Source organism: Artemia sp. Qi Xiang Cuo, unplaced genomic scaffold (assembly GCF_049724085.1).
Source record: "Artemia sp. Qi Xiang Cuo unplaced genomic scaffold, ASM4972408v1 HiC_scaffold_23, whole genome shotgun sequence".
NCBI classification, from domain to species: Eukaryota; Metazoa; Arthropoda; class Branchiopoda; order Anostraca; family Artemiidae; genus Artemia; species Artemia sp. Qi Xiang Cuo.
Window position 1 is genome coordinate 1,673,695 of NW_028297432.1, and position 115,272 is coordinate 1,788,966.

Sequence of the window (115,272 nt, forward strand, 5' to 3'; positions counted from 1 at the left end):
TTAAGAGGCTGTATTTTGTTAAAAATAGCTGAAAATTTTTCTCCAGCATACAAATAGCAGGCCAAACTATAAATTCTTTAAAAAACGAAAGGATTTAAAGTATTATTTTCTTTTTCTCTGAAAAGACTATATCAATATAAAACGAACAGAAATTAATTAAAAAAACTTTTTCCACAAAATAAGTTTTCAAAGAAAATTAAAGAGCTCCATTGAATAAAAAATGAGCAAAAATCAAATCAAATAATCTAACAAGAGTGAAACTACCACAAATCAGCATCGATAAATAAATGAAACCCAAAACGAACAGAAATTACAATAAATAACCGAGTCAAACTCAAAATGAGAAGAAATTAACATAAGTTGGGCTCAAAACCCTGTGCCTTCCCAAGGCATAGGGATATAAAATGATTTATTAAAGTTATAAAATTAAAAAAATTTATATTTTTTTTCAGTAAAGTGCAAATTGTGTTCTGGCCTTGCGAAGGCATAGGGGTTTTGAGCCGAACTTATGTTAATTTCTTCTTATTTTGAGTTTGACTCGGTTATTTATTGTAATTTCTGTTCGTTTTGGGTTTCATTTATTTATAGATGCTGATTTGTGTTAGTTTCACGCTTGGTAGATTATTTGATTTTATTTTTGCTCATTTTTTGTTTAATGGAGTTCTTTAATTTTCTTTAAAAACTTATTTTGTGGATTTTTTTTTTAATTGATCTCTAAAAAGAGTGAGAATTGTAAGAAGAAGCTTCAAGAGAAACTCGAGAAGGATGTTTAACTAAATGAAAACGCACGATGTGCATGCAGGTTATCAAATGGGTGTATCAGCAATATCTCAGGAACAGCTTAGAGTATTAAGTTGAAACTTTCAGGGCTTGTTGAGAGGGATGTTGAAGTGACCAAAAGGCACTGCATGCATACTACTGTTATTATAAGATAAGATATTTATTTTAAAAAATTACTATTACAAGCCCTGAAGGGCCGAAGTTGAATTTCAGAGAAATTAAAAAAAAATTGAAAACTGAGAAACTGGCAAAGAAAGCCAAAACGAAAAACAAAAAAATCGAAATAAAAATCATTAGTTAAAATAACATCAAGAGTGATCTTTCCCCTAGTGATTGGTATTTTAACAATTTGCTCTGCTTTTAGAGAGGAGCAAATTGAAACCCCTTAAGAAATTTTGCATCACCAACTAAAAAATTCAGGGCTAATACCGATTGAGACTAAAATCTAGAAGCGGTTTAAATCTGTGATGCTTCCCTGGCCCTTAACCAAAATATTTTCTTGAATAATAAATAGGAAAATTTAGATCAAGGAGGCACACTTGTGCCTCTATAAAGAGGCGACCCACCACAATGTTAAGCGATTTCAGGTCCTAGAGATCGCAGAGAGATGGCGGTAATTGCATTTTGTAGCCCAAGCTCAAACTAAGAAACTTGCAAAATTTCATCCTCCTCCGACTTTATCTTCATGGGGTAAACTGGGCCGGAAGTTTGGACCCTCCCACCACAGCCCCCCTTTAACGTTGTCCGATTGGGCTGAAATTTAGAGGTTAAGCTTTACTAGGGCCCGGGAGCTTATCCTCGAAATTTCAGCTCAATCCGATCACTCCTGCCCTGTTTTCAAAAACCAAATATAGCCACTTAAAATTCATCATCATCATTTCTTTTTTTTTCTTAGCCACGCCTACAGGCCACAGTTGGCAACGGATCCGGTTGAATGAGGACTCATTCGAAGCAGAATTCGACCTGTTAGGGCCTTTTGATATTTTCAGACCGAAAAAATTATCCCCCGAAGTTACATTTACGAAAAACCTTAGTTTTTTTCAAATAATACACATAAACAGGTTAGACATGCTTTGTTATGAAAATATCTCCGCGTCAATTTTCATAACAAAGCATGTCTAACCTGTTTATGTGTATTATTTGAAAAAAATACGTTTTCTAAAGAGTTAAAGAGGCTGAGTTACAAGGTCAACCTTTAAAACGTACAGGGATTAGGAGGCACAGTTGGGGGGGGGGCTGTTAAAGAGGCTGAGTAACAAGTTCGAACCTTAAAACGTACAGGGATTAGGAGGCACCCTGTACGACGTGATTTGAGTATTCAGGAATTAAAAGCCTTAACACAAGAATGTTCAAGAGGGGGGGGTTTGGGGGGCGGCAGCCCCCCAACTTCAACTCCTGACACGATCAGCTAACAGTTAGTCAAGCAATAATCAAGGAGGCACACTTGTCAAGGAGGCACACTTGTGCCTCTATAAAGAGGCGACCCACCACAATGTTAAGCGATTTCAGGTCCTAGAGGTCGCAGAGAGACGGCGGCAATCGCATTTTGTAGCCCAAGCTCAAATTAAGAAACTTGCAAAATTTCATCCTCCTCCGACTTTATCTTCATGGGGTAAACTGGGCCGGAAGTTTGGACCCTCCCACCACAGCCCCCCGTTAACGTTGTCCGATTTGGCTGAAATTTAGAAGTGAAGCTTTTCTAGGGCCCGGGAGCTTATCCTCGACATTTCAGCTCAATCTGATTACTCCTTCCCTGTCAAGGAGGCACACTTGTGCCTCTATAAAGAGGCGACCCACCACAAGGTTAAGCGATTTCAGGTCCTAGAGGTCGCAGAGAGACGGCGGTAATTGCATTTTGTAGCCCAAGCTCAAACTAAGAAACTTGCAAATTTTCATCCTCCTCCGAGTTTATCTTCATGGGGTAAACTGGGCCGGAAGTTTGGACCCACCCACCACAGCCCCCCTTTAACGTTGTCCGATTTTGCTGAAATTTATAAGTTAATCTTTACTAGGGCCCGGGAGCTTATACGCGAAATTTAAGCTCAATCCGATAACTCCTTCCCTGTTTTCAAAAAACCAAATATAGCCACTTAAAATTCATCATCATCATTTCTTTTTTTTTCTTAGCCACGCCTACAGGCTACAGTTGGCAACGGATCCGGGTGAATGAGGACTCATTCGAAGCAGAATTCGACCTGTTAGGGCCTTTTGATATTTTCAGACCGAAAAAATTATCCACCGAATTTATATTTACGAAAAACCTTGTTTTTCTATATTAGCCCATGTTAATTTTTCCCACCACAACCCCCCTTTAACGTTGTCTGATCGGGCTGAAATTTAGAGGATAAGCTTTCCTGGGGCCTGGGAGCTTATCCTCGAAATTTCAACTCACTCTGATCACTCCCTCCCTGTTTTCCAAAAACCACATATCAAGATTTTTGGGAATTTGCTTGCGTCGAAAATAGCTTCCATTTGCTAAACAACAACTACTATTGTGTTTGTAGAGTCCGTCGCTTGATACTCCAGACTGTCAGGCGGAAAAGCCGGGTTCAATTCACCATGAGAGCAACTTTTTTATATACTGAATTTAAACTTTAAAAAGAAACTCAGTTTCTTTTTTAAATTATTTGAAAAAATTTACGTTTTCTAAAGAGTTAAAGAGGCTGAGTTACAAGGTCGACCCTTAAAAAGTACAGGGATTAGGAGGCACAGTTGGGGGGCTGTTAAAGAGGCTGAGTCACAAGTTCGAACCTTAAAACGTACAGGGATTAGGAGGCACCCTGTACGACGTGATTGGAGTATTCAGGAATAAAAAGCCTTAAAACAAGATTGTACACGAGCGGGGGGTTGGGGGGGCGGCCGCCGCCACACATTAAATCCTGACACGAGCAGCTAACAGTTATTCAAGCAATAATAAGTAATAAACTGTACAAACACGTGCAGAAATTATTTGAAAAAAACTACGTTTTCTAAAGAGTTACAGAGGCTGAGTTACAAGGTCTAACCTTAAAACGTACAGGGATTAGGGAGCACAGTTGGGGGGCAACCACCCCCCCAACCCCCCGCTTTCGCAGCCTTTAAATATAAAAAAAATTCTTTAAACTGAAAGTAAGGAGCGACATTAAAACTTAAAACGAACAGAAATTATTCCGTATATGAAAGAGGCTGTGCCCTCCTCAACGCCTCGCCCTTTACGCTAAAGTTTGACTTTCTCACAACTCTTTTTTAAACAATAAAAACTTTAGCGTAAAGAGCGAGGCGTTGAGGAGGGCACAGCCTCTTTCATATACGGAATAATTTCTGTTCGTTTTAAGTTTTAATGTCGCTCCTTACTTTCAGTTTAAAGAATTTTTTTATATTTAAAGGCTGCGAAAGCGGGGGTTTGGGGGCGGTAGCCCCCCAACTGTGCCCCCTAATCCCTGGGGGGGCTGAGTCACAAGTTCGAACCTTAAAACGTACAGGGATTAGGAGGCACCCTGTAATGTTCAAGAGCGGGGAGTTTGGGGGGCGGCCGCCCCCCCACATTAACTCCGGACACGAACAGCTAACAGTTAGTCAAGCAATAATAAGTAATAAACTGTACAAAAACGTGCAGAAATTATTTGAAATAACTACGTTTTCTAAAGAGTTAAAGAGGCTGAGTTACAAGGTCGAACCTTAAAACGTACAGGGATTAGGGGGCACAGTTGTGGGGGTACCGCCCCCCCCAAACCCCCCCCTTCGCAGCCATTAAATATAAAAAAAAATTCTTTAAACTGAAAGTAAGGAGCGACATTAAAACTTAAAACGAACAGAAATTATTCCGTATATGAAAGAGGCTGTGCCCTCCTCAACGCCTCGCTCTTTACGCAAAAGTTTGACTTTCACACAACTCTTTTTTTAAACAATACAAACTTTAGCGTAAAGAGCGAGGCGTTGAGGAGGGCACAGCCTCTTTCATATACGGAATAATTTCTGTTCGTTTTAAGTTTTAATGTCGCTCCTTACTTTCAGTTTAAAGAATTTTTTTATATTTAAAGGCTGCGAAAGCGGGGGGTTTGGGGGGGCGGTAGCCCCCCAACTGTGCCCCCTAATCCCTGTACGTTTTAAGGTTCGACCTTGTAACTCAGCCTCTTTAACTCTTTAGAAAACGTAGTTTTTTTCAAATAATATTACATATAAGGGGTTTTCACCCATGGGTCAAAAAGTGCTGCCATCTATTTCTAATAACCATTTGTCTTCATTTTTTTGGTCAACTTTTGTTATTTCATTTTCTTTATTTAGAACTGAGGGTAAAGATACTAAAGAAATTAAGTCTTATTCTATCATTAGTTTTCTCTTGAACTAGAACTCAATGAGATATACCATTTTGAAAATTTCAAGAACTGACAGTTTCATTGTTGAGTTTCTTCGAAAAAAATATTATTGAGCGACTGTGCAAAAACTAGCTAAGTCCTGATTCTGTTCAAAACCGAGCTAAGTCCTAATTCGGTGCAAAAACGGGCTGGACGTGAAGTGGGCCAAAAAATTGCATAAAACTGCTCAGATTTTCTTGAAATTTATTGAGCCAGATAATTTGGGTGAAAGGAACAGAGGGAAAAAATTTTCGCCTGCTTTTAGTTCTACAACCTCTGGATTTGGTTGAAATTTGTTTAATAGAGACCTAAAAACCAAGAGAGTATATAAATGAAATTTAAAACCGTTGATCTTTACAGTTCCTGCTTTAAGTCTCATTGTTCAAGGATACCTCCCCTATCAGGAAAAGTAACTTGTAAGCAAGAATCGTATAGTATGTTCTTTTCAGGAGTGAAGGCAGTGTTGCAAACTTATCGCAAAATAAAAAATCGGTAGGTAAAATTGGTATAATTGGTAAAGTAAAGTACTCCCTAGGAAATATAGGGTAAAATTGTTGTTTTAGAGTTGTCCTGTAGCTACAGGACTAGTTTTGCATTTCTTTTTAAGCATCATTTTCAGCTTTCAATGAAATGTTTTAATGATTCTGATTTTACTGGGATTAAACAAGGGAGTTTCATCAGTTTTATTAACTGTCTACTTTATCCCTTTGTTAATCTTGTGCCTAGGGTAATGCCTCAGCACTTGGACAGTGCCTGATTTCGCATATCCGTTTTGTAAAAAAAAGAAAGGAAGAAAAAAACACCGTTATTTGAAAGTAAAATCATATTAGCATTTTTTTCTACATTTAAACCTAAGAAATGTTAGCCTAACAACCTTGCATATTTAAATAGCTGTATTCATCCAAGTTTTTAATATCATACACATGCTATTTTTCATTTTTTTTTATAAAAGCACCAAATACAAGTCTTACATTATACTTTATTATGAGCAACTCACTCAAGTTTACGCTGTTTTAAACTCAAGAACAAAACCGGTTTCTTCGTTAGTTCTTTTTCAGCTTAGCGCGAGACAAGACAAAGACAAGTGACATAATATATGGGAAATATATAATTTGGGCTATATATTTGCATATAGAAGGGGGGGGGGCAAATAAAGTATTTGGATAGTTTGAAGTTAGAAAACAATTCTTTCTAGGTATATGTCCATTAAAAAATTACAAAAGAATAGCGAGGTATCTGAAAATTTTGTTAACTATAAAAAAAATAAATTTTAATTAAATTTAATTTTTAATTTAATTGTTTTTTAAAATTTTTAAATGTTTTTTATAAATGACATTTTTTTCAAGTATTAAATACTATTATTATGTTGATGTAGTGTTTCATTTATGCTTTTTATCATGATTAAATACAAAAAAAGAAGTTTTTTTTTAACTGAAAGTAAGGAGCGACATTAAAACTTGAAACAAAAAGAAATTATTCCGTATATGAAAGGGGCGGTCCCCTCCTCAACGCCTTGCTCTTTAAGCTAAAGTGTTTTATTGTTTTAAAAAATAAAGTTGTGAGACTGAGTCAAACTTTAGCGTAAAGAGTGAGGCGTTGAAATTCTTTCCCGTCACCAATAGTATGACCCACAGTGTCATCTATTGTCATTTAAGATCCCATTGAAATTCAAGGTAAGAGAGATTTCACTGTCATTTGAAGGATTTTTCCAGAGTTTGGATGTGATAGATGCAATATAACGATCTTCACTTGCAGTAGTCATAGGACGTGTAAAGTTGAGTAAAAAGTTATCAGAAAACATAAAAATATTTTTGATTGTCTTTAAACTAATAAATATAGATTCTTATACTAACCAAACAAGGTTTTAATCGTTTTTTTTTCTATAGCGATTAGCTGTTTATTTAAGCCGAGGTTTTTCAATGAAAATTTTCACTTTCAATTGTCTTATATAAAAGATTCCTTTATTTTAAATTTGCCATTCTATACGTTAAAATGAATTATAAAGACACACAAAACTAAACTTTTTCAAATAAACTTTTATTGCTTGCTGTCCATAAGTAATAGCTAACCTGAAAACTACATATATCAAATAAAAGTATTTGATAATCTTTAAAAATCACAAAAATAAATTAAAACACCAAAAATTAATAATCAATAACTGACTAATCAAATGTAAATAACACAAATCACAGGTTTATACTTGGTTTACCTCGTATGTATGCGTTCGTGCCTTAACATATTGTAACGTGATGAGTACATTTTATTGCTCATTTTACACTGAAACTGTTTTATTCCCAAATGAAGTTCTATATGCCGTTTTAAATTCCACTTTCTAATAAATTTTTTGCTACATAGTTCACAATTAAAATTAGGTTGCTGCACAGCTGCTGGCTTGTTGGATACTGGAGTTTTGTGAGCAGCAGCTTGGTCGTACAACATATTTCGGTTGCTCTGCAAATAATGTAACCATAAAAATACTAATTTTCAGAAAAAAATGATATTACACAATATATCCTTAGATAAAAAACGTAGGGAGGAAAGAAGGTAATGTTCCAAAACCATGATGTAATGACATACAAGGCCCCAAGCGAAAATCAAGGTAAAGGCTTACAATCATGAAGTTGAAGTCCTAGCTTGACCAGTGATGACACAGCAACTGGCACAAATGCACAGATACATCTGTGGGGTTTCTGAACACATATGCGAAAAAAGACAATATATAAGATGAAGGTTTTAGATTTTATTAATTTTGTAGGTGATGAAAAAGAAGGCTCAAGCTCCATAAGAAAAGAGGTTTAAAAAGGAAAAATAAGAATTGTCTTAATAGGGTAGCTTACCCAAATGAAACGGTATATAAGGGGCACCGGTACTTGCTAAGAATCCAGAAATACACGAGAAGAGAAGTTTTGTTAATGCTAATGAAATAAAACAAAATAGGATTAAAATATAATAGTTTAGAAACAAATTTGGGATATATATTTGTACATTAGGGGGTGGGGGTAAAGCATAGCATATATTAAATACGTAACCTAACTTAACCTAACCTATGTACCTTTTCTGCCCCTTCAACTCCCAAAAAACTAAAGTTTAAATCTTTGTCACGGAGTGAGCAACACCTCACAAGTAGCAGAAACCTGTTGTTCATTAAGCATCTCGGTCTTTCTCGATGCATTCTTTCTCGCGTGTTTCTGGATTCTTAAAAAGTAAAGGGGTAATTCACAAAAATGTAGAGGGCAATGATTTTTTCAATTATACATAACCATATTTTTTCAAAACCTAAGAGAAGGGGGGGCAATTTTTTGTTTGTTTGTCTGTTTGTTTTCCAATGAAGATATCAAAAAAAAAGAAATTTGCCAAACATAGGGGAGGTACTTGCCCCTCCCCTGGCTGCATCCCCTTTGGTATATCCTTCACTTCTTTTCAAAAATGAGTTGGGCAACGCTTTTGTTGTCTCCCAAGGAACAAACATAATATACAAAAACACAAGTGTGTAGCTGAATAAACAAGCATTCAATTTAGTATTTATCATACCAAATTTAGCATGTTGTCACTGAATAACTGTATTAAATCATTAAAACCATTTGTTTTAATAAATTAAATTCAACACTATCTCGAAAATTTTCATTTTGGGATTCTGTGAATGAATTTTAACAACAAGGATAACTCCTGCGGCCCCTTCTGGGAGAGTAGGAAGCTTAATTAATAAGTCAAGCAAAAGGAAACGAAGACTCAAAAACCACAATGCGCAGCTGATAACCTTTTACCAAGCAGAAAATTCATCTCTTTTTTCGCCTTATTGCTTCTTATTATGGAGCTTAACATTAACATAATGCAAAATCTATTTTAATATTTACGGCTTTCAAGTTGAATACAAGAACAATGAGGACAAATAGTCAAACCATAAAACTTCAATAAAAAAAAATATTTTCCACATTCAATATTTACAAGCTAAACTAAAGCTCTCAAGACATTGCTAATCAACAACAGTAAATGTCACAGAAACACACAGAAAAACAATAGAAATCGTTTCATCGAATAAAATTCAGAGAAAGGTGATAGACTAAAATCAAAACAGGTTTGGGCATCGAGTTGTAAAGTTACGGGTAACGCTAAACAGTTTTACTAACATTTTTGGCATTGACAAATTACATTAAAAATGAAGAACAGAACATTTAAAGAAATTCTTTAATTCTACATCACTAAGATGTAGAAAAAAAAAAGGCCTGTTGAGAGCAATCACATACCACCGTTTTACCTTATAACTAATCCTTTGCGTTTTTTAGTTCAGAGTCGAAATTTAATAAATAGGCTAAATAGATTAATCGGTTCTTGATTCCGGGTCAATCAGTCAGTTACTCTCTTGTGTCATACAGTGTACAGCGGTAGCTAACAGGCTTTTATTTCCTGTACAAGAGCATTGATGCAATAGACTGTTCATAGCACCTTTGAACTTCGATAGGGCTAAAGCCCAGTCCACATACTCAGCAATGGCTAGATAGGATTACAACAACGTCAGTTAAAGGAAGTTTGCTGCATGTGTTAACAGCCAGCTCTGAAATACAGCTTTTCTGAAACTGGCATTATTCGAGGGGTCGTCCCCTTTCTGCTGCCTTGTATACATATTGAAGCACCATGTGTTCCGCACAGTTCCGCCACGCTAGGCACAATAACGCTTGACACACTTTCTCGATGCTTGGCATGCGCCACCTGATATACGTAATTTCTGAGGGTTGAGACCACTTGGGCATTATTGTATGCCGCTTTTTATACACCAAATCTGGGTTTAAATACTGGTGCGGACTAGGGTTACTTAAAGAGAGACTATCGACGGTGCCTTATCTGAATGCTTCTAACTTCCCAAAGAGATATTTCAGCCAACTGTCATTATCAAAAGACAAAAGAGATTGACAAAAGAGATCGGAGGGCAAATAGCCCCCCCCCGTGCCCATCGTTCCCCCACACATCCAATCAAAATTAAAATTGCCATAACTTACAACCTTCGCCCTCGGGTCTCTGGGGGGTTTGTCATCCTTAATTAAATAATTTCCAGAACTTTAGATATATCCAATCAAAATTTTTAGAAAGTCATTTCAACTACGTTGAACAAAATGGCTATCTCTAAACTTTGATTGAATGTGTTTGGGGATATGGAGGGCGTAAGAGGGGGGGTTAATTACTCTCCGTTCATTTTCAAATATTAAAAACGGCAATTTTAATTTCTAGTCGTATGAGCTCCTTTTGAAATTTCTACAACAACTTTCTAAAAAAGCTTTACATCCCCCCAGGGCATAACTTACAACCCTTGCACTGAAAGCTCTGACCATCCTAAAATACCTAATTTCCAGAACTTTCGAATACATTGAACAAAATTGATATCTCAAAATTTTGATTGGATGTGTTTGAGGAAATGGTGGGCGTGAAAGGGGGTTAGTTTTTCTTCAATCACTTTCGACTATTAAAAGGGCAATATCCCTTTCAATTTTCAATTGACTGAGCCCTTTTTGATGTTTTTACAACATCAATTTCAATAAAAACCTTACATTCTCCCAGGGCATAGCTTAAAACCCTTGCCCTGAGGGTTGTGGGGGGGATGGGTTGTCATCCTTAAAAACCTAATTTCCAAAACTTTCAACTGCGTTGAATAAACTGGCTATCTAAAAATTTTGATTGGATGTGTTTCGGGAAAAGGAGGGCGAGAGAGGGGGTTTAGTTGCCTTCAAATCACTTTCGACTATTAAAAAGGGCACTAGCCCTTTGAATTTCCAATCGAATGAGCCCTTTTTCAAGTTTCTACGACAAACATTTCGGTAAAAAACCTTATATTCCCTCGGGGCATGACTTATAACCCTTGCCCTGAAGACTGTGGGGGGAGTGTCCTGCTCAAAGGTATAATTTCCTGAACCTTAAACTGCGTAGAACAAAATGACTTTCTAAAAATTTTCATTGGATATGTTTGGGAAAATGTTGGGCTTAGAAGGGGTGTTAGTTGCCTTCCAATCACTTTCGACTATTAAAAAGGGCACTAGCCATTTCAATTTCCAATCCAATGAGTCCTTTTTGAAGTTTCTACGACGACGCGTTCAGCAAAAACCTTATATGCCCCCAGGGCATAACTTAAAACCCTTGCCCCAAGGGTTGTGGGGGTGTGTCCTCCTCAAAAAGATATTTTCTATTTGGAAATCAATTACACTTAACAAAATGGCTATCTCAAAATTTTGAGTGGATGTGTTTGGGGAGAATGATGGGCGTGGGGGGGTAGGTGCCCTCCAATCACTTTCGAATATTAAAAAGGTCACCAGCCATTACAATTTGCAATCGAATGAGCCCTTTTTCAAGTTCCAGGAAATTGAAATTGTCAGTTCCAGGAATTCAAGTTCCAGGAATTCAAGTTCCAGGAATTGAAATTGAAGTTTCTACGACAACTCCTTCGATATGAAGTTCCCGGGCATGGAGAACCAGAAAACAACACATTGTGCCCACATCGTTTTTTACTTAGGCAGCGATCGCGTGCTACCTATGATAGTCTTAACCTCATGCTTACCTTTTAATGTCACTTCATTATACGTATCATTTTACAGTTATAGCGTGTGAGGCATCCCCCTGTATAAACTATCATCCATTATTCTTGTTTTGTAACAGCTGATGCACACTTTTACATCATTGTATTATAAAACAAATCAATTAAGTCAGCCTAAATGAAGCATTAAATAAATATCAGTGCAAAACTATCCGGTTTGACACCCCCCCCCCCCCTCCTCCCTACGAATTTTATACGGCTCAGGTAAAAGTAAAAAAAATTCCCCTAGACCAATTTTTTTGAGTTTTTCAAAGTAATTTTCCCCCGAACAGTAGTCTACGATACATACTTGCCGTAGCATAATCTTTTTGGTCTTTAGACAATTTGTTGGGACAAACTCTCATCTGACTTCTAAGCATAAGTAAGAAGTGACAGCTTTATGTGCCAGGGTTCGGCCACCAAATGGCATTGTCATTTAAAATTTTAGAATCATGTTTTGGCCTCGAATTACCTTCAAATTACTTTCAGAATTGATTGACCATCCCAATTACCCTTACAGTATGCGAAAAGGTGGGAAAGTGACTGAATTTCAAAAATAAAAATACATGAGAACAGTCATCCAAGAACTTAACTGAGAATAGATTCTATATACTACTCCTACTACTAACAACTCACTGCAGCACCACGTCACCTGAGCCAAACGCAGCTACGCATGCTCCCACACCCTCCCGATCTATTCAAAGCCCCCCTCTTTACACCCTTCAAGGATGTTTCAATTTCCCCTAAATCTTTCCTTAAGACCTCCTCCCACCCCACTCAGGGACGACCTGTTTTTCGCTTGGTGCTAGATGACTGGCTGATAAAGACGAGCTTTGGAAATCTGCCGTCCTTCATACGCAGTATGTGTCCTTGCCATGTCAACCTTTTTCTCATTATAGTCATAAAAAGCAGGATTGAACCACATTTTTCGTACAGCTTACTATTTCAAATACGGTCAGCCAGATGGGTGTCAAATACTATCCGTAGACTATTGCTCTGGAAAAGATCTAACAAATCCTCCTCCGTCTTTCGGGAAGAAAACGCTTCGGGACCATACTTGATTGAATCCCCGATATTTCCTAACTTTCAAAGTTGTACATGACAGCGTAAATTTCTAATTCAAACAATCAGATTTTATTTTACTGTCCTTAGCATTCTCTTAGGGAATTTTTCTTTTCTTTTTTTTTCACTGGCAGTGCTTACAGCACTGCTTAAACTCCTTATCAGACTCACTATTTTTGTATTATCATTATTATCTTAGAAGGCGGTTTTAAGGTTTGTCTTTTATTGTCCCGAGAACTTTTATTCCCTGGATTTCCTTTCACTGTCCACCGCCCACCCTTACGGCAACACACATAAAATGACGACAATTTATGACGACACGTGACGTCAAAGTCATATTTTCGATGGGTTTAGACATAATGCTGTACGAACTTCCTCAATGAATGTAAGACCATTCATTAACCTTGAAATGTTAGCATTGTCATAAAAAAGGCTATTGGAGTTAAACATTGAGTGTGTTCCAGGTGAGACTAAAAATTAATAGTATTAAATAAACAATAATTTTTTTTCGTTCCAGGTGAAAGTGAATTAACAGATGGAACGATCGAAAATTAACCTCAAAATAAATTCTGTATTTCTTTTTTGTGAATACGGTTAACTATCGTATTTAGAATAGCCAATGTCCGAATTCATGAGAATTAATGAGTATTAATACTTCAATTTGTACTCCCTTATCGTAATTTGGGGGATTTCCATATTATATACCCACTTATTTGTCGTTTTACAATGATCACCTTGAATAGAGATTAGTCCTCTACTAGAATGCAGCTACCGTTGTAACCATGATTACAATACTCATTTCGAATAGTGATTGGTGTGTACAGTGATAACGATCACTGCGATTTCCTATTAAAGTGATCATTTTTTGCGACCACGTTTCACACGTTTGACGTTTCACTGTAAGACGATCACTCTGTTCACGTCTTACAGTGATCACTGTGTCATGGAATGGAGTTACAGTTAGCGTTCAAGATCATATTGAGTACGTTCGTAATGGAAATTATAATTTAATACGTATTTAATTTTAATTTAAATTTAATATGTATTTAATTTTAATTCAAATTTAATACAAATTAACAGCAAACCTGGAACGGTTTATTAACTAATTTCTTATACGTCTTATAATGAATATCTAAATATGGATAATTTCAACCAGTGAAGAGTAAAATATGAAAAATATGAGTGACAGGGGAGGGGGGGTATAAACACGTCTACAAAAGTCATGCACTCAGGTAATGAACTGAAAATACTTTTTTACATTAATCTAACTACTTTGGATATTTTTCTTTTTCGAAAATGTTTAAAAATTTGAACATATTCGAGAGCCCTTTGAAGCATCAAAGGGTTCAACAAAACAATTTTTTATTTCTGTTTGTGTTCGTTTAATATCAACTTTAAATTTTTTATGTCTTGGTGAACTTAAAACTGAAGTGGAAGCTTTTTATTTTCTCTGGTGAAATTAGAATTGAATTGTGTTCTTTGGTAAAATTCAGAAGAAATGTTGAACTTTTCTATCTTCTATGAAAAATTGAGCCTGCTAGTAGTATCTTTATCTCTAAAATTCTTTTTCTTACATCTCTGATCTTTTAAATATATATTCTGAACGTTTGACGTTCTAGCATACCCTAAAAATAATGAACTCTTAACAAAATAATGCATAAGATATTTTTAATGAAATAACGACATGTAGAATATTAATATAAAAATACGTTAAATACATTATTATACATTATTAGTACACTTGCGCTTCACTTTCCGTCAAATCATCTTTATATTCATTGATGATATTGTCTGCTAATGTCCTTTTTATTCTGCCTGCGATTTCACTGTCTATTGTCACATTATTTTTACAAAGATAGCAGTTTTGACATATTGACAAGATATGATTAATGACATTATTACAGGAGTATGCTTGTCTTCTTCTTGTTCTCTTTAAAATGCTAATACCGGACATATGATGATAGGATGTATCAACAGGTAATGTGTTACCAGCAACAGTAGCAAGGAGTTGTCCCCGATCATCGACAATTATTTTTAAGTTTGCATTCTCTTTGAGCACTAATTTCTCTGGTAATGTTACTCTCGCATATCCACCGTTTATACGATTGCAACTTAAAACCACGCATTTGGTGATCGTGAATATTATTCGGTGATTGGTGATATTGAGAAGAGAGTGAGTGGATGAATAGACTAGAATTTTGATGAGGTTGTTTATTAGACAGGTTTGCAATAATGTAACTAAGTAGGGATTCTTTGACATCACTTTGAAACTTAGGGAGCTTGTTAGCAAACTAACCTAAGGTACTTGGACAGCTATCTGCCCACCCGCAGTGCCCTCACTCGTTTGGTGCTGATTATGAATCGTTGAAGATATCGAGCATAATGTTGGTTGTACCATTTTATACAATAAACAACAACTGTACCCTTTTTTGGTGTCAGGAAGATTCCCAAAGTTCCTTTTTTTGCAATAAACTCCTCATCTTTGACTCCCTGAACCTGTGGCAGCTCTGTAATGCCGCAAGGCTTTTTACAATAGAAGCGGGGTATATGTAAAGGTTTATTGGTGGTAACTTCAGGGGGTTCATATGGACTGAAATCTGTTCTCCTATCGAATAATTTTGTATCCTCAAAATATACATTTTTTGATTGGCTATCAAACAGTTCTTCAACTTTATTTTCGCAATAAGATCGAACAGTTCCTGAAAAATTGTTCTGTGTTCCCATTAAATTGATTGATGGCTTTATCTCTGGGGCCCTTTTTTTCTGAAAAATAAGCTTTTTATGGAAAGCAGTAATTCTTATTTTAAGATTTTGTATATTGAAAATATCGGGCTGATCTTTGGTATTCAGCCAAGTAATAAAAAGCAAGAAAGAAATAATTTTAAAGAGGGTTGTAAGAGCCATTTTCTATTGAAAAATAATACTTAGAGAGAGACAAAAGGAGGGAGATAATGCTAAAAAAAATCTGATTAAGATTAACATCAAGATGATCTTTTTCCTTGTGGTCGGTATTTTAAATAGTTTGTATTTTAATAGAAAAAAGCAATTGAACAATATTAACAGGACTTGGGTGTACTTACGGCCGGATACTCAGCCAAAGGATTTCATCATACTCAGATAAACAAGGGCCTACGGTTATTTTGGGATAAAGGTTACTCTTAGTAAAAAAGTATACCACCACCACCCCTTGTCCAAGAGCGTGATCTGAGAGACAGAGTTTAAATAACTGAAAATAATTTATCAAAGGGTGGGATCGCAGGTCATGAGACTATGTCATGACCTGTCTCATGAGACAGGTCATAAATCTTTGGTGATAAGATCTTTGGAAAAATATCTTTTTAGAAAAAAGATTTTTTGGAAAAAGCAGGTACCAGTCATTCGTTCTGTCCTCAAAGATATCTGGTTTAATTCCAGTTAGGAGGTTTGAGCGAGGGGATTTGAAGTTGAGTTATTGAGATTTGAGTGAGGAGGTTCACCAACTTCAAACTTAGTCGATGGAAGTGATAACAGCAGCTGCATAGAGTTATCCTGGAGTAATGAAGAATTACGCATTTAACCAAACCTTAATGATTTCGCTTGTGAAATTACCAATACGAAAAGCCAAATGACAACTCAATTTTTAAATTGACAAGAAAAAATAAATTTTATATTCGATTTGACACTTTTATTGTCAATATGCGTGATTGTGGTCATACCAATTCAGGATAATGTATCTTGCTTGAGCAGGAGGTCTTCTTCCTCCCTCTTAAAGGGGTATCAGTAGCTTATTTTTTTAAATCCAACATACTGGTCAATTAAAATGAATATAGTTTATTTCTACAAACTAGTTTACCCACAGTGGTTGCAGTAAGCAGTAAATTATTTATGCACTCAAATTTTTATTTTTCTGCTGGAGGGGCAGAGTAGGGTATGTTAAGATGACCTTTTGCAAGGTCTCAAACCACAAGACGAATAGCCCCTCATGCAAAAGAACAGAAACCGGTTTTTACAGACGCACAATTTTAGCAGGGCGCAGCCTAGTGAAAAATATAAGAGTTTATAGGAAAAATCTTATGAATTCTAATATTCCTGGGTAAGGTCTGATTCCCCCTCTCAGTAAGTAGGCATCAAAGATGTTATCTAATTCTTTTCTTGGAGAACCGACATTGAAGTTCTAGGAGAGCAAAAATCGAGAAAAATTATACTTTTATCCACTAACTATGCTTTCAATCTCTTATTTCAACATTAGGGGGGATGCAACCCCCCTTCATTAAAATATGATTGGTAGGCATGACATAACAATTTAAATATAAAATGCTATCGCCAGGGATGCAGCCAGGAGTTTGCTCTGGGAAGGAACATTTAGTCGTCCAGGATGGGTTTTGGATAGCCATAAAACACCAAAAAGCACAAACTGTAGAAAAAAATCTCACAAGGCGTGAGAGTGTGGGGGTGGGGTGGGGGAAATGCAATGGCTCAAGTCTCCCTTGGTGAGTACCTTATTTCTCTGTCTGGATATGGTCATCAAAATATTTAATGTTTATTTCGGGGAACCAAAAAAACGAGTATGAAATTTTTTACAATATGGGAGTAGGGCACGATGGTATTAATTAAATTTATAATAAATTCATAACTTTTACGTTGGTGGTAGACACACTGTCAAAATCTCTTAAAGTACATGACTCATTATGCCTAAAGAGTACCCGGTTGAACTACATTAAATAGAGATGGATTAAATTAATAAATTATGGAAAGGAGTGCTAATGCATGTTTATAACTTAAAATCTACCGTACAAACTAAACAATAGAAAAAAATATAAAAAAAACCTAGAAAAAAGAAAGATGGACTTACCCACCTCGTTTCAACATTTTCCGATGATTAGAGATATCCCCGTTATTCTTTATACTTCGAAAGAATTCTTTTATTTGTACTTGTTATCTGAACCATCTTTAATTTACTGTTCTATGACCCATCTTTAGTTGCAGATCTTGGTTCAAAAGCACTGAACAGGTCATTATGAAGAGGCACTGTTATCAAATCTTGTGTCAACCGGTGCTGGCAGACTTAAGTCTAAGCATGTGTCAGCAGTAGGCAATCAATGATGGCAAACACCGACAAGGCGTTGGTTTTCTCCTGACACGCAAAGCGACGCGTGCACTCAGAGCGACAAAGTTAGTCTCAGAGTGCCTTATGATGATTCGGCTGTGAACGAAAGGACGAATCATCACTGTCATCCAAGCGTACGCCCCTAATTCCTCAAGAACTGTTGTAAAAGTTGAAACTTTCTATCAACAACTTCTATCTATAACTGATGAAGTCACAAAGAAAGATCTCCTCATAGTAATGGGTAACTTCAATGCTATCGCCGGAGAAGCCACACAGCTTGAAAGTGATGTCTTAGGCAGATTCGGTCTTGGGAGGCGAAACGCACGTGGCGAGCGTCTACTTGAGTTCTGCAGGGATAATGATCTCTTTGTTACGAGCTCAATGTTCAAACATAGAAAGAGAAGAAAGGCAACTTGGATATCCCCAGATGGAAAGACGACAAATCTGATTGATTATGTCCTCATCTCAGAACGGTGGAAGTCATCTGTCACAAATACCACCGCCTTGCCTGGGGGAAATTTCGATTCAGATCATGTCCTTGTAATGAGCACATTGGCAAAACTCCGACTGAAAACCCTTCCTGTAAAGAAAAATACGATCCCAAGACTCCGCACCGATAAACCGATGAAAGAACCCACCACTCGCACCACTTTCCTGCAGTCACTAGAAGAAAGTCTTGGTCCTATAATTTAGTCATTCCCGTCGACCATAACCCCTGACATCTTAGATGCCCTAGTTGAGAAACTGAACACAGCACTCATAGATACAGCTAAAGAAATATTAGGTCACAAACCTAAAACAGAGAAGCCCTGGATCACATATAAGATTATATATCTTTGTGACCAAAAGCGACAGGTTTGTAACAAGCAGGACCGAGAAAGTAGGGACATGTATAACCGGATACAGCGGACGGTAAACAAAAAGATTTGGACAGCCTCAGAGATTACATACGGGAGAAGTGCGAATCCTGCGAGAAGGATTTCAAATCAGGAAACAACCACAGAATGTACAAAACAGTCAAAGAACTCTCCACGAAAAAGTCCACCATCGCTACTAGCGTCCTCGACAAGGGCAGTAAGCTCCTCAGTGACAGCGAGGCTATTAAAGACAGATGGAAAAGCCACTTCGAAGAGAAACTGAATCCGCTTCTTACCTGCAACCCTAATGTGCTATTTTTTCCGGGTCCTCATATTAGCACAAAATCGATGATATTTCAAAACAAGCTATGCTTGTGGTAAGGTAAACAAAAAATTATTTTCTAAGCATTCAAAAAAATGAAGCAGCAGTGTGTTAAAGTATAAAAAACTGTGCGTGTATGTTCATAAGCATTGAGTTTACCTGGAATCAACCTCTTCAGACTAAAATGTTTTTGACAACATATCTTGGAGTGTGTTTCCAGAACAAGTTATCGAAAGGCAATTACACGATTCTGTCCTCGTTGAGACGTAGTCACAGATCTGACATATGCATTTTTGTTTGATTGAGCCTTCAAAGACTTTATTCTTCGTGTCCGTCTCCTCTTCCATTTTTTTTTCAGGAATGTAATTAAAAATTCATGAGCATCATTCTGCTGTCCAAATTTCGAAATACGGAGAAAGGCCTTTAAAAAAACTGATCATAGCTAATCTTACTGGTGATTAAATACAAAAGAAGCTTCTTCATCTGAAAGTAAGAATATACATTAAAAAAAATATTTATTTTTCCAACAAAGATATACAAATATAGGCTATATATGGTTTTTTTTAAAAACAAATGTATATTTTTGCATATATGAGGAGGGCTGCCCCTTCTTCAACTCTTTAAGCTTAAGTTGGAATTTTTGTTCCACTTCTTTAAGAACTAAAATAAAAATGGAGGAGGAGCGTGCGTAGCTGTGTTGGCCTTATTCGGCTTGGTACTGCGGTGAGTTGTTAGTAGCAGTAGTAGTTCTTTAAGAAAGAATGCTCAAACACAAGATCTGTTTAATTTGTATGGAAAGTATTTTTAAAGAAATTTAAGAATTTAGCCTAAAAAGCAAGGATTTCAGAAAGGGGGATCGGCCCTCAAATACAGAATAATATATGTTAGTTTTAAATATTAGTGGTGCTCCTTACTTTCAGCTAAAATTTGCTCTAGAAAAGTCCTTCCTCGTTAAAAATCACGCCCTCACATCTCCTTACAATTTCTTGTAGACAAAAATATTCTGCTCAGCCTAATCTTGTTCGAGACATCAATTTAATTTCTAATCGTGTTCCCAATCACTCCGGAACTCCCCCCTTCCATGGTCCTTTTTTTCCGGGTGTCCAAAACCGCTGAAAATTCCTTCCAAATATATCCACATGCTAAATCTAGTTGACAGAGGGAAAGCAAGACAGATAAAAGAATTTCATATAGGAATCCGGCAAAATCCCAAGTGTAGAATTTTCCCTAGAAAGTTCACCGTCGGAAATTTTCCTCTCCTGCAGAAAATACTCCGCATGAAAACCCACCTCAAGCACAAAATCCCTCACCCACTAAAATGTCTGCTTACTTCCCAATAACAAATACCCAATAACAAATAACAGTTGCACCCTTCATTGAAAATCTAAACAATTTTTTTCATCCTTATGACTTTAAACAAGTAACAATAATATCGATTTCTCTTACGTATTGGGAATATTTCATTGAACATATTAATTATTCTGTTAACACAGTGTTCAAGTTTTAAAAAAGCCTTTGAAGAAGAATATCACAATTCCACTTATTTTCAGTCGGCTCTGCCGTGTGATAATTCAATTTATAAAGTGTATGAATCAATTTGTCATGATAATTGTATAATCCAAATTTAACTATTGCTATTGTAGAATTTTAATTTAATTTATTGTAAAATTCAATTTGTAATTTTGTAAATATAATTCAATTTGTAAGATGTACATATTTTTGATTAAATTCTTGCAAAATTGGATTTAAAAATAGCTGAAAGTGAATTAAAGAACTCTTTTTAGAAGCTAGAATTAGGTACGTGGACTATAGACAGATAGAACTATAGTTTAAATATAAAAATGTTGTAGCATACGTACTTGGCAACAAAATATATCAGGCCTCACAATCATCTGTTTCTTGTAAAGTATTTAAATGACAACTAAATTACAAAAAAAACCCTGTCATTTTTTGTGCAATTCTCATGAATTTCTTAGTCATTTTCTAACCAATCAATAAATTTGGTTGACTGGAATAAAAACTGAAAGGCAAAAAAGGCAATAATTTGACAATGAAATAAAAAAAAAATTCTGTACTATTTCTGCAAGATCAAAAGACACACACACACGCAGACACATTATATATATATATGATCTTAACTGATCATATCTTAAGAGGTTTTTCTGCCAAAAAAATTAGTTGGCAATTCAAAAAATTTAGTTTCATGTATCATGAACTCTTAAGTAAATATACAAAAAATTATAAAGAAATACTGAATGATATTTTAATATAATTTCTCGTGCGTTTTTTTTTTTGGATGTTTGAGTTTTTAGAGGTTTCAAACAAGCTTGAGGATCTTTAAATTGGTAATTGGTTCCAGATACCAATAAAAGATACATCTGGACATGTCTTCATTTGTTCCAGAATGGTCTCTTTCAGTGACCTCTGGCATTTTATTATGGAAACATTGAAACACTTTTTGTATGTAATTTTTAATAGCTTGACTAGTATGCATGTATTTCACAGGTTTTACCTGACATAGGGTTGCCATATAGATCTTATGGTAGAGGCGCCACCGTGCTGGGTAAAGAATGTAAAGCCTCGAAACCCGTTAAGGCCGGTGGTATTTCTTCTGATGAGCCCTAAATGGAAGTTTTTACTTTGAAATATTTTGCTAGATTTAAGGTGCTTTTGCTGGTAATTTTACAACGACTTACATTTATTGATGACAACTTTGCATGGATTTGGACTTTTTTATTTGGTTGATGGTTTGGGTATACTGTTTGGTCCTAGGTAGTTGGATGGATGTGTAAGGTGAAAGCCTCGTTCAAGTGCACATTTGTCTCAATTGCTGGATTAGGACGACAGTTTTTTTGTTTTTTTTTTTTTTTTGCCAAGTAATTAACTCTTAAACATAATATATATATATATACACACACACACACATATATATATATATATATATATATATATATATATATATATATATATATATATATATATATATATATATATATATATATATATATATATATATATATATATATATATATATATATATATATATATATATATATATATATATATATATATATATATATATATATATATATATATATATATATATATATATATATATATATAATATATATATATATATATATATATATATATATATATATATATATATATATATATATATATATATATATATATATATATATATATATATATATATATATATATATATATATATATATATATATATATATATATATGAACTTGTAGGTTTCTAGAATTTTCTATTTCCAATCGAATGAGCCCTTATTTAAGTATCTACGACAAACCTTTCTATAAAAACCTTATTTGCCCCCAGGGCATAACTTACAACCCTTACCCTGACGGCTATGGGGAGTTGGCATTTCCAAAGACCCAACTTCCAGAACTTTCAGCTAGGTTGAACAAAATGACTATCTTCAATTTTGATTGAATGTTTTAGGGGAAATGAGGGACGTGAGAGGGGGGTTAGTGGCCCTCCAATTATTTTTGTTTATTAAAAAGGGGACTAGCCCTTTCAATTTCCAATTGAATGAACCCTTTTTGAAGTTCTTATGACAACGCTATGTATAATAATCCTCATAAACCTCCAGGGCATAACTTACAACCTAAGGGCACTGGGGGGCTCATCATCCTCAAAAACATTATTTCCAGAACTTTAAACTATGTTGAACAAAATGGCTACCTAAAAATTGTGATTGTCTGTGTTTGGGGAAATGTTGGGTGTGAGAGGATGGTTAGTTGCTCTCCAGTCACTTCCGACGATTAAATGGAACTAGCCCTATTTAATTGGCACTAACCCTTTCAACTTCCAATCCAATGAGCCCTTTTTAAAGTTTTTACGACCACAATTTCTATGAAAACCTTTTATGCCCGAAAGGCATAGATTACAATCCTTGTCCTGAGGGATATGGTGGGGGAGGGGTTGTCTTCCTCAAAGACCTAGTTTCCAGAACTTTCAACAACGTTGAACGAAATGTCTATCTCAAAATTTTGATTGAATATGTTTTGGGAAATGGTTGGCGTGAGAAAGGGGTTAGTTACTCTGCAATGACTTTCCACTATTAAAAAGGGCACAAGCTCATTCAGTTTCCAACTGAATGAGCCATTTTTAAAGTTTCTACGACAACGTTTTATATAAAAACCTTATATGCCCCCAGGGCATAACTTACAACCCTTGCCCTGAGGGATATGGGGAGAGTGTCCTCCTCAAAGAAACAATTTACAGATCTTTCAGTTATGTTGAACGAAATGGCTATCTCAAAATTCTGATTGGATTTGTTTGGGGAAATGGTGGGTGTGGAAGGGGTGTTAGTTTCCTTCCAATCACTTTTGGCTATTAAAAAGGGTACAAGCCCTTCCAACTTCCAATCGAATGATCCCTTTTCGAAGTTTCTACGACAACTCTTTCGATACGAAGGTTCTTGTCTAAAAGAAACAAAAAAAAACATTGTGCCAACATCGTTCTTTACTTTGGCAGCGCGGTTACAGTTCTTATGACTTAGGAATTATGTGATATCTTACATATTTTAATCCATATTCTAATACGCAAATCCAGTTTAAAGGTGTCAGAATCAGGTTTTGGCTGTTCAGGTATACTAAGTAAAACCTCCAGAAGATCATCATCATGTTTAGGTTATTACTTCAAAAAACTCTTCATTGTCATTTGAATATGTACTGAAAAAATATAAACACTTTTACTTTTATAACTTCAATATCAAATAATATTAAAATTTTGATTACTAAATATCAGTATATGTATATTGAACTGACAATGCACCTTCATTTGTATTTTTTTCAGTAAAGTGTAAATTATGTTCTGGCCTTGGGAAGGCATAGGGGTTCTGAGCCCAACTCATGTTAATTTCTGCTCGTTTTGAGTTCGACTCGTTTATTTATTGTAATTTCTGTTCGTTTTGGGTTTCATTTATTCATCGATGCTGATTTGTGGTAGTTTGAATCTTGGTAGTTTATTTGTTTTAGTTTTTGCTCATTTTTGGTTTAATGAAGTTCTTTACTTTTCTATAAAAACCTATGTTGTGGAATTTTTTTTTATTAGTTTATGTTTGTTTTATATTGACATAGTCTTTTCAGGGAAAAGAAAATTATACTTTAAATCTTGTCGTTTTTTTAAGACTTTATAATTTGGCCTGCTGTTTGTATGCGGGTGAAAAATTTTCAGCAATTTTTAACAACATACATTCTCTTAAAAATCTAGACACAAATAGTAGTGTTTAGTCTAGTTTCATACCTCCTCTAGTTGACCTGAAATGGACAACTTGATACCATTAACAAAAAAATCTGTTTACTTTCTTTGATAGCTTGGATATACTTACGCTATTTTGAATTGGTTAAATTTTAAGAGCAGAAGTAGCCCCGAAAGTTTGAACATAATACACTCAGTCGTTCCTAGAATACTGCTGAGATGCCTTATTGGGAACTAGCAATATAACAGTGCATTTGAATTTAATCTTCAGACAACATTTAGTTTTTAAACATAATGGGCAAATGGGAGGTTTGGCGAGGTAGCCGGATTAGGTGTCCTTCAATCTCTTTAGAATATTAAAATGAACATCAGCCCTTTCTATTTTCAGTCAGAAGTTCCTATAACAAATCCTTCGATACGAAATGCTCTGGTCTAAACAAAAAAATAAATAATACATTATCTTTATTATAAAAATTTCAAGCCTTCCAATCGCTTTTTACTATTAAAAAAAGCACTAGGCCTATCGATTTTCAATCGAAAAAGTTCTTTTTGAGTTTCTACGACAAAGTTTTCTATAAACAACTTATATGCCCCCAGAGCATAAATTGCAACCCTTGACATAAGGGCTGTGAGGGGGTTTGTCATCCTAAAAAACCTAATTTCCAGAACTTTCAACAACGTTCAACAAATTGTCTATCTAAAAATTTTGATTGGATGTGTTTGGGGAAATGGTGGGCATGAGAGGGGCTTTAGTCACTCTCCAATCACTTTCTAATATTGAAAAAGGCACTAACCCGTTCAATTTCCATTCAAATGAGCCCTTTTAAAGTTTTTGCGACAACACTTTCAATATAAACCTTATGTGCCCCCAGGGAGTAACTTACAACCCTTGCTCTGAGGGCTGGGGAGGTGGTCGTTATCCTCAAAGACCTAATTTCCAGAACATCATACTACGTTGAATCAAATGGTTATCTCAAAATTTTGATTGGATGTGTTTTGGGGAATGGTGGGCGTGAGAAGGGGGTTAGTTTTCCTCTAATCACTTTTGACTATTAAAAAGGGCACTAGCTCTCCCAATTTCCAATTGAATGAGCCGCTTTTGAAGTTTATACGACAACGCTATCTATGAACACCTTGTATGCCCACAGGGCATAACTTTACAATCTTTGCCCTCGGGGTTTTTTAATCCTCAAACACATAATTTCCAGAACTTTCAACTACGTTGAACAAAATGGCTATTTCTAAACTTATATTGAATGTGTTTGGATAAATGATGGGTGTTAGAGGGGGTTTAATCACTCTCCACTCACTTTCGGCTATTAAAAAGGGCAATAGCCTATTTAATTTAAAACCAAATAAGCCCCTTTTGAAATTTCTTCAACAACTTTCTATATAAACTTTATACGTCCCCAGACCATAACTTACAACCCTTGCACTATGGGCTTTGAAGAGGTTATCATCCTAATAGACCTAATTTCCAGAACTTTTAACTACGTTGAACAAAATTGATATCTCAAAATTTTGTTTGGATGTGTTTGGGGAAATGGTGAGCGTGAGAGGGGGGTTAATTTCCCTTCAATCACTTTCGACTATTAAAAATGCAACTAGCCCTTTCAATTTCCAATTGAATGAGCCCTTTTTGAGGTTTCTACAACATCGCTTTCTACAAGGACCTTATATGCCCCCAGGGCATATAACTTACAACCCTTGCCCTGAGGGCTATGGGGGAGAGGGGTTGTCATCCTTGAAGACCTAATTTCCAAAACTTTCAACTAGGTTGAATAAAATGGCTATCTAAAAATTTTGAATGGATGTGTTTGGGAAAAAGCTGGACGTGGTAGGGGGGGTTAGTTGCCGTCAAATCCCTTTAGATTATTGAAAAAGGCACTAGCCCTTTTAATTTCCAATCGAATGAGCCATCTTTCAAGTTTCTACGACAAATATTTCAATAAAAACCTTATATGCCCCCAGGGCACAGCTTGTAACCCTTGCCCTGAAGACTGGGGGAGGAGTGTCAAAGGTATAATTTTCAGAAGTTTCAACTGCGTGGAACAAAATGGCTATATCAAAATTTTAGATTTGTTTGGAGAATTGATGGGCGTGGAAGGGATGTCAGTGGCCTTCCAATCACTTTTGACTATTAAAAAGGGCACTAGCCATTTCAATTTACAATCGGTTGAGCCTTTTTTGAAGTTTCTGCGACAACGCTTTCTTTAAAAACATTATATACCCCCAGGACATAACTTACAACCCTTATCATAAGGGCTGTGGGGCGTGTCATCCTCAAATACGTTATTACCAGAACTTTAAGCTACGTTGAACAAAATGGCTATCTGAAATTTTGATTGGACGTGTTTGGGGAAAAGGTGGGTGTGAGACAAGAGTTTATTAGTTAGCTGCCCTCCGATCAGATTCGACTATTAAAATGTTTCTAGCCCTTTGAATTTCCAGTCGAATGAATCTTTTCTGAAGTTTCTACGACAACACTTTCTATAAAAACCTTATATGCCCCCCAAAGCATAACTTACAATCCTTGCCCTGAGCGCTGTGAGGGAGTGTCTTCCTCAAAAACGTAATTTACATGAGGAAATCAACTATGCTGAACAAAATAGCTATCCCAAAATTTTGATTGGGTGTGTTTCGAGAAATGGTGGGCGTAAAAGGGGTGTTAGTTGCCTTCCAATAACTTTCGACTATTAAAAAGGGCACAAATCACTCCAATTTCCAATTGAATGAGCCTTTTTCGAAGTTTCGACGACGACTTCTTCGATACGAATTGCCCTGGTCTAAAGGAAAAAATAATAATTAATACATTGTGCAAACATCGTTCTTATATGCCCCCAGGGCATAACTTAAAACCCTTGCCCTGAGGGTTTTGGGGGACTGTCCTTCTCAAAAACATAAGTTATATCGGAAAATCAACTACGCTGAACAAAATGGCTAATTCAAAATTTTGATTGGATGCGTTTGGGGAAATAGCGGGGGTGGAAGGGGTGTTAGTTGCCTTCAAATCACTTTCGACTATTAAAATGGCACAAGCCGCTACAATTTCCAATCGATCGAGCCCTTTTCGAAGTTTTTGCGACAACTCCTTCAATACAAAGTGCCCTGGTCTAAAGGAAAAAAAATAAATAAGTAAATTGTGCCAACATCGTTCTTTACTTAGGCAGCATGATTTCGCTGCCTATGATTATTTGTTGTTCCTTTGTTTATAGCTAATTATTAGTTTGTAGGTGGGTTTTATGTGCCCGCCATGTCGCAAGTGCTTTTTGTATCTTTCTTGGGGCGGGTATTGGAATGTTAGTTAAGTGTATTTTGATGTTGAATAAAATGAACTGAACTGAACTTATAAAATTATACATTGTATTTATATGTTTTTGTTTTTTTCATTTTGTAATATAAATATCTTTATTTTCAAAATTGTATTAATACAATTTTTTCTGTCAAGTTCTCTTTATATTTGCTGTAATGAATCACTAAGTCATAAATTGGTGTGACTTTTCTTTGTTTCAAGTGTTAAATAACATTTGAAACCTTTTATTTATTATAACAGGAGCTAATATACTCATGTCATAATAGACAAAATGGACAAAAAGATGCTTTGGTATCGCTAAATAGAAAAACAAGTAACACTGATATATATAAATATGTATATATATATATATATATATATATATATATATATATATATATATATATATATATATATATATATATATATATATATATATATATATATATATATATATATATATATATATATATATATATTACTGGTTGAAATGTGTATTGGTTGAAAAGTATTTTACTCATCACTGGTTGAAATGTGTCGGTCCCAAGGGCCCTGCAATTATTTTGACCAAAATATTTGCCTGATTTTTATTCCAATAGCATAAAACCTGCCCACTTTTGAATTAAAATTTATTTATGAAAGCCTTTGATTTAAAATTAGCTATTTGCAAAATTTTCAGCTCATAAACCAAGGATTGCTGGAAATATGTTTTTTTCTCCTTTTGACCATTCTAAGGTCAAACCAAAGGGCTTTCGGGAGTGCAAAGGTGTTGAGAGGGTGGCTAGATTCTTAACATTTATTTCTTTTAGATCGTGACCTTTTTGTTTCAGCGCCCACTGGTAGTGGAAAAACAGTCATTTTTGAATTAGCAATGTTAAACATGATCCAATGTGGGCTGGTATCAAATGGAGGAAAAGCTGTGTATGGTAAGTTTTTGTTATTAATTTCAAACCTGAAATAATTAGTAGAATGGTTTATAGAAACGTTTGCTATTTCAGCTTTTTTTAATCATTTAAAAACAGTAAAAAAATTGTTTTACTAACTTCTGGTTGCGTCCTTGTTTAGTGATAATAGATTTTTCAGAAGTAGCGTTACAATCCATGAATTTCTACCTACGTGACGCAATGTCATATGGAAAGTGAGGTTTCCAAAAGAGTCTAAATTCTAATCTATTCCCAACACTAAACGAAATCAAAACAATAATTGCAACGGAAAACGTTTTATCTCATAAAAAAAGAAATTATACTAAAAATTCAATAACTATAATACAATTACGTCAAGTATAGTTAAATTAAGTTAGAACGTCTATAAAAATCTAAAAATGTCGGAGAGTAAAGGCGTTATTTTTTTACATTATTTTGAGTCTATATTGTCGCTTACGGTTACTCCTTAAACAAAAAGACGAAAAGGAATACATTAAATCGTTATTGTGTAAACATAAATACGAAGAGAACGTACGACGTTGTATAATGACGCAAAACACAGTAGAACATGTCGTGGCGTGGTGGAGCTTAATGTCGTAGGATGGAATCTGGTACGTTATGATGGACTTGGATGCGGTACGGCGCCGTGTGAAGCAACAGAATCTAACGTGGGGGAGTATGATTTAGCTGGATGGAGTGTGGCAAAACTTTGCGCAGTGGGAAACGGTGTTCCACCGCAGAATATGATAGCCTGTGGTGGAAAGAGTCGCATTGAAAAGATGATTTAAAAGATGAAAGCCAATAGCCCAAAGCCTATTGTGCGGTGGAACATGGCTAACATTGGTGGACCATCATGGATGGTAATGCAGTGGGGTAAAACATGGCTCGGCTGCAGAGAACAAATGCAAGAAGAGAGCCATTGCTAAGGAAGACTGATTCCTGGTAGTACAAACTGAGATAGCTTCGTTCAATTCGTATCATGTTAAAATTTGATTCTACTGGTTGAACAGTGATAATACATCTTCAGACTGTAGTCTCAACTATTTAGGTCGCATTATAGTGGTCCACTTCGTATTCACGATTTCCCGCACCAACTTAAAGTATCAAGCCATAATATCTTTCAGAACAAGGTAAATCCATTCTTTTCATGGTATTAATTAAAAAACTTTCCGCAAAATAGGGTTTTCAAAGAAAAGTAGAGAACTCCATTAAACAAAAAATTTGCACTCTCACTGAAAAAAATATAAATGTTTTTACTTTTATAACTTTAATGAATCAAATAATATTAACATTTTAACTACTAAATATCAATATATGTATATTAAACTGACAATGCACATTCATTTTTTTTTCAGTAAAGTGCAAAATATGTTCTGACCCTGGGAAGGCATTGGGATTTTGAGCCCAACTTATGTTAATTTCTGCTCGTTTTGAGTTTGACTCGGTTATTTATTGTAATTTCTGTTTGTTTTGGGTTTTATTTATTTATCGCTGCTGATTTGTGGTAGTTTCACGCTTGGTAGATTATTTGATTTTATTAGTTTGGGCTGCTATTTGTATGCTGGAGAAAACTTTTCAGCAATTTTTAACAACATACACCCTTTTAAAAATCTGGACACAAATAGTAGTTGTTAGTTTTTGTTTCATACATCCTCTAGTTGACCTGAAATGGAAAACCTGATACCATTCGCAAAAAGATCTGCTTACTTTCTTTGATAGCTTGGATACACTTACGCTATTTTGACTTGGTTAAATTTTAAGAGCAGAAGTAGCCCCGAAACTTTGAACATAGTACCCTCAGTCGTTCTTGGGATACTGCTGAGATGCCTTAGCCTATTGGGAATTAGCATTAACGCAGTTTATTTTGATTGAATCTTACGGCAACATTTAGTTTTTAAAAACGTAAAGGCAAATGGGAGGGTGGGCGTGTGAGGGGGATTAGTTGCCCCCCAATCACTTTCGACTATTAAAAAGGGCATCAGCCCTTTCTATTTTCAATCGATGAGCCCTTCTCGAAGTTCCTAGGACAACTCCTTCGATACAAAGTGCCCTGGTCTAAACAACAACAACAACAACAAAAAATCATACATTATACCCACATCGATCTTTACTATAAAAATTTCAAGCCTTCCAATCACTTTCGACTATTAAAAAGGGCACTAGGCCTTTGGATTTCCAATCGAATGATCCCTTTTTGAGTTCTACGACAACGCTTTCTATAAACACCTTATATTACCCCAGGGCATAAATTGCAACCCTTACCCTAAGGACTGTTATGGTGGTTGTCATCCTCTAAGACATAATTTCCAGAACTTTCAACTACGTTAAACAAAATGGCTATCTCGAAATTTTGATTGGATGTGTATGGGAAATGGTTGGAGTGAGAGGGGCGTTAGTCGCTCTCCAATCACTTTCAACTGTTAAAAAAGGCACTAGCCATTTCAGTTTCTAATCAAATGAGCCCTTTTGAAGTTTCTACGACAACGCTTCCAATAAAAAAGCTTATACGCCCCAGGGCATAACTTACAACCCTTGCCCTGAGGGCTGGGGGGGGAGAGGTGGTCATCCTCAAAGACCTAATTTCAAGAACTTTCTACTACGTTGAACAAAATGGTTATCTGAAAATTTTGATTGGATGTGTTTGGGGGAATGGTGGGTGTGAGAGGGGGGCTAGTTACCCTCCAATTACTTTCGACTATGAAAAAGGGTAATTTAAATTTCCAAACAAATGAGTCCTTTTTGAAATTTCTACAACAACTTTCTATATAAACCTTATATGCCCCCAGGGCATAACTTACGACCCTTGCACTGATGGCTTTGTGGGTGTTTGTCATCCTTAAATACATAATTTCTAGAACTTTCAACTACGTTGAACAAAATGGTTATCTCTAAATTTCGATGAATGTGTTTGGAGAAATGGTGGGCGTGAGAGGGGGATCAATTACTCTCCACTCACTGTCGACTATTAAAAAGGGCAATTTAAATTTCCAATCAAATGAGCCCATTTTGAAATTTCTACAACCACCTTTCTAATATACACCGTATATGCCCCAGAAGCATAGCTAAAACTCCTTGCACTGAGTGCTCTGTGGGGGTTATCATCCTAAAAGACCTAATTTCCAGAACTTTCGACTACGTTGAACAAAATGGGTATCTCAAAATTTTGATTGGATATGTTTGGGGAACTGGTGGATGTGAGAGGGGGGTTAGTTGCCCTTCAATCACTTTCGACTATGAAAAGGGCACTAGCCGTTTCAATTTCCAATTGATTGAGCCCTTTTTGATGTTTTTACAAAATCGCTTTCTATAAAACCTTATATGCCTCTAGGGCTCAATTTACGAACCGTGCTCGTAGGACTGTAGAGTGAGGGGTCTTTATCCTGAAAGACCCTATTTCAAAACTTTCAAATACGCTGATAAAATGGTTATCTAAAAACTTTTACGGGTCACTTTTGGGGAAAAGTTTGGCTTGATAGGGGGGGTAGTTGCCCTCAAATCACTTTCGACTATTAAAGAGGGAACTAGCCCTTTGAATTTCCAATCGAAAGAGCTCTTTTCAAGTTTCTACGACAAAGATTTCAATAAAAACTTATATGCTCCCTGGGCATGACTTATAACCCTTTCCCTCAAGACTGTGGGGGGAGTGTCGAACTCAAAGGTATAATTTCCTGAACTTTAAACTGCGTGTAACAAAATGGCTATCTCAAAATTTTGATTTGAGGTGTTTGGGAAATGGTGGGCATGGAAGGGGTGTTAGTTACCTTCTAATCACTTTCGACTATTAAAAAGGGCACTAGCTCTTTGAATTTCCAATCGAATGAGCATTTTTTGAAGTTTCTACGACAACGCGCTCTATAAAAACCTTATATGCCCCCAGGGAATAACTTACAACCCTTGCCCTGAGGGCTGTGGGGGAGTGACCTCAAAAATATAATTTCTATCTGGAAATCAACCACGCTGAACAAAATGGCTATATCAAAATTTTGATTGGATGTGTCTCGGAAAATGGTGGGCGTGGAAGGGATGTTAATTGCCTTCCAATCACTTTCGACTATTAAAAAAGGCACAAACCCTTCCGATTTCCAACTAAATGAGTCTTTTTAGAAATTTTTACGACAATTTCTTCAATACGAAGTGCCCTGGTCCAAAGGAAACAAAAAATTAATAATACATTGTGCCAGTCATTCTTATATGCCCCCAGGGCTATAACTTAAAACCCCTGCCCTGAGGGTTGTGGGGGAGTGTTCTCCTCAAAAACATAATTTCCATGTGGAAATCAACTACGCTGAACAAAACGGCTATCTCAAAATTTTGATTGGATGTGTTTGGGGAAATGGTGGGCATGGAAGGGGTGTGTGCTGCCTTCCAATCACTTTCGACTATTAAAAAAGGCACTAGCCGTTCCAATTTCCAATCGAATGAGCCCTTTTCGAAGTTCTACGACAACTCCTTCAATACGAAGTGCCCTTGGTATTGAAACAAAATAATAATAATACATTTCTTTGCTTAGGCAGCGCGATTGTGCTGCCTATGATTTAAAGGTAAGTAAAGAGGGACCCTTGTTAATAGGGGTCAAAACTATAAAAATGGAATTTTGATACCAGTATGTAAAGTAAGAAAGTCTATTTATTTATGCTGGATCCAAACAAACCAAATTTGTTTATTCATCATCATTTACCCATCAAAAGTGGTTAGCATGAGCATGTTTCATGCAAAAAAATTGTTGTTTTTTTGCGAATTAAAAACACGACGATAGCCAATAATTTAGGCAACGTGATGTGACTATATTCTGGTGGGCATTACTCTGCCTAAAATGAACTCATTAGTTTCCCTCGGTTCACACTGGTATATTTTTTTTTCTGTATATATATATATATATATATATATATATATATATATATATATATATATATATATATATATATATATATATATATATATATATATATATATATATATATATATATATATATATATATATATATATATATACTGAAAACGCCTTACTGATAACGGAAGCAGGATACATCGCAGATGCATAGTGCGCTCAAAAACGTATTATGTTACTGCGTTATATAGCCTGAAAATCTAGTATTACATATATATAGGTTACCATATAGATCTTATGGTAGAGGCGCCACCGTGTTGGGTAAAGAATGTAAAGCCTCGAAACCTGTTAAGGCCGGTGGTATTCTTCTGATGAGCCCTAAATGGATAGGTTTTACTTGGAAATTTTTTGCTAGATTTAAGGTGCTTTTGTGGGTAATTTTACAACGACTTGGGTATACTGTTTGGTCCTAGGTAGTTGGATGGATGTGTAAGGTGAGAGCCTCGTTCAAGTGCACATTTGTCTCAATTGCTGGATTAGGACGACAGTTGTTTTTTTTTGGTTTTTTTTTTTTTTTTTTTTTTTTTTTTTTTTTTTTCCAAGTAATTACCTCTTAAACATAATATGAATCCAGGTTGGATCTAGTGCTGGTGGAGGAATCATAAAAATTCCTCCCCGACGGACCTTAACCCTGGTCCAGGTTTTACCTGAAATTGATGATTATTTGGTTAATTTATCATTTATTTTAAAAAAGATTTTAATATAATTTCTCGCAGTTTGAGTTGCTAGGGGTTTCAAACAAGCTTGAGGAGCTTTAAATTGGTAATTGGTCCAGATACCAATAAAAGATACATCTGGATGTGTGTTCGTTTGTTCCAGAATGGTCTCTCAGTGACCTCTGGGAGTTGATTGTGGAAGCATTGAAACACTTTTTGTATGTAATTTGTAATAGCTTGACTGGTATGCATGTATTTCACAGGTTTGACCTGACATAGGGTTACCATATAGATCTTATGGTAGAGGCGCCACCGTGCTGGGTAAAGAATGTAAAGCCTCGAAACCCGTTAAGGCCGGTGGTATTCTTCTGATGAGCCCTAAATGGAAGGTTTTACTAGGAAATATTTTGCTAGATTTAAGGTGCTTTTGGGGGTAATTTTACAACGACTTGGGTATACTGTTTGGTCCTAGGTAGTTGGATGGATGTGTAAGGTGAGAGCCTCGTTCAAGTGCACATTTGTCTCAATTGCTGGATTAGGACGACAGTTTTTTTTTTTTTTTTTTTTTTTTTTTTTTTTTTTTTTTTTTTTTTGCCAAGTAATTATCTCTTAAACATAATAAGATATTGTCTTGTATTAATAGTATATGAATATTAATGGTCGTATATTTGTCATATACTAATGGGTGTCTGAAAAATACAACTAATTTCTCAGTTACATAGATTCTTTGGTTTAAAAAAGGTTCAGGTCAAAATAACGGATGCGTTTTTTTAACGGCTCAGTTGAAACATTTCGACGCAGCCGTTAGACCGCTATGACGCATAAACTTGTTGCAAAAAATGGATGAAATCTGACGAATTATGCTAAATCGACTATTTTTGTGTGAAAACGCAGCGGTGTGAATCAAGGGTTAAAAGGGATTTAAGCAGCGTTGCGACTTCTACGGGTTTTTCAGGAGACCCTTCAACACAAAAGAAAATCATGACGATCGCCGAGGTTTTACAGACTTTTTTTAAAAGGAAATGCGAAATGTTGGATATGAGCTCAACTTCCTAATTTGTAGCGATCTTTGCAATTAGTATCGATAAATACTGCATTAATCTATACTGCTTTATTACTTCAGCATAGGTAGGAAAAGCAAGAAAAACTGAATTCAAGGACCCACTCTAAAATTGAGGAAGTACAAAGGAAGAAAAAAGAAGTAGAAATATTCGTCTCTCCTCAAAACAATGGGGTTTTTTCGGGGCCATTGAACAAGCTTACTCCTGATTCTTTGGTCACTTTTCCCTGGCTCTTTGACTCATTCCTGACTTTTCTGTCGGTTAAAGTAATCCAACTTAGCAATAACATTAAATTTATTAGAAATCATCACTACAAAAATACTAAAAACAAATGATTAAGTATCCATCAGTTCGAAAAAATTATAACTCCAAGTCTAATGAATAAATACGTATTTATTCCTCTAACATTTTGTCGCATATTTAAAGCGTTTATTTGCCAATTTGGCTGTTGGTGGGTTTTTTTGTGGGGGTCGTCTTGCTGGTCCTTGACCTTGTTTGTTGTATATGAGCTTCTTCTGATTGTGAGAACCTAGGCCACCAGTCTTTCTGGTGTGTTTAGCCTTATGTGGATGGTAGTTTCTTCTAAAATCCCTGTTATTGAGTTTTTCTTCATACTTTTGTAAAACACTTGGCCTTTAGATATCGAAGATTCATGGGCGTTAATAGTTCTGAAATTTCTTCATAAATCACGGCTATTGGATTCTTTGCTGTGCTTTTGTCCTACATTGACAGGAGGCCAAAGTATTTCATATATGCTCAGTTTTTTATGTGATTGGTTTGGCAATTTGGCGATCAATCAATAATTCAAAATCTTCGGAGTCACAATTGTTTGGGTATCTAACCCACTGCGGTTTCATCTTAGTAGTGATGTTAGTATAACTGGTCAAATTACATTATGTTATTTTCATGACTTCAATCATCTTTCTCGCATTTCCATTATTGTAGGCTTGGTAACTGTCAAATATCAAGTTTCTACTCAGCTCTTCGTTTTTAGCACAACTGTCCTGTCCAGTTTTAGCAAGGGAGCTATGGAATATCTCTTCAAAGTTAGACCCTGCTGATAAATCTGCTTCTGATTTAATATGCTTTTGCAGATTCAGCGTTTCATGGACTGTAGCTACCTCGGCTACTACTATTATTGCTTATGCTCTTACAGATGAACTGAATCAAAAGAGAGTAAGTGCATCCAGGTTGTCAAAATAGTATAGATACAGTGTTTTAGAAAGGGTATTAAGTTTTATTTCTTAGGGAAACTTGAAGAGGTGTAAAAATAAATCAAGGGATACGATGTGTGTCCAGATTTCCAAAAGGGTGTATGTTATTGGAAATTGTTGAACAATTTTGTCGGTCATATAAATAGTAAGCCATAATATGAATTCTTATATTAACAAACGAAAAGATTAAAAATATTATTTTCTTTACCTATTAAAAAGACTTATGTCAATAAAAAACAATAAAAATAAAATAGCCAAGACCCAGAGTGTTTTTTCACAGCTAAAAAAAGTTTGAAGAATAGGAAGATAAGTCTGCAAACCAAGATTAGAATATTGGAATCTACAGTGATGACAGTGGCCAAGTATGGTTCTGAAGCATGGGCGCTCGGAAAAACGGAGGAAGATTTGTTAAATGTTTTCCAGAGAAATTGCCTACGGATGGTTTTGGGTACCTAGATGGCAGACCGCATCTCAAACATTAGGCTGTACAACGACTGTGGTTCAATCCTGTTTTCTAGGGCTATAATGAGGGAAAGCTTTAGATGGCTTGGGCAAGTTCTACGGATGAAGGCTGACAGCTTGCCAAAGATTGTCCTTCTCGGTCGACCGTTTAGGGCCATACGGAAAGAAGTTAATCCCCGGGTAGTTTGGGGTTATGTTATAAGGAAAGATTTAAGAGAAATGAGAACTTCTTGGGAGGATGTAAAGAGGGAGACTTGGAAGGCTCCCTTCTTGGGAGGTGTTAAATAGATTTGGATACAGGAGGAGCGTACGTAGCTGTGTTGGGCTCAGGTTGCTTGTTGCTGCAGTGAGTTTTTAGTAGTGTATGTAGTAATGGAAGATAAAAGCATGCATAACGAGCCCATTCTGCACGAGTTAAGTCGGTTTATTCTTATTTCAAATTGAACGATTTTAAATTCGCTACATTATTTGATATGCAACATTCGTATCTCTGTAATGGAATAGCGGCAAAAGTTTTCGAACTAAGATTTGTAATTTTCTAACATAATTTATTTTACCAAGGGAGAGGAGGAAGGATATAAATTTAAAGATAAAAAAATAGAATTATATTGAAAATCATATAAGAATACAACATATTTTTTTCATCTGGTCATATTCAGAGAATTGGAAATTTGGTGCCCTGGAGCTGGCTTTGTACGCAAATTCCTATAAATAGGGTTACCTTCCCCTTCGATGTGTCAGGACCATCACCGTGAGGGACCTTTTTATCCCAACCCAACCACTTCCACCCATTCTGACAGGACCCAATTTTGCGTGATTTTACTAAGGGTAAAATTCTGGACGGGTTTCATGCTATCTTGGAAAGTATCTGAGGAAGGTGTACACAGCTTTTAGGAATGGATTCCATAGTCTCAACTATGCCCTGGAAGGTCTTTTGAAGACCTTCCAGGAGAAAGTCCTTCTCCACACCTTTCCCTCTAAATTACATTGACCTTTGATAACATGGGATAAATTTATATTATACAAGTGAAACTTTTAGAATAGATCAAGAGTGTGAGTGAGGTCCACGGAAAGTATGATGAGCCTTGTACTTTTGTTAAGCCCTGATTTGTATGGCCTCAAAGAATTTTTGAAAATGTTTCTTAGTTAAAAAAAAAAAAAAAATCCAGTATGGCTGAAAATCTTACTCAATTCATCGGAACTGTGTTTCCAAGATTGGGTATCGAAGCTTAGTAGACTCAAACCAAAATGAAAGGAATTTTTTCCATAGTTAAGAACTGTCTTGTATCCAATTCTGCAAGAGTATTTTTGCTTATGTGCATGTGAATGAAATCCCGTTTAAGTGAATTCTGTTCAATTCAATCTATTTAATTGAACCCTCGTTCCATCAAGAACCTGTTTAACTCAACATCCGTTTACTCAATTTCCACCCAACTCATACTCCGTGTAACACAACACTCATTCTACATATACCCCGTGTACTTCAATCCTCATTTAACTTTACCCATATTTAAGCAGCTTAATAAACCTAACCTAGGGCTTAAATTGTACGGGGACTGAGTTGAATGGGGGTTGAATTAAATGAGGGTTGAATTACACAGATGTTAAGCTGAATGAGGGTTGAGTAGCACGGGGGGTTGAGCTGAATGGAGATTGAGTTAAACGAGAGTTCAGTTAAAGAAGGGTTGAGTTGCATGAAGGTTCAGTTAATTGGGTTGAGTTGTTAGTCCAATGCAATGAAAGCTGTAAGCGAAAGGTTCTTACGCACAGGGAGGGGTTTTGGGCTTCTGCTCTCCCAAGATTTCCTAATTTCAATGGCTATATCCATATCTTGTAAGAATTTTATAAGTTTTGCCTGTCTCCTTTCTTTGCTATTTTTACCTTTTAAAACGCTCCCCCACCACCACCCCGTGTATCACGAAACAAAATTGTTTGAATACGTCTGACTCTCAGCATAATGAAAACAACTGTATCATTAATTTTCTCGAATGTGTTATTCTCCTGTTGGCATATGTTTTACTCAGTGTCTTGTTCGTTTATTTTTGCTAGTTTTAGATTCAATAATAATACTGTTCTTTAAAAAAAAGGTAAAAATACGCACGGTATCTTACCAATGAATAATGAGCTTTGATGTTTGATGATGTTGTTGATGCTTGCACAGCATGGTAATTCAAATTTTTTTATAAGACTGTGAATTTTAAATTTAGTAAAAGAGGAAAAGATATATTTATATATATATAAGAGGAAGAGATTTCTTCTTTATAGCTATTTTAAGGGGACGACTTGAATATAACTTTGTTTAAGTTCTTAACTTCTCATGGTCAATAAGAAATAAGATAATGAAAGCTGAGACCGCTAAGGTGGTTCTTTTGTGAACTAATATTTTCTCTTTAGTCTTATGAGAAGTTAGACCTTATTAGATGGGTAACCATGAAATAGAGCTGTTCAGTATTGCACTTTTTTTTTTAGAGAATAGCTTGCTGAGTTTCTTTTAGCCAAGTACACTAAAATGAAATCTTTTTACTATCAGTCAAATTTCTTTTCTATTACAGTAGCGCCAATAAAAGCACTATGCGCAGAGAGGTACAGAGATTGGTCTGTTCGTTTTGGATCATTGGGGTTTCGATGCGTCCAAATTACAGGTGATCAAGCTACCGTAGATGAAACGGAATCCTTCAAATATGCTAATTGTATCATAACTACTCCTGAAAAATTTGATTCCCTTTCTCGTCGTTATCTCAGAGACAATATTCACGACGTGAAGCTTTTTATGATAGATGAAATTCATCTAATAAGGTAAGATTCGTATTTGTTAAATTTTGAAGGTTTGTGTTTGAATTGGGAACTAAAGGGAGGTGGCGTAAGAGAGATGAATAGAGAGACATAGAGATAAAGGGTGAAAATCAGATAGAAAGAGGGAGAAAAAGAGAGAGAGAGAAAGGAAGTAAGAAAGAGAATCATATAAAGAGTTACTGACCATACGCAATCAAATAGAGTTTGTCACAAAGGTACTACTGGCTTATATGTCGCTGTGTTGCCCGTCAGTGGGCTTTGTGGGCTTAAGCTTCGTGCTTAAAAAAAAAAAAAAATAATGAATAACTGCTCTATTCGAATTATTTTTTTTTAACCACGAAGCTTAAAAAATCGTTTACTTGTAATGACAACTCATAACAACATCATAAATTATCTTCAGAATGTGTTGTTGGGCCAGTGCCAACAAAGTAGTACCTTTGTCAGTACTTTTGTAGGTACTGATTTTATTCTTCATGATTAATACGAGAATGTCTTCGTCCCCTTTGTAACTGTCTTGCATTCTTGTTCTATTATATTTTATTATTTATAGATAATAAAGACAAAGAAAGAGATTCCCGTTTTCTTACCTTATTAGCAAGACAGTTACAAAGGAGACGAATACATTCTCGAATTAATCATGAAGAATAAAATCAGTATAGCTTATAGTAACACGTACTATGTTACGGAACACAATAGTAGTACTACTTTGTTAGCCATACCATAGTATTAGGTACTACTGGCTTATATGTTGCTGTGTTGCCCTTCAGTGGCCTTTATGGGTTTAAGCTTCATGCTTAAAAAAAAAAAAAAATGAAGAACTGCTCTATTCGAATTATTTTTTCCAGCGAAAAAAATCGAGGACCTGTATTAGAAGCTGTCGTCACAAGAATGAAATTGCTCGCTTCTCAGCTTGGCTTTTGTACTAGGTTTATTGGAGCATCAGCAACCATCCCTAATGGAGAAGACTTTGTTCACTGGCTGAATGGTGACCGAGGGACAGGAAAGCTAATAAGGTAAAAAAAAAAAACGGGAACCTCTTTCTTTGTCTTTATTATCTGTAAATAACAAAATACAATAGAACAAGAAAGCAAGACAGTTACAAAGGGGATGAAGACATTATCGTATTAATCATGATGAATAAAATCGCGGTAGATCTCATGCTGAAGGAATTAGGTTAACGTCTTTTATAGCAATAATTTCGTTAGTATACTTTTATTTAGATGTGAGACAATTTTAGTCCGTTTTTCGATATATCACTATTTTCTGATGATATATCTCTTACTCACTTTCTCTCTCTCTCTCTCTAAAAAAAATAATAATAAAAGGAAAGCCTAGTACTTTCTTCACCAAACTCTGATATCAAGCTATTTATTTAAATATTTGTCTTTTACTTTATAGTTTTTTAAAATAAATAATTTGACATATTAGATTAATTAATCTTTTAAGTTTTATGAAATAGCCCTTATCTTACTGTACTATTTTAAGAACGGCGGTTCTCTATTAGCTCTTTATTACCGAAAATCTTTGGTTTCGTTTTAATTGTTGGCACTGTTCAATTTTTAAAGTTCTTTTTAAGTATTGTTTGTTATATAAATATATGGATATCTAAGGCTCTGTTTTGAGAAATTATTTTGGTTGCAACTGGTACAATATTTCGAAAGCATGACACCCCAATGTCATGCGGGTAAAATTTCGCTTAAAAAAAAAATCGTGATCATTAACCTTTCAGAGACCGTCTCATGGTAGTTAATGGTTCTAAGATCTTGTCTAAAGCGTAGTGTTACAACAAGTTCACTCAAAAATCTAAATATAACATAATTTTGAAGTGCATCTGATCTAAGAACAAAGAAGAAATTTTTAATTAATTTTTTTTTTAAATCTCAAGTTTTTCTCGTTTTGCTTAGTTTTAAAGTGAAATTTGGTAAACTTTTTGTTTTGTCGGTAAGTAGCTTGTGTAAATTCATTTCTACTTTACTGTTAATTTTTCTGTGGTTTTAGTTTCCTTCTGTCGTTTGTTACTTTCGATAGGGAGTAAAACACGCCTTTGTTTTATACGCTTTCTTATCCATCATCTCTAATTGTGACAATTGCTGTTTCCTTCAACATATTAACTAGATTCATTTCGTTCTTGGAATAAAATTGAATTTCATATCCGTTTCTTTCATTTATTCATCTTCTTCATTAAAAATGGTCATTAAACACACAGTGGGAATTAAATTAAAAGTGGTCATGTTTCAAAGTTTTGAAGTGGTCCGGGCCCTCAGGCCAATGCCTTGGATAAGTCTATTTCTGGTTATGCTGAGAATAAACAAATCCTTTTTTTGTCCCAGAAGAGGCATTGTGATTTATGATCCTAATGCAGCTTTGTACTTAATCTTAAAAATGCTATCGTAGTATTTAAAATGCACACTTTTTTGTGGAATAATATGTCTATTTTTTTACGGAACTTGTATGTTTGGCTTTTCCAAAAAAATTTAACTTTATTGTTTAGAAAAGGTATCCCGATGCAACCTTCTATGCTAAATTCTGCAATGTAACTGATTTTTTCTCTCAAATTTTTTTTTGCAATAGATTAGAAGTTTTCAAACTTTTAAATTTCAAACACAGAAAGAACTAAAACTTATCGAGCAAATAAAATGTGTGTGCTAAAAATCCTGAAAATGGAGAAACTACATCAGGAAAAACTTCGTATAGAATAAACTTTGGTTTTGTGAATTAGTCAAAACGCCTAATTTCCGCATCCAATTATAACAGCAAATTTAACAACGAATATTGCTCAAAACGATGGTGGTGCAAACAGTTTTTGATTGTATTTTTAATTTCAGTCCAAAAAGTTGATTGAAAGCATGATTTTTTTTTTATGGTTGCTGTAGTTAATGCAACCTAAAAGAGAGTAAACGACCGCCAAAGTTTGAAGACGGGATTTTAAGGAAGCTGTCTAGTGACTAATATTTCCAGTGTAACACTAGTTTTAAAATAGTAATTCAGATTCAAATGAAAAGTAATTTGTAAATACAAGAACACATTTTTGAGAATTTCCAAAATGAGCCTGAAACCCCTAAAAAAATGACCTTCAGTTGAAATAGAAATTCCACCATTGACATCACCGTTGTCAAAGACACCTCGTTTGAGGTTTACAATCCTCCAGCATGAACAAGATGGAAAATTATATTTTTGCATGGGTAGAATTGATCTGTCTCTTTTTTCTTAATTTAATGTCATGATTGACATTTGCAGTGACATTTAATTTAGAGCAATCCATTTAGTATTTCAGATGACAAACGTCCAGTTAAAGTTCAACGAATGGTCCTTGGATTCAAGTGTCAGAATGACCATTCGAGGTTCAAGTTTGACATCATGCTCAATTATAAATTGCCAAGACTTATTCAGGAGTACTCAAATGGAAAGCCAACACTGGTAAAGTATAATTTATAATTTACGCTGAAATACCTTTAGAATTTTATATTAGTATCATCAAGGAATTGGCAATAATAATTAAACTTTAGGAGCTTGTGAGGCTGGTTGGAAGAAATAGAACATGTACCTGCAAGCATATATATATATATATATATATATATATATATATATATATATATATATATATATATATATATATATATATATATATATATATATATATATATATATATATATATATATATATATATATATATATATATATATATATATATATATATATATATATATATATATATATATATATATATATATATATATATATATATATATATATATATATATATATATATATATATATATATATATATATATATATATATATATATATATATATATATATATATATATATATATATATATATATATATATATATATATATATATATATATATATATATATATATATAAATATATATATATATATTTTTGCAACTACCAGTTTTTTTGCTCTTTACGCAATTTAATGTCTTTTCATACTTTAGCTTTTCAAAGATATTTGATTATTAAAGCAAGCCCAATTTCTAACAGCGATTTCTACTAAGCTTCAAACTTTTGGTTTTATTTTTTAAGGTTTTGAATTGTTGTAATCCGTTGTTAAACTATATACAAATATTTTTGCAAATACCAGTTTTTTGCTCTTTCTGTAATGCAATGTCTTTTCATACTGCAGTCTGTTCAAAGATGTTTGATTATTGAAGCTAGTCAGATTTTTAACAAAGATATGGACTGAGCCTCAAACTTTTGGTTTTCTTTTTTAAGGTTCATAATTATTTTAATCCCTTGTCAAAATGGAGAATCATCATCTGTAAAAGTTACAAATTTTCGTTTTTGGGGCGTTTCTACCAAAATTATATAACTGGTTGTGTTCAAAAAGGCTTTCTTTTTTAAGGTTTTTTATTTGTTGTAATCCCTTGTTGAAATATATATAATATTTTTGCAATTACCAATTTTTTACTGTTTACGCAATTTAATGTCTTTTCATACTGCAGTCTTTTCAAAAATATTTGATTATTGAAGCTAGTCCGATTTTAACAACGATACGTACTAGGCTTGAAACTTTTGGTTTTCTTTTTAAGGTTTTTGAATTGTTGTAATCCCTTGTCAAAATATCGAATCATCATACGTAATAATTGCAAATGTTCGTTATTTTGGCCTTCCTACTGACATTATATAACTGGTTGCGTTCAAACCTGTAAGCTTAATCACTTAGCGAGTGGATTTTATCTAACAAAAAAAAAAAAAAAACTAATCTCAAAATTTTCAAACATTTTTCTAGTTTGAATTAAAAGATTAAAATTATTGCTCATGCACCATAAATATTTTTACAGTTTACATAATAACTTTAGCGATTCTGAACTGAACTTTAAAATTGTTTCCAACTGTTTTTCATGTCTTAAAAAGACATTGCTTATACTTATAAGAAAAGAAACCCGGTAACTATGTTTTTTTAACAACGATTTCTACTAAGCTTCAAATTTTTGGTTTTCTTTTTTAATGTTTTTTAATTGTTGTAATCCCTTGTTATAATATATACAAATATTTTTGCAATTACCAGTTTTTTGCTGTTTATTCAATTTAATGTCTTTTCATACTGGAGTTCATTCAAAGATATTTGATTATTACAGCAAATCCGATTTCTAACAACGATTTCTACTAAGCTTTAGTGTGAAAGCCAGCCATCTTGGTCTTAAAATAAATCCAGGAGAGACAAAAACCATGGCACCATCCAATTCCCCCCTACTTATCACATGTGCTGGTGAGGAAATTGAACAAGTTATTGAGTTTAAGTATTTGGCCAGCATCATAGAGAATACTGGATCTACCACAAAAGAAGTTATAACTAGAATAGGTCAAGCTAACGCAACCTTCAATCAACTTAAAATAATCTGGAAATCCAGGAATTATTCAAATCGCCTGAAGCTGCGTTTACTCAACAGTAACGTTTTACCAGTCCTCCTGTGTGTCGCTGAGCCTTGGCACTTAAACATTCAACAAGAGAAGAAGATTCTTGCTTTTGAGAACAATTGCCTCAGGAGGATTCTGAATATACATTGGCCGGAAAGTTTCTCAAACAATACCATTCGGAGAATCACCAATCAACCATTAATAACCGCCACCATCAGATCCCGTAGATGGGGTATCTCGGACACGTTTTAAGAATGAAAAACCATCGAATCCCTAAGTCTACACTTGAGTGACAGCCAGTTGGAAGCCGGAAGCGAGGGAGTCATCGAAACACATTGAGGCGAACCGTATACGCAGTGGCTCATCTCAGACCCGACTGGCGAATATTCACTGATGCCCTAGGCGCCCCTGGCGGCGCAGGAGGATTTAAGGGTCTAAGTCTCCATTCATGACAATCTTCAACTTTTCCACATACATCAATATATTATTATTGCTTATTTATGTGTGTATAATGCACACTAATTAATCTTACTATCTTTAAGCGAGCAATAATTGTATATTTATATATTTTTCTCGAAAATGGTTCCTTTTTTTTTATTTGTACACCGAGATATTCTGGCCTGAAAAAAAAACAACTAAATAGGTCACGTGTTTGGAAAAATTTGTATTAGAGCCCTAATTTTGGAAGAACAAAAAAAAATTCATTTGAATGCCGTCACATTCATTTGCATTTAAAGAGCAAATTTCATCATTATATCCCAGGTGTGGTTGTATCGTTTTTTGTATCTAGGGCGCATCCGAAATTATACAAGATTACGAATGACTCCAAACAGCTAAAGCAAAAGACATGGAACAAGCGACAGCGAGAATCACATTGAATTGCAAACGAAAATATTGCACAACGAAATGTGTGGTAAATATAAATGATATTTACCGGCTCTAAAAGCCAAAGAAAATTGGAATTACCCAAAGAAATAAACTAAATAGGGTCCAGTAAAAACGAAAATCTTTTTCTCTCGAATGTAGGACACTTAAATAAAATGAAATCAAAGTAATTGTTCTAAAAATTAAAAGTTGATTTCACTGCTAAGCCACAAAGAAGTTATACAAACTGCAGGGTGGGGTCTGCTGGGCCCTAGAGCCCTGTATCTCTCAACTGTAAGTGATTTCGAGATGTTCTTTTACCGAGATTTAGTACTCAACTGGTCCGAAGATTAGAATAGATCTCAGCCTCCTTGCATAAGCCATTAGTACGAAATGAACATAAAACTTAGTGCTGTGGTCTGAGAGACCCCACCCTGCCAGTTATCTAACGGTAGTGTGATTTGAGATTTTTAAAATAAGCAGAGGAACTAACAAAAAGCAGGGACCACCTTTTTGCCGTAATGCCTTTTTGATATAACCAGAACCGCCTTTTTGCCGTGTTCATTTCAAAAGATTAGCGCTAATAACTAGGCATAATAGATTAAAATATTGACCTATTACTAATCCAAGTAGGCCTACACTTAAATAGACCATGCACGTGTCACGATACGCGCAATTTTTTTTTACTGTAGCACCGAAAATCGCTGTGTAGAGCGTGAAATTGGGCAATTTTAGCACTTTAGGAACTGACCGTGGTGGTAACCCTGTACACAGCACTACCTCGTCGTATTTCATATAAATTTAATGAAAATAACCAAGAGATATTACCAATATAACTTCATCCCCCCACCTCTATCAAAGAATCGGCCGCCCCCCCCCCTCCTCTAGACAAGATGCTGCCTACGCCCATGTCTGTACTACGTTTGGTATCTGTAGCATTCTAAGATCTTTAAAGCTAAGTTACCTATTATTTCAAATATGCTTTTTCAATTATTTCATTATTTCAATTGCAAATATACAATTACTTCAAAATTGTTCAAAATTTTCCTTCTTATTCAGCGACGGGGGTGAACCTGCCTGCCCGCTTAGTCATTATACGGTCAACTTTCCTCTATGGACCGGGTGCTGACAAAGACTATGAAGTTTCTCAGCTATTACAAATGATTGGACGAGCTGGAAGGCCCCAGTTTGACACATTTGCGACAGCCATTATTCTTACAACAGAAGAAAACAAAGTAAGTGTTTCTCAATGCATTAAGAAAAAGGCTCACTATGTTAAAAGTGCTCTTAAAAAATATTTATAATAAAAATATTGTCGTGACATTACAAAAAAATGGGTAAAATAAAAGAAAAAAGAGAAAGTAAAGATGAAAACGATCGTAGGAAGCGTTTGCTATTGATTGTAGGAGAACATTCTTAAAAGGAAAGAACTGGCTTCTTACGCCTATTTTCTATATTTCTTTTGTGTTGGGGTTTCACCCCTCTTTCTTTTCTTTTCAGATAAATTGCCTGTTTTCTGTTCCGTAATTACATTTGCCTAAAGGATAATTTTCAATCATAAGTTTAAATCTCATTGCTAAGCTAGATTCTTTCGCAATAAGTAAGCTTGCAAGCTAAATTCTGTTTTGGCATTCCTGTTCTGGCGCCTTGAAAGATAATATTATTCGAAAGAAGCCAGGGATTTGAACTTTTATTGAGCCGATTGGTTGGGTTAGTAGTTAGTCTGCATTTGAGACCCCGCTTACGGAGTCTGTTTTGAGAAGTTGATATATGTGTTATGTGCCCTTTTGGAAGAATACAAGTAAGCTATTTTCTGCAGCCGTGTTGACTATTTTTTCAGGAACCCAGACAGGGTAGGAAAAGTTTGCTAGACATACCAAGGATGTCTAGAGTATGTATTAACATACTCTGTATTTATGGTACAGCAGTGGGGACTGCGAGCCATTCCATTACAGTATTTGGTGCTAGCGAGGCTTTACCCTCCAAACACGTGGTGCAGCACCATTTCCGCGCCAATACCTGGTGGCAACTGTGGTTACCATTACAATATTTGATTGAAAATTGGAGTGGTTAGTGCCCTTTCTAATAGTCAAAAATGATTGGAAGGCAACTAGCCCCCCACTCCCATCATTCCCCCAAAAACATCCAATCAAAATTTTGAGCTAGCCATTTTGTTCAGCATAGTTGATTTCCAGATAGAAAATATCTTTTTAAGGAGGACGCTCCCCCACAACCCTTGGGGCAAGGGTTTTAAGTTATGCTCTGAGGGCATATAAGATCAATGTTGACACAATGTACAGTTTATTATTTTTTCTTTAAAGCAGGGCACTTCATATAGAAGGAGTGGTCATAGAGACTTCAAAAGTGGTTCATTTGATTGGAAATCAAGAGCTCTAGTGCCCTTTTAAGTCAAAAGTGATTGCAGGGCAACTAGCCCCCCCCTCACGCCAATCATTCCCCCAAACACATCCAATCAAAATTTTGACACAGTCATTTTGTCCAGCATAGTTGATTTCCACATAGAAAATGTGTTTTTGAGGAGGACGATCCCCCATAACCCTCAAAGCAAGGGTTTTAAGTTATGCCCTGGGGGCATATAAGGTTTTTATAGAAGGCATTGTTGTAGAAGCTTCAAAACAGGCTCATTCAATTGGAAATTCAAAGGGCTAGTGCCCCTTTTAATTGTTGAAAGTCATTGGAGGGCAACTAGCCCCGACTCACACCCATCATTCCCCCAAACACATCCAATCAAAATTGTGAGATAGCCATTTTGTTCATGGTAGTTGATTTCTAGATAGAAAATATGTCCTTGAGGGGGATACTCCCCCACAACCCTCAGGGAAAGGGTTTTAAGTTATGCCCTGAAGACATATAAGGTTTTTATTGAAGATGTTGTCCTAGAAACTTCAAGACAGGCTCATTCGATTGGAAAATCAAAGGGCTAGTGTCCTTTTAATAGTTGAAAGTGATTGGAGGGCAAATAGCCCCCCCCCCCCATGCCAGTCGTTCCCCCAAACACATATAATCAAAATTTTCAGATAGCCATTTTGTTCAGCGTAGCTGATTTCCAGATAGAAAATGTGTTTTTGAGGAAGAGACTCCCCCACAACCCTCAGAGCAATGGTTTTAAGTTATGGCCTGGGCGCATATAAGGTTTTTATAGAAGGTGTTGTTGTAGAAACTTCAAAAAAGCCTCATTCAATTGGAAATTCAAAGGGCTAGTGCCCTTTTTAATAGTCGACAGTGATTGGAGGACAACTAGCCCCCCCCCCATGCCGATCTTTCCCCAAACACATCCAATCAAAATTCTGAGATAGCCATTTTGTTCATCACAGACTTCTAAAACAGACTATAACTTCTAATATTCATGATTCTGCTTACCCCTAAAACATAACTTGTACACATCAGCTAACAGAACCAAACACTGATCTTCAGAACTGATAAAGCTGAAGCATATAGATATAAAAGCCACTAGATGTAATATAGATGGCAACTATTTCTATAACTTAAACGGCAAACTTGGAACAAAATTGTGCAAAGTAGACCTATATATCCTCAAAGTTGGAAAATCTATATCGATTCTTGCATATTCCCTAGGTCCTACTTGATACCTACCTAAGTGAGTACCTCATCATTTTTTTCTGGTGCACTTCTTTGGTGAAGACGTAACGCAGAGGTTCTTCCTGGGAATTGTATTCGATTTCGTCTTGACATATTAATGTTTGATGTATTTTTTTTTTTTTCAGGGTCGAGTCACTACGCTGGCATAGCAGTTTGAAGAGCTCGTGCAGCAGTACGATAGTGCAACCTTAGAAGTTGATGCATTCTCTCGGTTGAGGGTAAACGAAAGTGAAGCCATTCCTAGACGTTTAAAAGTAAGGCAATTTCTTTATCTTATACATACCTGGAGGCTGTGTTACATGAGGGTGGTGAGCGCCTCCTCAAATCGGTCCGAAAAATCGGTCCTTCATGTTTGGAACTGATTTTAACTATGAATTCGGTTTTGGTATTACATCGGATTCCGGATCTTCATCAAGAATCTATCAGGACGGGATCGGTTTGGTAAAAATTGATACTAGAAACCTCATTGTAGGATTGAATACAACTTCTCCCCTTGGATTGGGTTGTTGAGATTGTCTGTAAAACTATTTGTACAATTTTAAGTGGTATTTGTTGGTTGCATCCAATAATCAAAATAAAGGTAAAGAGGCGAGAAATACAGTTTTTAAGCTCAATATCAAAGTCCATTCTTGTGACTTTTGTTGGTTGAGGGTTCAGTACTAAAAGTCGATCAAGTCCTGTAAAAAGTAAACTCCTTGGTATATTCCTAGACATTAAGTCTCTCTCAGCTAAGGAAATCTCTATTTTCTGTCTTGATGTGAATGACCTGTAAACAATTCTTTGGCCATTTTATATGCTAATTAGGCTAATTTTCCAATTTGGGACTCACAGTTGCTACCAAAACAAAGAATAAAGATCATTTACGGTAAAGCAAAAATCCATTCCAGCTTGTTCCCTATTACCAAATATTTCCCCTACGTACTACTATGGCCACGCATTTCAAATTTGAATAATAAATATAGCATATCACTTTCCAAACTGTTTGAAAAATATAAAATTGAAATAGCAGGCCACCTTTGATTTAGTATTCTCGTTCAAATTTTAATTGTGTTGTGTTTCCTTTTTATAAAATTTTGGTTTTTGTCTTTTTTATTTCTTGCTTCCTTTTTTTTACATTGCTGTAAACGGATTTTTAAATAAACAAATAATGCTTTCTAATGCATAGCTCCTATCGTCGAGTGTTGGTTTAGGTTCAATTCTATTTAATTTTTTTTTCTAAATTAAAAATCAAGAAGGCTGAGGAAAGCATACATGCAAACAGTCAGGTATATAAATACAGGTAACCTGTATTTATACAGCCCCCCCCCCACAGCCCTCAGGGCAAGGGTTGTAAGCTCTACCCTGGGGGCCTGTAAGGTTTTTATTGAAAACGTTGACGTAGAAACTTCAAACGAGCTCATTTGATTGGAAATTGAAATGGCTTATGCCTTTTTTAGTAGCTGAAAGTGATTAGAGAGAAACTACGGCCCCTTTGAAACTTACTATTTTCCCAAACACCTCCAATCAAAATTTTGAGATAGTCATTTTGTTTAACGTAGTTGAAAGTTCTGGAAATTATGTCTTAGAGGATGACAACCACCCTCACAGCCTTTAGGGTAAGGGTTGTGATTTATGCCCTGGGGGCATATAAAGTGCTTACAGAAAGCGTTGTCGTAGAAATTAAAAAAGGGCTCATTAATAGTCGTAAGTGATTGGAAGGCTTAAAATTTTTTTAGTAAAGATCGATTTGGGTATAATGTATGATTTTCTGTTGTTGTTGTTAATGTTTAGACCAGGGCACTTCATATCGAGGGATTTGTCGTAGGAACTTTGAAAAGGGCTCATTTGATTGGAGAGCAACTAATCGCCCTCCCACGCCCACCCTCTCATTTGCCTCTATGTTTAAAAACTAATTGTTGCCTTAATATTAAATCAAAATATCATTCCCCCAAAGACATCCAATCAAAATTTTGAGATAGCCACTATTGTTCAGCGTAGTTGATTTCCAGATAGAAAATACGTTTTTGAGGAGGACATTCCCCCACAACCTTCTGGGCAAGGATTTTAAGTTATGCCCTGTTGGCATATAAGAACAATGTTGGCACAATGTATTATTTATTATATTTTTCCTTTAAAACCCCTATGCCTTCCCAAGGCCAGAACATATTTTGCACTTTACTGAAAAAAATACAAATGATTGTGCATTGTCAGTTTAATATACATATACTGATATTTAGTAATCAATATGTTAAGATTATTTGATATATTTAAGTTATAAAAGTAAAAACATTTATATTTTTTCAGTAAAGTGCAAATTATGTTCTGGCTTTGAGAAGTCATAGGGGTTTTGAGCCCAACTTATGTTAATTTCTGCTCGTTTTAAGTTTGACTCGGTTATTTATTGTAATTTCTGTTCGTTTTGGGTTTCATTTATTTATCGATGCTCATTTGTGGTAGTTTCACGCTTGGTAGATTATATAATTTTATTTTTGCTCATGTTTTGTTTAATGGAGTTCTTTACTTTTTGTTGAAAAACTTATTTTGTGGAAAAAGTTTTTTTTAATTAATCTTTTAAAAATCAGCCACCAGATATTTGAAGGTGCCAAGTAAAATAATGCTGGCAGAAAGAGCTGGATTTAGCTGGAAGTGTGTTCCATACTCTTGAAGATGCAGAACACAAGGCAAGGCAGGGACTCTCATGTTGTCAGAAAAACACAGGTAAAATGACAAACTGTCAGATACAAAAATACGAGGCTGGAATGCCATTGGAAAAGTCCCATATATATGGCAATGCAAAAGTAAATGAAGCTAATCCAAGGACATTAACTGAATAGATTTAAGCGGGATTTAACAACAGATGGATTTTCAAAATTTACAACTAGTCTTGCCAGCTCGTCAAGAGACGCAATGTTCCACAAATTCAACTGGAAAGTAAAGAAGCCGCATGAAGGATAATGAAGAAAAGAAGCCACATGGTAGATTTGGGGAATATGTGCTTCAGCTTAGGCAAAATGCCAAGATTCCTGGGAATTTTAACTATTAATGCGGATTTTGTCAGACAAATTCTCGTTAAGAAGGGTACCAAGAAATCGGACATAACTACTTTCAGATCTAAAGAAACAATCATTTGACGTATGCACCGCACGAACACTTGGAAAAGCTTTAGAAACTCTAGAAAAAAACAACTCTTGGAAACTCTAGAAAAAACCAAGGTTACCAAAAATGGCATGTAATCACTTTCGACGCATAAAAAAAGCACTAGAACTCTCCAAAGTGCCTTTTCTTAAGTAGCCTTTTCTTAAGTAATTTTCCTGTTGTTTTACAATTCCGATCATCTCCATACACGGGCTTTAAATCCCTACTATGAGGTTCTCTGATTATTGTGTCCTTAGGGAGGGAGGGTGATGCCTCATAGGGCGTATTATAGTACGCAAACATCCCAACTCTCATTGAGCCTTCAGATAAATACAGAATTAGTTCTAAGGAAGATACGAGGGAATGGTGGAGGTAGAAATTGTTATTTAATCCTCAGGGTAGTATCCAGGACTTATATCGAGGGGGGGGGTATAATTTTTGAGAGGGTGTAAAAGACTTAAAAAAACACATAAAAAAGTGAACATAACACTTAATCCTTCTTGATTGCTGGGAATATTTCTGGTCTGCACTGTTATTATGAAAGTAAAGAGTAACATTAAACCCAAAATGAGTAGAATGTATAGAAAGGAGACTGCCCCATCCTCATCCCCACCTCCACCTCATGGTCACAAAACTTCGGAGGGGGCTCATCACATCAGAAATTGAGAGGTGGTCCTTTTTTATAAGTCGAAAGTGATTGGAGACCAAACAGTTGCAGGGAGGGGTTATTTCCCGTGTTTTTTTCGGGGGTATTTACTGTGGGGGGGGGGGGTTATTTGCCAGGGGGTAAAGGTCGGCTCCCCTCTGTATCGTATACTTTTCATCAGTGGTTCTACACTGCTCAGTTGGAGTAAGGCACAGCATCTTCAGAACTAGCCAACCTGTAGTATGTAAAGACTAGTGACAAAAAATCGTTGACATATCTAGAATCTTACCAGTAAACACGAAAGGACATTTTTTTTATCTCCATGGAGACAAGCTTTAGTTGTCAATCTTAAATTCTTAAGTTGATATTCAGAATTTTGGGCTTATTACAGGACTCATTATCAAATTTTGATCTGGTTTGACTACCGGCTACTAATTAGTTTTTATCAAGATTGCTGAATGTCTGGTTAAAAATTCGATCACACATCTTCGATATTAAATCAGCTTGAACGCATTTATCTCTTAATAGAATGAGATATTTGATTTTTGGAGGCTTTTTCAAAGCCTCCTCAGAGGTCTAATTTTTGTTATTTCAAAGGACACCATAGATCGTAAAACATTAGTTAGCGTACCAGAACACCGCAAAATCTGGTTTGGGGAGGACACCTTTCTTCCCAAAAGTTTTTACAGGAGGGCAAAGATTTGGAAATACTTTTTTGTAATGCTAATATTATACTTTTGCCAAACATCACAAACTTTGCATACTTTGTGCAGATAGGTAAAGAGAAACATCTAAATTGAGTGACAAAGAACAAGACAGAAACAATCTGGAGAAAAACAACTACTGTCTCTCAAATACTACATAAGATATAGTATTCTAATTACAATTCTTTTGCTGGTTGTTTTCAAAGCTTCTGGGAAAGCTAGAGATTTACTAACCCAAAATGAGCAATTCACGCTATACAGAGTGCCTAACACTCCCGTAAAACAAGCGATATGGTTTCTCTCCTGTCCCAAACCTTGGGCAAGAATAACCCCCCCCCCTCTTGAACCCTACATTTTCTCTAATAAACCTAATTCCCAAAAATAGTCGAAAAGGGTTAACCCGAACATGAAACCAGGTTTTCGGAACAACAGAAGCTAAGTTTAGCTAAAAGTAAAATTCTAGAAAAAACACAAAATTTGTTTTATAATAGCGTAGCATTGGTCATTTATTTTTTACGTATATTGACAATCGCGATAGCATTTTTCAGGTTTATCTGATCCGTCGTTCCATTTATTTGATTAAATAGAAAAAACAAGTTTTTTTAACTGAAAGTAAGGAGCAACATTAAAATTTAAAAAGAAGAGAAAACATTATGTATATTAGGGGGGCTGCCCTTTCCTCAACCTTCAGTCTTTATGATAAAGTCTTAAAGTTCTTTAAAAATACTTATAATTTAAAATATATGACCCATGTTTTTGAGGAGTCTTTCCTAAATAATCTGGACAAAAATTCAAACTCTAGCGTAAAGAGTAACGATTGAGGAAGGGGCAGCCCCCTCATATACAGAAGGGACACTAGAGCTGCTTTTGATTTCCGTTTGAACGAGCTCTATCCTGATCTTCTAGGACCACTGGGTTGACACGAACACCATTGGAGAACTCAAATAAGCACACATCCCTGATTTTTCTTCTGCCAAAAATACAAAATTCTACATTTTGTAGATGGGAGCTTGAAACCTCTATAGAAGGGGCTCTCTATACTGAATCTGATTGTGTAATTTTTGCTAAGATCACTTGACTTGACTTTTTGGGGGTGTTTCTTTTCTTTTTCTAAAACCAGGCAAAGTTTCTCAGGCTGGTTGCTTTTGATGGATAAAATTAAACACAGTGAACTTTGTAGATTTGGTTTAGGGTTTTGGGGTCCGTTTTTATGGTTTCAGTTAGTATTGAGCCAAATCGTTCCTTACTTACAGTTCCTTACGACAAACGATTTAATTGGCTTACATATTTATTTGAATGTCATTTTTATTATTTCTATGTCATGATTCTTTATAGTACACGGAGGAGAGGGGGCAATTCCTGGCTTCTTACCTTGTCATGGGTGGTCATGTCTGACATATATATGAAAACAATCCAAGTTCAGTTTTCTCTCAAAAACATGCTATTGGTCAAAAGCATTCTGAATGTCATATATTCACATCGCTATAATCATTGAAAGACTTGATGTTTTTGAATATATCTTATAACTGATCATGGAAGATTTTACAGTCATCTTTTATAGATTGCATTTATGTCTCGGAAAGAATGGTGTACTGCATGCCAGTACAACCTCTGACCCTTGAAAACTATATAAATAATTTTTTAAAAGTTCTCAGAATTTCTCCTCGAGAATATTTTGGGCCAAAATATTATATTCAGTTACTTTCCTGGGGTGTGATGTCTTTTTTTTTTACTTAAAAAGGGCACTCGATCTTAAAATGTTCATTTGAATGGATCCTCTTTTAATAACCCAGGGATACGGACTATTGAAAACCACTTATGAGAACATCCATCTCTGGACAAATAACAAATTTCATATTTGTTGTTTATCCTTAAAGTCGTCTGATAAAAATTTTGAGATAGTCATCTTGCTCAACATAGTAGAAAGGTCCAAACACTATGCCTCTGGGAATGCCATGACCTCCCCGCAGCTCCTCGGGAAAGGGCTGCAACCTATGTAATTTGTCAATTTTTTATACGTAATATTTTTTTTTGAGATGTACACAGATATTTGGCGGGGGGGGGGGGATTTTCCACGGGGTGAGTTTTCCAAGAGTTGGGAAGTTTCTGGGGGTGAGGTTCCCAGGGGCAATTTTATATAGGGGAATTCACTAGAATTTCTATAGGAAATTATTTTTATTTGTCTTGCCTTCACTTAGGTAACTCAATTTACAAGTAAATATGTCCCGAGAAAACTTCCCGGAGAAATTTTCAGCGGAGTAGGAATTGTCTGGGGGATTTTTTCACAGGAGGGGAGAGGTAACTTTCCACTGGAGAAACTATCCAGTGGGGGGTTCAAGTGAACAAGGAATTCTGGCATGATTTGAAAAAAAAATCATAAATTAAATATAAAAAAATCCTTCAACTAAAAGGAAGAAGTGAAATCAAAACTTAAAATGAATAGAAATTATTTTATATACGAGGGAGCGACAGCTCTTCCTCATTATCTTGCTCTTTCCGCTAAAGTTTATTTTACTGTCCCAATTCCTTAAGAACGACTCCAGAAACTCAAGGGCCATTTAATTAGAATAAGAAGCTATTTAATTGATTCAGTGAAATAGATTTTCACCAGTTTCAGTCAGTTTATAATGTTTTAGTCAGTTTGTCAGTTTATTAACTGTTTTAGTGGATTGTTTCAAAACCTGTCAGGAATCACCTCGATAAAACGAAAATCCATAAACCAAAATCCTCGACAGTTCGAGACTTTGTCATTCTCCATCATATTGTGTGTACAAGGTCCCCAATGCATAAATATAAATTATATCATTTATGCTTGTGCATACCCGAAAATTTTATTTGGTTTATGATTTTGCAGTTCAGGGTTATATTAATTCTTCTTTTTTTGTGGTTATATTTTTCTATTTTTTTTTTGAATTTCAAGTTTTTCCTTTTTTGTTGCGTTTTTACTGTTTCAAACCTCTGACTAAAAAATGAATTTTTTGTGTAAGGTATTTTTTTTTAATTTTGTAAATATTTAAAAGCTTCAACTGATTTCCTCTGTTGGTTTTTCATTTTGTGTTCTCCATTTTGTCAAGGACGGGCTCAATTTTCCGCGTTTTCTTCTTTTTCAGGTAAAGACAACTTACTCATCAAATTCAAAAATGCCATGCAACTCCTTTATTATTAAGGTAGCCAGCAGCAGGAACCCTAGTCAGGAATTTTTTTTTTCCTTCGCCATTGTCAAAAATCTTCCCGGATCTAGTAATGGTTTCATACTTCATAAGAAGTTAGTTTACTAATTCCTTGAGTTTACCTTTCCTCTTTTCCGAGTCCGTCCCTTTTATCTCACTTCATCCTGTCAACAGGCTTCGTCGAGATTCAATATACGTTTTCTCTTTTGGGACTCTGGCTTCCATAAGCAGGGCTTTCAATGCAATATTAAATTATGGATGAGCCTCAGACTTACTCAGCTTGCTAAAAAGATTAGGATTTTACAAGAGTTAAAAGTCATAACGTGATTCCAACCAGGAAGTCCTCTAATTTTGTTTGAAAGATCTTGGCAGTAATTTAGTCCTTTAAGACGCATAATGTCTTCTCTTCTTTCATTTTTTTTCTTTTTTGTTTGCAGGACTAAAAATCAGAAAATACTAGTTATTTTTTGCTTGGTTGAGTTAAAGGCAAGTTGTTAAAACTTAATATTACTAAAACTATGAACCTAATAACCGTATCAGGCCAATTAAAGCAGAATTGGCCTTTCGACTATATTTGCAAATAAAAACTGATCAATGATACGAACATTAATTGATAACAAATAGTATTACAAATATTGACACAAATTAAGATTGACTAGAGTCAGAAACAAAATTTGGAATTGAGGGTCGCGGCAGCTCCTTCACACCTAGGGAAATTTATGCTTGCTTCTAGCTTTAGCGTTGCTATTTTCTTTCAAGTGACAAACTAAATTTCTAGACTCAAATTTGATTCTTTTTAATTCCTGTATGAAGATTGTTTCCTTTTAGTTGATAGTAATTTCACCTGTCCCTGACCTCCCACCAGAATCCCTACTGTAAAATCAAAATAATTTGTTCATTTTGAGCGAACTGAGAATTATTGTTTGCATAATTCTTGAATATTTAAAAAAAGATATTATATTTTTTTATAATTCACGTAAATTAAATTCTTTGAAAATTCAATGTTTTTTTTTACACTCTGAGGGTGGAGGGGCTGCTATTTCCCCAAATACCACTCTCAACGCTAATGTGCTTAAAACTATTTTTTTCCTTTCATTTATGATGGTAACTGTTTGTTTTCTTCTTTTAAACTGGATGAAACACATTACCTGGAATATTTTCTAATTTTGCTCCTGCAAAAGGTTTTTACGTCCGTTGGTCAACGAAGGGGTCCTGAAAGTTTGAATCCGATCGGACAAAAAGGCTATTTGGCCTTTTTTAAGCCTATTTTTGGCTCTACTAATTAACTATTTTTGTTCATTTTTTTATGTGTTTTTAACTTTTTTGTACCCCCCCCCCCCGCCTCCTAAAAAAAATAACACAAAAAACAAAAGTCCTGGATACGGCCCTAGGGATTGTATATCCATTTCTACCTCCGCCCTCCTCTCGTCTCTCCCTTAGTACTAAATCTGTATTTATCTGAAGGATCAATGAGAAATGGGAAATTTAGTATTAAAATGCACTCTTTGAGGCATCTCTCTCACTCCCTAACTACAAAGAAAATCATAGAACCCCATTCTAAAAGTTTCTGAGAATGCAGACTTCTGAGAAACTTCTGAGAATTCTCATTCGATCAGAAATTGAGAGTTCTAGTTCTTTTTTATAAGTCAAAAGTGATTAGAAACCAACCAGCTATCGGGGTTATTTTCTGCAGGGAGGGGGGTATTTACCAGGGGGTAAATGCATAGACCCGGCTGGCTAGTTCACAACATCCCGTGGACTGCTGGATCCGCATACTCTGAGGGGAGAGGATCATACGTAGATTATGTGACAAGACATTTCGGCTAGGTAGTGGTATTTTTTACTCTTACACTGATATATCGCCGACAATACAATTGCAAACAGCTGAAGGGAACCGAAGGTTTGTCGTGTTCAACGATTGGATCTTTTCCTAACATGAAGATTCTCAAAAGTAAGGAGGAATATCTGAGAAATCCCGAAAATAAACAATGCTTCATCATCGACCTAAAGGATGCAAACTTCTACATGCTCAGGATAATGCCGATGTTGTACAAACTATAGCCAATTGTGCTAAAACATTATCAACCACTTTGATTGGGAATAATGCCGACCTATTAGTCCTTCTGCTGTACCATGCAAAGCTTGATTCATGTAGCATCTTTATGCAGACAGACATACATGAAAATAACAGGAAAGTTTACGACATAAAAAGGATCAAGAACAAACTCAGAACCAAAGCAGCAGAAAATCTACTAGTTTGCCACGTAATGTCTGGCTGTGATAAACATTTAAACTTACACGGCGTAAGGAATCCAGCAGAAGTTTCCTTGTCGCTTAAAGATGGGATTTTGAAGATTCCTTCTAAGACCTTCATGACAATTCAACTACCAGGAGATTGCTAAAGCTGAAGAGAAAGCTTTGCTCCGTATATGCACAGGGAAAAGTAATAAGAAGACCCTGAAGGATGTCCGGAATCGAGTATTCACAAAGCAGGTTGCAAATGCAAATAGTTTTGTTCAGGCAGAGCAGCTTCCTCTAACTTTGGCTGCCGCAAAGTACTACTTTTATATGTGCTATTTTCAAATAATGATTTGGCAAGACACATCCAATTTGCTAAAGCCATAATAATGGGGTTGGCACCTCTGTTTTTCAAGTAATATGCATCTTAACAGATGCTTCACCAGCACCGGAGAGCCTGCTGAAGATTGCGCGGTGCCACTGCACGAGCGGCTGCGAGTTACTCAGATGCAGGTGCTGTCGGAACAGTTTGCCCTGCAGTTTTTCATCTTAAGTTTTGTTCTCGATTAAAGAAGTGGTTTTTTAACATTTTACGCTTAGCAACCCCTCATATTAAAGGCCGCTTAGATATGGAAATGAGGTAAATAGCAAAAAAAAACTGATTTTTAACCTTATATTTGGTAATGCGGTGCTTTGTTTGATAGAAAATGATCCTTTGGCCACGGGAGTCCAGAAAAGAATAATCTGCGTGCTTCACCCTCCCCTCCCCTCCGTTAAATGAAGGTAAACATTTATACTGGTTTACGCAGAACTTGATATCTGATGTTGGATTTGTCATGCTTGATTTGATCAGTGTGGCCAGATTGGCTTATTTTACGCCAAACTGGCTTATTTTGTTGGCGACTGGCGTGAAAATTTTTGGAACTGGCTTGTGGCTTAAAACTTGGCTATTTTTATTTTGAACTGGCTTATTTCTTGGCGTGATTTACTTTTTCGGGAAGAATTTATATTTTATGGCAATTCATCCGATTTTCGAACGAACGAACGAACGAATGCTCACGAAAGGTCAAAATCACGTTTTAACTCTATGGTCAAAATGCGAATCTAATCATCATTATAGTAATCTAATCATCAAAATGCGAATCTAATCGTATCATTATAGTAATCGGAGGTCCGACTCAGTGAAATTATGGGATACAGAAATTACGGCGCACACACGGACAGTGCTCGAACTAACACAGGAGAAATCGAGCCGGTGGGCGTCCTCGTCAATAATTTTCCCCGAACTGTTGGACAGGAAAGTAAGCACGGTCAAGCATTTTCTGAACATCGCGCGCGGGAATCTCTGTTAAGTCTCTAGAGTTCCATATGGGGTAGCGGTTTATCGCAATTCTACTAAATGCAGCCTCAAAATAATCTCTACACTGGAACTGAATTTCCGCAAACCAGGGACCGAAATGAAAGGTGGATAATGCCATCAGGATCAAAGGACCTGAATAGAGGTGAGTCAAAGAGGCACACTTGTGTCTCTATAAAGAGGCGACCCACCACACTGTTAAGCGATTTCAGGTCCTAGAGGTCGCAGAGAGACGGCGGTAATCGCATTTTGTAGCCCAAGCTCAAACTAAGAATTTTGCAAAATTTCATCCTCTTCCGACTTTATCTTGATAAGTAATAAACTGTACAAAAACGTGCAGAAATTATTTGAAAACAACTACGTTTTCTAAAGAGTTAATCGAACTTAAAACGAACAGAAATTATTCAGTATATGAAAGGGGCTGTGCCCTCCTCAACACCTCGCTCTTTACGCTAAAGTTTGACTTTCTCACAACTCTTTTTTTTAAACAATAAAAACTTTAGCGTAAAGAGCGAGGCTTGAGGAGGGCACAGCCCTTTCATATACGGAATAATTTATGTTCGTTTTAGGTTTTAATGTTGCTCCTTACTTTCAGTTTAAAGAAATTTGTTTTATATTTAATGGATGCGAATGTGGGAGGTTTTGTGGGCGGCAGCCCCCCAACTTTTCCGCGTAATCCCAGTACGTTTTAAGGTTCGACCTTGTAACTCAGCCTCTTTAACTCTTTAGAAAACGTAGTTTTTTTCAATATTTCTATAAAACGGCCGTCAAAACTTGGACACCATTAAAAGTAAAGTTAAATTTTGGGCAAAAAATTGTCTGGCTTATTTTTGGCGTGTTTTTCAAAGGCTGCGGCTTATTTTTTTGTTCACGATCTGGCCACACTGGATTTGATAGAAAACGACCACTTAAACCCGAAAATACATCCAAATTGAAATTCCGATTTTCCCCTTTCAAGAGGAGTTTCGGGTAGATGTTTAAGGGGGATCTGGGGGAATTTTATTGTGTGATTACATTAATTCTTCTGAACAAATGCATTTGTACAGAAAAATCAGAAAAAGCTGTAAACAAAATTCTGTTATAATTTCCCCAAAGTTAAGCCGTATTTTTCTTCCGCCATTTTGAAGGTATGGTATAACCAATAATAGAAATTAAAGCAATGTTTTTTTTTTTAGCTTAAAGTGTAAGATTAAGATTCCATATAAGTTTATTCAACTGGATTTTTAAATTGGTATGAAATCAAGATTGTGGTTTCCAAAAGATTGAAAACATGGATGCCTTTTTTTCTTTTAGTTCTCTTCCATCTTTTTCTTAGAATCTCTTATGTTTGTAAGATTTTTTATCAGGTCACTTAGATAGAAATCTGCTTCTGAGGATATTTTATCCCAAGGGAAAGGCTTTTACGAGTTTGAAAATAATTCCTTTTATAGAGTTAGTATTCTAACAATTCTGGTGGTTAGGTTAGTCAAAATCCACTAAATGCAAACATTGATGGCAACAGTAAATATATTTTGAATTAGGAGGGGGAGGAGGCCGAAAAAGGAAACTATTCTCTTATGCTACTTCAAATTAACATTCAAGATCTTTCCTCGTTGATTATTCATTTAGGACAGTTTGTCTCGGATGAACAAGCTGGTGTTGTTGGCCAGGGGCGTCGCTACAGCAAGGGAAAGGGGCAGTTGCCCTCCCCAATAATTTGGTAAAAGTAATTATTATATGGCCTATGCCCCTTGACTAATCGGATATGGACCCCTCTTGCCCCCTCCCCTATAAAAATGCCGGAGATTCGCCCCTGTTCTTTGCTTGTGTGGGAAGTTTTGAAAAAGGTCGTGAGACGGTTTGTGAGGCATAATAAGGTACTTCTGTAATTCGAGCTTTTACTTTCCATCAGATTAAAATTCAATGTCTCATTCTAGTAGGAGTTGTTGATTAAACTCCAGGAAGCCTCAAAGCAAGCATTTAAGGTCAGAATTTTTTAACTTTTTTTAAGAAGTCCTTGGCTCAAAATAAAAACGATGGAGCACCTTTATCTATTTTTTGTTGATACAATTACACCATGATAAAACTTAATTTTAGACAGGAAACACCTTATCTTAAAATGGCATTTCCTATTCAAATGTGCTTTTTAATTTGAATTCAGTGAAACGTGAATTTTTCTTATAGATAATCTGATAATAATAACCTAATTTTTATAATCAATTCCTTCCTTGTTTGCAATAAAAAAGATCAGCCCTTTCAACATAATGCTAATATAATCAGTTTGGGGAAGATAGTTTTTTTTATACAGAAAAAAGAAACAGAAAAATCAGTTTAATCTCACCAGTCAAGCAGAGTATTACTCTTTGAACCCGCAACTCCGCAATTTTTGATGAATGTAAGTACAACTTACTTCCTACTGTACTAAGGTGATGCTTTAAAACTTAGACCGTTTGAAGTTGCTTTTCTTCGGTAGGGGAATTGTACGTCAAAATTCCAACTTCAATTTAGCATAGCTGAGAACATTCATACAGAAAGTTTAATCCTCTATCACTGAAAATGCGAAATGTCTTATATTTTCCAAGAAGGATGGTCATGGTTCTATGTTCGTCTATTTGGTAACATTGTAGAGGTATAGGTCTTTTCAAGAAAATAAGCAATAACTTTAGATTTCGTATTTTGTTATCTTTCCAAATATGGTCGCTTTTTTGACAATGACATACGAAAATATGGAATTTTATATTTTTGCTACAAGAGCGAGCACGGATGCGTGTTTATTTTATTTTTTATTTTTTCTCAGGGTTGATCGTATCAATCCAGTGGTCCTGAAATCTGGGGAAAGAACTCATTCAAATGGAAACTAGAAGTCCTAGTGCCCTTTTTAAGTGACCAAAAAGATTGGAGGGCAACTAGGCCCCCTTCCACGCCCCTGTTTTTTTCCAAAATCGTCCAATCAAAACTTTGAGATAGCCTTTTTATTAAATATAGTTAAAATGCCCAATAACTATGTCTTTGGAGATAACATGAACTCCTGCAGCCCCTAGGGAAAGGCTTTAAGTTATAAAACTTACCCATTGTTTGCGTATAGTATTTTTACTGGAGAATCTAGAAATGGGCCCCCAACACACATAATTATTTGAAATTTGGCATTTTGATTTTTTTTTCCTCCAAACTTTCGTGTGAGTATATAAGTTTTTTTTTTATAGAAAGGGTGATCATATAAACCTCAGAGGAGGCTCATTTGATTGGTAATCAGAAGTTCTACTGGCCTTTTTAACAGTCAAAAGTGATTGGAGGTAATCCCCCCATACACTAATCATTTCCCCAAACACATTCAATCATAATTTTTGAGAAGGTCCAGAAATTATGTATTTGAGGATAACCCCCTCCCCCCATATAGCCCTCAGGTCAAGGGTTGTAAGTTACGCCCTGGGGGCATATAAAGGTTTTTATAGAAATGGTGGTCGTATAAACTTCAAAGAGGGCTCATTGGATTGGTAATCAGAATTTATAGTGCTCTTTTTAAGAGTCAAAGTGATCAGAAGGCTAATAGCCCCACCCCCCACACACACACATACGTCGTAATTTCCAGAGACACATCTGATAGAAATTTTAAGACAGTCATTTGTTGTCGTAGTAACTTTGAAAAGAACTCAGTCGGTTGGTAATTGAAAGGGATAGTTCCTTCTTTAATAGTCAAAAGTGATTGGAGGGCAACCAACCCCCCCCCCCCCCTCAATGCCCATTATTTCCCCAAACACTTCCAGTCAAAATTTCGAGATAGTTATTTTGTTTGACGTAGTTTAAAAGTCCAGGAATTATGTCTTTGAGGATGAGAACCCCCTCACAGTCCTCAGGGCAAGGGTTGTAAGGTATATCTAGAGGTCATTTAAGGTCTTTATGCAAACGGTGGTCGTATAAACTTCGGAGGGGGCTCATTGGATTGAAAATCGGAAGTTGAAGAGCCATTTCTAAGAGTCAAATTTATCGGAGGGCAGTTAATCCCCCCCCCAATATCATATTTTAGCCATTTGATATTTTAGCCACGAGATAGCCATTTGCTCAAAAATAGTCCAAAAATCTCATAACACGGCCATTGGGCTTGACACCCCCCCCCCAAAGTATGGGGATAAGGACTTTAAGTTATGCCCCGGGGGGTGTAAGGTTTCTATGAAGAGTTGGTCTTTTGAACTCTAGAGGAGGCTCATTTGATTGAAAATGCATACTTCTAGTTCCATTTTAAGATTAAAGCGTGATGGAGAGAAAATACGCCCCCCCCCCCTCTCCCAGATATCCTCTTTTCCCCAAACACATTCGATAGAAATTGTGAGACAGCCATTTTGTAGCCAATAGTCCAAAGAGAATATAACAATGTCTTCAGTAATCAAATATGAGAAATATTTAGGCGGACGTTGAACTAAATCATAACAAACTATGAGCATGTGAACTGTCAAAAACGTGACAAAGCAATATCTCGAGAACAATTTATATTATTAAGTTAGATATTTAAGAGTAAGTTGTGGGGGATTTTGAACTAGCCAGAAAGCACTATGTGTATACTTTTAGTACTACAACTACAGTTACTGTAACTAATGACGCTTAGAGTATTAAGGTGAAACTTCTAGGAAGTGTTTAGGGGGCGTTCCAATTAAAAGAAAAAACTGTAAACATGCAGGTTTTCAAAAAGGCATATAAGCAATATCATAGACAGCACCACTCTATAATAGCTAGAAATATCATTGAAACATCTAAAGAAAGCTAATTCGATTCAAAATTAAAAGTTTTTGGGTCCTTTCTAAGAGTAAATAGAGACTGGAGGGCAATCAGCCCATCTCTCAAGTCGATTTATTTCCCAAACACATCTAGTCAAAATTTTGAGACAACTATTTAGTTCAGCATAGTAGATTGGTCTAGCAACTATGTCTTTAGGTATATTGGGCATGTCAAACACCCACAATTATGCCATACTATGGATTCTTAAAAAAAAAACAAAAAGATATAAAATATTTTTTTTCATGAAAATGACTTTGTCAATAAAAAAAACGAACAGAAATTCATGTAAAAAACTTTTTCCACAAGACAAGCTTTTCAAAGAAAAGTAAAGAGCTCCGTTAAGCCACAGATGGGCAGAAATGAAGTCAAGTAATCATCCAAGCGTAAAACTACCACAAATCAATATCAGTAAATAAACGAAACTCAAAATGAACAGAAATTAGAATAAATAGCCGAGTCAAACACGAAACGAGCAAAAATTAACATTAGTAGGGCTGATAACCTCCATGCCTTTTCAAGACCGGAACATAATTTGCGATTTACTCAAAACAAAATATGTTTAAACATTTTCACTATTTTTTAACTTAAATAAGTAAAAAACTGTTTTTACTCTTTTTACCCATTTTTTATTCTAAGGAATAAATATCAATAGAGGTATATTAAACTGACCATCCACAGTCATTTATTTTTTATTTTTTTTCAGTAAAGCCTAATTTATGTTCAGATCTTGAGAAGGTCTGGGGGTCTTTCAACTCTAATAATTTAAATTTTTATTCATTTTGAGTTTGACTGGGCCATTTATTATAATTTCTGTTCGTTTTGAGTTTCATTTAATTGTTGATAGTGATTTGTGGTAGTTTTACTCTAAAGTAGTTTTTCTTAAAGATCATTTGACTTTATTTCTGCCCATTTTTGGCTTAATAGAACCAGGAGAAAAATTTACAATTGTAGTTTTACAACTGCTTGTCATGGCAGTGCTTTTCCCACAAACTGGTTGGGAATTAGATTGAAAATTTATAGGGAGAACTTTTTTGAAAGGATAGGGTGCTTAAAGTGGGGTACTTTGTTTATCCCACAATCAGTGGGCTGTATCAAAACTTTGCAAGTAATCAAGTAATTTTTTGAAAGAAGGGTGTTCAATCAGTGAGCTAGATTTAAACTTTGCAGGCAATGAAATAGTTTTTTGAAAGTAGGGTGCCCAACCAGTGGGTTGCTAGACTGTACAAAATATCTATATAACACACAACAAAACATCTATAAAAATAAACATTTTAATATTTCTTACATGTTTATAGAAAACAAATTTAAAGAAAACAAGGCTTATACTAATTGCTATACTTTGTCTCTTATATTACAGTAGAAAGTGCATTTTTACTTGGATAAAATATTTCCTAAAATCAGATGGGGGTAAGGGGGGGGGGGTATTGTCCACTTAGAGAACAATGGTATTAGAACATTCTAGTTTTGACTATGCTGTTCAAAGAATAATAGAACTGCCATTTTGAAGCTGATACATTGGTTTTACTAATGCTAATTTCTTTTGCTTATAGTATGTCTGAGCATGGTGAAGAATTCAAAATAAAGAGTCCTCCTGAAGATTCCATATCTAATATAACGTTTGCTCCTAATAGTCATCAGTACCTTCTTGCTTCATCCTGGGACAAAACGGTTCGCCTGTATGACACTGTTGCCAACACTGAAAAGACAAAGTATACTAATGAAGGTGCTGTTTTAGACTGTTGTTTTCAAGATGCAACCAAAGTTTGGAGTGGTGGTCTGGATAGGTGTCTAAAATTATTTGATGTCAACACTGGCTCAGGTAAGCCTCTTTCTTACAATGATTTTTTGCTCTTGTTCATGCTGGGTTTCTCCCAAGATTGGTCTGATTATCTTTTTGGGCAATATATAGGGTCCTTACTCTCATGCATAACATGATATTCAGCTGTAAAAGGTATCAGAAGTAAAAGCCCCAAATTTCACCATATTTTATTTGGTTACACTTATGTCACACATTTGACAGCACTTGTGATTATGGTATGTTTTTTCTTTTATAAGGTTTCAAAAATTCATCAAAAATGAGACTATTAGGTTATGACTCTTGGCTTGGTCACATGCTCTTATGCATCACCTGACGTTCTTAATTGTAAAAAGCACTATAACCAGAAATCATGAGTTTCACCAAAGTTTATTTTGTGACACTTGTGTCATCAATTTGGCTGCACCACGGTTTTGTGGTTATTTTTGTATATCTTAGGTTAATTTTCTTCATTCATTATTGTAGTCTCAGTCATTTCTTTTTGTTAGTCCAGATAATTCAAGAAAAAGCAATTCCTCTGTTTGGGGATTGTGCTAATATTAATAATGAACCCATTTGTTAGAGCCATTTAAAAAATTGAATGTAGGTCAGTTACAGGATCACCAGTCCCTAACACTGGTATACCAATTTTTGAATGATGTTGCACCAGCATACTTTGTGAATATTTTTTTTTCTAATTATTTTTACCATTCGTATCATACTAGGAACATCAATAAGCTAGTAAATGCAAGGAGAAATACGGTAATGTCAGCCGATGCGTTACGTCACATGAGTGTACCCCTCTGGAATAGCCTCCCGGACAGCATTAGGGGCTCTGAACCGGTTTCGTCATTTAAAAAGGGTTTCTCCTGACTCGCGACACAGGATGAGAGCATATTCCCTGTCAGCATTATGTATGTGATTTGTTTTGTGTTGATTATTTGATTTCATTAGTTATTGAACCACTGTGCGCGGGTCATTTGGTCTTCTAGCTGGCTATCTTTATTTCTTTGTTGTATTATTTGTGTGAATTCTTCAAAATGAAGGTATCAATCAATCAAAGTAGGCTTTTAAATATGATATCATGTATTTGCAAATTTATGTTCATATCAAACTTTCACAATTTCACTAAGAATCACAAATTTTGATAAAGGTACAAGAAATGAAAATTACAGCTTTAGCGAGTTCCCAATATAATTTATAAGACCACCTTTTCCGTTTATGTCACCATTGGCGAAAATGTTGAAAATATCTGCTATGATAAGTTGTTGACTTTGCTAAGAGGCCAATTTTGACTCTATTATTTAATTGGCTTTATATTTAAACAACCTCCAGTGTCAAAGCCCTGTGACGTCCAATTTGGGATGTCACAGGGCACCATTTCAGTATTTGTTTCGAGGGAGGGGGGGAGGTTTGAAATATAGAAAAATTAAGTACAATGTCTTCAATTCCATGGTTTTCAAGGAGAGTTAATTTAATGATTTTTTTACAGGGTTATTCCCTGTGGACACTGGAGGGGGGGGGGGGGGTCAAGGGGCAATGTCCCTTTGGAAACAATAAAACATTAAGGTTATGTATAAATAAGAAAACGAGAGGTTTTCCTGTTAAAACCTTGGCGGAAGTAAAGTGTGCTGGAAGATGCCTGCCCCATGCTTCTGGGAAATTTCCCTGTTTGTGTTTATGATGTGTCCCCCTACCCCTTAGGAATTTCCCTGTTCGTGCTTGTGACCTGCCCCCTCCCCCTCTCAATCTTCTGTGCCGGAAAGCAAACGAATTAACTCTTTTATGTTTCACTTTATTTATGTAACAAGAGGGTAGGTACCACCCACAGCAGCCATATTGAACTATTAGTCCAAAAGTATTCCAAGGAATAAAGGGAGATTAGAAATTAATTCTCTCCCCTCCTCCAAAACTTCCTGGTATATTTATCTAAAGACTCAAGGAGAATTAGAAATTGGGCATATAAATGAACTTTTTGAAGCCTTAGCGCCTTCCTTCTCCCAACTACATGGAGTTCCATCAGTCCTCCTCCATAATAGCTAATGCATAATTTGTACTACTGTATGTGATTTTATCAAGCCTACAATTAATCAAGTTAGTCAAATGAAACTTTCAAATAAACTGTTAAATTCACCGGTTATTTTGTGTGGACTACGTGCGTCGTTAGGAATGATTTTGCCACCGCCCTCAGTCTGGAAATGCCCCACTTAGAAGCTCAGAATATACTTTTCAACTGTTGTAAATTGAATGCGTATCTCTGGATTTTTTAGTATGGTAGTTTTTGCCCCTCTTTGAGCCAAAATTATTCTTTTGCCTCGCAACTTGACAAACACCACTGTGGTGTGGCATAATATTTCCTGCTACTTAAAAAGGGCCCTGGGAATTTTATTTCTTGCTCTTATGAGTCTCCTCCTGATATTCTATGACCTTTGATTTAAAACGTTCATCCCAGGACAAAAAAAAAACAAAGAAAGCAAATTAATAAATGCACATCTGTGATTTTCTTTCTCAGAAAAAATAACTGATTTGATGGTGAAATTTACTATAAATCGCTCATCCTTCTAGAGAAGTTTTCCTGTTCATCATAATTAGGCAATTTTTTAAAGACTCGTAACATTAAATTGGTAACTTTAAACCGAATGATTTTATATATTTAGAATCTCAATAAAAATTAAATTCTTTTGATGTATTTCTGGTATAAAAACTCCTTCTTCGAAGTTTTGATTACATTTAGCCGAAGTTGCTTCTTACTTTTAGGTTGTAGCAACACTAGAGCGTCGTTTTAGACGACATAACATAGATACTGCAGGAAATAATATTCCAATTCAGCAGAATTCATAAAATGTACATGACCCACAGAAGCATTATTCAAATATGAAATTCTAATGAAGTTAAATAGTCTTTCAATTTAATAGCTAAGTATGTAGTAAAAAAAGCTACGATTTATTTATCGATAAATAGATGGCACTGCCTTTAATCCTGCGATTTTGTTATATAACTAATTATATCAAATTATAGTGTGCACCACCACAAGAGGAGGTACAAAAATAAAAGGAGGTTTTAATATAAAAACTCCTATTCATAATGTACTTTAGTGCAATCAAAGACAATCAAAACAGAAACAGGGTAAACACCTTTAAATACAAATAATCTTATAACAGAATAGCTAAGTATGTAGTAAAAAAAGCTACCATTTATTTATCGATAAATAGGTGGCACTGCCTCTAATTTTGCGATTCTGTTATATAACTAGGCTAATTATATCAAATTAGTTTGCACCACCTCAAGAGGAGGTAAAAAAATAAAAGGAGTTTTTAATATAAAAACTCCTATTCGTAATATACTTTAGTGCAATCAAAGACAATCAAAACAGAAACAGGGTAAACACCTTTAAATACAAATAATCTTATAACATAATAGCTAAGTATGTAGTAAAAAAAGCTACGATTTATTTATCGATAAATAGATGGCACTGCCTCTAATCTAGCGATTTTGTTATATAACTAATTATATCAAATTATAGTGTGCACCACCTCAAGAGGAGGTACAAAAATAAAAGAATTTTTTAATATAAAAAGTCATATTCGTAATATACTTTAGTGCAATCAAAGGCAATCAAAACAGAAACAGGGTAAGCACCTTTGAATACAAATTATCTTATAACATAATACCTAAGTATGTAGTAAAAAAGCTACGGTTTATTTATCGATAAATAGATGGCACTGCCTCTAATCTAGCGATTTTGTTATATAACTAATTATATCAAATTATAATATGCACCACCTTAAGACGGTACAAAAATAAAATGAGTTTTTAATATAAAAACTCCTGTTCGTAATATACTTTAGTGCAATCAAAGACAATCAAAACAGAAACAGGGTAAGCACCTTTGAATACAAATAATCTTATAACATAGCTAAGTATGTAGTAAAAAAAGCTACGATTTATTTATCGATAAATAGATGGCACTGCCTCTAATCTAGCGATTTTGTTATATAACTAATTATATCAAATTATAGTGTGCACCACCTCAAGACGGTACAAAAATAAAATGAGTTTTTAATATAAAAACTCCTATTCGTAATATACTTTAGTGCAATCAAAGACAATCAAAACAGAAACAGGGTAAACACCTTTGAATACAAATAATCTTATAACATAATTACCTCTTAAACATAATAATACCTAAGTATGTAGTAAAAAAAAGCTACGATTTATTTATCGATAAATAGATGGCACTACCTCTAATCTAGCGATTTTGTTATATAAATAATTATATCAAATTATGGTGTGCACCACCTCAAGAGGAGGTACAAAAATAAAAGGAGTTTTTAATATAAAAATTCCTATTTGTAATATACTTTAGTGCAATCAAAGACAATCAAAACAGAAACAGGGTAAACACCTTTGAATACAAATAATCTTATAACATAATACCTAAGTATGTAGTAAAAAAAGCTACGATTTATTTATCGATAAATAGATGGCACTACCTCTAATCTAGCGATTTTGTTATATAAATAATTATATCAAATTATGGTGTGCACCACCTCAAGAGGAGGTACAAAAATAAAAGGAGTTTTTAAATAAAAACTCCTATTCATAATATACTTTAGTGCAATCAAAGACAATCAAAACAGAAACAGGGTAAACAATTTTAAATACAATGGGGAAAAAGTGAATTATTTTTCCTTTGCAACTTAGGAGAAAGCTTGTTGAATTCTTAAATTAGCGTCAAAAAGCCGGCCTCAGTGAAAAAAATAAAAGTAATATTATAGTTAAAGTCCGTTTGACAATATAAAAAAAGAAAATCTTTAAAAAGCTTATGCTAAAACATAGGAGCTATTATTTTATAATAATGTATTTAATTTTATAATAATAACTATTATCTCTCTTATTTTGGCAGGGAGGGTGGTTGAGCCGGAGGGGGGATGAATTATTTTCTGTTTTTTTCTCTTTTTTAGCTTCCTGTGATTTACACTTTTTTTGTCACTGTTCTCCCACATTTTTATACGCTCTCTCTCTCTCTATTTGGTAAAAGAAATTTTGAAAGCTTGCTATATTTCGTTTTTTTAAAGAAATGTTTAGATGGTAGCATAAAAGGTAGTGGGTGGTTCATCACTGGTTTCTACTTACCTAATAGTTCTTAATTTATTTTAGAGGCAATTATTGGCAGACATGAAGACTCTATTCGTTGTGTGGAGTTTTCCCCGGAATACCACTTCGTCATTACGGGCAGTTGGGACCAGAGTGTGAAAACATGGGATCATAGGAGTAATGCATGCAATTTTTCATGTCCGCAAAATGGAACGGTATATTTTTTCTCTTCTATAAGAACACATAGCTACTTTTAATTATTTATTTTTTCAGTTCGTTTTTAAATTTTTGGTTATTATAGGCGGCAGCTTCTTTACTAGGTTGCTGCTGTTGGTGCAACCATTATCATTGTAAGCGAGGTCATGTTGTTTTATATATCAAGATATAAGTTTTGATGTAACGTCATGGTATATATATATAGGATTTAGAACCTGAAATTTTTTGTGCTTTTGATCGAGATGAACGGGGCAATAAGGGCTGGGAGTATATATTGAAAGCGCGGGTTACGACACTAATTATTTCCGAAGTTAGTGCAAAGAGTAGCACGTCGGGCTGCCAAGGTAGGAAGGTGGAATTCCTTAAGAAGGAGAATGCATGGCACTTTGTGCCGACCGTAAATAATTCTCAGGGCTCTTCTGAATAATTTCTAGCTTTTCGGACTGATCCACCAAAAAGCCCAAATCCCACACGGGGCAAGCATACTCAAGTAGTGGACGGATAAAAGATGTGTAAAGTCTAAGGATATGTGCTTTTGGGTATGAAAATTTTGCAAATAGCTTAAGGAGAGATAGAGATGCACTAGCCTGTTTAATAATAAGACAAATAAGGGCCTCCTGTTTCAAATCGTGTGGCCCCTAATAGTTTATTTTTTGTTGTGGTTATTTCATTAGGTATTGGAGTTCTAAACGATGGCTTTGATTATGATGTCATATCCCTTGTCAAAAGATGCGTGCGTTACATCATCTTGTGTATGAAGATGCAGTTTTTATCACAAATTGCTGCTTATTCAAATAGCATTTTTTTAATGCTTACAATAGGCCCTAGATATAACAATTTAATTTCAAATGAGTCCTTAAACAGCTCGTTATGGTCTACCTGTGCCCTGCTAGTGGCGAAGAAAAAAAAAATAAAAAAAGAGGACGCATCAGTGCTACTTACGCCAAAAAAGTGACATTCCTTGTTTTTCAAGGTGGACGACTATGAGTTTCCTGTAAGGTTTTTTGGCAATTATAATTCCAATGGTTTACTTTATGTTTTGATCTGAAGCAATTTTGGAGGGTTTCAGGCTATTTTTCGGAATTTCCATAGTTTTGTTTTCAAAATGGCATTTTACTATTAAGACTAATCAAAATAATAGTTACAATACATGAATCAACTAAAAATGTAAATTTTTTGTCAACTACACAGTTTCTTTTTTTTAAACTCATTATATATTTTTGGTTACAATGGGCTGTGGTTTGCTCTTTACTTGGTTGCCCCTACTAGGTACCATGATTTGTTAAATTACGATTAACCTGTATGTACCATATGTAGTTGTGTAGGTAGCTTACATTTTGTAAGAGTGATATGCTGAAGTTAGTGTATTACGGCTTGAGTTGAGTTTCTTCTTGAACACTCTTTTTTACTAATGAACAGTGAATTTTTTCACCAATAAAAAGTATGTTGACTCTCTATCAAGTTTAATGGAATAATGGAACTACCAGAGCACAAAGCAGAAGGAGTAAGATAAGTTTATTTTTGCTTGCTTACAAACATATAAGGAAAAGGTAAAGATAAAAAAGGGAAGAAATGAAGGAAAAGTCTATTTTTGAACTAGAGAAGGTATACAAAATACAAAATCAATTAAAACAACACTTATTGGTAATTCCAAATATCCAAAAATTAAACCAACGATCTACGGGCTTATTTATAAAGAAGTCTAATATTATAGAAACGCGTAAAGAAGAAGTTGAGAGAAAAAAAAACGAAAGAAATACACGAAGGAAAATTTGACTTGTAAACTAGAAAAAGAATACAGAATATAAAATTGATCCAAAATAAGAAATAACCAACAATGAAAAAAACGATTTTGAGTCTTATATTATACAAACATACTTAAAAGAAGTAGAGAGAAAAAAAGGGAAGATATGCATGAAGGAAAATTTGACTAGTAAACTAGAAAAAGAATACAGAATACGAAATTGATCCTAAATAAGAAATAACCAACAATGAAAGAAACGATTTTGAGTCTTATCTTATACAAATATATTAAAAAGAAGTAGAGAGAAAAAAAGGAAAGAAGTGCATGAAGGAAAATTTACTTGTAAACTAGAAAAAGAATACAGAATACAAAATTCATTCAAAATTAGAAATAATCAAAAATGAAAGAAACGATTTAGAGTCTTATATTATATAAACATATTAAATAGAAGTGGAGAGAAAAAAGGAAAGAAAGGCATGAAGGAAAATTTGACTTGTAAACTAGAAAAAGAATACATATTATATAAACCTATTAAAAAGAAGTAGAGAAAAAAGGGAAAAAATGCACTAAGGAAAATTTTACTTGTAAGTCAGAAAAAGAATACAAAATTCATTCAAAATCAGAAAAACTAAAAATGAAAGAAACGATTTAAAGTCTTATATTATATAAACCTATTAAAAAGAAGTAGAGAAAAAAGGAAAAAAATGCATGAAGGAAAATTTTACTTGTAAGTCAGAAAAATAATACAAAATTCATTCAAAATCAGAAAAACTAAAAATGAAAGAAACGATTTAAAATCTTATATTATATAAACCTATTAAAAAGAAGTAGAGAAAAAAGGAAAGAAATGCATGAAAGAAAATTTTACTTGTAAGTCAGAAAAAGAATACAAAATTGATCCAAAATAAGAAATAACCAAAATTGAAAGAAACGATTTAGAGTCTTATATTATACAAACATTTTAAAAACAAGTAGAAAGAAAAAAAAATGAAAGAAATGCACGAAGGAAAATTTGACTTGTAAACCAGAAAAAGAATACAAAATTGACCCAAAATAAGAAATAACCAAAGATGAAAGAAACGATTTAGTGTTATATGATACAAACACATTAAAAAGAAGTAGAGAGAAAATAAAGAAAGAGACGCATCAAGGGAAATTTGACTTCTAAACTGGAAAGAGAATACAGAATACAAAGTTGATTTCCCGATCTTTATCACATACCTTGGCTACCATTGGACCTTACCCTTTCCACAGAAACATCTTTCAGCTTAGCATCTAATTTATTGTCCACGTGGCGATACCGTCAACTCTTTAATTTTACCTGAAAAACTTAAGAAACTAACTTATTAAAGTGACGGGTTGCTTCAAACCTCGTATTAAAACGAACTAGAAAGGGATTCTCAATGGTTCATAAAATACAATACTATTGAAAACGGGAGGGAAAAGACAAAAAAGTCTAACAGTAAAATAGACCATAAGTTTGTCCAGTAAAATCAGAAACTAAAAAAAAGGAGAGAAGATTGATACCGATAAATACTTGCACTTTAGTAAGGCTTTTAAGGGTATGATTGTCAGTAAGTGTATGATTGTCAAGAACCAAGGTAAAATAGCCAAATTTGATTACCAGCCAAAATCAAATAATAATTCAGTCAAAATCCAATAACAGCCAAAATCGGAACTATCCCAGAACAGCCGAGGGCCGGTAAGGTTAATCTGCTATAGAGAAGACAACATACTGAATATTTCTATTTAGTTTTTTTGTTATTAAAAATTTTCCGTTATAAGTTTGTTTCAATTTATTTCAGCTGTGAGTGGCATAGTTACCTTAGAAGTTTGTTTGCTGAATCGAAGTTTTCAGTGGACAATCCTAGCTCAGTGGTAGTGTTACATGTCTAGTTAACAGGGGGCCATTTGTTTGAATGCCACTGATGGCAAGTGTTTTTTTAATATGAAATTACAATTTTTGGTTATGTTTTTTTAGCTTTTTAGATTATTGCATTTGAATTACTGCAGTTCAAAAATGTTTATTTAAGAATAAGGATAAACGTTAAAAATAATTGTTATCCTTACCGATAAAGATTCTGAGAAGCCAATTTCACCAAGTCCATTGTAAAATGTAAATATTGCTTATCCTCAAATACATAACCTAATACCCCATAATTTTGAAAAGGAAATTTCAACATGTAAACCAGTAAACACATTTCCAATGGTTCATTAAAATCATAACAAGTGATTTTGTTTTAAGAATTTTTATTTTCATATTGGCTGGTAAAATTAGCACCTGAAAGGTTTATTCTGTGCATTATAATCATTATCTTTGCCTTTTAGGTATATACTATGGCTTTAAGCGGAGAGAAGCTGGTTGTAGGTATATCCGATCGTAAAGTTCTTGTTTGGGATCTCAGAGCGTTAAAAATTTTACAAAGAAGAGAGAGTGGTTTGAAATACCAAACTCGTTGCATTAGAACGTTCCCTAATAAACAGGTAAGAACATAGACTATGGAAAGGTACGTTTTCGCCAACTTTTATCGACGTGCTTATTATTTTTAAGCATTTTTGAGACGTATATCTAGAACGTTAATTTGTTTTACGTTTCATAGGAAAACGCTTGTTTTTTGTAGTTTTTGAGTTCATGCATTTGTACTTTGTTTTAACTTGTGGGAACAGTTGTGAATACCTGACGCGACATCCAGAAGACTACATGATTCCTCATCTATAAGACATCCAGAAGAATCCCGCCTGTTAATTTTTATTACAATACTTCTTTATTTATTTAACTTGTAACTAGTTAGATTTGTAACTAGTTAACTTGTAAAAAGTTCGATTTTTCTTTATTTAACTACCAACAAAGCCCCAAGTCTGTCACACCTACATTATCTTATTAATTTTTATTACAATACTTCTTTATTTATTTAACTTGTAACTAGTTAACTAGTTAGATTTAGTTTAATTTTTCCTCTTGTCTTGCACCTTGCACTCCTTGTTTGCACCTCTTTGTAAATGAACTAGTTGATTCGTTTGACAATTGTAATTGTAATTACTCCACCCCACTCCTTGTTTGCACCTCTTTGTAAATGAACTAGTTGATTCGTTTAACCTTCGTAATTGGAATTGCTCCACCCCACTCCTTGTTTGCACCTCTTTGTAAATGAACCTTTTGATTCAGTTTAGCCTTTGTAGTTTTATGTACTTTTTTCCCCTGAATATCACATCGAATCCTTACATCGATGAGTGAGGTCCCTATATTTGATTTTCCAATACTAATGCCTTCTAATTTTTTCTCCCAAAAATGTGATGTTAAAAAAATGAATTTTAATTCAATTCTGTTTATTACAAAATGATATAACACATAACATTAATCCAAGTGGCTACCCAAAGAAAGACATAAAAGCACTTGATACTGGGCGACCACGTATATAATAAACACTTAACAAGCAAAACTCTTAACAAACGAACAAAACAAACAAAAAAATGTAAATAAATAAACAACCACATTATAACCAATCTCTAATCATAAAAAAAAATCATCTATGAACCAAGACCCAAAAGAAAATTTTCCGTTTTTCTTTTAAACAAACCAAGGTGTTCGCTCCTCCGCCTGCATGCTCAGTGGAAGAGAAGTTTTTTGCCGAATAGATTTATCTGGTTTTTGAGCTAGTATCGGGCAACTGACTTCATACGCAGAATATAACTAGAATAATTTGCAAAAAGAATAGTTTTAATTTAATAAGAAATGATTTTATTAGTCACTCGTGTTTAATTGTGCTTTCACTTTGAATTTGGGCAATTTCTAAAATTCACAATTTCTTAAATTGTGCTTTCAATTTCTAATAAAATGTTTACTTTGCTAGTATGCCAATTTATTACTGAAGAGCGATGTTAGATGGCAGGTAATGTTTTCTTTCCAAATTTCTTTCAGGTTCCGATTACAAATGGTTTCTTTCCCGCCTCAGTTGTATACTGATATAAGAACACTAATACCAAATTCATGTTGAAAAGTGTCAATACTGCTGGGATAGATGCCACTCTAAACATAGTTTAGTCTGTATACCAAACAGTTCGTGGTAACGAACTATAAGTAAGAAGCGATGCGGGCCAATAGTAAACGAAACTCTAAGAAGATCTTGATAACAAAAGATACATCTAAAGAATTGAATTTTGATGCTTATTCAAAATATATAAAATTCATCAAGTTCAATGTTACCCATCAAAAGTTACAGGCCTGACAATATTTCCCCAATTTTTGAAAAAGGGGGAAACACCCCCAAAACAACAAGGGATCGTAATGACAATCAAACCATCAGATTCAGCACATCAAAGAACTCTACTCTAAAGTTTTCTAGCTCCTATATACAAGAATATTCCCAATGATTTTATAAGATCTTGAGCAGGCTAATTTTGTTGGAAACCAAAAGTTCTAGTGTCCTTTTCAAGTGGCCGTAAAATCAGGATAGCTAGCCACCCTCCCACGCCCCATTTTCCCAAAGTCGTTCAATCAGAATCTTGAGATAGCCATATTCTTCAACATAGTTGAAAGGCCCAATAAATGTCTTTGAGGATGACTTGACCCCCCCCCCACAGCCCCCGGGGGATCTTCCGATGGCGGAATGTTTCGAGAGAAGAAGGAAAGTTTCCATCGAGGGGGAGCTGGATTTTTCGGTATTACTTAAAAAAACGATCAGATATTAAATAATTTTTTTTTTTTTAACTGAAAGTAAGAGGCAAAATTAATACTTAAAACGAACAGAGATTATTACGTATACGAGAGGGTTGTCCCCTCCTCAATATCTCGCTGTTTACGCTACATTTTTTTAGAACTTTTAAAAAAGCTTATTATTCCAAGTGAACGGCGCTTGTGCTTTGCGAGTCATTCTTAGATAATTGGAACAAAAATTCAAACTTTGGCGTAAAAACCGAGGTGTTGAGAGGGGGGAACCCCCTCATATCACGTAATAATTTCTGTCCATTATAAATTTTAGTATTACTCTTCACTATCAGTTGGTAAACCTTGTTTTCTTATTTAATAGGTATGTAGATAGATAGTTGGTTATGTTAAAAAACAAAATTTTCCCGATTAGGACTTTGGGATTTTTGGACTTGAAGATTTTTGGATTTTGGACTTGAGAATTTTTTCCCGATTAGAATTTAGAATTTTTTCCCGATTAGATATTGGACTGGTCTAGAAAAATATATCAAACGCTTGAGAATAATGAGAATAATTATATTTCTAATTGTAATGCTCTTTGTTGATTTTTGACAAAATTACAAAATAGCAGTTTAGAAAGTTAATTTGTGCAGTTTTTGTATTTTTTCTCAAAATTTCCTACGAATCAAGATAAACGATGCAAATGTAAGCAAAAGAACTCGAAAACGCACCAGCACTTTGCGCGATGTTGAATATTTTGATCTCTGTGGGCTAAAATTGTCTTTCTGCAGGGCTACGTTCTCAGCTCGATTGAGGGCCGAGTTGCTGTTTAATATTTGATCTCTGTGGGCTAAAATTGTCTTTTTGCAGGGCTACGTTCTCAGCTCGATTGAGGGCCGAGTTGCTATTGAATATTTTGATCTCTGTGGGCGAAAATTGTCTTTTTGCAGGGCTACGTTCTCAGATCGATTGAGGGCCGAGTTGCTGTTGAATATTTTGATCTCTGTGGGCAAAAATTTGTCTTTTTGCAGGGCTACGTTCTCAGCTCGATAGAGGGTCGAGTTACTGTTGAATATTTTGATCTCTGTGGGCTAAAATTGTCTTTTTGCAGGGCTTCGTTCTCAGCTCGGTTGGGGGCCGAGTTGCTGTTCAATATTTTGATGTAAGTCCTGAAGTGCAGAAGCCATATGTCTTCAAGTGTCATAGAATTAAAGAAGGAGATAAAAAGGAAGAAATTTATCCCGTAAATGCCATAAGGTACGTCCCTTCTCCTTTCTTTTTCGCCTTCTGGTTTCAACCCCCTTGATTTGTTTTCAGTGGTTAAATTCGTAATCGTAAATCTGAATATCAAAATTCGGAAATCTCGAGATGTGTCATTTTCAATTACATATGTCCACCATCCTTCTATGCACCCTATTTTGGACACAATGGTGCCCAATTGGCACACTACGTATTTTAACATCGAAAGTTCAATGTGCCATAATAAGTTATGTAGCACAATTTTGGATGTTTGGGACAACAGAGTTCATTATGGATGTGAAGTGCGCATTCTGACATCAAACCCATACGTTAAGGGTGTTTCAAAAAGAACACTGGATTTGAAAAGCTGGATAATTGACCTACTTTGGTCCATTAATCACGCACTTTGAATCCTTGTACGATCTAGTTCAAACAGGATGCAGCTTGCTTGCTTTATCACTAATAAGTTTCTGGGGGCGAGGGGGGGGGGTGGGGTGGATGTGCTGCTATGGTCGCTGTCTAGCGTTAATGCGTCGCCTGCGCTTTGTGACATTGTACCATTTTTCTCGACCAAGACTAAACCACAAAGGATTCTTTGTAGTACAATTGTAGCATTCTGCGTAATTTTCCATTTCACAGAATAATCTGAAAACAAGCAGCCTTTTATTTTCGCTTATATGTTCAAGTTCTCAGAATCTAATTTTTAATTAAAAATTTTAAATATTTAATTATTTAATTTTAATGAGTTTAATTTAATTATTATGTAAATTTAATTTATTAACTAACTATAACTTATTTTTATATTTAATCTAATTAATATATATTTTACCATTTAATTATTTAATAAATTAAATATTTTACTTATTTTAGTTAAATAACTAAATATGATATCATGCAACTTTTAGTTTGAAATTTGTGGAGATTTCTTATTTGTGTCGCGATTGACGAAAATCCCTTTTCTTATGCTTACATGTATAAGAGAATGGAGCAGTTTCGAAAGTTTCGAAAAAATTTAACTTGAGAAGACAAAGAATGAAACTGTACCGAATTGCACCATGAATTTGGGATTATACTATAAAATATCAAGATGTTTTGCATTGTATCAGGACCTTTAAATTGTGCCAAAAACGATACAATCGTACAGCGTTGGCAACACTACTAAGCAAACGGTTTTTACAGTTATTTCAGAGTTTGAAAATGTTCTACTCGACACTTTGGTGTAGCAGCAACGATATTAATAAAAAAAATGGGGGGGGGGGGGTAATAAACACAAAAATAAATTTTATTTGATAATCTGTTAAAGAAGTGATCAGAAATTTAAGGAAACGTGGGATGTCTTGGAGGGGAGAGACGAAACCCCGCCTTGCATTCGTTTCCGATTGTTGATATTTTATTTGATTTTTTGTTGGCTTTTCGCTTCTTTGGTGGATTCTTTGTATTTGGAGTTTGTATTGGAAAAAATCCAAAATTTTAGATTATCTCTGATAAAAATAATTATCATCTTTGTAACCTGAATCACGTTAAAATTCTTCTACTTTATTTGCAAGGCTCGACTTATTCGAGTTCCACCGAAAAGCGTACATTGCATTCGTTGACATTAAGGCTGCCTTCGATTCTGTTGATCGCCGTTCACTTTGGCTGATACTAAGAACTACGGGTCTACCCAAGAAATATTGATCACTTTTTGAAAAGATGTATGAGGATACCAAAAGCTGTGTGCAAGTCAATGGAAGACGCAGTCCCACATTCTCGGTGAAGACTGGCGTCCGGCAAGGTTGCGCCGCCACTCCCGAGCTTTTCAACTGCATCATAGACCATGTTATGACCAGCACGACGAACCACCTTCACTTCGGTCTTCAGTTCGGTGACCGGCTACTCTGATGTTGACTTCGCCGACGACATAGCGCTAGTTGCGAGCACCGTCGAAGCTGCGAGCACCGTCAAAGTGCTTGTCCGGTTTGGCACTTTGCCCTTACCCAGGATGAAACTGATAAAATAGAATGAGTTCAGAAGAGATCACTGCAAATCATTTATGGCGGTTCCCCTCTACCTTACTCCGCTTACCTCAAGGAATTTAAACTTGAATCCCTTTCTTCCCGCCGAGAAAAATTATGCCAAAGATTTGGCTCCTACCTCCTTCAACATCCCTTCTACCGATCATTCCTTCACCCACCTTTTGTCCCTATAAGATCTCGTCCCCCAAGGGAAGTGGCTGAGAAGGTCCCGAAACTAACCCCAGTCCACTGTAACACCATGCGCTACAGTAAAAGCTTTGTGCCAAGCTTTGTGAAATATTACAAAGATTTCTAGTATTTTTATTGTTTAGTTTAATTTATCCTGACGAAATTTTATCACACAATTCTATTCTCAATCTCAATTGTTTTTATCCTTTAGTTTATTTATCCTGACAAAGTTTAATCAGACAACTTTTTTTTTGCTAATCAAGGAGGCACACTTGTGCCTCTATAAAGAGGCGACCCACCACAATGTTAAGCGATTTCAGGTCCTAGAGGTCGCAGAGAGACGGCGGTAATCGCATTTTGTAGCCCAAGCTCAAACTAAGAAACTTGCAAAATTTCATCCTCCTCCGACTTTATCTTCATGGGGTAAACTGGGCCGGAAGTTTCGACCCTCCCACCACAGCCCCACTTTAACTTTGTCCGATTGGGCTGAAATTTAGAGGTTAAGCTTTCCTAGGGCCCGGGAGCTTATCCTCGAAATTTCAGCTCAATCCGATCACTCCTTCCCTGTGTTCAAAAAACCAAATATAGCCACTATAAATTCATTTCTTTTATTTTTCTTATCCACGCCTACAGGCCACAGTTGGCAACTGATCCGGGTGAATGAGGATTCATTCAAAGCAGAATTCGACTTGTTAGGGCCTTTTGATATTTTCAGACCGAAAAAATTATCCCCCGAATTTACATTTACGAAAAACCTCGTTTTCCTATAATAGCCCATGTTAATTTTTCCCACCACAACCCCTTGTGTCTCTTTAGTGCAGCGGTCGAGACTCCTGACTGTCAGGCGGAAAACCCGGGTTCGATTCACCGTTAGAGAAAATTTTTTATATACTGAATTTAAATCGCCCCTTTCATATATGGAATAATTTCTGTTCGTTTTAAGATTGAATGTCGCTCCTTCCTTTCAGTTTAAAAAACTTTTTTTATTTAAAGGCTGCGAAAACGGGGGTTTGGGGGCGGCAGCCCCCCAACTGTGCCTCCTAATCCCTGTACGTTTTAAGGTTCGACCTTGTAACTCAGCCTCTTTAACTCTTTAGAAAACGTAGTTTTTTTCAAATAATTTCTGCACGTTTTTGTACAGTTTATTTATGACTAAGAGACATCATATTTCGGCCTTGCCCACGAGAGCTATGTCTTGTTTTTGAATTAAATGAATTTGAATTTGAATTCGAAAACGTCACTAAAGCTCTCCAGGTGCTCTCAGAAGAAGCCTCGAAAGTTGGACTGAAGATCAACTGGCAGAAAACCAAAGTTATGCTTCTTGAGCCTCCCACGTCCTGTTCTACTGTAAAGAAAGTCAACATCGGAAGCAACCCAGTATGTGGTTGAAGACTTCACTTACCTGGGATCTACTCTGTCGAATGATGGCTTGATTACAAAAGAGCTTACATCTCGAATTGCCAAAGCTTCAGCACTTGTTGGGAGGCTTAGCAGCATCTTGCGAAAGCCAAACATAAGCCGCTATACCAAAATGCGCATTTACAATGCGTCAGTCAGCACCGTACTGCTGTGCGGAGTGGAGACGTGTCCAGCTGCAAAATCTATCCTCAGCGCCGTCGATGTCGCACAGAAGAAACATCCCCGAAGAATCGAAAGACTTCACTGGACTGACTTCGTTAGCAACCAGACTCTCCTGTCACGTACCGCTCAAACTCCTTTCTCGACGCAGCTCGTCCAGCGTACTGTTCGGTAGTACGGCCACCTCTTTCGCATGCCACGTGACGCCCCAGCACGGGTCGAATTTGACTTTGACCCCACCCTACTTAGATGGAAGTGATCCAGAGGACGCCCACCCACTAGGTGGAAAGACAAAGCCGATAAATTTTCTCACCCAAGCCCACATCCCGGTGGAAGAAGCTGCAAGGCTGGCAAGCGATAGGTCAACCTGGAGGTGCCTAGTTTCATCGTTCTCTACGCCGAACCCTCGGCAGGAGCCTCAAGTCAAGTAAGTCAAGTCCAAAAATACTGTTACTGTTTGGTTTCGGTTTGATTTTTTTTTTCATGGAGTAGGTGTATCCAGGATAGGGTGGAGTTTGCTTAATTTTTGCTGATAGTTGTTGTTTTATTTTAGGCCATTTTTGTTCTCGTTTTGAGTTAGTTTTTAACTAATATTTATACACCCCCCCTCTTTTGCAGGCCAAGGAGCCTCTGTGGGGACAAGTATCACGCAATGAATAAAATATTACCTCTAACGATCTACGTAAAAAATCTTGAAAAAAAAAAACTTGAAAGAAAAGTTAGAAAATCATTGGATCTTGAGAGGTTTAAGCACTAGTCATATGTACATACCATCGGTACCAACAGCCAAAATTTAGTAGTTGGATGTATATCATCAGATTAAAATGAGTTGATATTACTAATCCAAAAATTTGAGGAGTTTGAGTCCGCATCAGTAATAGGTAGGCTTCACAATCCATGTTTTGATTAGGGTAGAGTGACTTTGAATCCATTTATGTTCTTGCAAATATATTTGCTTCTTATTAAATAATTAAATTAATTACATTAACTAATTAAAATGTTTAATAAATTGATAATTAATGTCAATATTAAATAATTATGTCTCATTAAATAGTAATTATTTCATAACTAATTATGTAATTATTAATGTTTTCAACAGTTTTAATGAAAAATACAGCACTTTTGCTACTGGTGGTTCCGATGGCTTCGTTAATATTTGGGATGGTGCCAACAAAATTCGATTATGTCAATTTCATCGATATCCTACTGGAATTACTTCTCTCTCATTTAGTTCACAAGGTAAAAATTCTCTATATTCGAGTGTATTAATATTAATTGAGATTAGACAAAGTGAGATAGAAGGAGATTTTTGCCTATTCTTTGCCCTCTGGTATTATAACGCTATGAGCTTGCGACTAAGTACATTCTACAATTAACGAAATCCCCTCTCCACCCAAGAATTGATGTTCAATAAATACGCTTAGCGTTTGTTTATAACACTTCGAAATGCATAGGTAATTTGTCCTCTTTTTTCTCACTTGCGCGAAATATTTTGTTGTTTTTTACTTTTTTTAATTGAAATATCTCTGAAATTTGATTCATCGACGTACCAATCAAATCTTGCTTAGGAAGATATGGTACCTTAAAATCATTTTGCAAGCCTCAACGTCGGCTGACCGTCCCAAACACATAGTGCCCATAATGCATAAAACACAATTTCGTGTGTTTTAAAGTTTTTGTGCCCCCTCCCTCCAAAAAAACACCCTCCCCCCATGGACAAAAATATTGGATACAGCCCTGTCTGTGACAGGAAATTTTGGTTAGGTTCCAGTGATTTCTTTCATTTAACTTTTACCGCTTGTGCAGCCAAATTAATTTTTGCAATTTGTTCCGTTATAAAAACTTAATGGTGGTTCTGGATCTAGAATATCTTTATTTCAAACCAAATGTAACAACATAAAAAATGGAACATAATAGGGACTTTAATTCACAATAAATAACGAGAATGTTCTCTCTAAATTAAACATGTCATAAGCAGGGCCAGATAAAGGACGATTGGACGATTTGGCATTACTGTCAAAGTGAACAAAAAAAAACCTGAAATTTAAAATAAATTATTTTGACGATAAGGGATAAATTATGAATTATTCAAATTAAAAAAATATATTTGTTTTAAGCTTGCATTGTTGGATGGGATTTATTAATGTATTTATTATTATTATATAATACATACTTTATAATGTACAAAACTGATACCCATAAGTGCTCATGTAACACTTATTGAATATAATTGGGATAATCTTATATTAGAGGGATTTTCCACAAAGTACTTGAACTACTTTGTGTACGTAAACTACTATGCATGTATTTTTTATTTAAATATTTAATATATAGTCATGGCCACGCAAAAAATCCATCCAATCGGGCTCCGCACCTATTCAATCCGGCTCTGTTCATAAGGACTTTTGGGGAAAATAAGGATTTAAGTTTATTTGAAATAACGAGGTAATTACGCGTTCGTGTTTGAATAATCAGCCAGTTTTAAAGTTAACTATATACCAACTTAAGAAGACAGATTATGCTAGAAAATAACTGGAAATAAGTAATTCTTAGAAAATTGAATAGAAACATCGATTAATTAAAACAATTAACCTTATTTAAGCGGTTAAATATGAAAGGACAGCCAACTCTTTGTGGTTTGTATCGATAATGGAAAATGTCAGCTTGTGTGCAAGATTTAAAAATTCGTAGAAATTACCAAGACAGCATTTACGTAAAGGTGAACGAAAAAGAATAATTGCAACTTGTATAAAGTAAGTAAATATAACTATCTTAATCTATTTTTAGCTACCTTATTGTTAAATATATAAATATTTAAGTATTTAATTAATTAGCAGTAATAAGCATAATATATAATTTGCATAAGTAAGTATAAAGTAAGAACCGAAACATAACCATCTTAATCTATATTTTCATTATCATATAGTTAAATATATAAGTATCTATAATTATAATATTATAGATTTTTAAATTGTTTTATAGTTAAATATATAAATATCTATAATTACAATATTATTGATTTTTGATTTAACTATTTAATTTATAATTAATTAGTTATAATAAATATAATATATAAAATCTATAACAATATTAATTTTATAATTTTAAATATAATTTAACTGTCTTATAGTCTCGATAAGAATTGACCAAAATCAAGGAAAAAAGTGGTTTGCTAAACTCTTATTGAACTTTATTAAATTTATGTTTTTTTAAATTTTGTTATATTTTAAGTCAAATTTTGTTTTTGTATCATTCCTCGGCATTTAATTTTCCACTCGACAAGAAATATTTCAAGAAGGGCTTGGATTAAAGAAATTTTTTGAATTTTCTCCTTCAAGCAAACAATGAAACGAATTAAAATTACCAAATTACTTGGCAATTAGCGAAATTACAATTCTGCGCAAAAATTTGCCTAGGACTTAAAGGAAGAAGATGAAATATGAATCCTGTGATATAAGAATATCTTTAAAATATTTCACCCAAAATGTCATTGTCATTAATTTTGAAGTAAATTAGAGGAGATAAAATCTTAATCGTTCTCTGTGAAATAGGATAATTTTAATGGAAAAATTTATTTAAAAAAAATGAAATGTGCATAAATTACATTTATAGGACGCAGAGGTGAGTCAAAATATGCAATTTTTTAAATGGTTTGTTAGTATTTTTTTTTAACAGACAATTTTAAAATAAAAAAATATTAGTTTATTTTTTGTATATTTTTAACAGAAGTGTTTTAAATCATTCTGTCCCAAAGTGATCAGATTAAAATTTCATCGTCTTCCTTTTAACTTTTGATCAATTAAGGAATTAAAGAAGAAGATGAATGTAGCTCGTACGAAATCAATTTTGGATTTAGCTCATTGGGCAATGTGTTATAACTCAATAGTGATGCATGATAGACGCTAATGTTTGCGCAGTTAGTACCAGTACATCTCAATTCTTATAGAAAACGTTTTTGAAATCAATATATCAATTTCCTCCTCCGGTGTAAGCAATTATCCTTATTAATTATCCTAGGGGATCAATTAATTATCCTATTATTAATTATCCTAGGGGATTAATTATCCAGGAGGGGGAAGATAGGCTGCTTTGTGAGTTAATGAGCTCTAGGACTCCCCGTTATATTGTGGCAGTAGGAAATTTTGTATTGATGGGAAGGATATCAAATGAAGTGTAATTTTTCTTTAGTATTTGTCTTTTTGTATATGGCTTTAATTGGCTTTTAAATACAGATTATTATTATTATTATACTCCCTTTTCTTTGTTCAGATAAACTAGAGTTAAAAAAATGAGAAATATGAGCCATGGCAGATTTATGTATCGGTGATTTAACAAACGGTAGTACCAGTAAATCTCAGTTGTCTTAGAAGAAAATGTGTTGAAAAACATGGGCGTAGGCAGCATATTGTCTAGGGAGGGTTGTCTATAGTGTGATGGAGTTTTATCAACTGCTTTTCCAACTATCTGCTTTTTCAGCCATATCTAATGTAAAATTGAAGTTCTAGGGGGGGATCTACTGACTGTATTATCCCTCCTAAACCCCAAAATACAACAGTTTAAATATTGTACTATTTAAAAAATAGTTTAAATAGTACCAATACATCTCAGTTGTCTTAGAAGAAAATGTGTTGAAAATCAATATAGTTCCCTTTTCTAGACTAGTACTCTAGACTACCTAGTCTAGACTACGGGCTATTGAGAAGAAAATATGTTAAGAAAACGACTCTAAATTCACAATATAAAGAATAATTGTAGCTAATATATTTTGAATGCAACTCCTCTATACCTTACCCCTCCCTGATGTACAAATATGTAACCCAAATTATATATTTCACATGAGTTTTTCTTGATTTTCCAGTTTTTATTCGTCAAGCTTGTTTCAATTTACGGGTACACGTGTTGAAACAAGAGAGACGGATTGGGAGAATACATGGAAAATATATAATAGGCCTATGTACTTGCACATTAGGTGGGGGGGGGGAGTAAAGTATAGAGGAGCTGCATGCAAAATGTGTTAGCTACAATTATTCTGTATATTGTTAAGAAAGAATCGTTTTCTTAACATGCTTCCTTCTCAATGGACCATAATCTGGACTTTTACCGCTCTTTTTTCTCTGTTCAGTGAAACTTGAGTTAATACAAAATAGCTTGGCCATGTAGATTAAAATACGAAGGACATTGAAAGTCCTTAATATAGTAAGTAAAACTTTAGTGCATTGATGGAAGGTTAATATATCATTTAATTTTTTTTTAACTTTACATTGTAGTCTAAAAACTATAGACAAGGTAATAAGTAAGCCTTTGGGGTTCCATTAGAGGTTGATTGAAGGATTTGCCCCAGATGCAACCATTGAATTTAGAAAGAGAATAAGGAAAATTAATAGTGGTACTCAGAATTAAATTATAGAATGCCATCAAAGTAATAATGTAAAATATAATATATTATAGAATATAATTAAAACACCAAGCAAAGTAAGGGAGTATGAGTAAGAGTGGAAACAGAAAAGGGGAGTATGGGTAAGAGTGTAACAGGAAAGAGGAGTATGGGTAAGAGTGGAAACAAAAAAGGGGAGTATAGGTAAGAGTGTGACAGGAAAGGGCAGTATGGGTAAAAGTGAAAACTGGCGCTGACAGAAAAAAGAAAAAAAAACCATCAACACTTTCTAGCGTGTGGCGGAACTTGGCATCTTTTCAACCTTTGTAATCGTTTTTCTGTCAGGAACTGCGATCAGACTCTTATTACTACACTAATTTTTACCAACTATATAACTTAAATTAATTATTCTTATTGCTATACTGAAAAAATCCCAAATGTCGCTGAACCCTACATGGCGTTGGAGGCTTTTTTGGTCAACATTATCGCTAATTCCTTTTTGCCTTGCCTTCCTAAAATTAAGCAAATTTGTTTGTGCTAAGAATTTTGATTGTTAAATTTAAACTTAATGAATTCTAACAACGATTTATCCAGGACTTTTTGGGGGGAGGGGGCCGGAGGTCCAAAGAAATGCCTAAAAATTTATTGATATTCATTTTTGTTTCGTTTTTACGAGTCGGACAAAAAATTCGGGGAGGTTTCACACCCGGTAACCCTGCCTCCTGGATATGCCTCGAATTCTTTATATTATTTGGAAAATATATTCAACAAGTATTTTTATGCTGAGTTAGGTTAGGGCTAACTCTGACTAAAGATCCATACCTGAAAGTTTCCCGTAGTTAAAACTTTATAATGTTTAATTCACCGAGTCTTGATAAAAGAAATACTTGTATGTTGACCCAGTTTTTCATTATAAGTTCTACACATCGTAGATAACTTTATATGTACACGTATGAGCGGGGGATTCAGACAATTTATATCCTATAGAACGCATGGAATAACATGGACGTATTTATGTTTTTTTTACCTTGCACGGTGAAATAATTTATGCGCACAAAAATGATATATCTCCAAATGGCTGGGATGACGGACGTGAATCATCCAGGATGTGCTCCTTAGGGCAGGGACTTTGAACGTGCTTAATGGGGGTGGGGTAAGTGGAATTATTTAAAGGTTAGGTGGTTTTTACCTTAAATCGAGTTAAAAGTTAACTTAAAGTAGTCTCTACCTAAGAGATAACAATATGCTTAAAAATTCTGGAGGGAGGGGGCCGCAAATAACCTATAGAAATAAGCTAGAATATAAAATAAAAATTATAAAAGAAAAGAACTCAAGAGTGATGTCATGATAACAACCGTAGGGGGGGCTAAAGGTCAGAACATCGCCTGAGCAAAGGAGATGTGAGGGCCAAAGGCTCATGTGAAGCACGGGACTATTTGCGAAGGTCGACTGCCTGAGATGCTAACCAAAGTGAGTCATGGAGGCGGCTTTAGGCTGTATTTACAGTGGCTGAATGCCCACGCCCGTTCATGTAGTTCAAAGGCCCGATTGAGCCAAGAGGAACGGTAAAAAAAAACCTAAGCCAGATTTGATAACCAAGAGGCTTGCCAAATGCTCCATGTTAGGCAGTGTTTAACACATACCGTGTAATTGGTTTCTTTTTTCCCCGACTCAGTGTTTTCAGTTCAATTTTAGCCATTATTTCTTTGTGTGTACCCCACATCTAGCGTTTGGTGGCTTTGGTATTTTTTCAAGCTTTGTAATCGTTTTCCTGTCAGGAACTGAGATCATGCGCTTATTATTACCATTGTTTTACCAAATACAGTAATTAAATTAATTATTCTTATTACGACACTGAAAAAAAATGCCAAGTGCCACTGAACGCTAGATGGCGTTGACGGCTTTTTAAGTCGACACTAGCGCAAATTCACACTCTTGTAAGTTACGCACTCCGTGTTTTCAGTTCAATTTTAGTCATTATTTCTGTGTTTTCACCCATATCTTTCTGATCTTGTGGTGGGCCTTCCCTCGGCCTGCGATTCTAAAAATTCGACTTTTTATCTCTGACTTCCAGATGTACTTAGGAAATTGATAAGGATACGCCAATTGTCTCTCAAATGTATTGCTGCCATATCACTACGTTTCTGCTGGTTGCGGATAAGGTCCAAATTGGGTGCTCAGCCGTCTTTCATGCGCGCTACCTATATACCACATATTTTCAACTTCGGGTCCTAAACTGTTTGCTGGATTTTTTAAATCCCATAATGGGTATCAATACTTCTAACTCGACTAACTCTCTTTGAAGTTTTGTTTATTACATTTCTGCACTTTTAGGGCCTAAACCGTTGCTCAAAAATATTTTAGGCTGAAAAATCTGGTTGAATGAGATCTTTTCCCTGGCTATCTGCGGCCAAAGCCGTATCTAGAGGGAGGGGTACTGCGTTTGAACCCTCTCCGCAGGAAATTTTTGTGCCGACTCTTAAACATGTGTCGACTCTTATAAATGAATTTGTAATGCGTTAAAAAAAATTTTTATTGTAGCCCCCCCCCCCCTCCACCCCCTAAAAACAATCCTGGATGGACCTTTTTCTATTAAATTTGATCTTAATCGATCGTGGTAAGAGAAAATATTATGATTCTGTAACCCCCCTTCCCCCCAAAAAATAAATTATTGTATGAGGAGGCGTTTAAATGTTGACGGTCAGGTTTTCTGAGTCAGTAAATTCACTATTGTAACTTGTGTGGATATATGATTACCTCTTCAGGCTGAATCAACAACTGACAGTTGCCAGAAGATCCTCATCTAATTAAAATCACGCTTCTAAAAACTATTCTTTACTTTCAGGTTCGCATTTGGCAATTGCTACATCGTATAATTATGAATTTGAAACCCATCCAGTTCCAAGACCGAAAGACCAAATATATGTTCGGCCTGTATCTGACGCCGAAACAAAGCCTAAATAATTTGTTCTTTGATTTTTTAACTCCATTTTATGCTTCGTATATTTTGTAGTTTTCAAGGACAGTCTCAGAATTAAATTCAAGATCTATTAATACTTTTGTTTGTTATAAGTCACTGCGAAGACCGAACTGCCTTTTCCTCGTATACCTGAACAAAACAATTCCAATGAATGAAAACATTTTCAAGATTATTAAAAGAAAATCAATCGACTAGGGGGTCAGCTCCCTAGTCAATACCTCGCTCTTTATGCTAAAGTTCAAATTTTGTTTCAATTCTTTAAAAATGACCCCTTAATCACAAAGGCCGTTAATTAGAATAAATAGCTCTTATGAAAGTACTAAAAAACCTTTGGCTTAAAGAGCGAGGTATTAACTAGTGGGTGAACCCAATCTTATGCGTAATAATTTCTGTTCGTCTTAAGTTTTGATGTTGCTCTTTACTTTCAGTTGACAAACTTATTTTTTTAATTAATTTCTGATCGTTTTTTTAAATAATATTGGAAAATCCAGCACCCCCTTCATAGGGGGCGCTGGATTTCCTTCTCACATGAAAAATTTCCCCCATGAAAACCTTCCCTATGATATCCTACCCTCATGAAAACTTCCTCCATGGAAAGACACTCCCACATAACCCCCGAACCTCCCCCCCGCACAACCAGAAAAAAATCTCCCGTAAAAACGTCTGTATACTTCCCAATAACCAATACTATATGTAAACATTGGGTAAAGTTCATAACTTTCAGCCCTCCCCTCGGGGACTTTGGGGGATTAAGTCATCCTAAAAGACATAGTTATTATTTTTTCGACTATGCTGAACAGATTTCCTATCTCAAAATTTTGATCGGGTGACTTTGGGAAAAAATGAGCGCGGGAGGGGGCCTAGTTACCCTCCATTTTTTTGGGTCGCTTAAAAAGGGCACTGGAACTCCTGATTTCCGTTTGAATGAGCCCTCCCAAGATATTCTAGCACCACTGGGTCAATACGATCACCCCTGGAAAAAAAACAAACCCAAATGAACACGCATCTGTGATCTTTCTTCTTGCAAAAAATACAAAATTCCACATTTTTGCAGATAGGACCTTGAAACCTTTACAGTAGGGTTCTCTGATACGCTAAATCAGATGGTGTGATTTTCGTTAAGGTTTTATAACTTTTTGGGGGCATTTCATCCTTTTTTTCGAAAATCAAGCAAATTCTCTTAGGCACGTAACTTTTGATGGGTAGGAATAAACATGATAAAACTTATATATTTGAAATCAGCATTAAAATCTTTTTCTTTTCATTTATCTCTTGGTATCAAAATTCCGTTTTTTAGAGTTTCGGTTACTCTTGAGCTGGGTCACTTCTTACTTACATTTCGTTACCACCAACTGTTTGATTCTTGTTTTAGGAGTTATGGACTATTTCAATTTTTACTATGTGGCCTGATCGTCTCTTACTAGGCTCCTAGCTATCGCTTCAACCCGGATAATCTGTCAAGTGGTATCACTAATATATTCTTCTTTTCTACGCTTCTTACGAAATATCGTACTCGTATATCGTACTACCTCTGTGACTACATCTTCAGTAAACTATGTCACTGACTTCCCAAGTCCATTAATTCCCTGTGCATTGCAATCTTCAAGTTCCATGTCACCGAATCTATTTTCCACTGTAAGATCATATCTCCTCTGCAGTTGTTATGAAGATTTTCAATGTCAAACTTTTTAACATCATTGCAGGTTTTCATCGTAACTTTCAGCTTCAGGTTGCACGTAGCTATCACAAGTTGATGATCAGTCTGCTCTGTGGAACGTTCTGGCGCCTTCCAGGCATCATCTCTTCTGTTTACTAATAAGTATATGGTCGATTTGGCTCTTGGTCCTGCTATTGGAAGATTTCCAAGTACATTTATGAACCGTCTTGTGCGGAAACCAAGTGCTTCTAACGATTAATTCATGGATACCATAAAAATCAATGAGACGCATGCCATTTTCACTCAGATCATCATGTTTATGTGCACCTACCACTGTGGGTTTGTATTGGGCATGACTTCCAACTTTTGCATCAAAGTACCCATAAGTCACCAGAATATCGTGTTGGTGGACTTTATGAGCAACATCGTTTAACAGTTGGTAGAAAGAATCCTTTTCTGACTCACTCGCTTCGTTAGTAGAGATATACACTGCAATCATTGTCATCTTTACTACAGTAGTGTCAAATCGTGCTCGCAAGATGTGCCACTAACAGGTTTCCAATCTGAGAGGGACTTCCCGGCTACCTTACAGATCGCAAGGGCTACTCCAGTAGTTTTCTTCCGCTGTTGTTCAGAAAACAGCAGATGATAATCTCTGCAATCGGCAGTCCCAAATTCAGGACGGCGCGTTTCTGATAGGGCAGAAGTGTCAATGTGGCTTTCAAGGGTCTTCAAGACACTCTTCATTCTGTCAGGCTATGTTTTTTGGTTGGAGTTTCTCAAGTTCCGTTCCAGGACCAAATACGGAAAGAGTCTTTCGTCGTCAAAAATCGTATCGGGGGGCTCGCAGTATTCATAATCATCAGATCAGTTCGATTTTTAAGGTCATTCATTGCAGATTGGATAATAACTAGGTTTTTATGGCTACAGGCTGTTAGGCTGTCGACCAACTTTCACTACTTTACGAGAACTTAGAACCATCAGTTGTAGTCCGAAAGAGCCACTTAGGAACTCCCTGTAACCTCCCTGAGACACATAAGGTGGAAGTTGCCTGAATTTTATAGCACCTTCTTATGGAGAGTTGAAGTACTAAACTAATACCTAAACAATCGAGCTTAACCTGCTATGCTAGCCTACCATGGGCGCCTGTAAGGGGGGAGGGCAGGGGTGTCAGTCCCCCTGGCTGAACGATGCTGCTTTATATTTTTATATTTTTGTTTTGAGATTTCTATTATTCAGCATTGGAAGTACCGAATATACCAGGTAAGTTCCCATTGAAATTCACCCTATGGGTGCCTATGCAGCTTACTATAGCCTACTGTCTCTGAAAATATTTGTCGGAAACCAATAAGAGAATTTGCCAACTCAAAGAAATGTTAGCAGTTAGGTATTTTCTATCAGTGTTTCATTCAAATTAGTAACCCTGCTCTGTTGCATAATATGTACTTTATTATCAGGATTATGTCAATAATTGTCTCCATTGGTGGTTCAATTTGTGATAAAAATTTTTAAAAAAAGAATTCGTTAACTCTTGGGATTGCTATTCAACATTTTTTTATAAATCATTCACTTAGGCAGGACTAGCGCGCTGCCTAAGTGAATAGTGATGTGGGCACAATGTGTTTTTTTTTCTCCACATCTGGGCACTTCGTATCGAAGGAGTTGTCGTAGAAACTTCGAAAGTGGCTCATTCTATTGGAAATTGGAATGGCTAGTACCCTTTTTCATAGTCAAAAGTGATTGGAGGGCAACTAGCCCCCCCCCACGCCCATCATTCCCCCAAACACATTCAATCAAAATTTTGAGATACCCATTTTGTTCAGCGTAGTTGATTTCAAAATAGAAAATACATTTTTGAGGATGAAACTCACCCACATCCCTCAGGGCAAGGGTTTTAAGTTATGCCCTGGGGGCACATAAGGTTTTTATAGAAGGTGTTGTCGTAGAAACTTCAAGAAAGGCTCATTCGATTGGGAAATTCAAAGGGCTAGTGCACTTTTATAATAGTCGAAAGTGATTGGAGAGCAACTAACCCCCCCTCCCTACGCTCATCAATCCCCCAAACATATCCAATCAAAATTTTGAGATAGCCATTTTGTTCAGCGTAGTTGATTTCCATATAATAAAGATCTTTTTGAGGAGGACACTCCCCCACAACCCTTGCGGCAAGGGTTTTAAGTTATGCCCTGGGGCATGTAAGGTTTTTATAGAAGGTTTTGTCGTAAAAACTTCAAAAAAGGTTCATTCGATTGGAAATTCAAAGGGCTAGTGCCCTTTTTAATAGCCGAAAGCTACTGGACGGCAACTATCCCCCCCACGCCCATCATCCCTCCAAACACATCTTATTAAAATTTTGAGATAGTCATTTTGTTTTGAATAATTGATTTTCACATAGAAGATATATTTTTGAGGAAGACACCCCTCTACAATCCTCGGGGCAAGGGTTTCAAGTTATGCCCTGGGGGCACATAAGGTTTATATAGAAGGTGTTGTCGTAAAAACTTCAAGAAAGGCTCATTCGATTGGAAATTCAAAGGGCTAGTGCCCTTTTTAATAGTCGAAAGCGATTGGAGGGCAACTAGCCCCCCTCACCCACGCCCATCATTTCCCCAAAATTATCCAATCAAAATTTTGAGATAGCCATTTTGTTTAGCATAGTTGATTTCTAGATAGAAAATATGCTTTTGTGGAGGACACTCCTCCACAACCCTCGGGGCAAGGGTTGTAAGTTATGCCCTGAGGGCATATAAGGTTTTTATATAAGGCGGTGACTTAGAAACTTCAAGAAAGGCTCATTCGATTGGAAATTCAAAGGGCTAGTGCCCTTTTAAATAGTTGAAAGTGATTGAACGGTAGCTAAACCCCCTTTCACGCCCACCTTTTTCCCAAAAACATCCAATCAAAATTTTGAGATATCCATTTTGTTCAACGTAGTTTTAAGTTCTGGAAATTAGGTCTTTGAGGATGACAACCCCCTCACAGCCCTCAATACAAGGGTTGTATGTTATGCCCTGGGCAGATATAAAGTTTTTATAGAATGTGTTGTCGTAATAACTTCAAAAAGAACTCATTCGATTGGTAAATGAAAATGTTTGTTTCCTTTCTATTAGTCAAGAGTGATTGAAAGGAAACTAACACTCCTTTCACGCCAAAAATTTCCCCAAACATATCCAATCGAAATTTTTAAATAACCATTTTGCTCAGCGTAGTTGATTTCGAGTTCTAAAATATGTTTTTGATGAGGACACTCCCCCACAACCCTCAGGGCAAGGTTTTTAAGAAGGCTTTGTCGTGGAAACTTCAAAACAGGCTCATTCAATTGGAAATTCAAAGGGATAGTGCCCTTTTTAACTCGAAAGTTGTTGGAGGGCACCTAGCCCCCCCCCCCCACGCCCCACCCCCAAGAAATAGTTAATTTCTTGTCTTTATTTATTATTAATTTTTTTTTCCAAAGTCATTATTTTTCGTCTTTTGTTTGTTTTTTAATTTTTTTATACATTTAATTGTTTTTACTACACATTTAATACTTGTATAGTGTTTTGTGGGTAAGCAATAAATTATTATTATTATTATTGTTTTTTCTGTCGATGTCTGAAATATGTCCCCCTCCGGTATTTAGACACCTCCTAGCCTGCTCCTAGTTATTATACCACCAGTGGTTTTATGACAAATAAAAAGTATATTAACTGTCCTCTATATTAAAGTCAAAACTTAACAGTTAGGAACATGAGATGTTTCAAAACCTACCGTCTCAAGTAACGCTGCTATGTCACGGAATCAAAACCCCAGTATTTATAAACATCTGCCTATGGTAAGGACTCAAGTAATATTGGTTGTTTACTATACCACGGTGTATAGGGAGTTTCTTAAACCTCAAGTGCCTCCCTGAAATTTAATCTGGTGTCTCTTCCAAAGACAATTGTCTATTCAATGGATGCGCTACAAAAACTAGCGTTGAATAGAAATTCGCCATGGGAGCACAAGGAATTCTTGCAAACTATTTGTGTGTACACTTGTTTGTTTAGTTTTAAAAACCACACTTGATTCCTAACCAGGAAAATTGGAATCTTTATCCACACGGAAAAGAAAAGCTCCAACAGTGCGGTTGACACAATACAAAATTGGCTCAAATTAATTCAAAGTCAGCAGAACGCCACCGCCTCAGCCGGTAGTGGCGCGCTGGTGGCGTTATGACACTTTGGTACTGGTCGACCTGGCTTCTCGTTGATGGCGTTAAATGCATGCGCCGCCGGGGTCTAGTTGGACCTACTGAGGTCTAATGTTCAAATTTTGCAAACTTTTTATTCTTATGGTAAGACTTTGATTAAACTTCAACATTAATTTCAATTATTTAATATAACAAAAAAATGGTGATTCCAAAGCACCCCATAGTCCTTTAGTTGTGTTAAATGACGTGGCTTGTTATTGGACGGTAACCAGCATTCAAGTTTTTGAAAATCCCATAGCTGTCAGGTCACTGCACTACATGTGGAAAAACAACTTTCTCGGTACCTAGCCTTTTACACAACTACCAATTATATATTTTAGTTTCTCTATTTTTAGTCAGAACATGCAGTCACTACAAGGAAATCTTAAATTATCTTTAGAATATTCAGTTGATCCAACATGAAACCTTTTACTTTAATCGGTACTTGTCTATCAATTTGTTTTTTTGTGGATATTAAGGAACTTCAACTCCTTAACTTTTCGCTGTCTGTACTTGAGTTTGACTTTTTCATTATGCTTCAAGACTAAATGCTCTAGCTTAAAGTACCAAGGACACCAAAATGAAAACACATTTAGCCCTCTTAATCTATTTTAGGTCTATTCATACCTGAAAATCCGGGTTTCCTACGAGTTTTTGTTTAGCTGCTATTAGCATTTTTAGTTTGAATAAATTCACAAAACAGTGTTGTCAATAATAAAACAACGATAAACTTCGGAGCTGAATAATATCAGCGAAAACTATTTCCTACGAATCCGACACTGTTTTTCATTTGTGAAAATTCAAATTTACAAAATCTGTTGATTGTCAACAGATTTTGACAAATTTACAAAATCTGTTGAATCTGTTGAATTTACAAAATCTGTGATATGTTGATTAATATACATATAAATTTTAACTTTTATCAAGAAAGGTTTTTGATTTACGGGGTTTATTTAGTTGTATTTATTTTAAATAATAATATTTTTTGTTTAAATGGTGTTAAGCACAATCAGAGAATTAAATACCTGCAACACCAACTCGCTAGTTTCTCCCGTCGAAGTGCTTTCAAAACAATAATAGTCAAACTTAAGAGCAGAGAGCGGCCACTGATGGCATTCCTGTAATGTACTAATCTAAAAAATAGTTTTTCCAAGGGAAGTAATTAGTGATGTTGAAACTTAAAAAGGACAAAAATTACTGCTTCACAGCCTATCTAATATATATCAATAAAACTAGCACAAATAAACCAACTAATTATGTTTCCCTGTGTTTCTAGGAGCAGACGATCTATGAAACTTACTAAGGGGGTTTGGAGGAGGAGGGTGTGGAAAAGGTTTTTGTAAACCTCCAGTTAAGGGTTCTGGAACATAACTATCACAATAGCACCTGTTTTGTACTTCAGAGCTTTTCCACTTATGAAGTGGCACCAAAAGTGTTGTTTTCAGTGCTGTATCACACTTACTAATGGTAGAATCGATAAAAACAAAAAGCACGTTGATTTGAGCAATAGCTTTCAATTAAGCCATTAAATATAATTCTTATAAGTTCTGCTTGCTCAATAGCCTCAGCTTTTCCACTTGAGACATGGCACAAAAAGGGCCGTTTTTTGTGCCATTTGGAAATTGTAGATGGTGAAATTTATTGAAAGAACGTAGATATGAGCAACATCTCTTATATAAGCTATAAAAATATGTCTACGATGTCATGGTAGCCTGCTAGCGCCACCACTTGTGAAACAGCACAGTGCCATTTTGGTGCCATAAGCCACTTGCATATGGCGAAGTTTATAAAAAGCACGTAGATATAAGGAACAGCTTTTGAATGAGCTATAAAATTTGACAACGTAGAACATGGATGAAATAATTTTAGGAAAATAATTTGTGAAGTTGCCGATGGTGTCTTAGAGAAGAAAGTTAGGAACGCAGCTAAGAATATTAGAGAAAAAGCCTTATGTTTAATAGAGAGGAGAAGGGGCTTGTACAAGAATTGTCTGAGTAACAGATTATATGAATACAGGAGAAATGTAAAGAAATCGAACAAAGTATTCAAATATGAACTAAGGAGGTGTAAAGTGGAGGCCATGAATAAAACTATCGAGGATCTGGAAGATGCAGCTAGACAGCATAATAGTAAAATATTTTACTGGCATTTTAATAAATAAAGAAGGAGTAGTCCATCTGGACTTGTCCCAATTAAAGATATTAGTGGGGCAACAACTAGTGATAAGGAAAGAGCTAAAGAGAGATGGCTAGAATATTTTGAGAATGTGCTAAACAGAAATAGAGTTGCAAGAAAAGATATAGAGGAAAATGAAAAAGTTTGTGATACCTTGGATGAGAAGGAAGATTTGTTTTGTGGGGAAGAATTAGTGACTGTGCTAAAAGAATTAAAAAATATTAAGGCCCCAGATGCAGATAGTGCGGTGAATGAGTTTTTTAAATATGGTGGCTCTGAAGTTAAAAATAAGTTACTGAAGATTATGAGTATGATTTTTGAAAAAGGGGAAGTACCTGGTGATTTTAGGAAAACCACTGTATAAGAAAGGTAATAAGAGAGAGTGTGGTAATTATCAAGGCATCAGCCCGGTCTCTGTAGGTAGCAAATCACTTAGTAATTTGATACTTTTTAGACTGAGAGAAGCTATAGACAAAGTTATATAAGAGAAAAACAGTGCGGTTTTAGAAAGGGTAGAGGACGGGTTTTAGAAAGGGTAGAGGATGCGTCGATCAAATTTTCACTCTTAGCTTAATAATTGAGATATGCATGAGTTATCAAACATCTTTGGTCCTGAGTTTTGTAGATTATGAGCAAGCGGTCGATTCCGTTGATAGAAGAGCTTCAGTAAAGGTCTTATCCTTGTATCGTATACCAGACAAACATATTAAATTGATTAGTGATATGTACGAGAATGACACTACTGCGGTTAAGGTAGGAAATGGGGCTAGCATCTCATTTCGTGTTAAATTAGGAGTTATGCAGGATTGTGTTATATCCCCCTTTATTTGGGTCATTTTGACGGAATTTGTCTCAAGGAGCAGAGGAAAGAACATGGAATCAAAGGGGGGGGGGGTTTCTGGAATTAGATTATGCTGAGGGTTTAAGCATTCTAGATGAAAGTGTGAGCAAAATAAATGAATCTTTAGAGGTTTTGTGAGTTCAGAGTGCTAAAATAGGTTTGAAAATTAATGTTAAGAAGACTAAGTCACTAAGGCTAGGAAAAAGTGAAGATAAAAAGATTACTTTGGGTAACAAAAAGATTGATCAGATGGTCAGCTTCACTTACCTAGGTAGAATTATTAGTAAAGACGGCGGGAGCAGTGAAGATGTTAAAAAAACACTGTTGATAAAACGTTTGGAAGAGTAGAAAGATAAGTCTGCAAACCAAGATTAGAATATTGGAAGCTACAGTGATGACAGTGGTCAAATATGGCTCTGAAGCATGGGCGCTCAGAAAAGCGGCGAAGATTTGCTAGATGTTTTCCAGAAAAATTGCCTACGGATTGTTCTGGGTACCCGGTTGAATGACCGTTTTCCAAACAGTAGGCTGTACGAAAAGTGTGGTTCAATCTACGTTTCTCTGGCTAAAATGAGAGAAAGGTTGAGATGGCTAGGGCACGTTCTGCGGATGACATATTTCCGAAGATTGTCCTTTTTCGCCAACTGTCTAGAGCTAAACGGAAAGCAGGTCGTCCGCCGTTAAGGTGGGAGGATTCACAAAGAAAGATTTAAGGGAAATAGGAATTTCCTCGAGGATGTAAAGAGGGATGCTTAGAATAGGTTGAGATTGAGGATGAGCGTGCGTAGCTGTGTTGGCCTCAGGCAGTATGGTGCTGCGGTAAGTTGTTAGTAGTAGCAGTAGTAAACTTCAAGAAATGAAACCACAATTTTTTCTTTATGAAGAGAAATGCTCCTCGAGACATCCAAACGAGATGCACAGCAGGTCAGAACCAAGATTGCTTCATATTAATTTTTTGTCTTGCAAAAAAACTATTAAACTCCTTAGACTTCTAAAGACTAGAACGATATTTGCGCTTTACTGAAAACAAAATACATTTAAACATTTTTTCCTTTAAAATATTAATAGATCCGAAATTGCTGACACTTTCAGGAATAAATATTAGTATGTATTAAAACTGCCAATCTACACTTATTAGTACTTTTCAGTAATTTTGATTATTATGGTGATATCCTTCTTTTTTTATATTGACAAATAAAAACACAGGGGCATTAGCCCTATCCCTGTGTCTGACAATTTCTATTTGATTTAAGTTTGACCTGATTATTAATTATAATTTTTGTTTGTTTGGGTAAATAGTGATTTAAGTTTGTTTTCGGATTGAATTACTATTTGGCTTTATTTCTGCTTGTCTTTGTTGTAATGTAGCTCTTAACTTTTTTGTGTGAAAAGTTTTTTAACTAAATTTAAGAAACATTGATGGAACAAGCAAAGAAGCACAAATGAAGGCGTCCAGTCTACATTTTTGTCAAATGTCAAGGAAAATAGCCAATAGAATTACAGGAGAGTGCAGGAGTAAAAGAGAATTAAAAGACTAAAAATGTATTATTGTAATTATAAAATCTAAATCATTAATAGTTACACTAATTCACAAAATTGTAGGGGAGGGGTCCTTTTAAATTTTTTTAAAAGAAGATAAATACAAAAATATTATCAAAATCCTGTGAGGGGCATCTGCCCCCTCCCTATCTTCCTCCCCCAATTGATAACCTTATTGTTGGTAAGACTTGTAAACATGAGCATTATGTTTGTTTACTTAAAATAAAATTTTAATTGAGTAAAATTAAGTAAACAATGTATAACTCAATTTGTTATTGAGAGATGTGTGATAATTTTGACAAATTCATGTTTGTCGGGATTTCAAGGCTTCTCGTATTTTTAATAATAAATATATTTATAAAATAACAATATTTACAATAGCCTATCATTTACTCATTATATGTTTTGACAAAAGCTTTGTTCGTTGTTTTAGCCATTAGAATTTTAAGCAGAAATCAGTTTAACGAAAAATCATGAGCAAAGCTACAACTTTGGATATGCATTGTTGGGAAACTATATGTAATCCCGCGGAATTAGTATTTTAATAGAAAGCTTTTGTCTGTCATTTTAAAAATCATCATATATTTCAAAATAAATATAAATTTGCTGTTAATTTACTTTAAAAATCTGAAATCTGTTTATTAAAACGGTGCTTGTGAATTATACCAACCATACTCGAGAAATGAAATTAGGTTAATAATAATGAAATATACCAAAATATGATGAGAATATAATATTTTAGTTACAAAATTATGGAAACTACAACAGAGAAATATGTAAAACAGGCCACCAAGAAAGCATTACATTAAATCCTAACCTAACTTAAACAAATCTATGTATTAAATATTTAACTTAAATAGACCTGCATAGTAGTTTATTTCACTTGCCCAGCAGTTTAGCTAAGCTGATTATCTCCGATGGCACACAGAGAAACCATTTTTACTACAGATCAAGAACAGAGTATGGTCACTATAATACAAAAGTACCATTAAAACTTTAAAACAAAGCCAGAACTTGTCCAGCATAAGCCTTTCTTTTTTACTGTATTCATTACCTATATTAATCATTTGATATAAAAATAAACATTTTTTCTTGAAACTTTAAGAGACAGCCAAATTTCAAAATTGCGCTGTATCTCAGATAAATTAAGTTTTTCCCGGAACTAAAAATTTAGATAAATTAAACAAAAGCATACGTCAAACAACTCAAAAGTATCTCCTTGAAGATTCAAAATATATTTCAAAATTATGGTATATTTCCCGAAAAAACAAGACACTTTTCCGGAAAAAGATTGTTTCCATCTTCGCTCCCACCCCACCTTAGAATTCGTTATAATTTTGCTTCGGCTGGGGGAATTTTCTGGGACCACCAATGTATTATTCCCACATACTAATAGTGTGGATAAATAGTGACTTAGTTCGTCATCGCCAAGTAGAAGTGCGCTGGGTTGAGAGCTCTCTAACCAAGGGGCACGGGTTCGATCCCTGGCGTGGCTAGTTACTTCGTTTGGGACGTGGGTCAGTGGTGTGATTCCGAAAGCTTAGCCAGAGTCAACCCAGCTCTAAATGGGTACCTGTAGAAATCTGGGGAAGGTAAGCAGGAAAGGTGTTGGACCTTAAGGGTCTAGGACCGTCTTACTTACTTTTAATTTGTTAAAAACAGTGAAAAATTGCTAAAACAATTTTTTAAAAGTAAAAACTCAAGTCTTCTAAGACTTATAAGTTATCTAAGCCTCAAGTCTTGTAAGACTTAATTTTAATTATGTGTGTCATTAAAAATAAAAAAAATAAAAATAAAGAATAATGTTTCAAGTTGTACCTACTCTGAAGGTTTTAATTGATTATTTTAAAATAGATTTCAAGGTTTATAATTTTTGCCTGACTGATTTGACTTTTCTTTTAAGACCACCATTTCTTCTAAGACTCAAGACTTATAAGCTTTCAAATCTTCTAAGCCTCAAGTCTTCCAAGACTTATTTTTTTATGTGTGTCATTAAAAAAAAAAAAAAAATAGAAACAAAGAATAATGTTTCAAGTTACTCTGAAGGTTTTAAATCATTATTTCAAAATAGATTTCAAGGTTTATAATTTTTGCCTGACTGATTTGACTTTTCTTTTAAGACCACCATTTCTTCTAAGACTCAAGACTTATAAGCCTTCAAATCTTCTAAGCCTCAAGTCCTCTAAGACTTATTTTTTTTATGTGTGTCATTAAAAATAAAAAAATACAAATAAAGAATAATGTTTCAAGTTACTCTTAAGGTTTTAAATCATTATTTCAAAATAGATTTCAAGGTTTATAATTTTTGCCTGACTGAATTGACTTTTCTTTTAAGACCACCATTTCTTCTAAGACTCAAGACTTATAAGCCTTCAAATCTTCTAAGCCTCAAGTCTTCTAAGACTTATTTTTTTATGTGTGTCATTAAAAATAAAAAAATAGAAATAAAGAATAATGTTTCAAGTTACTCTGAAGGTTTTAACTTATTATTTCAAAAGAGATTTCAAGGTTTATAATTTTTGCCTGACTGATTTGACTTTTCTTTTAAGACCACCATTTCTTCTAAGACTCAAGACTTATAAGCCTTCAAATCTTCTAAGCCTCAAGTCCTCTAAGACTTATTTTTTTTATGTGTGTCATTAAAAATAAAAAAATACAAATAAAGAATAATGTTTCAAGTTACTCTGAAGGTTTTAACTCATTATTTCACAATAGATTTCAAGGTTTATAATTTTTGCCTGACTGATTTGACTTTTCTTTTAAGACCACCATTTCTTCTAAGACTCAAGACTTATAAGCCTTCAAATCTTCTAAGCCTCAAGAGACTTATTTTTTTTATGTGTGTCATTAAAATTAAAAAAATAGAAATAAAGAATAATGTTTCAAGTTACTCTGAAGGTTTTAACTCATTATTTAAAAATAGATTTCAAGGTTTATAATTTTGGCCTGACTGATTTGACTTTTCTTTTAAGACCACCATTTCTTCTAAGACTCAAGACTTATAAGCCTTCAAATCTTCTAAGCCTCAAGTCTTCTAGAACCTATTTTTTTTATGTGTGTCATTAAAAATAAAAAAACAGAAATAAAGAATAATGTTTCAAGTTACTCTGAAGGTTTTAACTCATTATTTCAAAATAGATTTCAAGGTTTATAATTTTTGCCTGACTGATTTGACTTTTCTTTTAAGACCACCATTTCTTCTAAGACTCAAGACTTACCAGCCTTCAAATCTTCTAGGCCTCAAGTCTTCTAAGACTTATTTTTTTTATGTGTGTTATTAAAAATAAAAAATAGAAATAAAGAATAATGTTTCAAGTTACTATGAAGGTTTTTACTCATTATTTCAAAATAGATTTCAAGGTTTATAATTTTTGCCTGACTGATTTGACTTTTCTTTTAAGACCACCATTTCTTCTAAGACTCAAGACTTATAAGCCTTCAAATCTTCTAGGCCTCAAGTCTTCTAAGACTTATTTTTTTTATGTGTGTTATTAAAAATAAAAAATAGAAATAAAGAATAATGTTTCAAGTTACTATGAAGGTTTTTACTCATTATTTCAAAATAGATTTCAAGGTTTATAATTTTTGCATGACTGATTTGACATTTCTTTTCAGGCCACTGCTGGTTTGTCATGCCATTTTACGGTTTAGCTGATTAATTTTGCTATTGTTTTGTTAAAGAACTGAATCAGTTATATTAATTTGGGCATGGAAGATGACCAAAATCACGCAACCTCTGATGCAATTATAATTTTTATAGCGAGCATAACGTATATAAGAAACATTACTCCTAACCGATTAAACTAATTATCTGCGATAGACATTTCTGACTTAGTTATGTTTTGGGTACTACACGGCACCGCAAGTGTAAGGAGGCTTCAAACCTGTGCAAACTCAAAAACTGTAGGTTTATTTTGATTTTTTCAATAATTTTGCGTGCTCCATATTAGTTGCATATTTTTAGATTCCTCCCCCCCCCCCCCCAAATACTGAGACCTAACCCAAAGCATATCCCTCCATTGGTTTCCTTCTTTTCCACCTCCGTATTTGCTGTCCAACATGAATTATTTGTCTCTCTTAGAGATTGATTTTTGAAAATGTTCCAAATTCGAAAGTTTCTCAAACAAGAGTAAAGAGCTACATTAAACCAAAGAACAACACAATTAAATTCAAATAATAATTAAACTTTAAGCGAAAAGAAAACACTATCAATGAATAAATGGGTCCTAAAATGAACAAAAATTACAATGATCAATGAAGTTATTCTTGAAACAAACGGAAATTGTCATACACAGGAGTAGGGCTGCCACCGCCCAAGCCTTCGGAAGGTCTTGAGTGTCCTTTGCGCTTTACGGAAAACAGTTTTTATTTTGAGTAGTGTGTTTTGTTTGTCATAACATAAACAAAAAGAAAGAAAATCTCCATAACAGGATTTCTTAAAAGAACTAATAAATGTAAAATAACTTTTTAATATGTGATGATGTTCTTTCCTGGAAATCCCAGAAAACTTAGATTTGTTAATGTTACAAAAGAAAAAACTTTAAAATATACTTTATTTTCTGTAAAGCGTAAATGCAATTTCAGCTTTTAGAAGGTTTTTGGGTGTTTGTTCTACTCTTGTTTGTGGTAATTTCTGATCCTTTTAAGTTTGACTTGATCATTTATTATAATTTCTGTTCGTTTTGGGTCCTCTTTACCCCTTGATGGTAATTTTGTTCGTTTTAAGTTCGAATTATTATTCGACTTTCTGTTTCTGTTCGTCTATGTTTTAATTTTGCCCTTTATGTTTCTTTGATTTTTTTGGGGGAGGGGACAAGATTTTTTAAGTCAATCTCTGTTTATTTTTAATTAACGTTGTTTTTTATTCATTAATAAAAACAATATTTTTAAAGCCTTCCTCCGGTTCTTCTGCTTAAGAATTGAGATCTTCGCTTACTATTTGTATTGTGACTAAGAATGAATGGAACCCTTAGCCAATCCTTTGCTATTGCAGATAATACTTTTTCACAACAGATACACATAGAATTTGTTGGTTCGGTTCAATATTCCCTTGATTACGCATTGAAAGCTTAACCTGAATCTTCTTGGCAATTCCTGAGATATAACAGATACGCCCATTTGTCTATGTGCATGCAAACAATGTCTTTAGATTTAATTGAGACCCCCCTCAACATTTCCTTAAGGTTTCAACTTAATATCCCTAGCTGCTCCGGAGATATTGGAGCTGTGCCTTTTGGTTTCAACTTAATATCCCTAGCTGCTCCGGAGATATTGGAGCTGTGCCTTTTTGACAAACTGGGTGCAAATACTGTCTTTTGATTTAGTTCAACATTCTCAATAACTTGCTTTGAAAGTTTCAGAGTAATAGGCTTAGCTAATCTTAAAAGTAGTATGGGTGTATGCAGTTTAAGCATAGCCCTGTCCCACCATAAAACAAGAGCCCTATTTCGAGCGGGGCCCTGTATCACCAATCAACAAGAGTCCTATTCCAAGCAGGGCCCTGTCCCACCATACGACAAGAACCTTATTCAAAGTGGGGCCCCATCCCACCATAAAACAAGAGCCCTATTCTAAGCGGAGCCCTGTTCCGCCTTACAACAAGAGCCCTATTCCAGGTGAGGCCCTGTCCCACCATAAAAGATGTGCCCTATTCCAACTGGTGCCCTGCCCCACCATACAAGCGGACCCATATTGGAGTTATCAATCCCTCATATCCTTTCTCAACTCTTAACAAGAGCATAACATTTCCTTGTAAACAATTTTTCTCAATGATAGAATGCTATTACTCCGAGTGCCTACATAGAACGTCGTTTCAAGTGCACATTCTTATCTCAAGTTCTACGATAAAGAGTTATTCACTAGCTCTGTCAATATTTCAAGCGGTCCTATATTCCGAGCGGCCCACAATACAAGCAGCCTTACATTCCAGGTGGCCCTCCATACAAGTGGCTTTAAATTCCGAGTGGCCCACCATACAAGTGGTGCCCGACATGCCTATAAAAACTAGCAGGTGTTATAAAGACCGTCCAAATTACTGTATGCAGTTTAAGCGGGCCCACGGACACATTAAGTTTGTCAAGACCATTCTGAGCTGTACCCGTTTACAAGCGGCCCCATAGGGCTCACTCTTTTCTTCCTTAGCGGCCTAAGATCATGAAGAAGGTTTAAAAGCCATTCCACCAGCGCTGCCATTAGACCCTGGCGCCACGCCGGTGGATTGATCGAACGCCACCGACGAGAGACCCGGTCAACCGCCGCCAATATGTCCCTACTGTGACGGTGCACCGCTGGCGCGTCACCGCCGGCAGAGGCAGCGACGTTTGGCTGACTTTAAATTAATTTTGCGGCAATTCTTTATTGTGTCAATCGCAAAGTCGGAGCTTTTCTTTCTCTAGAGGTTTAGTATTTTGATTTTCCTGAATAGAAATAAAGCAGATCTTGCACCATCTCCGAATTTTCGGTTATTTCCCCGAAAATCTATGCGTCACCCCAAAAAAATTTCATTTCCTGAATCCCCTAAAATCATGCAATCACGATGCCACCCCTAGAGATTTTTCACCAGTGACTTTCCCTGCCAAATATAACATTGCATACCATAGCTCTTCATTAATCTCTTGTTCGTTAATTTTCGTTACTTTTAGGGAAGTTTATTGTATTTAGAAAGTTTTATAGATGAGGGTCAAATGATAATAGTCCTTTGCGATTTGTAGCCATATCATAGATTAAATCAAGTAGATTATAGCTCTTGCCCTGAATTATTATCCCTTTCCCATTGCTAACAATTTGAATATGATCTTGACCACTTTCCTTGAGATAAGTTAGGAGTCGTTTACTTTTTTACGATATGAGTGGGGCATTATATTTCCAATTTTTAATACGATTGAATTTAATTCATCCTTCTTTAACTGTTTTCCAGCAGCAGCAGCAGCAGAATCCTGAGGATTTGAATCTTTTTCGTGATCAATACCACTGGTCTTTGCATGATGGAGCTTATGTTTTTCCACTCGGCAAAATGCATCTCGAAGTAAAAGCAGTTTTTTATCATCCTCAATATTCTCGCTGTCAATGAATTTACTCAGATTGTTCTCAAAATGTTCTACGGATGAGAGAGCGAGTTCTATTAGAGTCAATTTGTATGGTTTCACCATTCTCTCTAGAAAAAACTGTTTACAAGTCCTGCAATGATCGGTAGTAAAATTATGAAAAAGCTACCACCCCCCTGAAGAAGACGTTTCTTTTTAAATTCTTTCCTTTGTTTTTAGAGGCCAATGTACGTACAATGGAACGATGTGGCTTTGCCTGTTTCTGAACTACTTCTGGCAGTTGAACATTACCCTCGGTCAAATTTCAACAAAGTTCAGATATTAGATTAAGGAAATCATTGTCAGTACCATGTTTAAGTATGGTCTTCTTAAGCAATAGTTTTTAAATGCTTACGAGTGAAAATAAATGTAAATTTTCATGTAGTTTCTTCAGTGTCATGATAGCAACTAATAGCCTTTTTTACTGTTCACGGGGAGATATACTCTAATTTCATTGTCAAAAATATCTGTGACTACACGTAGATCCTCGGGTGTATTTTGATTAAGATCCAATAGGATATAGCCGTAGGGTTTATTAGTTGCCTGATTGTATGCTGAGAGCAGAAATTTAGGTGTCCCAGGATAGATTTGTTTATTGAGGGTTATTAGCGAGCTAGAATCACGAACAACTCTGTAGATGATATAGTAGGTGCAGTTCAATGCAAATGTTTGCATACATTTGCTCTGATGAAAGAGATTGTGTAGAACCAGAGTAACGGAAATCTGTTCATGATGCGATCGAACAGTGAACAATTGCAGCATTTCTTGGGACCATTGTTCAATAGATTCAGCCAGATCGTCAATGATCAGTCAAGAGTTTGGTTCAATAATGCTTAAAAGATCAAGTCCCTGTATGAATTTAATCTGCACCAACCCCGCCGTGCCAATTGCCTTTATTTTATCGTACGACTCCTTCCAAATACTGTAACAATAGTAGATTTTTTTCGGCTTTTCCTCAAACATTTTATCGTAATTTTGAACTATTTTATTTAAGATTTTTGTTTTACCCGATATTGACGGCCCACACAGAAACGATCTGAATGTTTTTTTTAATTGATACATGTTCCCTTCAACAGTTCGCCTGGACAACTAATGTTGTGACGTGTATTTAATGGTATTTGGGTGTTTTAGTCGTAGATGCCTTTTTTCTCCCTTTATAGGGGAGATAAACTATGGCCCTAAGGTAATTAAACTTTGGTAGCGTGCTTTAGGATTTGACCAGACTAATGAGGCGTACCAACTGGGTATGTTCGAGGGGCTAAAGGTAGATTGCACAGAGGTTGTCTAAAACAAAATAATTTTATTCAATTTACACATAATAATCGCATATATTTATATGCTACTTGGACTGGCTGTCCCAAATTCACCACAAGCCTCAAGAAATGAAACAATGCATAATAAGATACCGATACTTACAATGATCTGACAGAGTCCAAAGTGATTTCTAATGACAAAATAAACGGGCAAAGCCTCACCTTGCAAGTCAAAAAGTCTGCCCCAGTCTCAAAAATCGCGGTATATATATGAGAAACTAACTAAGTCCTTCCGGTACATTGCCGCATTTATCCAGGATATTGGTTATTGAGCAAGTTACCTCCGAGCCCACACATTCCACGATTTGTATCTTTATCTTAAAAAGTAGTATTTTGAAACTTTGTTTTTGCGTCTTAATATATTTTTATTCACTTAATAATTAACAAAATTAGAAATCTTTACCACAATACTCCCCATTTAAAAAAGAATTGTCCCAAATCTCAATATTTTACTTTTAAAACAACTTAATTTTGTTTACAGCTATTATGCTGCCATCTTTGGGTCATTATTTGCATCGACATTCAATGGGTTTCCTTAGGGTTATGTTTCTGGTCCAATATTGGCCATGTTCTTTTTTTGTCGAAGGATTTCAATTTGAAATTAATCCTTGCTCCTCTTTTTCTTTGTCGCGATGACTGAAAATTACTCTTTTACTCTCTTCATATGCATCTTCTGTTTTAACTTGACCCCAAGCGGCTTAAACATAATCTTAGTGGTTTTGCTTAAATTAGATTTCAAGTTATATTAGACAAGTTTATGAATTATTTGAGTTTAAATTTAATTCCCATTAATATTTAATTTATCTATATGATGTGGTTGATATACCGTTTATTTTTCGTTTTAGAATTACCTTGGATAAATTACATATAACATTATTGATTTTTAAATTTTCATATATTTTTCCAGCCCAAAGCATTTTCACATATTTCAATAACATAAGCCATCTTGCTATGTAGCACAATAGCTAGGCCTAAATTGAGTTCTGATTTTATCTCACTTTTGATGAACTTGTAGTAAAGTCTTTATTTCTGCTATAGTTTAGCAAATATCAGTTGATCAAGTATGGTTTGGTTTCTGATGGTATCAGGATATAATTGAACTGGCTTTGAAATTTGCTACTTTCCAAAAATGCGTCAAAGAAATGATTTAGAAATGGATCCAAAAGGATGTTATGAAAAATTGTATTTCCAAAAAAATTAGCTAATGCTGTATCTAAAATAAATATCCACATTAGTATACATATAAAGCATATATTTTTACATATATAGCAGAATGAAACACTCAATTTTCGTATATATCAATGCATTCGAAATTTAATTAGTTTTAATTACTTTCTCCACTTTTTTTTAATTACTCCAAAAATAATATCACGCTTAAATCGAAATATTATGTTCCTTGCTGAATTATTCTTTCAAACTCAATACTAAACATATTATTTTACAAAACAAAATTATTAATACTTTGACTCGAGGTCAAAAATTTACATATAACATTACATCACTAGTTAAAATTTAAAATAAATTAAAACAGCGTATATAGAAAGAAGCATTGTGTAATAACTTACACAAGTATTTAAGTCGCAAAACTAGATAGTTTATTATACTATTGGTTAAAACTTAAAGCATTTTTTAAAAACAAAACACGGTATAGACTAGTATTTATAACAGTAGATATTTTCTCAATTACATTTGTTACAACTATATAACTTTTCTCATATACGACTGTATACATTTTGTTTTATAACTTTGGTTCTATTTCGAACCCACTTGTGTCATTAACTGTCATTACCTTATAAGCCTGTTTGTCTATTCAGATTTTTAAGCTTTTCAATTCTTTTCGAATTTTTAGGTACTTTAAACAGTTTTATAACGTTTTTGTCTGTAATCTCTCTTTTTTCAGCTTTAATGTCTTTTTGGTTTAAGGCTTTTATTTACAGCTTATATCTGATAAGCTAAAAATTTTAGCTATTCGTCATTTTACCTGTTTTGGCACTACCAATTGACTTGTGCCCGTACCCTGAAGGTTTGCTTACCAGGGCTGCCTTCTGGTAGCTCCTATAACGTTTCTAGGTTCTCTTGTCATCAGCTCGAGCTAAAAAGACTATTTTTAACCTGTACACGAAATAATTAATTATTTAATAATTTGTGGCACAATTTTATCTTGGGCTATTCTTTTTCCAGAAAAAGTGGCCCTTCTGCAGAAAATACCTGGCCTTCATGGCACACAGTAATTCTGTTTTTGACATACAAGTGACAATGACTATTTTCACTTTAACTTCCCCACTTTTAGTGGTCTTATCTTAGGTTTTAACTTCAAGTTCTTAGGGCTATTATGTGCCTTAATTTCAATTTTCTATGTCATGCTAGTCATTTTTCTGAAAACGACTTCCACATAAGAGAACCAAATTTCTTTTCTTGACTACTTTGAGCCTTTTTCCAATATTTCTATAAATCTCGGCCCCCGTTAACCAATGTAACGGTGGCTCTGTAGTATTAATGTTACTTATTTGTACTTATTTAGTACAGTTTTCATACTAGTTCGTTCGGCAAGTTCAATAAGTGCGTCTAACAGAGTTTAACTGACTTCATTCAGTTTATTTTCCTTTTAGTTTCTTCTGGTTATATTTTCAACTTGAACCCTTCTCTCTTTTTTTGATTCGTTATTTAATGGAGCCTAAGGGTTTTTTCAAGTCTTTTACCACTTTTTCAGTAAAATATGTCTTTTTTTAAAGCCTATATTTATAAATTCCATTTTCTTTTTCAATAACCTTAACAAGATTTTATGCTGACTGCCCTTAATGATCAAATTCATTATCTCCATATTTCTAAGAGGTGGGGGGTTGTCTAATTTTTGCAACCTGTATTTTTTGAAATTATTTAAATTTTTTTCTTCCGAAAGTTTTTGATGTTACACAAGTACTGTAGTTTTTCAGCTATTTTTTTGAACAATTTTAATTACGTTTTGCCCCGAAATTACTAGTTCTCATTTATTCATAAAAATGTACGTTTTTACGATATCCTGATTCCTACAAAATTGTGTGGTTTTCCTCGCAGACACATATTCCTTGTCTGTGGTATTTTACCAAAAATTAGTGCCTATGTCGTGCCAAAAGCTGCTTAGAGATAGGGGTTATATATTGTGGTTTCCCTATAATCTTTTATATTTGTGTCTGAAATTATCTTCAGTTAAATTTGCGCCTTAGTTTTATACAGTCACTGAGTGCTATTGTCCCTCTCGTGAAATCCTGACTATTACCTTGTTCTTCGAGTTTCTGGGTTTAGTTCCAGTGTAAAACCTTTCCTCTTACTGTTTATTTTAGCAAGTAGGGTTTTACACTAACACTCAGCCCAACCCTTCTCCAGTTTGACCGATATTTCTAATATCAATTTGATTAGTTTGGTGGATCCCCCCAATGGCAAGACGTCTAGCAGTTTCGTTTTTAAATGCAAACGGACCTGTCATTGGTGTTTTTCACCTGCAATGTCGTCGCCCTGTTATATCTGTTAATGGTGTGTTGTGAATTTATTTAATATGTGAAATTAATTATACCCGAGAAAACTTTGTTTTACACGGTGTTAACTTTTTAAATTGTGACCCATTTTATCTACGGTTTTTTGTTTATATACACCGTCCTTATTGGTAAGTGTTTAATTTATTATATCTTCTACTATTTATAACAAGATTACAGCTAGTTTGTACATGTAGTGGCCACCTAATGTAAACTCTTGCTGTTTTCCTATTATAATTATTTTAAAATTCTTCAAAAACATTTTTTTTCAAAATTCGACTGAAAGTGTCACCTCAGAGAGTCAAATGTCAGTAGATGCATTTCATGTACTTAACAACGCGAGACCAGCAGTGATTGAGCTCACTCCAAATTTGCTAGCTTCTAATGACCCTATTTCTGTAAACTAACCTCCTTCGTTTTTTTAAATTACCCCCCCCCCCCCCTTCAAATATATTTTCCAATATACATATCAAAAGAATTGCCTTATAATGCTGATTCTAAATATGTATAATTTAATTAGGTTCACTACACCTATTTAAAAGTTACGTGGCCTTACTTATTTCCTTTGTTTAAGCGAAGCCTAATTTGTTTTGACAAGTCTTGACATTATACCGCTCGCGAAGTCTTATTTCGTATCGGAAATAAAAATTTTGCAGGAACCTATGATGTCACTTCAGATCGGAACTATAATTTAACGTTAGAATGTGTCGGTCATAATTTTT

At 35.1% G+C, this 115,272-nt stretch overlaps 3 protein-coding genes across 3 annotated transcripts; 2 read left to right on the forward strand and 1 right to left on the reverse strand.

Moving 5' to 3' along the window:
* Positions 1–18,706: 18,706 nt before the first annotated feature.
* LOC148938954 (putative ATP-dependent DNA helicase HFM1) lies at positions 18,707–49,547 on the forward strand. The gene is made up of 7 exons (XM_089107408.1): positions 18,707–18,824; positions 28,341–28,457; positions 39,288–39,531; positions 40,374–40,541; positions 44,667–44,944; positions 46,837–47,012; positions 49,524–49,547. Exons 1-7 carry the CDS (start codon positions 18,707–18,709, stop codon positions 49,545–49,547), a joined length of 1,125 nt encoding a protein of 374 aa, XP_088963534.1.
* Positions 49,548–66,926: 17,379 nt separating this feature from the next.
* On the forward strand, positions 66,927–92,211 carry LOC148938955 (mitotic checkpoint protein BUB3-like). Its single transcript, XM_089107372.1, has 6 exons — positions 66,927–67,195; positions 72,332–72,483; positions 76,557–76,712; positions 79,985–80,130; positions 84,973–85,112; positions 92,093–92,211. Exons 1-6 carry the CDS (start codon positions 66,928–66,930, stop codon positions 92,209–92,211), a joined length of 981 nt encoding a protein of 326 aa, XP_088963498.1. The 5' UTR covers position 66,927.
* Positions 92,212–94,023: 1,812 nt separating this feature from the next.
* LOC148938956 (protein CFDP2-like) lies at positions 94,024–94,389 on the reverse strand. The gene has a single exon (XM_089107409.1). The coding sequence runs from the start codon at positions 94,387–94,389 to the stop codon at positions 94,024–94,026; it is 366 nt and encodes a 121-aa protein (XP_088963535.1).
* Positions 94,390–115,272: the final 20,883 nt, after the last annotated feature.

Bases quoted from the DNA above. Each gene is read 5' to 3' on its own strand.
- LOC148938956 (XM_089107409.1), bottom strand. From the start codon at position 94,389: ATGACAATGATTGCAGTGTATATCTCTACTAACGAAGCGAGTGAGTCA.
- LOC148938955 (XM_089107372.1), top strand. From the start codon at position 66,928: ATGTCTGAGCATGGTGAAGAATTCAAAATAAAGAGTCCTCCTGAAGAT. The intron at 67,196-72,331 runs GTAAGCCTCTTT...AATTTATTTTAG, and splicing joins TGATGTCAACACTGGCTCAG to AGGCAATTATTGGCAGACAT. The intron at 76,713-79,984 runs GTAAGAACATAG...GTCTTTTTGCAG, and splicing joins GAACGTTCCCTAATAAACAG to GGCTTCGTTCTCAGCTCGGT.
- LOC148938954 (XM_089107408.1), top strand. From the start codon at position 18,707: ATGTATAACCGGATACAGCGGACGGTAAACAAAAAGATTTGGACAGCC. The intron at 18,825-28,340 runs GTACAAAACAGT...TATTTCTTTTAG, and splicing joins TCAGGAAACAACCACAGAAT to ATCGTGACCTTTTTGTTTCA. The intron at 40,542-44,666 runs GTAAAAAAAAAA...ATTTCTACTAAG, and splicing joins GGGACAGGAAAGCTAATAAG to CTTTAGTGTGAAAGCCAGCC.